This window comes from Mesoplodon densirostris, chromosome X, assembly GCF_025265405.1.
Source record: "Mesoplodon densirostris isolate mMesDen1 chromosome X, mMesDen1 primary haplotype, whole genome shotgun sequence".
Classification (NCBI taxonomy): Eukaryota; Metazoa; Chordata; class Mammalia; order Artiodactyla; family Ziphiidae; genus Mesoplodon; species Mesoplodon densirostris.
The window spans coordinates 117,243,450-117,387,628 of NC_082681.1; the positions used below are offsets into that span (position 1 = coordinate 117,243,450).

At 40.2% G+C, this 144,179-nt stretch overlaps 1 protein-coding gene, 1 non-coding gene and 2 pseudogenes across 6 annotated transcripts; 3 read left to right on the forward strand and 1 right to left on the reverse strand.

The window, feature by feature from the left end:
- The first annotated feature begins 21,519 nt into the window (after window positions 1-21,519).
- LOC132481763 (ferritin light chain-like) lies at window positions 21,520-22,282 on the forward strand (annotated as a pseudogene).
- Window positions 22,283-54,202: 31,920 nt separating this feature from the next.
- Window positions 54,203-115,142, reverse strand: ZFX (zinc finger protein X-linked). 5 transcript variants are annotated; one of them, XM_060086883.1, is made up of 8 exons: window positions 114,810-115,141; window positions 84,096-84,184; window positions 80,775-81,344; window positions 62,505-62,654; window positions 62,141-62,284; window positions 61,520-61,672; window positions 60,840-60,980; window positions 54,203-59,728 (listed from the first exon to the last, which is right to left on the reverse strand). In XM_060086883.1, the coding sequence occupies exons 2-8, from the start codon at window positions 84,154-84,156 to the stop codon at window positions 58,545-58,547; spliced, it is 2,403 nt and encodes an 800-aa protein (XP_059942866.1). In that variant the 5' UTR covers window positions 84,157-84,184; window positions 114,810-115,141; the 3' UTR covers window positions 54,203-58,544. The 5 variants fall into 5 exon arrangements, with proteins under 5 accessions (XP_059942866.1, XP_059942868.1, XP_059942867.1 ...); XM_060086885.1 differs by lacking the exon at window positions 114,810-115,141 and adding an exon at window positions 114,474-114,669; XM_060086884.1 differs by lacking the exon at window positions 114,810-115,141 and adding an exon at window positions 114,437-114,669.
- On the forward strand, window positions 104,934-105,446 carry LOC132482264 (protein tyrosine phosphatase type IVA 1-like; annotated as a pseudogene).
- Window positions 115,143-133,888: 18,746 nt separating the features above from the next.
- LOC132482858 (U6 spliceosomal RNA) lies at window positions 133,889-133,994 on the forward strand. The gene has a single exon (XR_009531017.1). It is a non-coding gene; the product is annotated as a U6 spliceosomal RNA (small nuclear RNA).
- The last annotated feature ends 10,185 nt before the right edge of the window (window positions 133,995-144,179 follow it).

Here is a 144,179-nt window from a genome sequence, read left to right on the forward strand (position 1 = left end):
TGGGGCTCGATCTCTCTCTCCCCACCCCCCAGCCCTGTTTTTCTCTGCACAACTATTTCTTTCTTCTTTCTCTGCAGATCAACTTTCTGCACACTTGCCGCTCACAGTTCCTGAGCTTTTACATCTCTGCTGTCCTAGAACCCAGATGGAACTCAAGTCTCACAGAACTGAACCTCCAAATTTCCTGAGAAAGACATTCTGATTGCCCTAGGTAAGGTGCTTAACCTCGGACAATAACATGCAGCCAATGACGCGGGAAGACATGAACAAACACTCCCTCCAAGGGGATCACGTTGAAAAATGGGAGCAAGGGTAAGGGAATTTGGACGGACAATTCCTGACGACCTGAGGAATCACTGGTTTTTGGCTAGGTAGACACCTCAAAATATATCCACTAGAAGATTCAAGTTAGCTGCTGGGACATGCTCGTCCTCACCCCCTCCTGGCTGTCTCTTCTGTTTGCTCTCTATGACTAGTTTACCTCTTGAGGATCCAGGCTTTGGGCTGACTTTTGTAGTTCCTGGAGGCTTCCAGGTGTTGAATTGGGCCTGTATGGGAGAGAAAGAAGAGAAAAAGAGAATTAACTTTACGCCATAGAAAGAGGAGAATTAGATCAAGGAAAGAATAAGTATATTTTACACATCTAAGAGGAGAATTGCATTAAGAATAAGTACATATTAAGCGTGAAAGCTTGATGGATTATTTTAAGTTGTTGCCTTTGAGTCATTTTTTTCAAACCAAGTGACTCAGCCACCAAGAGATTCTTTTGTTATATGATCAATCTTACTTTACTGCTAATAGTGCAAGTTCAAATGATGACATATTCCTGATTAAATGCTGCACTGATGAAGCAGCCTGTTTCTCTGTCCCTTATGAAGCATCATCTTCCAACACTGATGACTGAGTCTATAAAAACAGATCCATCAATATATTTGAATAAAAAATAAGTGGTTGAATTTGGGTGTAGGATTTTAAGTTTTTAAGGAACAATGTCACACAAGATAGAACAACAGACATATTTAGGAAAAAGCCTTCCTCAAAGGCCATATGGTATACTGGTCAATATTCTAGCTTTGTGGCCTAGTGATTCAAACCCTGGTTTCTGCCTCTTTACTAGCTGTGTGATCGTCAACAAAATATTTAATTTCTTATCATAAAATAGGAGTAGGGATAGCATTTGGGTGAGGTTTACTTGAAATAATGGATTGTATCAGTTAGGGATTTTGCTAGACTGCAAACAACAGAATCCCTGACTAAACAGTAGCTTCAACAAACCAGGGGATTAGTTTTTCTCACTCACCAAGAAACCCAGAGGTAGGTAGTCACTCACTGGCCTTGGTTAAAGGGGCTCAAAGATTTCAGACCCGAGGTCTTTGCAGTTCCCATGACCTTTCTCTCATGGTCCCAAGATGGCTGCTGCAGTCTCAGCCCTCAGGTCCATATTCCTAATAGCAGAAAGGAGGGAGGGGTGATGATTGAATCAAGAGAGCAAAAACTTTCCCAGATGTTGAAGTCAGGGCAGGCTAAGAGCTGTAACAAACAAGCCCCACTCATCAGCAGATTAGCACAATAGTTAACTTCTCCCTCTTGCCAGGGTCAACTGATAGCAGAGGGTAAGGGTTGTGGGGACAGGGTGGGGTGCAAGGGCTTCCAGGCTTAAACTGGGCATGAATATCCCACCAGCAGGCAAGGGAAAAGAGAATATGGGGAATTATGTAGGAAGGTTTATGGAGCAGGTTGAGAATTGAGGGACTATATTTTTATTCACATTTTATTGGCCAGAATTCAGTCAAGTGGGTCCACATAGATGTAAGGCGAGCAAGAAAATATAGTCCCTGAATGGACAGTTCCTCCCAGCAACACCTCTATGTCATGGAAAGGGAGCATGAATCTTTGGGGATACAGCTGTCTCTGTCACATTGGAGATCCATAGCGACTTCTACAGAAATTTTATCGTGTACAACCATGGCAACTGATCATCCCTGCCTGCAGTAAAGGCTGGGAAATGTCATTTTCAGCCGATATCATTGCAACCCTGGGTAGATTAGGTTTCTTTTAGTGAGGAAGAAGATACTGTGTAGGCAGCTAGCAGTGTCTGCCACATGAGCGCACAGTGCCTGGTCCTTAGTAAATACTCAGTAAATGTGAGCCGTTGTCACTGCTGTGATAGCTTTCTTAGGGAAAGATATCCTATTTGACATAGCTGTGTCTCCTGCTGGAAGTTACTTACTCAGCATCCTGGTTAATTGATTCCTGAGCCTGGAATGAGAAGACTTGGGTTTAAATCCTGGTTTGGTTCCTTCCCATCTTCTCTGAGCCTCAGTTTCTTTATCCAAAAAATGGGAAGGGTTCAACCTGCCTCACAAGTTTGTTGTGTGGATTAACTGAGACAATGAGCCCACGTGGGCTGAAAGCGTTATTTTATACATATTACATACACGATACTAAAACTGAAAGTCAAGTGGAAGAAACCCACAGGCCCATTGCATTGCTTTCCTAGGGCTGCTGTGACGAATACCGCAAACTGTGCGGCCTAAAACACAAGGATACAGTTTCTCCCGGTTCTAGAAGTCTGAAGTTGAGGTGTTGGCGGGGCCAGGCTCCCTCTGAAGTCTCCAGGGAAGAATTGTTCCTTGCCTCCTCCAACTTCTGGGGGTGGCTGGCAAGCCTCGGCATTCCTTGGCTTTCAGCTGCATCACTCCAATCTCTGCCTCTGTCATTACATGGCCTTCCCCCAGCGTTCTCTGCGTCTCTTCTCTTATAAGGACACCGTTTAAGGACCCACCTACTCCAACACAGCCCCATCTTAACCAATTATACCTGCCACGATCCTATTTCCAAGTAAGGTCACATTCTGAGGTACTGGGGGCTAGGACTTCAACATATCTTTTTGGTGGGGAACACAATTCAACTCACAATATTCACCAAATGATGAATGGATAAATAAAATGTGATATAACCATATTATGGAATATTATTCAGCAATAAAAAGGGATGAACTACTGACACATGCTACAACATGGATGAACCTCAAAACATTCCGCTAAGTGAAAGAAGCCAGACGTAAGAAGTCACATATTGTATCATTCCATTTAGACAAAATGTCCAGAATAGTAGATAGCGACAGAAAGTAGATTAGTGATTGCTTAGAACTGTGGGAGGGGGGACTGGGGAATTACTGCCAATGGGTAGGGGGTTCCTTTTCGGGGGGAGGGGGACAAAAATGTTCTCAAATTGACTGTGGTGAGAGTTGTGCAAAGAAAATGAGCAAATGCAGCCATCAAAAAGAATGAAATAATGCCATTTGCAGCAACATGGATGGACCTAGAGATTATCATACTAAGTGAAATAAGTCAGACAAGTACCATATGATATCTCTTATATGTGGAATCTAAAATATGACACAGATCAACATATCTACAAAACAAAAACAGACTCACAGATGCAGGGAACAGACTTGTGGTTGCCAAGGAGGAGGAGGGGTAGGGAGGGAAGGAATGGGAGTTTGGGATTAGCAGAGGCAAACTGTTATACATAGGATGGATAAACAACAAGGCCCTACTGTACAGCACAGGGAACTATATTCAATATCCTGTGACAAACCATAATGGAAAAGAATATGAAAAAGAATATGTGTGTGTATATATATATGTATGTATGTATAACTGAGTCACTTTGCTGTACAGAAGAAATTAACACAACCTTGTAAAGCAACTATACTTCAATAAAATTTACAAAAAAAAAAAAAGGAAAATGAGCAAATGAAACTGCCATTCTAAGTAAGTTTAGGCCTCTAACCTTCAACAAATTACATTTCCAGGGTCCTGAAAGAACCTGTGCATGTCATCCTAAAAATGCTGCTAGGAAGCTTAAAGGAATCCTTTGCTGGGAAAGAAGAAAATAAGACTTTCAGGGCCTCCCTCCAGCACCGTCCCTCAAATTCTCCACGGGAGGAGGAGATGTAGCTGACCAAGGGGACCGGGGAGCACTGGCAGTCACTGGTGTCGAAGTGCCTGCTCTTTGCCCAGCATCTGGAAGCCCCCTCATTCGGAATGCAGTGACTTCCTCAGTATACAACCAGGACATCACCCTGTATCTCGGCTTAGCTCAATTTTGAGCCCCCTGTCATCATTGGCTGGAGTAACCCCACCGTTTTCTCTTCCCTTTCCTTAAGCCTAAATTTGCATGTAAGCGTTCTCTTTGCAGGTCAACTTTGGCAAGCCATTCGAGGCCCTGTTGTAAAACTTTCCATGAAATCATCCCTACGATGTCACAACAGGATACGAAAACTTGGGACGTATATTATCTCCAGACTGTTATTTAAACTTACATTTTTATCTCTATGTCCCACAGAATCTAAATAATCCAACTCCACTTCATGCTGCAAAGAACAGGGGGCAGAAGCTTGTTTTTACAGAGAGAGAAAAGGCAACTGAGAGCTGCTATTCTGATCTTGCATTCTGCCACACGCCTGGTCCAGGGCTGGGGCCTGTGTGTGACCCAAAGAGGAATAAGACCCAGAATCTGCTCTCAGGAATCTTTGAATCTTGTTGATGACAGTGTGAGTGGTGAGTGAAGCAGGAAGAACTCGTGCACCTAAGATCTGTGACTTCAACTGCCTCCAAAACTCCCCCCTGTTCCCTATGTCCCTCTCTGGGTCTTTAATGATTTCGCCACTTTCTCTCTGTATATTGTTCCAAAGAAAGTTTCTCTGGCTATCTTTTCTTCTTTCTCCATCTTTCAATAATACTTCTTTTTGAGGTGACTCTTTCTGACCCCCACCTCAGCCCCCAAATCACCAGGCCATTTCTTCTGTTTCCAGCTGCCCCGGGGTTAAATACAAATGTCTGTTACATTAACAGGAAGAAAATAGAACTGAAAGAAAGTTTGCCTAATTTGTAAAAGAAAAATGAGTTTCGATCCCAGTAGCTTATGTATTATTCTTGTAAGGACAGGGTTTACATCGATCATCTTTTCCATGGCAGTCAAGTGTGGAACGTGGTGAAGTTAGAAATGTAATTGTGTAGACGTAAAAAATTGCATCTCTATAACCATCATTGGGACACTTTTCTCAAGATGCTATTTCGGTGTCCTTCAGAGCAATAACGCTATCAATTGAGAATGTAAGAGAAGCAACTTAAATGTTATGGCTCGTTTACTTCTGGGAAGGCTAATGTGCTCCAGAGCAAGACTATTGCTCATGACAGAAGGTACTCGCAGAGAGGCTGGAAACGCTTCAAGACCATTAAAATAAAATGCCAGTCATTCCTGCTGTTCAAATATTCTTCAACTTCTACTTTAAGGCACCAACACGTACGAGTGTAATTGTGTTATTCTCTCTGATAGCTGGAATCTATCTAAGCCAAATGCTTAGGACTTATGGACTACTGGGGCTACCAGAGGACAAATGAGGTGCATACAATGTGTCTTTTTTGTGCTGGCATGTTCAACATTTGAGCCCCGTTACCGTTTGTGTTGAAATGTATTCAAAAATGAAAGTGCCTGAAGTGTCTTTCCTCAGCTGAATTGAGGAAGAGGTTGGGGAAATGCATAAACCACCTCGAGATCTCAACTCAGAAATCTGAGAGAGAGAGAAAGCGTCACACGCCTGTGCTCAGAATTACTTCCCACACTAAAATTTCTCTAGAGTTGATGGTCCATTTGTGAATCAGGAAGTTGTCCTCCCCACCCGACCCTCCCACAGCCCGGTAACTCAAAATTCTCTCCCTGATGAGCAAGTGGACCACAGTTTGAAAAAGGCACGTTGGATCAGAAAAGGGCAATTTTAAAAGCCAGTGCTGTGAAAGGTGATGCTTCCCCACCGCACGGGGAAATTATTTCTGTTCAATGCCTGCCTTAGGAGGGGAACACTTAAGGTTCAGGGACCCCATTGGCACATCATGACTTTGCCTGGGACACCGTGCCAATTCAAACTGTCACAGAGTACGGGGAGGGAAAAAAAGCCTAAATCAGTTTCTATTCTTTAACAGAAAGCAATACTGTAGTTTAAATTAGCAAGGCGCTGCTGAACCACTATTTAAAATGCTTTTGCACTGACATCCCAAGAAAGGTTTTTTTCTTGTTTAATTGCACTGTCAGTGTGGAACGCTTTCACTTAAAACCATTCTGAGGTAGACCTTTTAATAGAAAGTGACTATTTAAATTGCCATGATAGCAACATAAATGGCGCTTAAATTCGTTACTAAACTGATGTCGCAGTTGGCTCCAGGCCACTTTGTTAAAGACGAAGAAAAGGTGTTGGGGGAAGGGAGGAAAGTAACTCAATGGTGAATCATTAATTCCTTTTATATTCACTGTAATAACATTAGCTGTGATGAAGTCATCTGGCTCCCAATAGATGTAATGTACATTTCTATTGAATTCCACATTATTCCTTTCTAACGTCACCCTGATTAATGCCTATACCAAGGAATTGCTCCAGTCACAGCCACTTCCTTCTCTGAAGTCACTCTGTTTTCTTGTCTTCATTGCAATGGTCCAAAGACAGGAGCTGTGGCTTCCATTTGCTGGGTGCAGCCTGGAACTGTACGTGCTAGATTTATCTACCGCCATTCTTTCTTCTGCCTTAAATAAGTCGGATTCTCCTGGTAGCCCGTGGAAATGACTCTCGCTAGCTTTCAAGAAGGACTGTCCCCAGAGCTGAAGGTGCCATGTGAATTGAGGTCAAGGCTGCTTGAGTGGTGCCATTGGTCAAACTTGATTGGTTTAGGGGCCCAGTGGGTGTGGACATCAGAAAATCTCAGGCAGTACTAGATCTGTGAACCTGGAGAGGCTCTCGTAAGTGGGTTACAGTTGAGTTTGGAGCACTGGGGACAGTGAGAGGGATGGTGACAGGGGTTGGGAGGGATGGACGAGGAACCGAGAAGCCTGTGGGATTGAGGGCCACGCAGAGTCACCTTCACAGTCTCCTGTTCAGTTGTCTCGGTTCTGAAACATACCCCCTTAGAAGTAAATTAATCATTCGGTTTTTAAGCACAACAAGTAAACTAGATTATTCTAGAATCACCATTTTAAAATACGCTGTACATGCCTCTTTATCATGTAAAAATTACCTCAAACAATCAACAGTTGTAACTGGGCTCACAGTAGGGAAACATACTTCCCATTTTAAACTTAAAACATATTTAGGACAGGGTTTCTGAATAGTTTCTTGAGGTCATACAATTTAAGGGTTCTGGGAATGATTTTACAGTCTTCAAATTTTCCCTAAATCAGGCATTACAATTTCTGAAATTTCCATCACTCAAAATTGGAAGTGGCTATGGTGATCATCTGAGGCAAGATATTAGGGTCTTGATTTTGGTATCTGGGGATGGGTTACAGAGAGACCATGAAACCATACACAGATTTTTGTGTAGCTGTGTATTACCAAGGAGAGAGAGTTCATTTCTTTCATTAGAATTTCAAAGGAGTTTGCAAACCAAAAAATAGTTAAGAACCATTCATTCCATCTTACTTTACTGAAAACCAGAAAATGGAGGTCCAGAGAGGTGGTTGACTTCCCCAGGTCACACTGATAAATCTTGGCCGGTCTACAGAATCCCTGTCTCTGATTTCCAGTCCAAAACAGTCTTTTTAATTTTTTTTACAAATCTTCTTCCTTTTGCAAAACAATGGATACTGCAATGCTGTGCTTTTCTGAAAGCCAGTCTCCTGGCAAACTCAACTTTCTGGAACACAACTGTCCCTGGCAGTGGCAAAAGAGGCCCCAGAGCCACTGAAATTGTTGTCACGTTTCATGCACTATGAAACGACCTGAGAGATCACCGAAGAGACCGTTCATTTATTCTTTCACTTATTTAACAAAGATATATTGAGCTAAATGCTTATTAATGCTTTTGTAAACAAAATTCTGACACATCTTGTTATCCGGTTTCACAGAAAATAGCAGAATATGAGCTGGAAGAGGACTGCAGAAGGCAGAGATATGGATCGAGAAGTGTGAGATATTTCCTCGCAACCTGACAACAAAAGGAAACAACATCCACTGTTGAAGAGCAAAGACTCCAAGCCGTGAAGCAGACAGCAAGCGAGTTCTCACACTGTTTGTGAACATGGAGTTGGGCAGAGTATGTTTTAGAAAGCTCTTCATTTAAAGGGTTAAAATGTATGCCACATGATGAAAACGTACGTCCACACAAAAACTTGTACGTGAATCCTCATAGCAGCACCATTCAGAATAGCCTGGACGTGGAAACAGGCCAATGCCCATCAACAGATGAATGTGATCTATTCATACGATGGAATATTATTTGGCCATAAAAAGGAAGGAAGCAATGAGGCATGCCACAATGTGGATGAACCTTCAAAATATTATGCTAAGTAAAAAAAAAAAAAACAGCCACAGAGGACTATATGTTGTATGATTCCATTTACATGAAATATCCAGAATAGGCCAATCTATTGAGACAGAAATATTAGTTGCTTAGGGCTGGGAAGGATGGTGTGGGGGGGTGATAACTAAAGGACACAGGGTTTCTTTTTTTTTTTAGTTATTTTATTTATTTTTGGCTGTGTTGGGTCTTCATTGCTGCACGCGGGCTTTCTCTAGTTGTGGTGAGCGGGGGCTACTCTTTGTTGTGGTGCGCGGGCTTCTCATTGCGGTGGCTTCTCTTGTTGCGGAGCTCGGGCTCTAGGCACACGGCTTCAGTAGTTGTGGCTTGCAGGCTCAGTAGTTGTGGCCCGTGGGCTCTAGAGCGCAGGCTCAATAGTTGTGGTGCACGGGGTTAGTTGCTCCACGGCATGTGGGATCTTCCAAAACCAGGGCTCGAACCCGTGTCCCCTGCATTGGCAGGCAGATTCTCAGCCACTGTGCCACCAGGGAAGTCCCTGGGGTTTCTTTTTGAGGTGATTCAAATGTTCTAAAATTGACTGTAGTGATGGTTGCACATATCTGTGAATATACTAAAAAACACTGAATTGTGTACACTTTGAATGGGTGAACTGTAGGCTGTGTGAATTATATCTCAATAAAGCTGTCATTTTTTTAAGTGTACTATATACAAATGCTTAAAGCCTATGCTTTAACCCTGTGGAAAATAGATTTTTCCTTTGCAGACAAATTTTGAAACTTCACTGGTCTTGAAGAAGAGGTAACAAATGAGGGTAATTCACACCAGGTTCTTAGTGGGTCTGCTTTTGTTACAGTAAGAAAGGCTGCCGCAAAATCTGTGGGAGAGCACAGAATGTCAGAGGAAACAGCAAGGGAGGGAGGAGAGAGAAGAGTTGTGAAAAAAATTTATATATACGCTTCTATATTATATATAATACGTGTGTGTGTGTGTGTATGTCTCACAATGTCCTATAAGAGGATAAGCCTGGGTTTTGGACTCAGTCATCTAGTTCCCTTAGCCACCTTCAGGAAGATAATTCTCAAAACAGGGACGGGGAGGCTGAGTCTTGTTGGAGGAAGCTAACTGCCGGTGTCCAGAAAAGGGGGTAATCAGTTCCTTGCATTTAAGGGTCAAAGGAGTGAAACTGCCTGGTGGCGTGGGGCTGGGGGAGTGCAGAGACAATGTGAAGGTGTTGAGAGAGGGTATGGCCCCTCCGTTGTCTCTGGGGACACAGGAGGAGCCCTCTGGCACCATGGCGATCCTCAGGACTGGAAAGAGAGCAAGAGTTTTGAGTTGCACTAAACACGAACACCTGGGCCTGCCCGGGGCCAGCACGTCTAGGGCATCCGAGCACTGGAGAGGACCCACTTGTGTGGCTGGTGGGATGGGACACTGAGAACTATGACCAATGGAAGCCTAGGCCCGGAGCTGAGCACACGTGGTTGAGCCAATCACCAAGGGAGCACAGCACGCTGGCCTCGGGGGCAGGAGCAGCACTGGCCAGCAGCCAAGGAAGACTGGCGTTCCCTGCGATGAGAGGTGGCAGCGAATCCCACCACGGAAAGGCCAGCCCCAGGCAACAGGCAGCTGGGATCTTCCATTTGGACTGGGTGAGGCCCAGTGTTCTCAGACTGCCCAGAGGGCCGTGGAGGAGCCTGAGAGGTTGATGTTGGACTTCCTGCCCACCTGGCACATGTGGTCCTGAACCTCTCTTAACTGAATTTGGAAAAATAAAAGAGATGGGGCATGATTATACCCTGAAGTTTGTGGAGAAGTTCATGCTGGTTACAGTGAGAATAGTAAGCCCTAGAAGCTGTACAGAACTTTGAATTTATGATGTTTTTCACAAGCATCATCCCGTATGGCCCTCACAAAAGTCCTGCGAGAAGGTAGGTGGTTGACATTATTCTCCCCATTTATCAGATGAAGAAACTGAGACTTAGTGAATCCAAATGAACTGCCCAGTATCCTTCAGCCCAATAAGTGCTGAAGCTCTGACGTCAGTTATTTTGACCTTAATTCAGTGGGCCTCCTATAACACCGTGACGCTTCTCGAAAAACAAGAATACGTAGGCCGCCCAAAACTTCTGAATTTTCCTGGCTCTGGCCTGAAAGGAATGATCATAGTCCAGAGCTGTATTCTGAAATAACCTCAGTTTGGCCCCAGCTGCTTTTCTTGCTTTAGTCTAGGACACTGGCTCAAAGAAAACCTCTCTCCACACAGCCAGCCTCTTCAGCTGCTCCAGACTAAGGCTGGCCCAGGCCCACCCAGATCATATGCGCCCTGACCCAATCCTGCCACACCACTCGCTTCTGAACTCACCATGTCACAGAGAAGTGGATGCTACACTTGGTTGGGCTGTCTCCAATATTATTGCTGTCTTGCACTGTTAGTTATCTGGGTCGTTGTGTAGATTCTGTCTTTCAAACTAGAGTGGAAGCTCCTTGAGGTCAGGGGCCTCGTTTCACTCGCTTTTGATTCTCAGTGGTGTGTAGTGCATAGAAGGGGCTAGTAAACTGCTGTAAGTGAATGCTTATTCCTTTTTCTCAAACACATAGTGGGCACTCAGAAAATATTTGTTAATTGCCTAGATGGCAAACTTACTATTGTCTAGTCAACTCCCATGCAAAAAAATAAAATAAAATAAAGATCCTCACCATCTCTGCCTACCCTGACCCTCACAGACCTATTTCCTCAGGCAGTGACACACTGACGACACTTGGCCCTGTAAAGTCATGGTTAAGAGCAGGGGCCCAGGGCTGCCTTGGTTCAGTCCTCTATGTCAGTATTGGCTGTGTGACCTCAGGCAAGCTCCTAGCCTCTTGCTTCCTGCCTGTGAACTGGGGCTGATGAGGATGAAACCAGTTCTTATCACTCAGGGTTGTTACGGGGATTAAGTGAGTTAATACGTGCTTAGGACCGTTCCTGGAACATGGGTGCATGACGGTTAAGTGCAGCCTGTTAAGATTACAAGTTTAGGGCTACCCCTGCCCTGCCCATACCAGGTAACCAGTCCACTGGCACCATGGGCATTCCTCACTCCCCTCAGTTGAACTTGAATAGATAAAAAGCAGATTCTAAAATCGCCCCCCAAGAGGAGGAAATACGTATTTAGCAACTGTTTTTTCTGCCAACATTCCCCTCCATCTTCAGGATGGGCCTTTGGAGTCACAACAGGTCATGTCATGCTTCACCCAACGGCAGCAAATCCTCTCAGCCCAGCAACGGAATTGGGAATTTTCTCATGCCCCCAGATTCTCAAAAATTTTGTAGGCTTGGGTGCGGGTCATTTCAGGGGACCACTTCACCATCAGCCATTCACTCGTCCAATCAATTCATCATTTATACACAGATTTATTCACTTATTCATTCGTTTGTCTAACAGATACTTATTTAGCACCAGCTATGTGGTAGACATATCCCCAAACGGATACATTTCCTAATAGTTTACATCCTAGTCATTTACAGACAATAGACAAATGAAATATGTAGTAGTTTTAGATAGTGATATATGCTAAGAAGAAAAAATAAAGCAGGGAAGGGGGGATGCAATGTTAGGGGATGGATATTAAAATTCTAGATAAGCTGGCCAAGGAACCAAAATCTGTATTAGTCGAGGTTTTTCAGAGAAAGAACTGACAGGATGGAGAGAGAAGGAACGAGAGAGAACGAGAGTGTAAGGAATTTGACTCACACGATTATGGGGGCTGGCAAGTCTGAAATGTGCAGGGCACGCCAGCAGGCTGGAGACGCAGGGAAGAGTTGATGCTGCAGTCTTGAGTCAGATTGCTTCCCGGGAAACTCAGTCTTTTTCACTTAAGGCCTTAATTGATTAAATGAGGCCCACCTTGTTGGAGGAGGTCATGGAGAGAACGTGACCACCGGTTGAGCCACAGAGCTGGACCTGGGCAGTCAGAGGCTCCTCACCTCGTTCCTTGTCCTTGGAGTGTGCCTTCTGCCCACCGTTCTCATACTAGGAGCTGGTTTCAAGGCTGCAGCCTCTATGTCGACTTTTACGATTCTGGTAGGCAGGTGCAGACATCTGCTCATCTGGTGGCACCCAAGGCAAGCCTTGTGGATAAGTTCCCTTGCTCATTAAACCTGCCACCTACTAATCTGGAGGGGCTGCCTCTTTCTTCAGTGTACAGGGGCCAGTTTGTGAACCAACACACCCACATTATGGGGGGTAATCTGCTTTGTTCAAAGTCTACTGAGAAGGGGGTTTGGAGGAAATTTTTCAGAATGTGTATGTGTGTGTGTGTGTGTGTGAGAGAGAGAGCCATGCCATGCCAATAAATATCCAGGAAAGAGAAATCCAGGTAGAGTGAGAAGCAAGTTCAGAGGCCTTGAAGTGAAGTATGGCAGGCACGCTGCTGGAGTGAACAAGGCGGAGGAGTAATGGAGATGAGATCAGAATTCCAGGGGGCAGACCATGTGGGGCCCTAGTAGGTCTTCCTAAGGACTTGGGTGTTATTCTGAGTAACATGCAGGGGAGGGTTCCAACAAGGGAATGACCTGATCTGACTTGGGTTTTCACGATTACTGGCTGCTGTGTTGAGAATGCAGGTGGGCAAGGACGGAAGCTAGGAGGCCAGTTGGGAGGCTATTTCAATAATCCACAGGATCCCACAGAGCGGCTGGGCCCGTGAGCCATGGCCACTGAGCCTGTGCGTCTGGAGCCTGTGCTCTGCAACGGGAGAGGCCACAACAGTGAGAGGCCCTAGTACCGAAAAAAAAAAAATACAGTGCTGAATTTTGCTTATGAGTTGGGAGACAAGTTCTTTATTCGGTAGTTAGAGCACAAGACACACAAAGCCTGCAATGAGCTAACCCAAAGCTTAGGTTCTTGGTAAGATTAGTGTTCACGGAAGTCGGGGAAGAGAAGGGTGCAAAAGATCTTGAGATGCCTGCTGCAGGACAGGAGGTGCCCCATCCTGTTCACCGGGTAGCAACTGAGGCTACCAGTAATTTGCTGCGTTGGCCGGTGTTGGACCCCAGTGTGAGGTCTGTCGGGGCCTCCAGAAAGCAAGAGACGAAGAGCCCTCCCTCCACCTTGCCCATTTGCTCCCTTCAAATGGAAGATGGGATGTAGAGGGTCAAGCAGGGCCCCCCCACCTCTGAGTGGCCGCCCTACTCCTCTGTTGACTTGGGGTGACCATGGCAGTGAGGTGAGCCAGGGGACTGCTATGAGGAAAGAGGGAAGAAGCCCGTTCTAACTGTTCTACAGTCCAAAGAGCTCCACGTGAAGGCAGCGTTTCTCAACCATGGTCCCCAGACCAGCAGCATCAGTTTCACCTGGGAAACTGTTAGAAATCAAATTCTTAGGCCATGTCTGAGACCTCTACATCAGAGCCTCTGAGGGAAGGGCCCAGCAAGCTGTGTTTTAACCAGGTCGTTCTCATGCCAACGGAAGTTTGAGAAACGCTGCTTAAAGGCAGCCTGGAAAAGTTTCTATCTGCTCTTATCCAGTAGTGCCACCTATTGGGCAAGCTCTTCAGATGCTGAGAGATTCATACAAACACTGGGGAATTTCCTTTTCTTTTTCTGTACTTAACTTTACAAATCCAAAACAAAAGGCAATCTTCTTATGACCCTTCACATTATGCAAACACTAATTTTACATGGCTGTAATGAATATATCGAGACGCTTATATTTTGGTTTTTCCATAAAACATTTTGTACCCACTTTCTACGTATTAGTCTAATAGAACATAAAGTCGTTATTTTTATTGTAAAATTCCATTATAACAAAATTACATAGTCACGGTGACTACATTTTTCAAAGTAAACTGGATACAGGGTCTGACCGAGTATAAACAAACAGATGGAGACAACGGGGCCTAATATTTGGAATTAATACCATCCCAGGAAATCATAGAAGTTCGTTATCATATCACAAATTAATCCATTGTTCCATGGTTTTAGATGCTTGAGCCATTTCCAGTTTTCAGTAGTTATAAATAATAAAGCCGTAGGTACCTTTGTACAATAAACTGGGGTTTTTTAAGTTATTTCTTTGGAATTAAAAGAAATCTCTAAAGTAAAATTTCCAGCCCACATGTCTGATAATATCACAGCATTATTTAAAGTTAACAAAAAAAGCTAGAAATAGTCCAAATGTGTTAACAAAAGAATCGGTAAGTTATGGTAGAGTCATCACGTGCTATTCTACAGCCATCATCAATCATGTTTACAACAAGCTTAAAACAACAAATTATCAGGGAATTTTGTCAAAGTTGTGGCTTCCCAGCATCTTTGGAACACCTTTCCTGTGTTGGGCCTGCCTCCATTGTAGAAGCCAGAAAACTTGCTTTGTCAGCTTCTCTTGCAGGCAGATTTACACGTGACCTAGGGTTCTTCCATCAGACATACCAAAGTAAGACTTTGATTCAAAAGTGAGCAACGTGAAGAAGCAGGAAACATATGGAATCCACTTTCTGGTGAGGGTGGCACTGGTTTCCAGCATTCAGAGGTCCTGGAATCCAGTCCTCAGCATCACGGATGCAAACTCTGGGTCCATGTCCAGGGGTCTTCACCTGGTGGTGTGGTTTGACCATTACTGCTGGCTGAATAGCCTTTAAGCCCATCTCTCTGGCCCTCTCAGAGATCTGTGAACTATCTAACTTTCTTTAATAAATTCCCTTTCTGCTTGTGTGCTTGTTCCAGTACTTTTGCAGTAGAACAAAACATTTTAAAACTTAGTGAAGGGCTTCCCTGGTGGCGCAGTGGTTGAGAGTCCGCCTGCTGATGCAGGGGACACGGGTTCATGCCCCAGTCCGGGAAGATCCCACATGCCACGGAGCGGCTGGGCCCGTGAGCCATGGCCACTGAGCCTGCGCGTCCGGAGCCTGTGCTCCGCAGCAAGAGAGGCCACAACAGTGAGAGGCCCGCGTACCGCAAAAAAAAAAACCCCAAAAACAAAAAAACCTTAGTGGATTCCGTGGCTTAAAGCAGGGTTTCTCAACCTCAGCACAGTTGACATTTGGGCCAGATAATTCATTGGGAGGGGGCCTGTCCTGTGTCCTGTAGGATGTTTAGCAGCATCTGGTCTCTACCCACTAGATGCCAGGAAGAGCCCCCGCCCCTAGTTGTGACAACCAAAAATAATGTCTCCAGACATTGCCAAATGTCCCTTGGGGGCAAAACCTCCCCCAGTTGAGAACAACAATCAAATATTGGAGAATATCTTGACTGGGAGGTTCTGGCTTGGGGTGTCTCATGCGGTTGCAGCCAAATGGTGGTTAGAGCTGGGGGCTGGCTGGGGATCTTTCTCATGTAGTCTCAGGACCTCTCCACATGGTCTCTTTGTATGGACTAGTTTGGGCTTCTTCACAACATGGTGACCTCAGGTTAGTTGAACTGCTTATGTGGAAGCTCAAGCCTCCAAGAGGGTGTCCCAAAAGAACCGGGCACAAACACACCTAGAGATACTGGGGGTTCCGTTCCAGACCACCACAATAAAGCAAAGATCACAATAAAGCAAAGATCACAATAAAGCGAGTCACACAAATTTTTTGATTTCCCAGGGCATATAAAAGTTATGTTTACACTATAGTGTAGTCTATTAAGTGTGCAATAGCATTATGTCTAAAAAAACAATGTGCATACCTTAATTTAAAAATACTTTAGGGCTTCCCTGGTGGCGCAGTGGTTAAGAATCCGCCTGCCAATGCAGGGGACATGGGTTTGAGCCCTGGTCCGGGAAGATCCCACATGCCGCAGAGCAACTAAGTCCATGTGCCACAACTACTGAGCCTGCGCTCTAGAGCCCACGAGCCACAACTACTGAGCCCGCGTGCCACAACTACTGAAGCCCGTGCACCTAGAGCCCGTGCTCCACAACAAGAGAAGCCACCGCAATGAGAAGCCGGCGCACTGCAACGAAGAGTAGCCCTGGCTCGCCGCAACTAGAGAAAGCCTACGCGCAGCAACGAAGATCCAACGCAGCCAATAAATTAAGTAATTAATTTAAAAAAATACTTTATTGATAAAAAATGCTAACCATCATCTGACCATGCGGAGTTGCCACAAACCTTCAATTTGTTAAAAAAAAATTTTCCAAAGCACAATAAAACAGAGTGCAATAAAAAGAGGTACACCTGTAATGCCTTTTATGAACTACCCTCAGAAGTTACATGTTACCACTTCCACCATAGTCACAGGATTCAAGAGGAGAGTACACGGACTCTGCCTCTGATGGGAAGAGTGTCAAGGTGCCATTGTAAGATCACGTGGGATGGGAGTTGTTGTGGAAACTTTGGAAAATCTAATCTGTCACAGTGCTCAACATCATTACTCACCAGAGAAATGCAAATTAGAAGCACAATGAGACACCACAGCACACCCACCAGGATGGCTAAAAAGAAAAAGATTCACAATGCCAGGTACTGGGAAGGTTGTGGGGGAACTGGAACTCTCATACGTTGCCGATGGGCATGTAAACTGGCACAACCAACTCTGAAAAAAGTTGCTTGCATTGACTAAAGCTAAACGTATGCCCAGTTTATGACCCAACAATCTCTTTCCTGGGTTTGTAACCCAAAGGAAATAAATGCATATATTCACCAAAGACACAAAGGAGAATGTTCATAGAAGCGGGAAAAAAACCAAATGTCTAGCAATAGGAGGATGGATATATAAATTGTGATCTTTTCATTCAATAGAATGTTACAGTGCAATATAAAAGGACTAACAACTTATATATACAACAACATATGAATATGAATTTCATAGGCATTATGCTCAGCAAAGGAGGTCAGACGTGTACACATGGTGTAATTCCATTTCTGTAATATTCAAAAACAGGAAAAACTAATCAGTGGTAATGGAAACAGGAAATGGCTACCTCTGGTGGGAGGATGGTATGAATACTCACTGGGAAGAGACACAAAGAACTTCTGGAAGGCTGGGGATAATCTATATTTTGATCTGGGTGGTGATTACACAAGTGTATACCTATGTAAAAATTAATCAAGGTATAGAGTATATTAGTGCCCTTTAATAATTTATTTCCGTTCCCAACAAAAAGTAGAAATAAAAGCCCTTTTCTGTTTAAAGTAGCTATTGGATTCTGTCAGTTACAACTAAGACCCTCCTCACCTAAGAAGGGTGGTGGCCCTCACCACTGGAAGGCCAGGGTCGCACTACAGCCACCATGTTCCTGTGTGGCCAGCCACTCTGCAAATTAGGCCCACTGGAAAACCATCTCCACTCAGGATGCACCCAGGAGAATTTTCCTACAGGACAGAATTCCACAACCAAGCATGGTAACCCTAAAATATTAAAAGCTGACGCACAAAAAATGTAGCTGTTGATTATATCAGTGAAGAACTGCTTGCACACAGCTGAAAGGTTACATTGAGAAATTTTCCCAGAACACAGCACAAAGAGATAAAGGGATGAAAAGAATGAAGAGGATTGTAAAGACAGATGGAAGAAAGATTCAGTGTAACAAGAGTTCTCTAAAAGTTACTTCCAAAAGGAGATAATCGAAGCAACATCCAAAAGATAATAGTCAAGAAATTCCCAGGATTGAACCCAAACACAAGTCAGATTGAGACAGACCTCTGAGTGCTAATCAGTAATAATGATAAAAAGCACATCTAGGGCTTCCCTGGTGGCGCAGTGGTTGGGAGTCAGCCTGCCGATGCAGGGCACATGGGTTCGTGCCTCGGTCCGGGAAGATCCCATGTGCCACGGAGCAGCTGGGCCCGTGAGCCATGGCCGCTGAGCCTGCGTGTCCGGAGCCTGCGCTCCTCAGCGGGAGAGGCCACAACAGTGAGAGGCCTGCGTACCGCAAAAAAAAAAAAAAAAAAAAAAAAAAAATCACATCTAGACACTGTAGCAAATTTTCAGAACTAGGATGAAGAGTTCCCAAAAAGCTACCAGAACAAAAAGGTCTGAAAAAAATGAGAATGCGGTTGACGTGAGATTTCCTGTCAGCAAAACAGATGCAAAAATATTGTTAATCGCTGAAGTCAAGTGATAAATACATGGGAGTTCACTACATTATTCCCTCTACTTTTCTGTAAAATTATTTTTTATGATAAAAACGTTTCTTCTCTGTTTTTCTTTTCTTTATGGATGCAAGAAGACAATAGAGTAATACCGGCAAAGTGCTGAGGGAAAATATCTTTGAACCTTGAATTCTATATCTATTCATTTTGTCAAAGAATGAAGGCAAAATAAAGACCATTTTCAGATTACAAGGACTCAAAAATGCTATCATACCAGAAGCTCCAAGAGAACTTCACCAAGGAGAAAAATGAAACTAAAAGAAGTGATGGTGGAATTCCCTGGTCGTCCAGTGGTTAGGACTCTGCTTTCACTGACGAGGGCCTGGGTTCAATCCCTGGTCAGGGAACTAAGATCCCGCAAGCTGCATGGTGCCGCCAAAAAATAAAAAATAAAAGAGTGATGGGATACAAGAAGCAATGGAGAGCAAAGAAATCAGTAAAATGTGTGCTCAATTTAAGCTATTATTGCTTATAAAAATTACGTCCCTTAACAGCAAACTGTAATGAAAATTCAATATATATCAACATGGAATTGGCAGGACAGGAAGAAAGAGGTGAAATTTAGGGAAATAAAAGCCTCTAAGGGTCTCATTTTGTCCAGGTTGGTTATACAGAAACTAACTGACCTTTAGAGGAGTGCTCCTCGAACTTGAATGTGTATACGACTCATCCGGGCATTTTGTTAAAGAGCCATTTCTGATTCAGCAGGTCTCAGGTGGGCCTGAGATTCTGCACTTAAAATACACTCCACAGAAAAGAGAAGCCCCTACACTGCTGGTGGGAATGTAAGTTGGTACAGCCACTGTGGAAAACAGTGTGGAGTTTCCTCAGAAAACTAAAAATAGAACTACAATATCATCCAGCAATCCCACTCCTGCACATATATCCAGACAAAACTATAATTCAAAAAGATACATGCACCCCTATGTTCACAGCATCACTATTCGCAACAGCCAAGACATATGGAAACAACCTAAATGTCCACTGACAGATGAATGGATAAAGAAGATGTGGTACACATATACAATGGAATACTACTCAGCCATAAAAAAGAAAGAAATAATGCCATTTGCAGCAACATGGATGGACCTAGAGATTATCATACTAAGTGAAGTCAGACAGAGAAAGACAAATATCATATGGTATCACTTATATGTGGAATCTAAAATATGATACAAATGAACCTACCTATGAAACAGAATCACTGACATAGAGAATAGACTGGTGGTGGCCAAGGGGGAGGTGGGTGGGAGAGGGATGGACTGGGGATTTGGGATTAGCAGATGCAAACTGGTATATATAGAATGGATAAACAACAAGGTCCTCCTGTACAGCACAGAGAACTATATTCAATATCCTGTGATAAACTATAATGGAAAAGAATATGAAAAATAATGTATATGTATGTATAACTGAATCACTTTGCTGTACAGCAGTAATTAACACAAAACTGTAATTGAATTACACTTCAATTTAAAAAAAAAAGAAAAATAAAATACACTCCACAGACTCTAAAAAATACAACAAACTAGTGAATATAACATAAAAGAAGCAGACTCACAGATACAGAGAACAAACTAGTGGTTACCAGTGGGGCAGGGGGAGGGGCAATATGGAGTGGGGGAGTGAGAGGTACAAACTACTGGGTATAAAATGGGCTAAAGGATGTATTGTACAACACGGGGAATATAGCCAATATTCTGGAATAACCGTAAATGGAAAGTAACCTTTAAAATTATATAAAAATAAAATAAATAAAATAGTGAAAATAAATTAAATTAAATTAAAAAACACACTCCACAGAAGGCACTTGGAGCAGCAAGGCTTTAAACTACACTGTGGTTAAAAACTGTGTTGACTCAGGGCGAATGTATGCTAAACTTCCCTCACTTGGTTTCAAAAATGTAAAAATGATAGATATAGTGTTTCAAAAAATACTCAGGGACATGATTTTTTAAATCGTGGACCGGAAGGGAAGTGGAAACCCACAGCAGTAAGACAAGTTTAACATGTGGGCCCATAGAGTCCAGGAAGAACCTGACCCAGATAGTAAAGTCTGGAATTTCTTTTTTTGCTTTATTTTGTTCTATTTTTTAATTTTCATTTTTCAGTTTTATTGAGATATAATTAACATACAGCACTGTATAAGTTTAAGGTGTACAGCATAATGGCTTGACCTACATAATTGTGAAATGATTACAATAAGTTAACATCCATCAGCTCATATAGATACAAAAAGAGAAGAAAAATGTGTTTTTCCTTGTCATGAGAACTTTTAGGACCTACTCTCTTATCAACATTCAAATATACCACACAGCAGTGTTAACTACGGTCATGATGTTGTACATTACCTCCCTGGTACTTATTTATCTTATAACTGTAAGTTGGTACCTTTTGACCACAAGTCTGGAATTTCAAATCCAACCAAGGAGTAAGGAACACCCACACACACCCATTCCCAGTGGGGACACTGCTCATGGTCCCCTGGCTATATCTGAAGGTGAACAAGGCCCACCTACCCACTGGAAACAAACTGCCCCTGATAGAGCAAGAAAGAAGAGAGACTGCACAGTCAGCCACCAGGTATGCATTTTGTGTGAGCTCCTGCTTTGGAAGCATGATGTACCCAGACAGCAAAAGCTCTGAGCCACTGACTTTGGTCCTCAAGACGTTGGGCTGAAGCCCATCGTAAAACCACTTTCCAGGGACAGTGAATGGGAGAGAAAAAAAGCCTCCGTGACGATGAGCGTTCAAAAAAACCCTACAAAGGCCACAATGAAACCCAACACCCGCAAGAGGAAGCCAACATCTAAGAAGAGTCATATAAAAGAAAGTCAAAATAATAGAACAATTTGGAAAGGATTTAAAAATAAGTGTATTTAAAATCAACAAACAAAAGCATGTGTTACGAATCAAGAACAGATGGAATTCTTTTTTTTTTTTTTTTTTTTTGGTGGTACACGGGCCTCTCACTGTTGTGGCCTCTCCCGTTGCGGAGCACAGGCTCCGGACGCGCAGGCTCTGCGGCCATCGCTCACGGGCCTAGCCGCTCTGCGGCATGTGGGATCTTCCCAGACCGGGTCACGAACCCGTGTCCCCTGCATCGGCAGGCGGACTCTCAACCACTGCGCCACCAGGGAAGCCCCAGATGGAATTCTTGATAAAAAAACAACACACAGGCAGTGCGCTGGGCAGTCCCGCGGCTCCGTCTCCTGCTACAACGGTGTGTGGACGGAACAGACCCAGGGGCGCCCCTCGCTCCCGCCTCCGACCACCTCCAACCTGTGTTCCACTCGCAACCTTCGGAACCAGCCGCTCAGCTGGCCTCGGCCACCGGGACCGCCAGCACCATATTTTGAGCTTAACTCCGTATGACCGATCCCCCACGAGCTCCCAGATTCGTCAGAATGATTCCGCCGAGGTGGAGGCCGCCGTCAACCGCCTGGTCAACAGGCATCTGCCGGCCTCCCGCACCTACCTCTCTCTGGGCTCCCATTTCCACCGCCGCGACGCGGCTCTGGAGGGCCTGGGCCACTTTTTCCGCGAAGCGCCCGAGGGGAAGCGTGAGGGCGCCCAGCGCCTCTTGAAAATGCAAAAGCAGCGCGGAAGCCGGGCCCTCCAGGACGTTCAGAAGCGTCTCAGGATGAGTGGGGTGAAACCCAGGACGCTGTGGAAGCCGTCGTGCTCGCGGAGGAGAACCTGAACCAGGCCCTTGTGGACCTGCACGCCCTGGGCTCTGCCCGCGCAGACCCCCACCCCCGTGACTTCCGGGAGAGCCGCCTCCTAGATGAGCAGGTGAAACTCATCTAAAAGATGCGCGCCCACCTGTGACCAACCTCCGCAGGCCGGCTGGTCTCCAGGCGGGGCTGGGCGAGTCCCTCGTGGAAAGGCTCGCCCTCCAGCACGAGTAGGAGCGTCCGGAGCCCAGCGGCCTTTGAGGAGCCCCTGTGGCGTCAGGGCTTCTGCCTGAAGCCCCGCTCTGCAGCCACTAGGCAGCTTTTTTTAATAATAAATTTATTTATTTTATTTATTTATTTTTGGCTGCGTTGGGTCTTCGTTGCTGCGCGCGGGCTTTCTCTAGTTGCGGCGAGCGGGGGGGCTACTCTTCATTGCGGTGGCTTCTCTTGTTGCAGAGCACGGTCTCTAGGCGTGCAGGCTTCAGTAGTTGTGGCACGTGGGCTCAGTAGTTGTGGCTTGCAGGCTCTAGAGTGCAGGCTCAGTAGTTGTGGCGCACGGGCTTAGTTGCTCTGCCACATGTGGGATCTTCCCAGACTAAAGCTTGAACCCGTGTCCCCTGCATTGGCAGGTGGATTCTTAACCACTGCGCCACCAGAGAAGCCCCACTAGGCAGGTTTTAACCACCCTGGACCCCTCTCCCAAGCCTTGGACCAAATGGAAACAACAAAGCTTTTTGAAGCATAAATAAATAAATAAATACATATTAAAAAATAAAAACACACAAATAATTTTTAGATGACATATTAGTCAAGGTCCAGTCAGGAAAAGAAAAATCCCTCAACAGAGGGAACTTTATACAAGGAATTTATGACACAGGTGATGGTGGAACGGAGAAGCCAAGGAGGGATGGTGAGGCATCCCAGAGATTAAAAACAGCAGGAAGCTGCTACCGCCCGTATGATTGAAGGGACAACAGAAGGAGGTCGTGTTGGCAGAACCCAGCATTTAGAGCCCGCTGATGGGAACTAGAAGTACAGCAGGTGCTGCGGCCCTGAAAGGTGCGGCTATGTGGCGGGAGATGGAGGCAAAGAGGAGACACAGTCACTTCAGAGACGTTACCCAAAGCCGAGACAGAGGGAGAGAAATACGCAAACCCACATAGAAGGCATCATGGGATATGAAGGTCCTTGCAATACGGAGGGAACAGAGCATCAGGGAACACGATGGGGAATGAATCTGAGAACAAACTGACGAATACCCAACATGCTGAGATAAAGAAAATAATGGGTGGAAAAAGTGAATTTGTGACTTAGAGGACAGCTGAGGGAATCACTCATCAGAGGCTGCACGGTGATAAAAAGATTTAAAATGAGGACGTAATTAAGAGCTAAGAGAGTAGGTTGAGAGGCACCAGGACTTATTTAATGAAAGTTCCAGAGAGTAAAACTAGAAAAAATCAGGAAGGGGCAATATTTAAGGAGATAATGTCTGAGAATTTTAGAGAACTGAAGAAAGACAGAGTCCCTAGATTGAAAAAGTTATTTCTAGGAAAGATGGGCTGTATTATTTGTACCAATCAACTAAAAATATGAATAACTAACAACTGAACACATGAATAGATTTTTTAAAATATGGATAACTAACAAACAACTAAACACATGAATAGATTTTTTTAAACCTTAAGAGCATTTAAAAGCTAATGAAAAAGCAAGGAAATACCAGGCCAAAAACCAAGAGAAAGCAGGAGTCTATAGAAAGAAACAGTTTCAAAGCCCAGGATCGCTTTTACCCCCAAGGGATTTGCTAATAAGGAACACTTGTGCTTCAGTTTTAGCAGCTTAATGGGGAAATTTGGACGCAAAACAGCTCAAGGTAGAGAAAGTAATAGGAGGCCTTTCCTATGTTAAGCTGGGACCCCACTGGCTTGGTGATATTTAGAGCAGGAAAAAAATTCCTTCCCTGCGAAGTTGTGACCATGAACTTACAGCTTAGCTTCACACTGCCTGAGTAGTTCTGGGAAATTAGAGCTGTGTACCTGATTTAAAGTGGTTCCAGATTGGGACTACCCCATGAAGAAAAAGCAAATGGAGAACTTTTTTTTGGAGAAAAGCAGCTTCATTCTAGGCTTCAGTGAATCTTCAAAATAAAATTTCAAGTACAGTAATCAGTATAAAGTAAAACTAACCAAACATATAAGAGAACAAGTCACCATGAGTGGGAACCAGCTGAAACAACAGACTGCAGAATCAGACTTACCAAAACTTCAGAGATTAATTGAAAAAAAAATGCTTACATTATTTAAAGAAATAAAATACATTATTGAAAATATCTGCAAAAAAACAAAACAAAAAACGGGCGCATGAAAAATACAAGATGAGCCTGGAGCATCTTGAAGTGCCAGAAAGTAAGGAAGTGCTCAAAAAAAAAAAGTGTTGGGAGTATGTCAGTGGAATACAGGAGAAAACCTGAATGAACTACTAATTGTAAAAGCTGGAACAATTTGGGCAAGAGAAACAAAACAAATCATGTAATACTGAACTACAACCTAAAGTTATATTAATAAAATAAATATCCATGAGTCCATACTGATATAAACAACTGAAAAAAAAGTTGATGGGGGAGAATAGACAAATCTCCTATACTGAAGAATTACAAATAATTTATGTAGATACTCCCCCTCAAGGAGGTGATGCTTAACTCCTCACCCCTTAAGTGTGGGCTGTGCTTAGTCTTGCTTCTAAAGAGTACTGTATCAAAAGGGGGGAAAGTAACTTTATAGTGGAGAAACCTAGGAAGCACTACGTCAACCAGGTGATCAAGGTCAACATTGCCAGTGAAATTGCAGAAAGATACATTTCCTACAAAGGAGAAACAGACTGACAGTGGACTTTTCAACAAAAATAGCAGAGGCCTAAAGAAAATAGGAAGTTAATTTCTGTGAGCTGAAAGAGAATAACAGCCAACCTAACAAGCTATACTCAGTGAAAGTATCCTTCAAGAATAAATATGAAATGTATTTACAATAGCCAAGACATGGAAGCAGCCTAAATGTCCATCAACAGATGAATGAATAAAGAAGATGTGGTACATATACACAGTGGAATATTACCCAGCCATAAAAAAGAATGAAATAATGCCATTTGCAGCAACATGGATGGACCTAGAGATTATCATACTAAGACAAAGACAGACAAATATCATATGATATCACTTATATGTGGAGTCTAAAATATGATACGAATGAGCTTATTTACAAAACAGAAACAGACTCACAGACATAGAAAACAAATTTATAGTTACTAAAGGGGAAAGTGGGGGAGGATAAATTAGGAGTTTGGGATTAGCAAATACAAACTACTTTGTATAAAATAGATAAACAATAAGGTCCTACTGTATAACACAGGGAACTATATTCAATATCTTACAATAAAATATAATGGAGGGCCTCCCTGGTGGCGCAGTGGTTGAGAGTCCGCCTGCCGATGCAGGGGATACGGGTTCGTGCCCCAGTCTGGGAGGATCCCATATGCCGCGGAGCGGCTGGGCCCGTGAGCCATGGCCGCTGGGCCTGCGCATCCGGAGCCTGTGCTCCGCAACGGGAGAGGCCACAACAGTGAGAGGCCCGCATACCGCAAAAAGGAAATAAATAAATAAATAAATAAAATATAATGGAAAAGAATATGAAAAAGAATATGTATATGTATAACTGAAACACTTTGCTATACACCAGAAACTAACACAACATTGTAAATACTCTATACTTCAATAAATAGATAAAAATAAATTAAATAAAAGAAGGCAAAAAATATTGACTGTACAATACAATAATAATAATGTTTTGAAAGGCTTAAGAGATACAACTACAATGGCATATAGGCCAGGAGGGGGTATAATGGGGCATTCGATGGTCCCTTCATGGTCCTAGGAGCAGGCAAAATTACCATTTAACATTAGACTTTTACTTATTAAAGATGCATGTTTTATCTCTATTACAAGTACCACCCAGCAATTTTACTCCTGGATGTATACCCAAGAGAAATGTGTGAACATGTACACCAAAAACGAAGCACAAGAATCTTCACAGCGTTTTCTTATAATACCCATATTAGAATATAATCTGCAAAAAAAACTGAATCACTATGCTGTACACTTGAAACTAACACCATATTGTAAATCAACTGTACTTCAATTTTAAAAAAGAGAAGCACTCGGATAGCCTTTAAATTGAAGTCAAAGTTCAATTTCTTAAATATCAGATCCATGGAACAGGAGAGAAGCTTGGATAACACTGGAGAATAGTGGTAGAAGACGTGCTTTTTCAAGTTGAAAATCTATTCTGACTTTTAGAATTCTGAAGTTAAACCTCTCCTCACTGGGATTTCAGTCCAATGACATCTAGAGAAACATGACTTTTTTGGTCTCTAAATACAAGATCCTGAAAGTATTTTTAAATGGTTCAAAAAGCTCATTTGTTATGAACTAACATTTTAGAAACAACTTTTCAGTGACCCATGTGACAATAAATCAGAAACATACTGATTAAGTTTACCCTGAATTAACAGGCAAAGAGATAGAAAAGACACAGTTTAGACATTTCCAAAGGCAATGCATTTGGCCCAATTTTTTGAGTCGCTAAACAAAACAAAGGACATTGATGCTTTTTTGTTTATGATGCTATCACAAGCTATAAAACTAACTCCAACATTGATTTGTGTATTTTCTTCCTTTTTTTAAAAAAATGTTATTTATTTATTATTTTTGGCTGCATTGGGTCTTTGTTGCTGTGTGCGGGCTTTCTCTAGTTGCGGCAAGTGGGGGCTACTCTTCATTGTGGTTCACAGGCTTCTCATTGCGGTGGCCTCTCCTGTTGTGGAGCACAGGCTCTAGGAGCGTGGGCTTCAGTAGTTGTGGCTCGTGGGCTCTAGAGCGCAGGCTTAGTAGTTGTGGCACACGGGCTTCGTTGCTCCATGGCATGTGGGATCTTCCTGGACCAGGGCTCGAACCTGTGTCCCCTGCATTGGCAGGCGGGTTCTTAACCACTGTGCCACCAGGGAAGTCCTGCTTTGTGTATTTTCATTACAATTTTGTCTTTTTCGTAATATTAAGATTATTAATTACAGAAACAAAATAAAACTAATCAAGTAATCATGCTATTACTAAATTTTAAATGTTTTAGTTAGGTGCAGTGTTTGGCAATGAAAGACAATTTGGGAGTCGGATATGATTGTTAGAAAAATTTCCCAACTTTGCATTTTTTACAGCTTGGTATTTTTTCTATTTTACTTACACTATAGATATATTTCCTCTTTTGGGGGGTATAAGCTTACTTTGTCTCTTCCTAGAAATATATGTATCTAGTAAGGGCAATAAAAAGAAATTAAAATGTATGTATTTAGATGTATTATAAATAAAACACTATTGTGACAAAAATCTATCCATTCATTAGCTAAGGATATAAAATTGAAGCTACTGAAGTAAAATTAATGGGGGAAAAAAAGGATCCTCACAGCGGCAATATTTGAGATAGCTCCAGATGTTGATAGAGGAAGGGTATATAAATTGAAGTATATTCATGCAATGGAGCAAAACAGAACCAGGGAATTCCAGAGAGTCTCTGTAACTGGAGTAGGTTGACAACCTTTCCCAGCACAGTCACTGGAATGAATGAATTGATTTGCTTCACTCTGTTGAGGATTAAAGGATTAAAAGTTCCAGAAGACTGAGTCACCCTCACATACTTTGGGCAACATGCTGACACTTTGGCTCTATTGCAGAAATTAGAGGAAGAATCTGGCAGATGGAGCCTTCAGGGGCCTCTGTAGCAGGAGTTCTGCCAGATCCTCAATTTATCATTCCACCAAGATTGTACACACCTAGGGAATTGCCCAGAAATAATCATGATTGCTGTTGGGAGGGTTGAATGAATGTTGGGTGGTACCCGCCTCCTCACAAAACAGCCCATCCCTTTGGTCACTAATTATTCACTTAACCCATCTTCCCATATATACCCTTCCAAAAATTCTGTTGTTTAAAATAACGTGATTGTTTCCCCTTACAACATAAAATGAACTCACACTTCCCAAAGAGAAACCATGGTCTCCTCAGTTTCTGCATCCAGCTGCAAGATAAAGATCTTTGGATCAGATCTGTTCCTCTTCTAATTCCAACACAATTCTGGAAACTATGGTCTAAATAGCACAAGTTTATCCATCTTCATTTATATTGAGAGAGAAGTCAGTCAAAGATTTGAGAAATTCTTTAAAATATATAAATACACATATTTGGCAAGGAAGAAAACTTGAGGATCAGCAATAGGCTTTGTTTTTGCCACTAGTTGTGAGGTATCCCTCCTCCATCATACAATCCTAACTGCTCTTGCCTTGCAGGTGTGAGGTGTCCCAAACTTTAATTCCTGAGCATCTTTGCCCTTGTCAGTTTTGCCTGTTTAGGCATCCGGTAGTCTTTAAGTTTTACCGAGGGGAGCTTCCTGAGTTCCATTCATCCTCTGCCTTGCCCCCATAGTGTGGCAGCAAACTATTTTGCATTGATCAGAAGCTATTAATTAAGCCAACGTCATAACCCCCTTGTGTTTGCCTTCACACAGCAGTGTTGGGAAGAGGCGAGCAGTTTTAGTACCACGTAACCCCCAGGGCTGTCTAGATTAACGTCCTAGCTGAAACCAGTGGCTCTATCTCACCCCAAAGGGAGAGGCTGCACATGATCTCAATTTCTCACAAGCTCTCCCAGTGCTATCAGCAGTGGGCAGCTGATGTTCTCAGAACGGGAATGAAACTCCCCTGGGTAGTTGGCATCCAAGCTCAAATTCACACCCTTCCCCCAACCCCTGCTACACACACACACACACACACACACACACAACTGCTCTTATAGGAACCGTATAAAAATGGAGAAAACCTGCCAATAAATATATGAAAAGATTTTTAACCTCACTAATAACTAGGGGAATGTGAACTAAAACAACGTGAAATTGTTTTTCTCTCACCAGACTGGGAAATATGGCAGTTTGGCAAGATTTAGAGCAAACAGGCACATTCATTACTACAGGAAGTGTAAATTAACACAGCCATTTTGTTGGGCAATTTGGCAATGTCGCTAAGACTAAAGATGTGCATATTATATGACCCAGCTCTTCCCCTCATAGGTGTCTGGCCCAGAAAAACACACTCTGGCATAGACAGGTAGGAAATGTTCACTGCAGCATTGTGTATAACAGTGAAAATCTGGAAACAACTTAAGGTCATCAGTACAAGATAGATAAGTAAAATGTGGTATTTTCCATTTCATAGCTAAGAATGAACTAGATCCACATATATCAACAGGGATTTCAAAACTGGTTGAGATGGTTGAGTGGGAAAAAAAAAGCAAGGAGTGAAAAAAGTGAATGATATTGCAAGAGAGTGTTATTTTTTGTAAAAACAAGCACATGCATGTTTATATAATTTTTTTAAGTTCTAGAAAGATTTACTCCAAACTCACAATAAAGAGTGGAGAGGTGGGGAGGAGAGATCAGGTTACTGTCAAAGAGGAGTTTATCTGTAACATACTTATTTTCACCAGGAGAATGTGTTCATGTTTTATTCTCACAACTGAAAATTAATGATAAAAACAACACATTACACTGGAAAGTATACTTAACTTAAAATGCTCACTCACCTGGTGTATGATAAAGACCTGTCGTTTGTGACATCCTCTTTGTAGGACTACAGACTAAGTGACCCCAGAAGCTCCAGAAGTACTCCTCTGGAGACGCAAGGTCTAACAGGCTAACCAGCCAGGCACAGGAGCATGTCTTTATGATGCTTATTAAGCCAATTCTAACAAGAACTTTCTGAAGCTTTTGAAAATCCATCAAAATTATTGAGTCAGTATCGGCCCTTGATTTAGTTATCTACTGCTGCATAACAAATAATCCCCAAACTTAATGGTTCAAAACATTTGTTTTGCCACAATTTCTGTAGGTCAGGAACCAGGGTCTCTCACAGTGTTGCAATCAAGATGGTGACTGGGGCTGCAGCCTCATCTGAAGGTTCCATGGAGGAAGGATCTGCTTCTGAGCTCACTCACGTGATTGTTGGCAGGATTGTGTTTCTCACAAGCTGTTGGACTAAGGGTCCCAGTTCCACTGAGGGCCTCAGTTTCTCACTGGTTGTTAGCCAGAGGCTGCCCTCGGTTCCTTGCCATGTGGACCTCTCCATAAGGTAGCTCACACATGGCAGCTGTCTTCATCAGAATGACAAGCAAGAGACACCAGAAAGAGACAGTTTGTGACCAAGACAGAGGTCACACTCTTGTGTAACTTAATTTGAGATGGGCTTTCCCAACCCCTTTGTCATATTCTATTCATTAGAAGCAAGTGACTAGAGCAGCGGACACTCAAAGAGAGACAAGCATCATTGGGATTCAGTTCAGAAGCTGCTACACGGCCGCATGGGAACTCCATGCTCTGTTTATGCTGTGTAAAAATGGGACTGCTGGTGGGGAAGGAGGGAGTGCCCACAAATGGAGGAAATATTAGTATCCCAAAGAGTCCTGAAAAAGAATTCCTGGTGGTGTTAGAGGGCATATTAGCAACTCCAGTAGATGGCACACTTCCCTGTGAGCTGATACCCATTCCCCTGAGAAAAGCACCTTCTGACACAACCTGTCCTGAGAATAAAGAGATTTAAGCCAATTGAATATTGTTAATAGGGGATTATCACATATACAATATTGATTATTAATTTTCAACAAAATAGTACAATTCTACAACTCTAAGTGATTTCTGTGATTTTCTTTTTAAAATTTTGTTGCAGATTTTGACACATATGGTGGCCAATTATATCATAACGACATGTAAAGTTTTTGCATGTAAGCCAGGATCTGAGTATTACTAAGAGAGCAGTCATTTTAAACTAAAAGCACCTCAAGTGAGCATCACAACTGATAAATTCAACAACATGTGGCCATTTGTGCCTAACAAGATATTATACTCCCAGGAAAATGGCCATACCAATCATGATGCATCACTTGACTTTTAAATCTTTCTTCATGAAGATTAAAATCTCTGGTTGTTGTAAAAATTAAGGGTCATCTATCAGTGTTTTTCAGCCTATAGTATGTGAATTATTAGTGGATCAGATGGGACATTGCCATGGGGCTGAACAATCTTCTGGGTGGCTAATCTGAAAACTACATGTGCACATATGGAGAGTTTTTCTCCTCTCTCTGTCTCTCTCTCTCTCGTCCTGTGTTCTCCAAGGGCTTGTGCTGAGCAGCAGACAGCAGCAACATGTAGTCTCTCCTTAAAACTGCCCCAGGAAGCCAGCAATCCCCAACAGAGAGAGACACAGCCAAACACCCCCTACTCCACTGAGGCCCTATAACACTCGAAACAAGCTCCATAATCACAGTCAGAATCACAGCCAAACAAACAGGATCTCTCAAACAAAATCATGAGCACGCAAAAATCACAGAACATCTGAGGAAATTCATTGCCATAAAAAACAGGCACCAAGCTCAACCAACACAAGAAATACCAGAGTTATCTCTGGTATTAATGGAGGAATAGGTGTGTGTGTGTGTGTGTGTGTGTGTGTGTGTGTGTGTGTGTGTTTTCATTTCCATTCCACCTTGAGAAGCCTGAAACATCTCAAGGCTGAGGTAATAGGAGAAGGCTTTTTAAAAATGTAATTAAAGGACTTCCCTGGTGGTCCAGTGGTTAAGACTCTGCGCTTCCAATACAGGGGGCATGGTTCGATCCCTGGTCAGGGAACTACGATCCCACATGCCGCATGGCACAGCAAAAAAAAAAGTAATTAAAAGCTGAGAAGGAGCTATGAACTCTTTCAGCATAATTCAGTTCAAAACATACACCAACAGGAAGTTATCCTCCACAGAAACATCTGATTGCTTTGGAACTATTTCTCCTACAGATCACAGCAGCACAATGAACTCTTCCACCGTCCACTTCCACCTTCAGGACCTAAAGTTTTCTTTCCCGCCCCCATCCAAAAGAGGAACTGCATGACAACCCATGACAGAGGTACTAAAAAGATCAAGGAATATGGGGAAGGGGCGAAGATGTTGGAAATGGTTCAAGGACGTTGCTCCCTACCAGCAGCAGGTCACAGGTGCACGATGAGTTGAATGGATGAGGACAACCAGCCAAGTTCTCCTTTACACTCCAGATGGCTTGGATTATGAAGTAAAGGACCAATTTCACGTGTTTGCTTGGCTGAGGGTGTGGGTATACTACATCTTCCACCTCTCCCATCACTTACAAAACTTCACTTTCTCCCAAGGAGAAGACAAAGAGAGGGAAGGGTTATGCATGAGGTAGTTATTGACCGTCCTGTCCGTTCCCCAGCATAGCAGGGGATACAGGGACTGAACTACATTTGGGGTGCTATCAGTCATCTTTGAGTTTTAAGGTGTGATATCCAGCTGGACTTCAGATAGAAACTTTTGTGTTAAACTTGAACAAGAAAATATTTTCACCATGAACATTAGACTATCAGATCAAGGATGGTAAAGAACAGGAGTCACCCAGACCAAGGCCATGATAGACCTGACATTGACTCCAGATGGCCCAAAAGAGGGCCACGGTGAGGTCTGAAGTCAGAGTGGCAAATCTGGGGGAGAATATGCTGTTAGAAGTGTATATACTGGAACAAAAACCCAAACATATGCAGCATTATGTAAGTCTACCAAATGGAGAAAGTCTGAAGTTGTAAATGACATGTCATTTAAAACATAACCTCCACAGATGTCCAGTTTCTTAAAAAATGGAAGTTGTTCTGGGATGGGGGCAGGGGTCTTGTGACTGACACGTTTGCAGTGTATTCGCTCAGGGCCCTCCTAGGTTCCACCCACGCCATCAGCCCCTGGGACTTAGTAGCCTCTGAGGCTGGTCATGATGTAGGCTTTGACATCACTGATGTGGCTGGAGTACTTGCTACCAGAAACATTATCAGCTGGTGAGAAGTACCTCTTAAGGTACCAGATCAAAAGACTGATCTGTGATTAGAGATGCTGATGAAATGGAACACGGGCAGAAGCTGCAAGAACAGAGCATCAGTGAAATGACTCTCACGTTAGGGTTGTTCATGGACCCTAGGTCACCAAATCGTTTGTTTGTCTGCTTGTTTGTGTTTGAGAGCTGCCTCACAGCCCTAGAGAGAACAGCAGAATGGAAAATGGCCTCAATTCATAGGCCCAATCTATTAGCACACGTTAGTGACAAGGGGGAAAGGCACTACTTACTTCTTCAGACTGGAACACCTCTTACAGCAGGCGTCTCCTGGGAAAGACAGCAAGTCTAGAAGGGCCAGAAACACCAGGAGCAGAGGTTCTCAACTGTAGCAGCACGTGGAGTCACCTGGGAGCTTTTAAAAAATCCTGATGCCTTGGCCCCTCCCCCAGAGGTACTCCGTTCAATTGGCCTGGCCTGAGTCCTGTGCAGGGGAACTCGTTAAACGGTCCCAGGTGAGTCTAATATGCAACTAGGGTTGAGAACCTCTGACCCGAATTAAGGGCTTGTAATCCTAAATTATAGTCAGGATTTATTAAGCCATCTTAGATTTCATTAAACTTCAGAATTCTCATTGTTGGTGAAGCTAATCTGAGGAAGAGAAAAAGGTTACCATACATGTTCACCAAAAGCAAGATTAAACAATAAAGCTCAGGCTAAAGATTCTAGTGTAGATCTAGGGGAGAGAAGTGATTCAAAAATATGAAACTGTGGGAATTCCCTGGTGGTCCAGTGGTCAGGCCTCCATGCTTTCACTGCCGAGGGCCTGGGTTCAATCCCTGGTCGGGGAACTAAGATCCCACAAGACGCGTGGTGTGGCCAAAAAAGAAAAAAGAAACTGATATATAAAATAGATCACTAATAAGGACCTACTCTATAGCACAGGGAACTCTACTCAATACTCTGTAATGGCCTATGTGGGAAAAGAATCTTAAAAAGAGTGTATATATGTATATGTGTAACTGATTCACTTTGCTGTACGCCTAAAACTAACACAATATTGTAAATCAATTATACCCCAATAAAGATTAAAAGCAAAAGAAATTGTACCCCAGATAAGCAAGATCCCAGTGGTTTGGATAAAGCAGAGTCTGAAACATGAGTAGGGCTCCCTCCCAAGAGTTCAGTTGGGAGACTACACCCACTAATTTGCTTTAGGTTGAAAAGATGAGTCAGAAGAGGGATGGCAGTGAGTTTTGGACCATCAATACCATGGCATTTTGGAAATGGAGACAAATGGAAGTGAAATTGAAAGTGCTACCTCTAAACATGGGGAGATGCTATCACTATATGGCTTGGGTTTGTTTCAAGTTGTTAAGGAGGATGGCCATCCAACAACAGCCTGCAAACATGAACATAATCTACTTGGTGAGTGTCTCCTCGTTTTCACATTACACTGTGGAGTGTGCCACTCCCTGGCTCTAAGGTTTGTAAGAAGGAATCATGATGTACTCAATCAGGCTCAGCCTGGCATGGTCTCCAGGAAGCCAAAAAACTAATTAAACTAACACCACCCAGAGAAGGATGGAGACTGAACTGGAAGAGAAGTAGTCTCTGGGTGCCACTATTAAATACCAGGATTCTCTTCACAGAGACTTTGAAATACTTCCTCGGGAAAACTGTCGCAGGAACAACAATTTTATTTTCTTTTTTTCTTTCCTTTTTTTTGGCCGCACCGCACAGCTTGTGGGATCTTAGTTCCCCACCCAGGTATTGAACCCGTGCCCTCGGCAGTGAAAGCACAGAGTCCTAACCACTGGACCGCTGGGGAATTCCCTTAGAGTATGCGTATTCACAATCTTACCTCACTATGTTAAGTTTCTAATGGAGAAAGATTCTTCTGCATGTTGCAGCTCTTGGATTTTCATTTGTTGTGGAGAATCCACAGGTAATGCATAAGGAGGTTTTTTTTTTTTTTTTTTTTTTGTGGTACGCGATCCTCTCACTGTTGTGGCCTCTCCCGTTGCGGAGCACAGGCTCTGGACATGCAGGCTCAGCGGCCATGGCTCACGGGCCTAGCCGCTCCGCAGCATGTGGGATCTTCCCGGACCGGGGCACAAACCCGTGTGCCCTGCAACGGCAGGCGGACTCCCAACAACTGCGCCACCAGGGAAGCCCGATTTTATTTTATTTTTTAAAGTAGAGAACATAGAGATTCCAAGTTGGAAGAAGAAGAGCAAAGAGGGGGGACAAAAAAGAAGTTGTATGGACCAGATATTGGAGGAGATTTGAGACAGTTGGAAGGTGATGTTCAGAGCTCTCTTACCAGCAGTCTATAAAGTGTATTGGGGAAGCAGCAGTGAGGAAAAGGCATATTTAAGATGTTAGGTAGGGACTTCCCTGGTGGTGCAGTGGCTAAGAATCCACCTGCCAACACAGGGGACATGGGTTCAAGCACTGGTCCGGGATGATCCCACATGCTGTGGAGCAACTAAGCCCGTGAGCCACAACTACTGAGCCTGCGCTCTAGAGGCCGCGAGCCACAACTACTGAGCCCACGTGCCACAACTACTGAAGCCTGTGCGCCCAGAGCCCAGGCTCCGCAAAAAGAGAAGCCACCGCAATGAGAAGCCCACGCACCGCAACGAAGAGTAGCCCCCACTCGCTGCAACTAGAGAAAGCCCGCAAGCAGCAACGAAGTCCCAACACAGCCAAAAACAAAAAAATAAATAAATTTTTTTAAAAAAAGATGTTAGGTAGGCATTAAAAATGCATTTCCTCTTTGGTTTTTCTCAAAAGACCAAGTAAAGCTGTAAATTACTCATCATGAATGTTGGCTGCTGACCTAGATTTCTTTGGATGGATGCCTTGCAATAAATGGATCACAAAAGGCCCTGACTTAATTAAAAATTATTAACAGTAGATGCGGCATACACAAAATAACTTTAAATTAATGATTACTATCTGGAGAAAGATGAGAGGCTATCACATTCATAAAACAAGAACTGGCTGTTAAAAAACAAACCAATTAAAGACTGGGAAAAACTCTCTAGCTGAAGAACAAGTTTTTCTGAGTGATTTTCTTAGAACACAGTGCAAGTGGGGAACAAAAGAGATTAAAATGTTAAAGAAAAGTTAAAAGAACAAGGACAGATCCAGAAGTATCAGCTTTGATCAAATGAAAGTTCCAGCATAACTGAAGACAATAGAGGGGAGACTATAATAAAATAAACGAGATGAAAATACCCCAGAGGTGAAAAAAAGACACAGTTTTCATATTTAAAGAGCCAGTCAAATGCTAAGTACAATAAATTTTAAAATATTTATCTGGACTTATTGCAGTGAAATCTCAGAAAACCAAGAATAAAGAAAAAAATTCTTTAAATTCCCAAAGAGGAAAAATATATTGCCTTCAAAGCAACTAGAATAATATTATTCTCAGAAATCTTATCACTGCCTCTAAGTGCTATATGAAAGGAAATAATACAGCTTCAACTATCAAAATTGAGAACAGAATGAAGACATATTCAGACATGCAAGGACTCAAAGTTTACCTTCCCAAACCCTTTTCAGGAATTTTAGAACATGTGACTGTGTAGTTTTTAAGCCTAGAAAGAGAAAGACATAATATTAAAGAAAGAGTACATATAACCAGGAAAATAGTAAGTAGAAATAATTCGAGGATAGCAGCTGTACAAACAGACCTGGAAAGAAACCAAGCCAGTTGAAAGAGGGAAAGGAGGCTTCCAGAGAAAAACTTTTGGGAATAGAATCCAAACAACCAAATGCTGAATCGAAATAAAGAGCTCAAAAATGGCACTGCAATGGTGAAACGACTGGTGATGAACATCATATGTATGTAAATTTAGAACTAACACGAAACAAGTGGAAATTGTAATTATACAATACAATGCAAATTTCAAACACCTTGATGAAGTAAAGTAACCAACAAAAAAGTGATAGGTAGGTTTTCTATTTCTGGCAATAGTGGACTAACTTGTTGCATACCAACTCTCTAACCAAGTACAACCGGAAAAACTAGGTAAGATATTTTTAAAAATCTGTTTGAAGGTATCAGAGTGAATGCAATGAGGTCTTGAGAGCAAGATAAAAGATGAGAAACACACAAAGATGAGACCAGCATTCATTGCTGGCTGCTTTTCCCTTCAAGGCATTTACTGATTTTAAAAACAGCAGCTGAAAAGCTGAGAAGCTTAGCAGAAGCAATGACTCATGGCCTGAGGAGCTGAGCAGTGCTTCCAATAGTCCCAAAGGGATGGAGGGAAATTAAGAGTTTAGGGTCCACCAAGGAAAAGGGACCCTGATAAATACTTTGTGTTTTTAGCTGGAGTCTCTGAAGGGCCATATCTTAGGAATAAGGATGAATCAGAAATGAATAAACACTCGAAAAGACTTACTCTCCGCTTCAAATCAGTTTAATCCGTGATTATATTAAGGAGAACTGCCTCTTTATCAGCTGCTAGCCTAAAGCTAAAGTAAAACAATTCTATAAGAAAATAACACTTTACAGAGACTCAAATTATCTCTATAATTTTTCATATATATGTCAAACATTCCATCAAAAATTATTAGGAGGATTCTGGCCAAGATGGAGTAAGAAGATTGAATTTACCCTCCCATCTGAAACAACCAAAAGATGAAAAAATATATGAAACACTGGATTACAAGACACTGGACATTAGGCAACAAATGACAGTGATGGGGAGAGCTGGAAAACAAACAAGGTGAGCCCTAGGAGCACCCCACATTACTGCCTTTGGTGCCCACGTCATGGAGCAGGGAAGGGGAACTCAGAGATAGCCCAGTGACTTCCCCGAGTTGAAGAGACAGAACTGAAAATCTGGGGAGATCAAAATGGCTAGAATCTTCAGGAATGAATTCCAGAGAGGAGAGAACTGCAAAAAGAGAGAGAACTCCAGCTCTCTGCACAGGGCCTCACTTGAGTATTCAGCAGAGTGCTAATCAGCACAGGCACGTCAGGAAACTGCCCAAGGCCAGGGAAAGAATCAAATGAAGAGATTAGAGGGAACAGTACTCAGAGTTAACACAGGGCCAAGAATACTGCCTGTTTCCACTAACCGGACTGGACAACCTCAGAATTCACAGGGAATTTGGCAGCGTACTCTGAGGAATCTGAGGTCAGTTGAGAGGATAATTAACCCTAGACTAAACACTGTTCTGATCCTGTCTAACAAATCTTAAAAACAAGACCTGAAAGGATCAAATTGTTTCCAAGGAACTGTGTCACAGAATAAAGCTCAGCAAGGTAAAATGCACAATGCCTGGTGTCCAATTAGTAAAGTGGCTGAATCTGGTATGTGTGTGAAGTTTTTTATCAAACTGTAATATTTGTGAATGGAATGCCTTGCAATATGAATGTTAATATAATGTGTAAAGGGAGATTAAAAAGTTTGAATGACTATCAAAAAAAAAAAAAAAAAATTACGAGGCATGCAAAGAAGCAGGAAAATACAACCCAAAAGCGGGGGGGGGGGGAATCAATCAATGAAACCAACCCCAAAATGACACACGTGTTAGAATTCATAGACAAGAACACTAAAAAGGGTTATAACAGTATTTCATGCCCTCAGAAGTTAAGACATGGAAGACATGTTTAAAAAAAAAAAGACTCAAATCGAGATTCAAGAGATGAAAATTACAATGTCTGAGATGAAATTACACTGGATAGGATTAATAGCAGATCAGTAATAGCCAAAACTTTTCCAAATATAATTAAAACTATATACTCACAGATCCAAGAAGCTCAGTGAATCCCAAGCACAAGAAACATGAAGAAAACTATACGAGGGCACATCATAATCATATTGCTCAAAATCAGTGATAAAGAGAAAATCTTAAAAGCAGCCAATTTAAAATAAACAAAAACATGTTATGTAACAGATGAACATCATATTTCTCTTTGGAACAATGCAAGCAGTGAAGAAACATCTTTAGAGTATTAAAAGAAAAAAAAGTCAACCTAGAATTCTATACAAAGTGAAAATGTCTTTCAAAAATGAAGGGAATGGAATATTACTCAGCCATAAAAAGGAATGAAATTGGGTCATTTGCAGAGACATGGATGGACCTAGAGTCTGTCATACAGAGTGAAGTAAGTCAGAAAGAGAAAAACAAATATCGTATATTAATGCATATATGTGGAATCTAGAAAAACGGTACAGATGAACCTATTTCCAGGGCAGGAATAGAGACGCAGACAGAGAGAACGGACGTGTGGACACGGGGGCAGGGGTGGTGGGGCAGGAAGAGGAGGGTGGGATGAATTGGGAGATTAGGTTTGACATAAATACACTACCGTGTGTAATATAGATAGCTAGGGGGAACCTGCTGTATAGCACAGGGAAATCAGCTCAGTGCTCTGTGATGACCTAGATGGGTGGGAAGGGTGTGGGGTGGGAGGGAGGTCCAAGAGGGAGGGGACATAATGTATACTTATGGCTGATTCACTTCGTTGTAGAGCAGAAACTAACACAACATTGTAAAGAAATTATATTCCAATAAAAAAAATTTAAAAATAAAATATTTTTGTTTTAATGAAGGGAAATAAAGACTTCTTCAGACTTACAAAAGCTGAAAGAAGTCATCACACAATGTGGAAAGGATAGTCTTTTCAACAAATGGTACTGGGAAAACTGAATATCCCCATGCAAACGAATGAAATTGGACCTGTATCTTACACCATACACAAAAAGTAACTTGAAATGTATTAAAGATTTAAATGTAAGGCCTGAAACCATAAAACTCTGAGAAGAAAACATAGGGGAAAATCCGTTTGTCATTGGTCTTGGCAATAATTTTTTGGATACAACACCACATGCACAGGCAGAAAGAACAAAAATAAACAAGTGAGACTACATCAAACTAAAAAGCTTCTGTACAGTAAAGAATACCATCAACAAAATGTTGCTACCTATGGAAGAGGAGAAAGTATTTCCAAACCATATACCTGATAAGGGTTAATATCCAGTATATATAAGGAACCCATACAACTCAATAGCAAAATAACCAATAACCCAATTTAAAAATGGACAAAAATCTGAACAGACATTTTTCCAAAGAAGACATACAAATGAACAATGGGTTCATGAAAAGGTGCTCAACATCACAAATCATCAGGAAAATGCAAACCAAAACCACAATGAAATATCACCCCACATGTTAGGATGGCTATCACCAAAAAGACAAAATATAACAAGTGTTGGCAAGGATGTAGAGAAAAGGGAACCTTTGTACATTCGTGGTGGGAATGTAAATTGGTGCAGCCATTATGGAAAACAGTATAGAGGTTTCTCAAAAAATTAAAGATAGAACTATCATATGACCCAGCAATCCCACTTCTGTGTATATATCTAGAGGAAACAAAATAAGTATCTCAAAGAGATATCTGCACTCCCATGATCATTGCAGCATTATTCACAATAGCCAAGATATGGAAACAATTTAAGTGTCCGTAATGGATGAATGGATAAAGAAAATGTGATATGTGTACATATAATGGAATATTATTCAGACTTTAAAAAGAAGGAAATCCTGCCATTTGCAACAACATGGATGAACCTGGAGGACGTTATGCTAAGTGAAATAAGCCAGACACACAAAAATAAATACTGCATGTTCTCACTTATATATAGAATCTAAAAAAGTCAAACTCATGAAAGCAGAAAGTAGAATGGTGGTTACCAAGAGATAAGGGTAGGGGAAATAGAGAGATGTTAGTCAAAGCATACAAAGTTTCAGTTATGCAGGATGAATAAGCTCTGGAGATCTAATGTACAGCATGGTGACTAAAAATAGAGCTACTATATAATCCAGCAATCCCACTCCTGGGCATGTATCTGGAAAAGATGAAAACTATAATTCAAAAAGATACATGCATCCCTATGTTCATAGCAGCACTATTTACAATAGCCAGGATGTGGAGGTAACTTAAATGTCCATTGACAGTGGAATGGATAAAGAAGATGTGGTACATATATACAATGGAATATTACTCAGCCATAAAAAAGGAATGCCATTTGCAGCAACATGGATAAACCTAGAGATTATCATACTAAGTGAAGTCAGTCAGACAGAGAAAGACAAATATCATATATCACATATGTGGAATCTAAAATATGATACAAATGAACTTATTTACAAAACAGAAACAGGCTCACAGACATAGAAATCAAACTTATGGTTATCAAAAGGGAAAGGGGGAGAGGGATAAATAAGGAGTTTGGGATTAGCAGATACAAAATACTATATATAAAATAGCTAAACAACAAGGTCCTACTGTATAGCACAGGGAAACATATTCAATATCTTGTAATAAACTATAATGGAAAAGAATCTGAAAAAGAAGATATATATATATGTATAACTGAATCACTTTACTGTACACCAGAAACTAACACAATATTGTAAATCAACTATACTTCAATTTTTAAAAATTAGAAAAGAAGTTAAAAAAGTTATAATGTGCAAAATGCATTAACAGACACTGAAACAAAGAGGATATATGGATGGTAAATGAGCATATTAAAAGATGGCCAAAGTTATTAGTCATTAGGGAAATACACATTAAAACCTCAATGAGATAGCATTGCACACCTAATAGAATGGCTAAAAAAATAAAAAATAGAAGTTACAATACCAAGTGCTGACAAGCATGCAGAACAATTGGAAGTCTCATACATTGCTGATGGTAATACAAAATGGTACAGCTACTCCAGGAAATGTTTTGACAGTTTCTTATAAACATACACTTACCACATTACCCAGGAATCTCACTCTTAGGTAATTACCTTACATAAATGAAAACTTATGTTCACAGAAACATCAATGTCTACAGCAACTCAAATCATAATTGCAACCCAAATGGCCTTTAATGGGTGAATGAATAAACAGTTGTGGTACAGCCTTACAATGGAATACTACTAAGCAATAAGAAGGAACAAACTATTACATGGATGAGTTCCAAAGGCACTACACTGAGTGAAAGAAGCCACTTTCAAAGGTTATATATTGCATGCTTCCATTTCTATGAAATTCTGGAAAAGGGAAAACTACAGTGATAGAGAAGATTATTGGCTGCCAGGGATTAGGGGTGGGATGAAGGTAGGATTACAAAGGGGCAGGCTGAGAGAGATTTTTAGGATGATGGAATCTTTCTGCATCCAGTTTGTGGCAGGGGTTACACAAATATATACATTTGTTAAAACTCTTGGAACTGTACACCAAAACAAAAAAGAATCATCCTTATTATATGTTAATTTCTAAAAAGTTCTTAGACTTTTACACCAAAAAGTCAATTGTACTGTGTTATTTTAAAATAAAGTCAAATAGGGGCTTCCCTGGTGGCGCAGTGGTTGAGAGTCCGCCTGCCGATGCAGAGGACAGGGGTTCGTGCCCTGGTCTGGGAAGATCCCACATGCCGCGGAGCGGCTGGGCCCGTGAGCCATGGCCACTGAGCCTGCACGTCCAGAGCCTGTGCTCCACAACGGGAGAGGCTGCGACGGTGAGATGCCCACGTACCGCAAAAATGAATAAATAAATAAATGAATGAATGAATAAAAATAAAAATAGGGCTTCCCTGGTGGCGCAGTGGCTGAGAGTCCACCTGCCGATGCAGGGGACGCGGGTTCGTGCTCCGGTCCGGGAGGATCCCACATGCCACGGAGTGGCTGGGCCCGTGAGCCATGGCCACTGGGCCTGCGCATCCGGAGCCTGTGTTCCACAACGGGAGAGGCCACAACAGTGAGAGGCCTGTGTACTGCAAAAAAATAAATAAATAAATAAATAAAATTAAAATAAAATAAAGTAAAATAAAAATTTTAAAAAGAGAAAGAATTTAATATCAATACATAACCACTAAAATGGCTACAATTTCTAAGAGAATGACCACAACAAGCATTGGTGAGGATGTGGAACAACCAGAACTCTCCACACTGCTAGTGGAATTGTAAAATGGTCCAAATACATTGGGAAAAAAGTTTGGTTGTGTCTAAAATGTTAAACATAGACCATACAAACCAGTCACTCCATTTACCCAAAAGAAATGAAAACATATGTCTGCACAAATACATAAATGTTCATGGCAGTTTTATTTGTAATAGCCTAAAACTGTAAACAATCCAAATGTCCACCAACAGGTGAGTGTATAAAAAGATAGTGGTATATCCATACAAGGGAATAACACTCAGCAATTAGAAGGAATGAACTATTGGTATATGCTGCAATATGGATGAAACTCAAAACAATCGTGCTGAGTGAAAGAAACAAGACCAAAAAAAAAAAAAAAAAGGAAGAAAAGAAAAAGAAAAAGAAAGAAAAGAAATGAAAAGAAAAAGAATAGTAGGGTTAAGAGCAGATTACATGCAGCCAATGATAGAATTACTGGTAGGTCAAAAGAAACTATCCAGAATGAAGCATGGAGAGACTTAAAGGATGGAAAATATATTTTAAAAAGAATGAGACACAGGGGATACAATATAGAGACCTAAAATATATCTCACTGGACTCCCAGAAAGAGAGGAGAGAGAGAATGGAGAAGAAGCAACATTTGAAGAGATCACAAAAGTCATTAATCTCTGGTTTCAAGAAGCCCAACAAATCCTAAGCAGTATAAATGAAAAGAAATTCACACCCAGACATATCACAGCAGAATTACAGGGGTGGGGAAAGCACGCAGAAGGGAAAAAAACTGATTACCTCCCAAGAAGCAATAGTTAGGTCAATAGCTGACTTCTCAATGGGAACAATGGAATCCAGAAAACAATATAATGAAAATAACTGCCAACCTAGTATTCTATATCTAGGGTTTAAAACAGGCAGAGAATTAAAATATATGACAACAGTAGCATTTAAGTTGGGGAGACTAATCTACAGTCCTTACATTTTCTCAGAGAATATAAAAGTACCAATTAACATTTGACTTTGATAAGTTAAGAAACCATATTGTAATGTCCAGGGTAACCATTATTAAAACAGTAAAATAAATTTCTTTTATTGGCAGACCAACAGAAGGGGAAAAGTGGAGTAGTAAAAAACAACAAATCCAAATCAAAGCAATTAAATAGATGAAAGGTAAATATGCATCTAAATTTACTCAATAATCACTAAAAGTGGGAAAACCAGATCTTATGTACCTAAGAATGTGATGCAATGTGAAGCACACAGCACCACCAATTAAGTATTCTTGCCAAAAAAAAACTGAATATGAATCTAATCAAGGCTTCAGATCTAACTACCCATTTACAAGAAATAAGAGCAACAGAAGAACAAGTTAAATGACATCAAGAGGAAGCAACCAGCCAAATGTAGTCTGTGAGACATTCTATATAACAAACGACCTGATTTCTCTGAAAAATTAATTCCATAAAATCGGGTGGGTGAGTGGGTGAAGAACTCTTTTTTTTTTAATGGTTGTACACAATATTTATTGTTTTTGCATTTGCTGCCAGGAATGTTTACCACGAGTTCAGGGCCAAGTTGTAGATAGTAATCTGTGACTCTCGAAGTATGAAGGTATCCACTCTTCCTGAGTCCATACCTGGACTCAGTCTCCACTTGGCTTGCTTGCGTTGGTTTAAGCTGTAAGCTAATTTAAACCTTTCTACACAAGCTGTGTATACATTCCAAACACAGATCATCTATGACCCTGGTGGTGAAATCTGACAAGAACAACATAAAGTGGTTTATAGCACTTATTGATTTTAACTTGGCTAATGTCCCAAACTAGTTAGGAGATAAGGCAGTACTCAGCAAACTTCTGTTAATTGAATAAGAGTCAGTTAGGGAAATTTGGATATGGATTGGATAATATATGATAAGCAATTATTGTAAATGTTTCTACATCTGATGATGGTGTAGTAGTTATATATTTTTAATGCCATCTGTTTGAGAAGCATACTTGGGTATTTATCAGTGAAACTACATGATATCTAGGATTTGCTTTAAAACAATACAGCATAAAATGGGATGGGAGGGATAGATGAAAGGAGACTGGCAAAATATTGATAATTATTGAATCTGGATAATGGGTAAATGGGGGGCTATTATCCTATTCTGACTGCTTTTGTTTATGCTTGAAATTTTTTATAATAAAAATGGAGAAAATATACAGCAGGTTAGACAAATATCAAATATATATCACTGATTACATTAAAACAATTACAGTTAACAAGACTAAATTGTATTGAATTTTTAAAAATTTGCTTATATACTGCTTACAAGAGATTAATTTTAAAGCATGAGGACACCATAAGTTTATAAGTCAAAATATTTTTTAAAAAGGAAAATGTTAAGAATGATATATTTGTAAGCACAAAATAAGCCCCCAAACTTTATAGTATATGGGCATTGCAAAGAACCAAGAAAGCCAAGACACACTTGAAGAAGAACAAAATGGGTAGACTTGCCCTAAGAAATATAAGAATTATTCTTAAACTATATAAGTCATGGGACTGGTATCCAGAATACATAAAGAACTCTTTCAACTCAATAACAAAAAGACAGATAACCCAATTTAAAATGGGCAAAGGATTTAATAGACATTTCTCCAAAGAAGATATACAAATGGCCAGCAAGCATATGAAAAAATGTTCAACATCCTTAGTCATTAGGGAAACGCAAATCAAAACCACAATGAGATAAAATTTCACATCCATTAGGATGACTATAATCAAAAAGACAGTCAATAACAAGTGTTGGCAAGAATATAGAGAAATTGGCACCCTCATATGCTACTGATGGGAATGTGAACTCCTGCAGCTGCTTTGGAAAATAGTCTGGCAGTTGCTCACAATGTTAAACACAGAATTATCATATGACCCAGCAATTCCACTCCTAAGTATATATACCCAAGAGAAATGAAAATACACATACATGCAAAAACTTGTACACAAATGCTTATAACAGCATTATTCATAATAGCCAAAATGTAGTAAGTCAGAAAGAGAAAGACAAATACCATATTATACCACTTATATGTGGAATTTAAACTATAACATAAATGAACAAAACAGACTCACAGACATAGAGAAGAGACTTGTGGTTGCCAAGGGGGAGGGAGGGTGGAGGGGATGGATTGCAAGTTTGGGATTAACAGATGCAAACTGTTATATATAGAATGGATAAACAACAAGGTCCTACTGTATAGCACAGGGAACTATATTCAATATCCTGTGATAAACTATAATGGAAAAGAATATGAAAAAGAATGCATGTATATGCATAACTGAATCACTTTGCTGTACAGCAGAAGTTAACACATTGTAAATCAACTATACTTCAATAAAATTTAAAAAATAATAGCCCAAAAGTGGAACAACTCAAATGTCCATTAACTGATTAATGGATAAACAGAATGTTGTATATCCATACAATGGAATATTATTCTGTCATAAAAAAGAATGAATTACTGATACATGCCACAATACAGATGACCCTTGAAAATATTATGCTAAATGAAAGAAGCCAGCCAAAAAGAGCACATGTCATATGATTCCATTTATTTGAAATGACCAGAATAGCAAATCTATAGACACTGAAAATAGACCAGTGGTTGCCAGAGGCTGGGAGGAGAGGGGGACCAGAGAATAACTGCTAGTGGGTACAAGACTTCTTTTGGGGTGATGAAATATTCTAAAGTTAGATCACGGTGATGGTTGCACAACTCTTTGATTATACTAAAAGCATGGAATTGTATATTTTAAATGGGTGGATTTTATAGTATGTGAATTATATCTTAATAAAGATGTTTTTTAAAACTATAGTAATTCAAACAGTGTGGTATAGTTTCAGAAAAAGACAAATGACAAATGGAACAAAACAGAGAACCTAGAAACAGACCCACACATGTAGGAATACTTTCCATATTACAGAGCTGGCTCTGAAAATCAGTGGAGACAGTATTGGTTTTCAATAAAGAGTTGAACTTGTATCAATTCGAAATTGAAAAAACTTAAATTGGATGCCTAACTCATACATATCCTAAAACTGATTCTGTGGATTAAAGACTTAGTTGTGATGAGTCAAACTTTAAAGCTTTTCAAAGTAACCTCAGAGAGTATCTTCATTACTGTAGGAAAGGGAAGGCTTTTCTAAGACACATGAAGCACTAAACAAAATGAAAATATTTCAATTTTAGTTAAGATGAAGACCTATGTTCATTAAACAAAACAATAGAAAGAGTAAAATGGTAAGCCACAGAGCAAGAGAAGATATTTTCAGGGATTGCTAAATGACACATAACTGACAAAGGACTAATATCAAGAATATATAAGGAATGTGTATGGATCAACAAAGAAAAGGCAAACAATCCAACAGAAAAATGGGCAAAAAAAATCCATACAGGCTTTCACAGAAGAGGTAACATGAATGACCAATAAGCATATGAAAAGATGCTCAATATTATTCATATTTAGGGATATGTTAAAGCCTCAATGTAATTTTTTTTACACACACGAAGTTGGCAAGACTTAAAAGTCTGAAAATATGCTTTGGTGAGAAAGCATAGCAATGGGACTTATACACATTGTCACCAAAACTTGATATTTTTCATATTTTACTGGTGAGAGTGTAAATGGGTTCACTTTGAAACAAAGCTTGGCATTGCATGTTAAATTTGAATAATGTGAGAAAAAATATTCAGAAATAATGGCAATGTCTGTGACAATAAATGCTCTCATTCTTGCTAGCTTAACAAGATTTATAACATACTGAGAAAGGATATGGGGAACTCTTATCCAGCACTATGTGCTAAGCATTTAATTAAGATCTTTTCACATGCTTCTTTATTTAAATTTGAGGCAAAAGGGGTACCTAAACTGCTGTTATTTTATGGCAGGAAACTTCTGACTGAAGTTCCTTCTACTAGATAAAAATAACTCAGAAGCACTGTTAGTCCATGAGGACAAGCTACACATTTACAAACATTACCACTCTCTAGCTTCTTTCTTCAAGAGACATAGGTTTCAAACATTTAAAGTTTTCAGTACAATAATAATCACATGGTGGGATGTGGAATTAAAGAGATTCTTTCTTCTAGGTGCCATTTTATGACCATAAGACAAATCCAGAAGATCTTATATGTGAATGATACGAATATTCAAAGAAGCAAAGGCCAGTCAGAGAAGTAATAATTACACACATAATATATGGAAATTTCCTTCAGCTAAAGAAAGACTTGACCCATCATCAAGAAAAGGCTCGGGGCTTCCCTGGTGGCGCAGTAGTTGGGAGTCCACCTGCCGATGCAGCGGACACGGGTTCGTGCCCCGGTCCGGGAAGATCCCACGTGCCACGGAGCAGCTGGGCCCGTGAGCCATGGCCGCTGAGCCTGTGCGTCAGGAGCCTGTGCTCCACAACGGGAGAGGCCACAACACTGAGAGGCCCGCGTACCGCAAAAAAAAAAAAAAAAAAAAAAAAAAGAAAAGGCTCAACAAATAACTTCCAGACATGATTAAAACACCACACACACACACACACACATACACACACACTCTCTCTCTATATATATATATTGTAATGAAATTTCTGAATTCCACAGATTTTTAAAAAACCACATAAACTTTAGGAAACAAAGGAAGAGGCAACATACACAAAAGATAACCAGTGAAACAACATCTACCAACTGTGAAAAGTTTATACCTCCCAACTAAGGGACTGTGACCAAAAGTTTATACCTCCCAACTAAGATAGCATTTGTCTTAGTTGGGAAGGCAAAAGTAGATATTTGGGGTAGTCAAGGCCTCAGAAAGAATATAATATACCCACATACCAGACATGAGGGAACAAACATTTGGTATGTGTCAATCAAACGACAATTTATTCAGCACAGAGATGTCAAATGGGGAAAGATGAATAAGAAACAACAGTAGCAATGAATCCTGCAATGTACGCTTACATATAAATAGATTATGATAGCATGACTGAGGATTTGTAATATAAGCGATAAGAAAGGATTTTTGAAATAGGAAACACATATCAGACAAAACAAAATTCAAGATCAAATGTTAAAGAGGACAAAAATCGATGCTCTGTACAGTCATGAAGAAATGTCATATATCTATGTAACAAAAATCTACAGATGCCAAATACATAATGCAAAACTTGAAATACAAGGAAACTGAAGAAAACACCAATATGATGGGAGATCTTAATATTTTTTCAAAAATTTAAGAAGGATATAAATAAGCAGGTCACTGAAAGAAAAGTCCAAAGAAGACATACAGATGGCCAAGAGGCACATGAAAAGCTGCTCAATATCACTAATTATTAGAGAAATGCAAATCAAAACTACAATGAGGTATCACCTCACACCAGTTAGAATGGGCATCACCAGAAAATCTACAAACAACTAATGCTGGAGAGGGTGTGGAAAAAAGGGAACCCTCTTGCACTGTTGGTAGGAATGTAAATTGATACAGCCACTACAGAGAACAGTATGGAGGTTCCTTAAAAAACTAAAAAGAGAATTACCACATGACCCAGCAATCCCACTACTGGGCATATACCCAGAGAAAACCATAACTCACAAAGACACATGCACCCCAATGTTCATTGCAGCACTATTTACAATAGCCAGGTCAGGGAAGCAACCTAAATGCCCACTGACAGATGAATGGATAAAGAAGATGTGGTGCATATATACAATGGAATATTACTCAGCCATAAAAAGGAATGAAACTGGGTCATTTGTAGCGACGTGGATGGACCTAGCGACTGTCATACAGACTGAAGTAAGTCAGAAAGAGAAAAACAAATATCGTATATTAATGCATATACGTGGAATCTAGAAAAATGGTACAGTTGAACTGGTTTGCAAGGCAGAAACAGAGATACAGATGTAGAGAACAAGTGCACGGACACCAAGGGGGGAAAGCAGCAGGGGTGGTGGTGGGATGAATTGGGAGATTGGGATTGACATGTATACACTAATATGTATAAAATAGATAACTAATAAGAACCTGCTGTATAAAAAACAAATGAATAAAATAAAATTCAAGAAAAAATAAAAAATAAAAATCAGGTAGTCAAAAAGTAGCAAGAATATAGATTTGAAAATATAATCTATAAGCTCAATTTTATCTATAAATTTATATCAGTAATGGAAAAATATACATTATACTAATATGCCTGTATTCTATTCCCCCCCCCAAAATATCTTATTATGCCTTGTCCAAAAAGAAAACTATAAAATTCCAAAAAATGTACAGGATATACAGGCCATACTATAAACCCAAACCAATAAAACTAGAGATCAACGCTAAAGAGATTAATAAAAAACTTTTACTACTCGGAAGTTAAACACTATTGTAAAAAAGAAATAAAAAGTGATATGTAGAACTATCTAGAAAGCTATGAAAAAGAAAAATTCATATGTAATGGACATAGGTAAGATTGTACACCAGAGGAAATGCACAGCTTTCAAGGAGTTCGTCTGAAAAGAAATGACAATAAATGAAGTATGAAACATAAGACATTTTAACTAGGTAACAAAATAAACAAGAAAATAGGAAAAAATTAATAACAATGCAAGAGGAAATTGATTAAATACAAAACCAAAAATATAAATAAATAAAATTAAGAGCTGTTTCTTTGATATTATCTATGAAACAGCCAAACCTATGGAAGCCTGTTTAAAGAAAAATGAGAGAAAAAATATACAACATTCAGAATAAGAAAGGAGATATCACCAGAAATGCAAGAGAATAAAATAATTATGAGAACATTTTTGTGCTTCTTTATGGCAATAAATAGAAAATCTAGAACAGTGGTTCTCAACCTTGGCCACACATTGTCATCACTTGAGCAACTTGGAAAATTACTGATGCCTAGTCCCTTCCAGAGATTCTAATTTAGTTGGTCTGGGGTGTGGCCTGGGCACTGGGCAGGTCAAAGGCTGCCTCACGTGATTCTGATGTTCGATCAAAATTGAAAACCACTGAATTCTTAGAGGGCTTGGACCATATGGTCCATGAACCAGCATCACCATCTCCAGGGAGCTTGCAAGAAATGCAGAATCTTGGACCCCACATCAAGCCCATGGAATCAGAATTAGCATTTTCACAACCTCCCCTAGGTGATGTGAATGCACATTAATGTTTGACTAGAAGAAATGGATGATTTCCAAGGGAAATATAGATAAGAAAATTTATTTAAGAAGGAAAGCTCGTGGACCAATTAGTGTAGAAGAGGTCGTTAAAGTAAAAACTTACCATTTACAAAGAGGCATCAGACCCGAATGCTTTCACAACTGAGTTCTATCTAATCCTCAAAAGTCAGATAATGCCTCTTGTTTTTAAACCATTCCAGATTATGGAAAAGTTTCCAAGTTTATCTTATGGACTTAGCTTTACATTGATAGTCAAACCTGATGACAATAGTACAAAACAAGAAAACACCAGAATTATGAACATAGATACAAAAATTCTAAATAAAATACTAGCCTATTTAAGCAACAATATATTTAAAGAACTGGGATTTCCCTGGTGGTCCAGTGGATAAGACTCCGTGCTCCCAATGCAGGGGGCCCAGGTTCGATCCCTGGTCAGAGAACTAGATCCCACATGCCGCAACCAAGACCTGGCGCAGTCAAATAAATTAATATATATATATATATATATATATTTAAAGAACAATAAAAATTACCTAAGTAGCATGATTTTATCCTGGAAATGCAAATATGGTTTAACTTTAGAAAAGCCATGCATGTAATTCAGTATACTTCATTACATCAACAAAATCAAGTAATTATATCAATAGGTCACTAAAAGACATTTGATAACATTAATTAGTCATTCCTAATAAAATCTCTAAGTAAAATAACAGTGGAAGGAAACTAACCTTGGTAAACACTACTTTTCCAAAACCAACATTATACTGAGTGGTTAAGTGCTGAAATATTGCCATTAAAAGCAGGAGTTAAAACTAATACAATGTAATATGTCAACTATCTTAATTAAAAAATTTTAAAAAGGAAAAAAAAAGGAGTAACAGAAATGCCTGCTATAATATATACTATTCAGCATTGTTTTAGAAGTTCTAGCTAACCTAAAATAGAAAATGGAAATAATTGACATCTTTTTGCAATATGACTGCACACACACAAATTCAAAAGACTACTAAAGCGAATTAGTATTGGGAAGATTACGTGGTAAAGTAGCTGGGTCCATGAAAAGTATATAAAGATCAGTAGATTTCTCTCTTCTCTAACAGTATCTAGGTTGACTATATTATGATGGGTACAATCTCTGGCAAGTTTTTCAGCTATGAAAGAGAATGAGATAGAGCTTGGTCTACTTTCCCAAAGGGATGGATAGGATATATTAAGTGACTTGCAAAGATGCATAATCTCATTTTGGTCAAAAAAATTTACATTCCTCCAAACGTCCTCTTGCTCTCTTTACGTATCTATCTTTGTACAGTTTTGTATGAGCATGAAGGGAAGGCATACAGTCTGTTAACTATGATTACCTCATAGTTACAATAACATGTATTTTACAATAGAAAAATCTAATAAAACTCAGTAAAGATAATTTTTAAAGGATCATAATGTTCTGGGTAATGGGATAAGAGGTGAAGGCATTTTACTTTCTTCTCTGTATCATTCTGAACTTTCCATATTCTCTCCAAAAAGAATGTGAATTAAAAAAATTTTTAAGTCAAACAATAGTTTCAGAAGTACTTGATGTTTGAAAATTGCTGAACATAGAATCAATGCTGTGGTTACAAGACACATAGAAGATTTATGTGTATGGACTAAGATTGGAAGAGAACAAAGATGAACAAGCCCTTTAATAAAGCAAAGTGGCATCGCGGATCATCATTTTTCCAAATTTTGTTATGAAAATATGCAATTAAAATAACTTGCAAGCTGTCCATCTTTGTATAGTTAAATAAATTTGCCCTTTAGAAGTTACTTTTTCTGAAGAAAAACTGAAGCATACTACCCTGGGGGAAACAGGAACTACACCCTTTGAAAGTCCGTCACAACCACCACCTCGAGAGGGGGAAAACGGACACGAATATGCAAGGCCAAAGGTAAAGATCTCTGCTAGTGGGCCAATGCCAGAGGGTAACCCAGAATTGGACTAACCCTTATTTTTTTTTTTATGAGAATGGCATAAGGGACCTCTCCTCTGCCTCCCCCGGGAGGGCTGGGGAGGATGCTGCAGCCCTTCGATCCCATTTGCTCCACTTCTCTGGTAGGAGACCAAGCAGTCTCTCTATAGCTCACAGAGGGTAAGGTGGGCCCCACACCTTCGTGACTGGCTGCATCAGTCAGAGCCTAGACTGGAAATCCATTTCCCTCCTAGGGTCTCTCAATCCAGGTTTACTATATGAAGTCACACACTCAGTGGGTGGTTTCTTCTATTTTCAATGTGGTTAGAAACCAGAGAGGAGGACAGATGTGATTAGAACCTTCCAAACCCCATCAGATGGCTTTGGAATACCTCCCCTTATTTCAAAGTTCAGGCAAAAGGAAATGGGCTCTACATCTAAAGCCAAACACAAGCATGAAGGAAAAGCAGAAATTGGCCTCTCTTGAAAAGTAAAATAATATAGGTCTAGTTAACTATTCCGTTGTCATCAATGTGTTTAGTTATTTCTGTGGTAATTCACATCATGAATGAATAAACTCCATCTAAAAGTCCTATGCAGGTTTTCTGTAGCCAACTATCTTAGTGGCTTTACAACACCAGCACGTCACTACAACACCAAATCCCTTGTGTTCACCAATATCAGCAACACAAGTAACACAAGAGACCAAGAGAATAGGAAAAACCAAGTAAAGGAAAATAATTCTTGATTTTTTACTTTGATTTCAAACTTGGTTGACTAAGAATTTCCATCTCAGGGGCCATTAAAATGATTTTAAAGTCCGAGCAGGTGCAGATGCTGTATCTACATGCAACAATGATACTTTCATTGGTGCTAGAAGTGCTGAACTACTGAAGGGGTCACATCACTTCCAGCTTATACCATGTTGGGGATTTATTAACTGTGTGATTTAAGCCTCATGTCCATGTTTGTGTGTGTGTGTGCGTGTGTGTGTGTGTGTGCGCGCCTTGTCTATAGCCAACACTCCACTAGGGTAACTTAAAACAAAATAGGAATTTATTTACAATAGCAAAGATGTCAAAAATAACAGGAACAATATATAACAAATCCAAGAATTGTTTTATGAAAAAGGCAAACAATACATACACAAAAGATAAAACAAAATCCAAAAGGGCAAACTTAATCTTGACCTTATCTAAACAGCTGCAGAATGTGGCAAAATAGTTTTTCAGATATGAATTACTTCAGTAATGTTGGGCCAATTCAACACACACTTTTCAGCCCTTCTTTTTCACTTGGTGAATCTTCCTCTGACTTCTATTTACCTTTGGGGAATGTAACTTCGGGGAGGTCATACAAGATTTATGAAGTACATACAGGCTATTTACATGTGTACTAAAAGATATATTTATTGGCTGACAGGCTAACATTTCAAAAGGACTAAAGTGATATGAAAGTGAAGGTATAAACTGAGTCCCATTTCACCATCACTGCTTCCTTCTGGGGTTTGGGTGCGTGTGTGTGTGTGTGTGTGTATGTGTGTCTTGTCTACTACACAAAACGAATGCACCAGTAATCTTTTAAGTTCCTCAAGTGCTCTAAAACAGTGCTTCCCAAACTTGAGCATGCATCACAGTCACTTGGAGGAGGTGTAAAGACACAGATCACTGGGTCCCACACCCAGTTTCTGATTCACTGAGTCTGAGGTGGGGCTGAGAATTTGCATCTTTAACAAAGTCCAGGTGATTATAATGCTGCCGCTGCTGCCAGGCTTTGAAAACCACTGCCCTGAACTATCACCCTTTCAAGATTTCAACTGGTCAAGCTTTTCCTTCCATGAATCCTAGAATTTGTGAGAAATAAAGGAAATTGTTAATACTGAGGTTCCCAGAGTACTGAGCAGTACACTATCTGACTGGTTGGCATCACAGACCAGCAAGATGTTATCTGTCAGGTGTTCTACTACAATTAAGTTTTTCAGCATGGTGTGGTTTTGCCTTTTTTATGGCTCTGGACAGTGACATTCACCATGTTTTCTTGATCGTTTACCTCAAATTTTGATTATTTAGTGTTTCAACTATTAGGGAAACACTTGTTCCAACAGTTAAATAACTGCAGGATCTCATCTTTAAAAATCAAAGATGACTCAAATCTATTTCCTTATTTTCTTCTGAGTCCTGATAACTTTTACCTAACTTCCGATTTTTATTATAACAATGATCATCCTCTAGTATGTTAGCATCTACTAAAGCCCTCCAAACTGGGCACAAAGGAGTAACTCTAGGGCAGGGCTTCTGCTGTGGGGCTGGGTTGTGGACTGATGCTGAAATAAGTGCTCTCAAAAACCACTTTATGCATGGGAAAATTTATCTCAGGGGAATTACAGATGCTAATAAAACAAATCCTTTATGAAGATAAAAGAAAAAATGAATTTCAAGGACATGCTCATCAAAGGACTCACCAATCACCTCTTAACTTCTCTGAAATGTTACTTGCAAATTCGCAGAACTGAAATATTATTAGTATTTAAATCCAAGTCACAAAATTCAAAGCGATCAAGCATTTTGCATTCCACTGCTGCATATAAGGAATTAAGAAATGGGGAAATGAAAATAATCCACTGCTTTTGATGTTTATTAGGTTTACAAAAACTGTACATTTTTTTTCTTAAGAAAAAGCATTAACTTAGTACTGGTATCAAATAGACTAAACATTAACAGGAAAATATTCTGATTTTTATTTTTGCACGTTATTCTCAAGTACACAATTACAATAATGTCACACATCCCTATATGATTTTCTTTTTATGTATTTTACCTTTTTTACAAAGTGTACAGAGGGAGGGACATACAATATTTAAGGATATTTCTACAGAACAATAACTTATATTATGTCCTTGTAAAAATCTGTACCTCTTTAAAACATTTAACTGAAACAACCATTTTTTTAGCTTTGCTAATCAAAATTGTTTTAAGAATTAAAACTAGGTTGTAACTAATGTCAGTATATAACAGTGACTACAATTTTTTTCCTCTTTATACAGACAAATACATTTTACCATATTCACTTGACCAAACCCATAAATATCTTTTAAAGGTTTCAATATTGTGCTTTAAAAAGAAAAGAACTGTGTATGATTCCAGACCAGGTAAGAGAAATATAAAGTGTGTAAATTGTTGTGTTCTTTATCTTTCAGTTCATTTAAAAAAATATAATCGTTATATTTTCTGTATTAATTTTTACGGATGTTTTAAAATGAATAAATTTCCACTTTCGTTTAAGTGTTTTCTTTTACATTATTTCTGGGAAAAATAAAAATTAAGGGAGATTTTAAAGGTTCTCACAAAAAAACAGACAGAGCTTTCAATAATAATGCAGGGCAATGAATCACACAATGGTTAAGTTACTTTAGAAAAAAAAAAGCACATTATGGGGGCCAAGAGGGCACAGGCATTCCTATGCCTTGGCTTTGACTGGCATTCAGGATGGAGTTATACCAGCCTAAAGCACTTGATTTAGAACTGGACTAAATCAACCTAGCACTTCAGAGGCTTGCCAAACACCAAATATTAGATTTCTAACCCTATAAATGTAACTCTCGCATACAAATATCAACGGCAAAGAGAAAGATGAAAGATAAAAACCTAATAGCACAAAGGGGATGGAACACCATAATAAAGTGGCAAGGCAGCTAACAAGTGGGGAGAAAACTCCAAAATCTCCCATGATGTACCAGATACTCATGTGCCGACAGCCAATTTAAGGGATCTCAAAACCTGTTTTCAGTTCTCCAAAATTCCTCTTAACATAACCAAATTCTAACCAACCAAGTTTACTTCATGAATTTATGACTCTGATTCAGAACTCTCTGTTAAAACGTGTTAACTTTCAAAGAAAAACGAAACTGTGAAAGACTTGGTGATGTTCCAAATAAGGCCTCAGATTTTCCTCATGCACTTAAAACACACACCTCTATCTTCTAATCAAAGCCAGCTTGAGTGTTAAGTTTTTGAAAGGTTGCCAGCTGTAACAAAGAAGTAACAGAGCAGGCTGAACTTGCCCAGTGTAAGTCGTAATTAGCACCCATTCTGTGGTACATGGAGCAACTGCTTCCTTAGTCCCCTCACTTGGGGACACAGAATCCCTTCATGGGCTTCTCAGAGAGAACTGAAGGAGTTATGTCTGGATTCTCATTAGCTTTTCTGAAAAATATAAAGGCATGGAGCTGAAGTTATATGAAAACATTCTATCTAGAAACATCTTAACTTCTATTTTTCAGTTACCAAAGATATTTAAAAGAAAATACCTTTACTCTTTAAAAATACTAGTGTCCTTATTTTCCTTCTAATTCTTCACCTGAGTAGTCTCTCCAAAGAGCATGATTTACAAAATGCTCTCTCATGCATCCCTGCATCTTTCATGTTATTGTAAATTTAATACTTTTCATTATAGATTTTCAACAACTACTACTTGGGGTTGTGTGTATAAATATGTAAAATAAGCAATACACACAGATACATGTTATATATATGTGCATATACATAGTTCAGGGTACATTTACATATATAAAGTTGCAAAAGATCCTACGAGCCACGAATTACCTCTAGGAGATTCCAAATGCAGTCCTCAGTAAGTCTCATCTGTAGCACACAACCAATCCAACACAAAGCAGCAAAGACAAAATACAACAGGATCAAGCAAAATTTTTCAATAAAGTTTTCTAAAAGTTTGCTATGCTGACAAAAGATGTAAATACTCCAAAGAAAACACCCCCAAAAGTATATTTTGTCTGCTGAACAAAACGAAAGGTAAACACAAACCCAGCCACTGATCTTTACTCAGCGATGCCAGGGACACAAAAGCTCAAATGGAAACTTTCACTGTCATGTGGTCTGAAAATATTAAAACAAGATGAGTAAATGACTCCCATGTTAGGATAATTAGACCTGACCATAAAATCTCCCATTTATATTAGTAGATGTCTCTGACAATTTTATTGTGAGAAATTTATGGGAAAAAAAAATAAGTCAATATGAGTATTTTCAGAGTTACCAATCTAAAATTACCTTAAGTTAAATGGTCTTAGAAGAGTACCATCAAGGTAAGCAAGGTAAATATTTAAATAAATATAAAACTTCTAAAATAGAAAAACTCAGTATAGAATCAGGGATTACTTTATTAAAAGCTTGTTGCTGCAACTTGCTTGTTGCTGCAACTTGCTTGTTGCTGCTTTTCCCCATTTATTAAACAAACTGAATAGAATTCAGAACACACTATTGAACAAATGGCAAAAAAAAAAAGTCAACTAGAAGCAATAATTCTATATGTACACAGCATAAATCAATATACAGTATTGTATGTGAACGAGACTGTGGCTTTAAAATGAATTTTCTGCTTCAAGGCCAACATCTCTACAAAAGTCTGTAGAAGTGTTGTTAGGGCAGGCCAACTTCTTTATGATGTCGCATTATGTGCTGGTTCTTTTCTGAAGGTCTTCGGAACCCTTTCTTGCAGTACTCACAACGGTGGGGATAGTCTTTCGTATGAATGGAGATAACGTGCCGTTTAAAGCCTGAGGCATCTGTAGTGCTATACTCACAGTACTCACACTGATATACTTTCCTACCACTGTGTGTCTTCATATGCTTTTTAAGCTCATTCTGTTGCCTAAATCCCTTTCTACATCTCTTACACCTAAATGGAAGATCTTTTGTGTGAACTGAGAGAATATGGCGACTTAGAACGAACGGATCTGCAATCTTAAAGTCACAATGTCTACACTGGTGCATTTTTTTACCCTTGTGGGCAGCCACATGTTTCTTGAGTTCTGAAGGCCTGTGAAAGCCTTTATCACACATATCACACTTATGGGGGTAGTCCTTTGTGTGAACTGAAATTATGTGTCGTTTCAAATCGCTTGAGTTCGAACTCTTGTGGTCGCAATGCAAACACTGGTGTGTTTTGCTTTCTTGGTGGATAAGAGCATGTTGCTGCACCTCTTTGGTATCTGAGAAAGTCAGAAGACAAATGTCACACTTGAATGGCATCTCTTTACTATGCTTAGTTTTTACATGCGTTTTCAAGTTAGAAGAGTCTGCAGACCTATATTCGCAGTACTGGCATTGGTACGGCTTCTCCCCAGTATGGATTCGCATGTGCTTTTTGAGTTCTGATGGGTGACGAAAACCTTTACCGCACTCCACACATATATGAGGAAAGTTCTTGCTGTGGACCGCCAAAAGGTGGCGATTCAACAACCCTTGTTCAGCTGTCTCATATTCACAGAATTTACACTTGTGCATTTTGTTGGCTCCTTTTTCTTTATGCACCATTTTGTGAGTAAACAAAGCCCCAGCGTGAGAGAAATGCTTCCCACATTCGTCGCATTCGATGGCCTTCTCTGCCTTGCTGGTCAGCTTGTGGCTCTCCAGGTGGTTGTGTAAACTTATCTTCTTGTTGGTAGTGTAATCACAGTCAGTACAGCGGTACTTCTTCTTGGTAAGGTGTTCAGGATGGTTTTTCATGTGCCTTTTCAAAAAACCTCTCGACTTAAACTTTTTCCCACAAATCATGCAAGGATAGACAGTCAAGGGATGTCCATCAGGGCCAATAATTATTGCTAAGAAAGGAAAAGAAAGGAGCATGAGTGATCAAACCAAGTTCTGTTTTGGTTTCTTCAAGAATTTAAAGCATGTGTTCTGAACATTATTGGGCAAGTACTCCTATGTTAGGCTATTTGCTACTCAGCATCATTCCTTTTACAATTTTTCAACATAAGAGATACAGCAGCCTCATCAAAAAGAGAACCTGGTCTGGAAACTCCATTTAGTATGACTGTACTAACCTCACCCCCTCCAGTTTAAAAAAAAATAAATAAATGAATAAATATGTAACTTCTACCAACTAGTGACTGTAGCTTATCAATTGAGAAATTGGTGGGAAATTATTGATAAAAACAAAGTTTCATAATCACAGTTTCTGCTTTGGTTATTCTAACAATATAAATTATGTCAATTTACAGTAAAGCTTAAATATGTCTACAGAATTTTAATATGCAAATCAGCATACAAGAATAGACAAGAATATGTCACAAGAACTGAAGTACTTGCCTTGCTGCTCTGTAAAGTATTCCTGCTTTATGCTGACATAATCAGATTCTTTAAATATATTTGGTTTTTTAAAAAAGTTAATGCGGGCCTCCCTGGTGGCGCAGTGGTTGAGAGTCCGCCTGCCGATGCAGGGGATACGGGTTCGTGCCCCGGTCTGGGAGGATCCCATATGCCGCGGAGCGGCTGGGCCCGTGAGCCGTGGCCGCTGGGCCTGCGCATCCGGAGCCTGCGCATCCGGAGCCTGTGCTCCGCAACGGGGGAGGCCACAACAGTGAGAGGCCCGCATACCACAAAAAGAAAAAAAAAAAAAAAAAAAAAAAAAAAAAAAAAAAAAGTTAATGCTTCCAACATATTTGAGGGATTTCTTTTCATATCCACATAAAAATCACCTGAGTTTTGAATTTTTTCATCCATGTTTTATCCGCCCCCCCTTTTTTTAATCCAAGGAAATCATTCATGAATATCACTGAATTCTTAAAATTATATTTTCAAATTCAATACACAAAAGCTCTATGTGGTCTAGCAGCTAAAATGTCATCACAACACCTTTGGGGATACATACTAGAGTTTCATCTGAGAGCTCGCAAAGCACGCTGCGCTGTGGAACTCATGTGCCCTCACCTGTTTGGTACTGCCTGGAATCAGGTCTTCTCCTTTTCTTTGGTTTTTGTTTAGCCAGTCTGCCAAGCCCAGCAGACTCATCTATGTGCAAGAGGGCACTTGCAGTGCCATTCCGGTTTTCAATTCCATCAGAATTATTACCTAACAATGCGCATTAAAAAACAAAATTATACAGTATTATAAATTATAAAGAATTAGGGACTCTTTATTAACTATAACAACGAAAGTTAGCCATGATACTCATGAATGACAGAAATTCCCCATTCTAGGTAATGGGTTTTATGACCACATTTATTATAGCAAGACCATAGGAAATGCCTAGCTTCCAAATCTAAAAAATACATGTCAGCATTTTGCCCCATGGCCATGGACTCCCTTGTTGTCTCCCAAAATTGTAAAGTCATGGGCCACATATAATCAAGATGAAAAGTTTCAGCTTGAAAGCCTGTGTACTTCTTGCAGTACTTCCTTCTACGTAATATACACATGAAGGAAATTTCTGTTAAAAATAAAGACAAAAAGTAGACTTTATAATCTTCCTCTACTCTTATGCAAATCAAATAACCCTTACAGGGTACTGGTATTTCAGATTTCTGAAACCTAAGACCATAGAAACCGTTTTCAATCGTGAATTCATGTTCAGGAACCAATTCAATCCCAAGAGCTGCAACGCGACTTACCGTAAGCTGCTGCCCATGCTATTGGCATGAAAGTTTTGATTTCATTGTCATCGATTTGCTGTTCATGCACGGCAGCGGCTGCCGCTGCGGCAGCAGCATCCTCCTCTCCTACAATCACTTCCATATAAACTTCATCTGCAATTTCTGCAACATCTGAGTAGAAAATTATAGAAACTTGTGTGACCAGGTTTACAGATATCACAGGAAAAGATATTTTCACTTGAATTCAGTTAATAGACAAGTAGAAAGAAGGTTCACGTTATATACCTAGAACATAGCTTTCACGTAGTAAGCACTCAATAAATATTTATTGAATGAATCATACATTTCTTGGCTTTTACCATAATGTGCTTCTTCAATAACCTTATTTTTCCATACTCTTTTCCATTATGGTTTATTATAGGATACTGAATATAGTTCCTTAATTTGTTTTTAAAGCAACATTCTGAGCACACATAATAAGTCATTGATGTTTCCCTTGAAATACAGCAGGATAATAATCTCTACAATAATCCTACTTGTTTCCTTCAGATACTGGCCATATTTTTTTTAAAAAGAAAAGGAAAAAAAAAGAGCTACAGGAACATAAAATTCTCTCCCACAAAAAGGCCACCTACTTACTTAAATCTTCATCTTCTTGCTGAGAGTCGTTGACAGTCATATAAACCATCTTTTCCCTTGGCACACGAATACTGCTATTTTGATCAAGTAGTTCAACTCCATGATCATTCTCAGGCTCACTCTCCACAATGTCTACAGTGCCACCTATCAGACAAGATGAAGGCTCCAAGAATTTATGTGAAGACTTCATTTCCACCTGTTTCACTTACTACATTTTACATACTTTTCTACTGCTATATTGGAACCCTTGCTTAAAATGTTATCTTCAGAAAAGATTACAAATATTCTCAGTTTAAACCACCAAAAAATAATTAGGTTGAAGTGTTTGATCAGGAGGTATACTATGCTGAAGGTTTCCTCTTACCTAAGTCATCCTCTCCAGGGTCAGCTTTAAAAATGTACACCTTGATGACTTCAGGGCAAGTGCCATCCACTTTACAAGGATCGATTTCCGACTCTGCATCCATGGTCATTCCAGAGGAACCATCGTGCTCTATTTTGCCAGCATCATCCACTAAAAAGGCAGGAAATACATGACAAATAATAATAGCAGATATTTAAATAAAAGTTACCATTTTCAAAAGCCCTTTTTACAAATATAATCTCAAACTTAATTCACATAAAATTGGATGATTTTACCTAAACAAGTAGACACGCAGCACATGGTGAGAAACGTGGCTGACTGCTAAGCTAGAGCCGGGTCACAGAGGGCTTTCGTACAACCAGGCAGAGGGGCTCATGCTTGACCCTGGTAGGCAGGAGGTTTTTCGGTCTGGTAAGGTGTCACAATCTCTCAGCAAACTTAAAAACACAGGCCCTCGCCAAGCAGTTCTACAGAATCAGAATTAGCAGGGGTGGGGCCTGATAGACAGATTTAGAGGAACCCTGCCCCCCAGGGATTCTGATCAGCAGTTTGAGAAATTCTGCTGTAGATGGTGGGAGACTCTTAGGCAGAGCAGTGACAAGGTCAGATCACCATTTCTGCTACACCATGCTGGCCTTGAGAAAGGTGGATTCAAAGGGATCAAAACATAAAGCAGAGATATCACTTTTGATTCTACTGCAATAATGCAGGTAACAGGTGACAAGGCCTCAAAAATTAGGACAGAGGTAGTATGGATGGGGAAGAGGGCTACACTTGAGCCGTATCTTAGGACTGAAATCACAGAACCTGGTGCCCAACTGAAAAGTGAACATGACAAAAGGAGCCAAGGATAACCATGGGGTTTCTGATATGGGTGACTGAATGACTGGGGGAAGAAATGGAAGGAAATTAGAGAAAGTATCTCTCTTCTGCATGTTTAATTAATTAACTTAAGGTCCAAGGGTAACATCCCTAAAAGCTCTAAGAGCAAGTGCCTGTCCCTATTCCTCTGTGATCACAGAACCTTTTGCTTGTTTCTCGCAGAGTATACGATTCACTGTGTTGTCACTAGGGGTGTGTTGCCTCCGTCTTTCCCATTGATAGAGCAGAATCTGTATTTTCATTATTCAGTCTTTTAAGACAGAGTCTGGTGATAGCAGACACTCAGAATACTGATGAATCAATGATTCAAGGAATGACTGAGATGTGAAGTCAGCTGCTAGATACTCAAATCTGAAAGCTGAAGGCTGACCCACAGATTTGGGAGCCATCGGTTCCATGTTAACTAAGCCTTGAGATCACACAGTGAGAACCTGCAGTATGAGGAAAGAGTGGACTGAGGACATCCTAGGGAATGTCATGGTTTAAGGGAGGGACAAGAAGAAGAGTTCACAAAGGAACCTGAGAAGGGAAAGCTGGACAGGTTGGTGGAAGGTCATAAAGGAAGCTAGGGAGTTAGAAGTTCCAAGAATCCTAGTAAGGCCCATGGCAATAATGCAGCATGCACACAAGTCAAAGGGGAATGTCTGCACTGACAACAGTAACCTGGAAGTCACTGGTGTTCCTGCTGAAGAGCAGTGTAGTGAAGGCTATATATGGTCAGATTAGAGTGGGTTGAGGATTCAATGGAAGGTGTGAATTTCTTCAAAAAGTCCAATTTAAAAATGGAGAACAAAGGGTAGAAACTAGAATGCATTGCAGGATCAAGGACTTTTCTGTTTAATTGATTAAAAATACTCGAGTATGCTCAGTCTGTGAGAGAAAATACAATAAAAAGTGAGAGGCTGAAGCCAGAGAACCTGGTGAAATTTTGGGATCAAGATCTCAGAAGAACAGGGAGAAGATGAAATGAGGCATAAAGATGAAGGAATTTTCCTTAAATAGGAGGAGAAATACGCTATCCTTCTGAGACCTGAGAAGGTAAACATGGATGAGAATGAAGCTTATGTTGTGTTTAGAGAAGGGAAAGGAAGACTGTAATGCAGAAAGTTGGAAGAATTCATGGCTGGTGGCTTCAACTGTGGATATGAAACAGGAGGTAAGGGCCTTGGTCACCAGTAAGAGAATGGCAGATGGGTTAAGAGCTTGAGAAGCTAGAGAAAATGAGCTGATCCAGGACAAGCTTACCGATATGAAGGTTCAAAGAGACCAGCTGGTTAAATTCTCTGCGGTTTTTAAGAACAAAGAGAGGTTCCCTGAACTGAATATAGCTACCTAAATTCAAGTATCTTGACTATGCTTTATAAAAATGATTTGTACAGGGAAAGAATCGACATTACGTCCTTATTTCTGGCCTGATGTGTACTTACCCTTTTTCAAAGCTAAATATTTCTATGACATACCCAGCTGACAGGGCCACTGTTATTTTCTTAAAGGTGGCTTTGGAACTTCAAACTGAGATGGCATTAGAAGGCTGAAGATCTCACCAAACTAGCAGGAGAGTCCTGAATAAATCTGTATGTCTTCAGAGAACTCATCTCTGAATAGTTTGATATTGTTGATGAAGCTTGGCCTCTTTTGGCAAGGTTTGTCAAAACTGATTCTAACATGTACTGGAAAATCAAATGTCCTTGTGTTTACAAAGAACAAAGTCAGGCTAGCTGTTTTTGCATATGTTGAGTTTGTTGGTACTCATAAGATAAAACCTCTGATGACCAAAATCCAATCATTTTGGAGCTTGCAAAATGTCATGCATTTACCTGTAACTTAGAGTAAGACATTTCTGTTTGCTTTCATACATGTGTGGGAAACACATCTGAAATATACAGACTTACCAAAGCCTAGCAAAGCTATTCTATTATTAGACAAAAGTAGAATTCACCTTCAGATTTTCACCTTGAGAATGTGTCCCACTAACTCAACCTATGAAATTATTCTGAATATGAAATATTACAGAAGTGATTTGTTTTTTTTAAAAAAACACAACATTTTGGTGGTCCTGTTAAGTACTAAAAATTTCACCGTGATTTTAAAGTTACCATTAAAAATGAATTTCTAAAAACAGACAAAGAAGGCTTTGATAAAACTGAGTCATCATACGTATGATTTCTGCATTAAGTTCCTTTTTCTAATGCTGTAATGAAGAACTAAAGCTTCAGAATAAGCCCTCTCCAAAATAGAAGAGCATGATTTCTGGAAATTAAGGCCACCTCTAATAATAACTACCATTTGCATAGCATTTTGCAATTTCCTTAGCATTTCTATGTACTTTTCAATTTCCTTAGCATTTCTATGTACTTGTATTTCATTTGATTCTTACCTTTTCCAGATAAAGAAAGGAAAGCTCTGAGATGATATGTGATTTGCCCCGTCAGTAAATAAGTGAGGGGTGGGAGAGAGAGTGAAGAGGTACTTGTCTTTAGAACTCAGACCTCTATTTTCATCTTTTGATTTTTGAAGAAATATATGTTCACTGTATAAAATTTAGTATTAAAAAAAATCACCAATAGTCTCACTAACCAGATATTGCATCATTAGTTACTAAATTTTCTTCCCAGTTTTTTCTATTAAAAAAAAATTGGCATCACAGTTTCCTCAAGCCTTATGTAATAATCATCTTTACATCTCATCTGGGTTTGTTTTGTTTTGTTTTGTTTTGTTTTTGCGGTACGTGGGCCTCCCACCGTTGTGACCTCTCCCGTCTTGGAGCACAGGCTCCGAACGTGCAGGCAAAGCAGCCACGGCCCACGGGCCCAGCCACCCCGCGGCACGCGGGATCCTCCCGGACTGGGTCACGAACCCGCGTCCCCCGCATCGGCAGGCAGACTCCCAACCACTGCACCACCAGGGAAGCCCCCTCATCTGGTATTTTAAACTTGAAAGCTGAAGAAAAATTTGGCTTATCAACGATCTCATTAGCAATAGCAAAACTATAGCAAAATACAGGCGTACTGTATTCTTAAGTTACATTTTCTCAGAACTTTGTAGAGATTGTTCCACTGTCTTCTAGCACTGAGTATTTCTGTGTGGATGTCCCTATAATACTTTATCCCCAAAGTTCACTAAACATCACTGTGATTATGACTTAGTGGTTTTATCATTCTGTCAACTTCTTGAAAGAAATATTCAATCTTTATTTCAGGAAAGTTCCTTGAAGAGTCCAATCTTTACTTCAGAAAAATTCCTTCCATTATAAATATTTTTCTAATTCATCAGTTATTCCCTTCTTCTGGAATTTCACTTATGTGCATTTGTCTCCTTTATCTGTATTCCATATCTATCCATCTTCTCCATAATCATTTATATCTCTCTTTTTTTAACCATTTCATTTTTGTGATTTTCTAAAGCCACGTGTCCCTCTGCCCCTGGTTATATACTGAGGCATATTTATGCTTATAGTTGTTTCTGTGGTAGCTTTTATCTTGATCATATTTTTCCTTTCTTTTACTTTCTCTTACATATTTTCAATTTCTTTCTGAATTCTGTCAGTTTGTTTTCTGCCTCTATTGTCTTGTAATACATTTTGTGAAACTCTGTATCTCTTCTCTGAGTTTTAAGGGATCATGTTTGCAATTTCACTGAGCCTTCAGGTCAGTGCTAACCAAGAGAACTTTCTGTGATGATGGAAATGTTCCATATATCTGCACTAGCCACATGTGACTACTGAGCACTTGAAATGTGGTTGGCGCAATTTAGAAACTATATATTTAATTCATCTTGCAATATATTGATATTAAATAAAATAATATTTCAGAGAGCTGAAGAACATGAATCTTCAAAGGGCTCACTATGCATGATAACACAACACATGAAAAAAGACCCACAGGACTTCCCTGGTGGTCCAGTGAGTAAGACTCTGCGCTCCCAATGCAGGGGGCCTGGGTTCGATCCCTGGTCTGGGAACTAGATCCCACATGCCGCAACGAAGATCCCGTGTGCTGCAACTAACACCCGGCGCAGCCAAATAAACAAATAAATATTAAAAAAAGAAATGAAAAGAAAAAAGACCCACACCTAACTAAACAAAACCCTATGATATTTCAGACCAACAGGGATAAAGAGATGATCTTTAAAACTTCCAGAAGAAAAAGAAACATCTACAAAGCAATGAGAATCAAAATGGCATCAGGCTTCTAAACCAAATGCTGGATGACAATGAAACATGCCACCACAAATTCTCAGGGAAAATTCACTTCAACCTAGACTTCTGTACCTAACCAAGTCATCAATCAACTTAAAGGGTAGAAAAGAAAAAATATTTTTAGTATACAAATCTAGACTCCTTAGGAAGTTATTTCAATATGTGGCCCGGTAAAATAAGGGAGTAAATCAAGGAAGAACATGGCATAGGGATCCAGAAAACAGTGGACTAGTCTCAGGAAATGAGAAAAGGAAAACTTTAGAAAAATGTCTGCATTATAGTAAGCCTAAAACGCAACTAATCCAGAATGGATCAGAAAGACAGAAAGCTTCAAGAGGGGAGTCACTGGAAAAAGAAGAACTCAAAGAAAAAAACCTGGACAGAGAAGTAAGTCAAACCTGATAGTGTATTTCTTAGATGGCACAAACAATTAAGAAAGAAAACCTCCGGCTTCCCTGGTGGCACAGTGGTTGAGAGTCCGCCTGCCGATGCAGGGGACACGGGTTCGTGCCCCGGTCCGGGAAGATCCCACATGCCGCGGAGTGGCTGGGCACGTAAGCCATGGCCGCTGAGCCTGCGCTCCGCAATGGGAGAGGCCGCAACAGTGAGAGGCCCGCGTACCACAAAAAAAAAAAAAAAGAAAAAGAAAGAAAGAAAACCCGTGCTATAAGGGCATAATCAGTCTCAACAACAAAGTCTAATTAAGCTTGAAGTCTTTATATGACCAGTACCCACAAGGAGGACATGGATCAGTCAGTAAACCCCAGCCTTTCAGAACCAGAAGCTACCTGATAGATCTTGAAACAGATTATTTTCTTAATTTGAAAGAAAAATAAAGATGATTTTACTTCCTAAATAAGTTACTTCAAGGGACAGCCTGAATACACATATCTTTTCTAAAGGTTTAACAAGAGTGCCAGGTTATAAATGTTAGGATTGATGTCTAGGTGGGAAACCAAGTCTTTTCATAAAACCATACCTCAGTATTGCTGCTGAAGAGAGAATTTGGTTCTCTGAACCAAGAGCCTATTCTAACTTACTCTGATGAGTTCAACAGTCATCTTACTACCTAATCACTTCAATTTTTTTTTAACCTCTAAACCAAAATCCAATCAAAAGAAAAACCATAGAATAAAAACATGGTATTTGACATCCTTAGGGTTCCAGTGTGGGCGGGTGGTATTGGATAGTGAAGACACCATGGATGGGTAGTTCCACCTAAAAGGATACCTAAGCTCACGATCATCTGTTATGTCCCAGACACTGTGGTGGGTAGTTTCGCTATATTTTATCATGAAATCAATGACAACAACCCCAGGACTGAAGTGTTTTATCTCTATTTTACAGATGTGAAACCAGAGCACCTAAAAGACTAACATGCAAGAAGCATTCTGCCAAGGCAGCAAGTGCTCTAGTAGATAAACACACTTAAAAGTTCACTTTTAGACCTCCCTCTCTTACCTTCCTCCTCAAGAACCCTCCTTCTGAGGTTAAAATTTCATCTTAATTTTATTATATAGCCTATAAAAGATTTGAAAAAATTGGTTATAATCTGATCTCCTTTAATTCTTGAAACTTTCCTAGAGGGGTTCAAAGGCTTAATGAAATTAGTCTCATTCTGTAGACAGGGAATTAATGCATCAGAGACATTCAAGTGCCTATCCTAACTTACAGCGATCTCCAGCATGGTGTCAGAGATATAATTAATGAAAAATATTTGCCAAATTGCACTGAATTGGTCTAAGACCCCTAGTTAATTAAGAACTAGTTAAGCAAGAACTGACTTCTTAACCAATTCAGGGGGAAAAGGAATGACTATTACAATCCCACCCTCTGCCTGCCTTTACCCCAAAATCCCCTGATGGGACAACAGGAAGGTCTTGAATGAAGCCAGTCCAGAGTTAGTCTTGCTAGCCCAATGGATGCCACCAACAGAGATACTCTGTGTGGATAACACCAAAGGCCAGTAGTTACTGATAGGCATGCTTTGTGCTGGATGCCTGGTGCGCATGACCTCTAATTCTCACAACCACTCTGTAGGTCAGGTAGTATTACTGCCTTTGCACAAATAAGGAAACTAAGGTCAAAGTGAAGTCAGTAACTTGCTGAGAAGCAGGAATGGCATCCAAGTTGAAGGCTGGCTGACTCTAAGCTACAGGTGCTATTTCCATACACCATGTTGCTTCTCTAGGATCCCTATGAAAGGACAGCCATGTTCTCTCTCTCCGTCTCTCCTCTCTCCTCCTCTCTCTCCACTGACCAACTCGATTATCCCACCAAGTAATCAGAGATCTGTTCCAAGGGCAAGCTATCGGACAATTTTTATCTAGGTCTCAAGCAGATAAATAGTAAATATGAATCACAAGGCCAATCTGAAGCTCCAACTGCTTCTAAGACTTACAAGATGTAGACTTTTTAACACAATCTTTTTTGTCGTGGGGAGAGGGAAGGACTACAACATCTTTACCTTATTTGAGCACTTTATTCTTAGTATAAATCTGACATCCTGATTGGACGTTAAACTGAGAGCTTAATTCACTAATTTTAGTGTTGATTTCTAAATAAATTTCAGAATGCCTACAGTAAAGACAATAATTTTAGATGCATTAACACAAACCTTTTTGAATTTTACCAGAACACGCTAGACATCTTCTCTAAAATAGTCTTAGTTCAATAAATAAGACTTCTCTCACATTTCAGAAATATTCCCATGTGGATATGTATTTTTTAAATTCTAAAATTTTATTGTGGTTTATCAAATGGTTTAAGGACGAAAACTGATAGAGCACATATATTAAAAAAAGGTAAGATACATACACATGCAACCATCAGCCCACAGAACAAAGGAATAAACAAATATTTTACCATGTCTCCTGTACTAATAGCCCCTAGAATCAATAAACAAGTTATTAGATTGTACTAATCCTCAGAGTTTATGCATTAAACATACAGAGATTTGGATTTATTTATCATTCATTCCCCGAACAACTTTTTATTGGATGTCTACACTATGACAAAAGTTGTGCTTAATTAGGAGCTAACATCAGATCAACTGGTCAAAACACCTAAACTAGAAGGCCAGGGCCACCACACACTGCATCCGCGGGGTGCCGCTGACACTGTGGCTGTACAGTGGACAGCGTCAGGCAGCAACCATGTATACAGACCCTCAGCTTGTCTAACGTGCTCTGCCTCTAGTGATGGTTTTACCGTCTGCCCAGCTGCACAAGCCAGAAGCCTGAGAGGGAACTTCAAACCCTCCCTCTTCCTCAACCCTAAATTTAATCCAAATCCTACTTTCTAAGTATGTCATGAAGCAGTTTCCGTCAAACTCTACTGATAGAACCTTATTTCAAACCATCATCATCTGTTCCTCAGCTGGACTACTACAACCTCCTCCCATAGTGTACCTTTTTGGTTTCTGATTTTACTCTTACCTTGTCTGCTCTCGACAGCGCCGTTAAGGTTACTTTTCTGAACCGTAAATCTAAGCATGTTACTATTAATCTGCTTACAACCCTCTAACAACTCCCCACATCAAAAAGGCAGAGCAGGCTTCTTAGTATATTCAAGAGCCTTTATGACTGTGCCTTTCTCTATTTTGCCACTCACTTCTCATCATTTTCTCCATTCACCTCATCAAAGACATTATTTGCACCCCAAGGAAGAAGTCTCTGAACACTGACAGATCTTTCCCAGCTCCCTCCAAATAAACATGCTCTCCTCTCTGCCATTCCTCCCTCCTCGGCTGCCCACTGAACATTTCATTCCCCCTTCAAATTAAGTTCACCCCACATTATTTTTTAAAGATGTGATAATGGTATTACTGTTTTTTTAATCGTTATCTTTCAGAACTATATACTGAAATACTTATGAATGAAATGACGTGCAGAATTTGCTTCAAAACAATATAAGAGGGAAGGAAATGCACAGGAGTAGAGATGAAATAAATTCAGTTATGTCTTCAACCAAGCTTCCACAGAACTTTGGCTTATAACACTTTCATAGCATTTAGCTCACCCAAGTGTATCCAAAATTTACCAACATCCTTTCCCTTAGTGCTTCCAAAATGCTTTGTACATCCAGTTATATATCTTTTCACACTAAACTGTAATTATCTGTTTCGGTATGTCTTCTCTCCAGGACTGTGAACTTTTAAAGTCAGAGACTTTCACTGTTTATCTCTAACTGCTAGCACAGTTCCTAGCTTATCGTGGCTTATCAATAAATGTTTGTGAATAAAGATACAAGAAAAAGTAAACATGGGCAAGAGTATAAAAATAATAGTTTATATATAATTCCTTTTTCTCATGTAAACATAAATTTGAAAAAAACAACATTTCTGAGGTAGAAAAACAATGGAAAAGGGTTTGGAGGCTGCCTGGGTAGATTCTGCTATGATGGGTTAAATAAGAAAATGTTTACGCCCCCTCTAAATTATTTCCTAACGTCCTTGAAATTGGGTATTCAGTAATACTGCAAATTTTAGTAAATCACTTGAACTCTATTTGCCTCTTCTGTCCACCAATAAGCACTATTTATTCCAAACTCTACTGCTCTGTAGTATTAACTTTATACACACACACACATGAAGAAGGGCAATATGAGAGTGGGGACTACACACTTTGGAATAAAACACACTTGATTTCGAATGTTCACCCTAATGCTAGCTGGGTGTGTAACTTTGGACAAGTTACTTAAACAGAGCCTCAGTTCCCCAATCTGTAAAACAGTGGTAACACCAACGTTATAAGGTTGCTATAATTAACAAATTATATAGTAAGTTCTGGCACAAAGATATTATTTATTGAAGGTTTACTATTACCTATTTTTATTGTTACCAACTTGTTACGAATCTCCAACTAAATAATTCTTGGGATAAAAAAGCTTAAGTTTAAAAAAATTTTTTAAACTGTCCATATTGACTTGATAACAATCAAACCATAAACACAAGCCTAAACATTTTTCCCCAAAAAGAGAACTTTATTAAAAACAAACCTCACCAAACAAACTTAATTATATCTTCTGATGGAAATGCCCATTGACTCAAGGGCCATTAGAAGATGGGTCTGATGAGTCTGAGAGCATTTTGCACACATTAGTACCTGAACTCTTTCTTGAAATATTAATTCAAATGGACTTAAATTATATATATATATATATATATATATACACACATATATATATATATATATATATGCTACTACACCAAAATAGTTCAATAAGCATTAGTTAAGAACTAACCAATCTAATGATATATTAACATTCAGCTTTTATAAAAGCAGTTGCATACTGCAGAACATGGTGTTTTGAATACAATCTTATCTTAGTGAAAAGGTCTTTGACCTTAGAATATAAAAACAACTAACTGGAGAGAACACAGCTATGTTATTACTCCACACTCACTGTCATCAAAAAGTTTTATTAAAGTTATGGTCTGCACCAAGTAAAATTTCCAAGTTTACAATAAACATGTTAAAAATGTTGATAAACTTTTACTTAACCCAACTAGTTTAAAGGTTCCAAGATTAAATTATTTGCTATAATTTTTGTTAATGTTTGTCTTCTTTAAAACTGCTTAAAATAACTGAAAGCACATATTTTATTAAAATGTGTATTAGAAATGAAGCACCATAAAGGTTTACATTAGAACAGAGATTCTCTGCCAAGTGATCAGGCTTTGGCAGGAGAAGCCCCGTACTCCAGATGCATATTAGTTGTTTTCTTTGATGTTACTATCAACAGTAAGCACACATACCCAAGTATCCTGGTTTTCCATAAGAACACACTATGTTGCCATAACTTGTTAATTTTGCTAAACCTTTAAAAACTCACTTATGGATTTTTGCCTGGCCTTTAAAATTCAGACTTTAATATTTAGGGTAGTAAATTTTACAAATTCACTACCCATTTCTGATAACATGAAAACAATATAAGGACAGACATATAGATCAATGGAATGGAATTAAGAGTACAGCAATTGGGGCTTCCCTGGTGGTGCAGTGGTTGAGAGTCCGCCTGCCGATGCAGGGGACATGGGTTTGTGCCCCGGTCCGGGAAGATCCCACATGCTGCGGAGCGGCTAGGCCTGTGAGCCATGGCCGCTGATTAGCGTTTTTGTAGCAATAAAATATTTTTAATTAAGATATGTACATTTTTTAAAGACCTAAAGCACATGTAACAAACTACAGTATAGTGTTAACATAACTGGGAACCCAAAAAAATTCATGTGACTCACTTTAGTGTGATATTTGCTTTACTGTAGTGGTCTGGAATCAAAACCGCAATATCTCCAAGGTATGCCTGTTTAGATAAACTGGATTTCATCAAAACGTAAAACTTTTGTACATCAAAGGATACTATCAAAAAAGTGAAGACAACCAACAGAACGGGAGAAAATATTTGCAAATCATATATAAGGGATTTGCATCTAGAATATATCAAAAATTCTTTCAACTCGGTAAAAAAAAGACAAATAACTCAATTTAAAAATGGGCAAAATGGGCGTCCCTGGTGGAGCAGTGGTTAAGAATCCGCCTGCCAATGCAGCCCTGGTCGGGTAAGATCCCACATGCCACGGAGCAACTAAGCCCGTGCGCCACAACTACTGAGCCTGTGTGCCTGGAGCCTGTGCTCTGCAACAAGAGAAGCCACCACAAGGAGAATCCCGCACACCACAACGAAGAGTAGTCCTCGCTCACCGCAACTAGAGAAAGCCCACGCACAGCAACGAAGACCCAACAAAGCCAAATAAATAAATAAATATTTTTAAAAAGGGCAAAAGATCTGAACAGACATTTCTCCAAAGAACATATACAAACGGCCAACAAGCACGTGAAAAGACGCTCAACATCATTAACCATCAGGGAAATGTATATCAAAACCACAAGAGGATACCACACTTCATATCCACTAGGATGGCTATCACCAAAAAGACAGTATTAACAAGTACTGGAGAGGATGTGGAGAAAATGGAATCCTCATTCACTGCCAGTGGGAATGTAAAATGGTGCAGCTGCTTTAGAAAACAGTCTGGCAGCTCCTCAAAAGGTTAAACATAGAATTACCATATGACCCAGCAATTCCACTCCCACATATATACTCAGAAGAGATGAAAACATATATCCAACAAAAACTTGTTCACAAATGTTGATATTGAAGTCCTAATAGCCAAGAAGTGGAAACAACCCAAAAGTTTATTAACTGATGAACAGACTAAAATGTATACCCATACAATGGAATATTATTCAGTAAAAAAAAGGAATGAAGTACTGATACATGCTACAACATAGACGAATGTTGAAAACATTATGCTAGGTGAAAGAAGCCAGACACAAAGGACCACATATTATAGGATACCACTGATATGAAATGTCCAGAGTGGGCAGATACAGAAAGTAGATTAGGGCTTGCTTAGAGTTGGAGATGATGGAGAGGGATAATATGAGTGATAGTTAAAGGATATGGGGTTTCTCCTTGGGGAGATGAAAAAATTTCTAAAATTGATCATGAGGATGGTTGCACAAGTTTATGAATATACCCAAAACCACAGAATTGCACACTTTAAACGGGTGAACAGTATGGTATGTGTATGAAAAGCTATTACCAAAAAAAAAGTTTATTTCAAAACTTAAATTGAATCTAGGATTAGAAAGGAACACCTAACTTCCACTCATCTCCTACCTAACTGTCCTAATTAAAAGACATGAGATGTCAATAAGACCTAGAGTGACATTTCATTGATCATATTAATATCAGAGGCACCCAAAGAATATTTTGTTTCCTGCAGCTGTTATAAGGCAGTGCCTGACTCATCATCACCAGATCTTCTCCAACTTTCCCTATTGTACAAACTGATGTTTCACAAAATAGCATCTTGACTATGCAGCTGCAGAGTGAAACTGTAGGAGGGTGAAGACCACTGCAAAGAAATTAGGGATGCCTGGCAGCTGTCTCAGATTCATGGAGAACTAAGAAACAATTTGAGTAACAACTGGATGATTCAAACACTCCACCTTTCAGAGAGCCAGAAAACTCCTAAGTACCATAAAGTAGTGCTACCATATCTAGCCTGACCAGAACCAAGTAACAGCCACAGCTACTGGTAGGGAAGAAATGTGTCATTAATACCTTGGATGAGGCATGATGTCCACAGACTTTCAGCTATAGCATTCATTTATTCAACAAATATTTCACATCTAATATGCCACAGGATTTGATGGGGAATATACATAAGTAGCTAAGATGCAATAGACAGCTCCTGTCCTCAAGAAACATACAATCAATTTAGAAGCCATCACAACATCTAGAGAGCAATGACTAGATGAAGAGGTCATCCTGACCTCAAAGGCAGCTATACTGTGACAAAGAATGTTTGTGCCAATGTACACTACCCATGACACTACTACTTGCTACTTTATCATCTTTTTTTTTTTTTTTGCGTTATGCAGGCCTCTCACTGTTGTGGCCTCTCCCGTTGCGGAGCACAGGCTCCGGATGCGCAGGCCCAGCAGCCATGGCTCACGGGCCCAGCCGCTCCGCGGCATGTGGGATCTTCCCGGACCGGGGCACGAACCCGCGTCCCTGCATCGGCAGGCGAACTCTCAACCACTGTGCCACCAGGGAAGCCCTATCATCTTTTTAAATGAGACTTTCAGAGGGAAGAAATCTGTCAAGACGGACTCTAAAAACTTTATAAAAGCTGTTTAGTAGACTCTTAGATTCAATGACTTACTGAAATTTTTAAAAAGAATATTTGCACATTTGTTCATGTTCATCTTTGACCTATAAAGTGATGAATAAATATCACAAGAATTCAGAGATACTACCATCTCTCATCATATTATGAAGAGCATTAAAGTTGACTGCTAATAATGGCATCTCAGCATTCTCAATCACAGATAAAATCAGGCCATAGTTCCTCTATATGCTTACTACAAAGCCCTTCTCAATCCTGAACTTCTGAAATCAATATAGGTTTTAAGTTAAAATGTAGCATAAAAGAAGTATCTTTACTGGGAGGCAGATAAGAGAAAAGCTAGTTAATTCCAAGGCATTCATCTGGTTTGATTCCAAAGCCAACAGTTTAAACATGATCATTACTTTGAAGGGAAAGGGGATGATGGTATGGAGTGGGGGGAAAGAGTGAAGAAGTGTCTGTATAATAGAGAAGAGAAAAGATACTACCAAAAGTAACCATCCCTAAACCCAATTTAAAACCAATCCAACCATTTCACTATAGTGAAACAGGGGGATAAGAACTTGTATATGTGCTCTTTGTATTCTTTGAGCTTGGATGTGATATTCTATTTTTAAAAGAAAGAAGAAAGGGAGGGAGGGAGGAAATAAAAAGTAAAGGAAGAAATGATCATTGTATTATTAAAATACATATTTTATGTACATATATAAAATATACTAAAATACAGTACAATAGCAGTTTGTGTCTATCTGTATTTACTTTTTCAGGAACATTAAAATCTATATCAATTAGCACAAACCCAGGGCCTAAAAAGAAGATGACTATAAATAAAATTTTTAATAAAAATTTTGTAAGTCTGAGCTCTAATACAAGAATCTACTACACTATGTCAAACATTACTAACGAAACGTCTGGTTTTTTGGATGACTTTCTTGGACGGCTAACTTCCTAAAAGAGTAATAAAGGTAAGAGACAGTGTGCAGCTGAAGGTCGAACTAATGCCATGAACTTTACTCCTTAGCTAACAAGTTTAAGACAGAAAGGACAGAAAAGGGAAAGAGAAGTCAAGAACAGAGAGTGCTTTCTCAAGTATTTCACCAGATCCTCCTCCCCTCATAAAGCACAATGAACCCAGTTCCCTCCTTTCTCCAGCCTTGCCCCTGGGTTGCCTAGTCGTGGGATAGAAAATCCGGCAGTTACATTTAAAAATAGCATTTTCATTTAAATCGTGCATCTTACATACAAACTTAAGTCTCCCAATCTCAGCTGGCCCCTGCAGTTCGTTCAGCAATCTATAAGTTCTTAGCTTCCTGCCCTGGCCCATCCCCATACGACATAGGCTTTTTCAACCCTTTGCCACTACCCTTCAACTCCCACCCAACGTCTGCAAGTCCTTCTATATTAGCAGGTGAATTTGCTACACAGAGAAAATAGCTCCCAACATTCAAACACTCCTTTTAAACTTACTGTCCCAGGCCCGGGCTCTCCAATTTTCCTGATCCTTAACTGCCTTCCTGTCTTGGAGAAGGGGACTCCTTTCTCTCTAGGACTCACCTACCAGCCTTCCACCACTGCCCTGGACCCTGCTCTGTTCCTCTGCTCTGGAACCTGCTCCAACTGTTAGTCCTTCCTATATCTTTGGTCTCTGTTCAACTATTTGTGTCCTGCACCTGTAAACCTATATATATGCTCAACACACTTCCACCATCCATCCAACCATCAAAAGCTGCACTCTTGCTTCTTCTGTCCCTTCACTGACCAAAACGGCAATTGATACAAACTGCTTCACCTACTCCACCACTTCCACCAACTTCTCAATCCATTACAGCTTGTCTCCTCTGTCTCTTCTCCACTGGCCCATGCTTTATTGAAACTATTCTAACTAAGATACCAATAACTTTTTATACAATTTTTAAGGTTACTTTCCATTTATAGTTATTACAAAATATTGGCTATATTCCCCATGTTGTACAATACATCCTTGAGCCTATATTACACCTAATAGTTATAATAATAAAAAATTTTTAAATTAAAAAAAATAAAGTTGCCTTTCCACAAAAATAAAACAAAAAGGATAATTCAAAAAAAACACAAAAAGATATCAATGACCTCCTAACTGCCTAACGAAAAAGCCCACTCCCTCCTCAGTAACTAACACTCTTAGAAATTCTGCTTATCTTTGACAGTGTTAAAAACATTCTAAAGATTTTTCTCCTCTTCCTCTTCCTAAAACCTCCTGATTTTCATGGGCTCTTCTCTGCCTACTTCTTAAATGCCCAAAGGATCCATACTTGACACTCTTATTTGACAAGCACGCTCTGTGGACCACCACCCATTTCCACATAGGGTACTACCTATATTCCGTTGTCCCAAATTTCTTCCTCTAGTCACAAACTCTCTCAAAAGCACCAAATTCATATTTTCAACTGCCTACAGAAAACATCCACCAGATTGTCCCCAGCAAGCAACCTAAACTTTTAACAGGTCCTGAAACATTTTCTTTCCACCAAATCTATTCCTCCTCCCAGGTAATGGCATAACCAGGCACCCAATCTCCCACGGCAGACACCTTAGTGTCCTCCTTGAATTCTTTCTCCCTCAGATCCTTAGCCCTATTCTATCTATCACCAAATCGCATTCATTTTACTTCCTAATCTCTCTTAAATCCAGCTCCCCTGCTCTACTGCCATTACTATGAAGGTACTTAGGACCTTCTTTATCTCATGTAGGAACCATTCTAACTTCTACTACCAGGACTACCTTCCTAAAATAAATTCAAACTTGAAACAGGATATTACATTTTTCCTTGTCAGAGTGGCAAAAATTAAAAGGGAAAACAATACCCTATGTTGGTCAGAGTGTAGGGAAAGGGACATTCTCATAAACTTGGTGGGTGGAATTATATTAGGCAAAATACCGAGGCAAATATAAACCAGACTTGTAAATATGTATACCCTATGATCCAGCAATATTATTTCTAGAAATTTATTTTAAGGAAATAAACAGAAAGTGCACAAAGATATGAGTACATCCTAAAGTTCCCATTATTCCCAGCAGAAGCCAAGACCCTTTTGACATACTATATACCATTTGCCTAGAATGGCTCCCTCCTATCCATGTCCTTCTTCATCCTGCAAAACTAGGAACTCATCCTTGAGTTCAAAGGTCAGCAACTCCATTCTGTCTCCACAGCAATTTAGTCACACCTCTGCATCACAGTGTAACCTATCTTTCTCTCCCACTGTAGACTGTAAGCTCTCCAAGGACAATGGTTTTGTGTAATTTTTATTTAGCACATATCCATATTTGCACTATCTACAAAAATGTCTGACACATAGTAGGGGCACAGTAAACACGTGTTGAATGAAGGCATTTTCCTCCTCTTTACACGAAGAACTCTCTGATTTCCAAAATCTTAAGAACTTTAAAAAGGTAATTCCTGGGCTTCCCTGGTGGCGCAGTGGTTGAGGGTCCACCTGCCAATGCAGGGGACACGGGTTCGTGCCCCGGTCTGGGAGGATCCCACATGCCACAGAGCGGCTGGGCCCGTGAGCCATGGCCGCTGAGCCTACGCGTCCGGAGCCTGTGCTCCGCAATGGGAGAGGCCACAACAGTGAGAGGTCCGCGTACCGCAAAAAAAAAAAAAGGTATTGCCTAAAATGCTGGTGGACTCCAATATTTTATATTAAATTCCTGTTTTATAACAGGTATTTAAGCAAAGCAAATGGTCTCGTGCATTTATATAAGCAAATAGTCTGTGAGTCTTTATTTGTTTGAAGTTTAGTTCCTAGAGGCATAATTAGAATTTCCATACTGGGTCAGAACTGTGGTCTATCCAACTGAGGATTAGGATCCTCAGGATATCTGAAAGTGGTACCAAGAAATAAATTGTAAGAAGACATAGCTGTTCTCTCCCAGATGTTAGAGGTGTGTTCCAAAACACCTTACTTTTCTTCAATAACCTAGTATGAGTCCATCATACTTGAAATCATGTTTTGGAATATTTGTTTAAATACTATGCCAGAGCTCTTTTCCATGTTATCTGTTATATAAAGAGCATTTTACATAGTACATAGTATTACGTAAGTAGTACTGTACATCCATATACAAGAATATAAGTAGTTTGGATATACATTTTTCTCTAAGTTGAACTCCTTTTAAGTTTCAAGAGGGTTCCTAATTCTAATGAAGGCTGGTAACAGCCTAATCAGATCCTTCATGATTTCACAAAGTTCAGTTCTAGTCCTTTCAATCTCTGATCTCTAGACTGAAGAAATCTCATCTTTCTACTGTGTCCTTACAGAGAAATGATTCTACTCTGTACCATTCCACTTTTCTTAATTTTGAGTTATCGTACAGGCTCCAAACTGAAACAACAATGAAGGAAGGTCTATGAGATTTAATTTTATAGAAGTCAAGAAAATTCCACCCCTGATATAAGTTAGACAACCTACAAAAACACCTTTGACAATCACTGTACCCCAAGACTTACAGGAAATCATAAGGTAGTCCTCACAGTTGCTTTTGTCATCATCTTGCTGGTCCACAGGAATCCCATTGGCATCTATGACTGCTTCAGAGGCACAATCTGCTACCAATACTTCTTCTGACACTACGTCAGCTGTCAGAGGATCAGTGACGATCTCTGCCTCTACTACACTATCATGAACAACGTGTTCAACATGTCCAACATCAGACACATGTATGGATTCACTCGTCAAGACGTGTTCTGGCATAGACATTGAGGCTGAAGTAATATCAGAAGCTAAAACATCATCTGGGACTGTGCAATGTGCTAAAGAAACTTCTTCGGTTACATCTGAGCCCAGCACTTGCTCAGGAATGATGACCGTTTCAGATACATCTGCTTCTTCCATGATATCGGGACATTGAACATCTTCTATAACAACGTCCTCGATAACATCTTGGATTACAACTGAGTCTGGGTCATCAGGAACAAAGTTATGCACAGTTATGTCTGAATCCACAACATCTGAAACAAAAACAGTTTCTTGTACTTCCACAACAATTTGATCACCATCCATGTGTGTAGCATCAGCTCCTTAAAAAAAAAAAAATTTAAATCACAAATTTCAGGTATATATGCATGATTACCTCAATTAATGTAAATGTTACTTAATTTCTACCAGGAAAACAAACTAGCTCCTCAGTTGTCTCAAACATTAAGATAGATTAAAGAAATAAAGAGAGTATCTATTTTTGAATCATATCAGAAATAGAAATTCTTAATACAAGAACTTTTATACTCATCCCAAATCAATTAACAGGTAAGGAAATAAAAGAAAAACAAAGTAACTGAGGCAGTCACACACAAAAATATATTCATGAAAGTAATATTCTAGGCTGACTAAAACTAAACCCATATGCATAGGTACTTAAGGGATGATTATAAAAATTAATAAGTAAAGCAACTTCAGGTGGCAAATATACCATTTTCCTTCATTATGTGTTTTTCACTTCTTTCCCTTCTTGCTCCATCTCTCTTTCAACTCATATTTTTTTCTCCTGTCCATCTCTCCCATGTTTTCTTTTACTTCCCTTCATTTCCCCTTTCTCCTCCTTTGTTCTAGAACAATATCCCACCGATATCCTCCATTTCTGATTACGGAAATTCAGAAACTATCCTCCGAATCCAGAATATAAAAAGAATCGGGCCATAAATAAAAAGAGGGCTAGAAGGCCACAGTTAAAGAGGAAAGACAACTGGTTAAGGAGCCTCTGTGGACAGATAAGATGAATAAAAGTGCAGTTGCTCTGGAGCAATGGAAGGTGAGGTTAGTTGGAGTGGGGCCTGCCCCAACCTCACCAGGGTAGTCCGCCTCCGTTCAGCTTCCTCCCATCCCCCCATATGCCAAGCCCCCTGGCAGTTCCTCAGAACATAAGAAACCCTACTCTAGTCCACTCTGCAGTTAACAAGTGAAGGTAGAGGGTTGAATCAATTGAAGCCCAGTGAGATTAAATGACTTCACCAAGATCACACAGTTTGCACAGGTTATGGTGCTCAGTAAATACTACTCTGAATAAATGCCACAAATGAGAATCGAAATCAGATATCCTTGCCAAAAACATAATGTAAGATAAAATAAAACAAGTCTGGTACCTTGGCTCCTGATCCAGAGAAAAGCAAACAATATTTTATAAAAGTCTTACCTAAAAAGCTATTCAGTCGATTAGTGCTTGTGGATGTGACTCAGACCAGGCTGAGTCCAAGCAGCTGCCTAACTCAATGACTCTGTGTCAATGGCCAGGCCCTCAGAGAGACACATGGCTTTTTTTTTTTTTTTTAAAACAAACACAAATAATCAACAAGGGCCAAAGAACCTTTAAAAATGTAAGAAATCTTAAAGCCAGTTAATATCCATTTTATTTACACCTAGAAATAATAAAGAGTGCTTGCTTTAATTCCCATAGAAATTCTACAAAATGCTTTATACTGTTTTCAATATTCTCAATATTAACATCAAGCAATAGATCACTGTAATCTCCATTTTGCAGACATGAAGATGAAAGCATTTAGTGGCAAGAGTACTGGTTAAAAAAATCTAAATCAGAGAGCAGGATTTGGACACTTATTAGTTTTGTGACCTTGGGCAAGTCATTTAACCTCTGAGTTTCGTTTTCCTCATCAGTGAAATGAGGACAGTAGTATCTGCCATGCATACCTCACAGGACTGCTGTGATGATCAAATGGGAATATATGGGAAGTGTTCTGAAAAACTGTAATGAAAGGTTTCATTATTATTAGGACATATGAAAATGGAGGCCCTGGCAGATTAAGTGACTTGCTCAAAGATAAACAAACACCATAAGTGTTAACAATCAGGGCTAAAATGCAACAGCCCTTCAATCTACCCCTTAGCCCATGATCCAGGCTTGCTTGTGGCAACATTTAAGCTAGTAAATGGTGGGCATTTTTCTCCAAAGAGCTTAGTCTCTCTTTCAAGCACATTAATTATACTTCATGTTCTAAAGAAGAAAGAATCATAACTTTGCATTTATCATTATCAAGCTGAAATTACCAAATGTGAGTCAAAAGACTATCCCAAATTGTTAAGAAAAATATACAAACCCCCATTAGATTTAGAGATTAAAGAAAAGTTAAAATTAAAAATTGCTAATATTTAATTTCCTGATAAAGTGAATTGCTATTTCTTTAGTACACAATACAGTCATTTCAAGTCCAGTGGAAAACTCATTAACATTTTATTTATAAGGGTAGCTAGTTAGTGTGATATAAAACCATTTTATATTACAAAACCTAGCATAATCACTTCAGTATGTTATATAACTGGAACCATGAGTAATCCAAAATTGTGAATACTTTTTTCCCATTTTTAGAACTTCATAAATTTAATTTTCCTTGTACAGTTTGGGGAGTGAGGTAAGACTCCTTTTGCTAACTTGTGAGAGAGAGGATTTTAAAAGTAGGATGGGGTCAGAACATGGAGGGCCTTAGGTTTATACTTTACCTGCCAGGTAATGGTCTATGTGGAAGAAAGTAGAATGAAGAGATGTAAGCAAGGAATATTTTCAAAGGGAGAACTTTAACAGGACTGAAGTAAACACTAAGGTTTTGATAATGTTGCTGTTACTGACAAGAATGAGTGTAGGTTATGAGGGAGCCAAATTTTTAAGGAGGGGAATAATAATATACTCACTTAACATCTGTAAGCTTGATAGGATAAAAAGATACCTAAGTGTAAATATCAATGACAGCATCTAGCAATTTTTCCACTTGACAACCAACTCCAAATCTGGTAGGTGGGAAGTGGAACAACCCCAGTAGTTATACCTGTTGCATCAAAATATGAGTTTGGCTCTTGTGGTTGTAATTCAAGTCCATCTTCATCCATGGCCTTTAATTCTCATCAGTCACAGCTCCTAAATTAGGCAAAAAAGTAAACCAAGTATTACTTTTTTAAATATATGTATTAAAAAATGTCATCATACTATTTACATTTCTGAAATACCAAAAATTATGTGACAGATGAACATCTATCAAAAATGTGTCTATCTGAAATAAAAGGGAAAAGTTAAAATTAAATTGCCAAAAACATAATGATACATGGGCATCTATATGACAAGGAAGGTGGATAAATCAAGTAAGTCAGCTTTGCCTCGACTTTTTGAGATACTGCTTACATACATCATACATACATACGTACATACATACACACTGCAAACGTCTTGATGCATTCTGACACATGCATAAATCTGTGTAATCACTACTCTACCCAGATCAAGCTAGAGAACATTTCCAGCACCCCAGCACTCTGGCCTCCTCTCACTCTGTATACTCCTCACTCCCACAAGGGTAACCGGCTTTATTAAGGTTCAATTTATACTCTGTAGCTTATCGGGAGGAAATTCCTGCACAATTTTCATATTACTTCCCTGAATTTAACATAGTCTGCTATCTTTCAACCAATACATTAAACAACGGTTAAAGATCCAAAGTGCATAATTATAGTAAACACCCTTTGGGATTTCTGCCTAACTTACAATGACCTCTTAACTAATCCCCCAATCGGGCTTCCCTGGTGGCGCAGTGGTTAAGAATCTGCCTGCCAATGCAGGGGACACAGGTTCAAGTCCTGGTCCGGGAAGATCCCACATGCCGAGGAGCAACTAAGCCCGTGTGCCACAACTACTGAGCCTGCGCTCTAGAGCCTGTGGGCCACAACTACTGGGGCCGCATGCCACAACTACTGAATCCCGTGCACCTAGAGCCTGTCCTCTGCAACAAGAGAAGCCACCGCAATGAGAAGTCCACGCACAGCAACGAAGAGTAGCCCCCACTCGCCACAACTAGAGAAAGCCTGTACGCAGCAACGAAGCTGCGGTGCAGCCAAAAATAAAAAAAAATTTTTTTAAATAAATAAATAAGCCACCAAAAAAAAAAACCCCCAAAAATCACAAAAAACTAATCCCCCAATCTAGAGAAGTAAATTCCTGCAGTGTATTTATACTCTCCTGGCCATAGTTGATTGGCACTAACTATAAAACGGTAAAAATAAGTTCATCTTTGAGCACAATAAAATCAAAGTCCTATCCCTGAGAATCGAAACCATGAGCAAAGGTCACTCAGTCAATCTTTGTCTCTCTGTCTCTGTCTCTCTCTCCCCTCTCCTCTCCTGGCAGCTGGAACATAGGAGGTGAGGAAGGCCATTTTCCCACTTCAGCTTAGACCAGTGAGATAAAGTTTACAAATAAATAATAAAAAGAGGGCTTCCCTGGTGGCGCAGTGGTTGAGAGTCCGCCTGCCGATGCAGGGGACACACGTTCGTGCCCCGGTCCGGGAAGATCCCACAGGCCGCGGAGCAGCTGGGCCCGTGAGCCATGGCCGCTGAGCCTGCGCATCCGGAGCCTGTGCTCCGCAACGGGAGAGGCCACAAAAGTGAGAGGCCCGCGTACCGCAAAAATAATAATAATAATAATAATAATAAAAAGAGTCCAGTGAATGCCCTGAGAAATAAGAGGAGAGGGAGCAGGGAAGGGAGGCTTACCAATAATAGCTTTTTAGCTCCTGGTTCTAGACCTTTCTGAGGTCCAGCTACAGTCTGTCTTGAGTTTTTCCAAGCCACCCCAATGACCTTACTGCTTCCATTTCTACTTAAGCCAAAAACTTACAACAAAAAAAACCAATCAAATAATATCCTACTTAGTACTGATCACTGCTTCAAAAGAGCACACATCAGGGATTAGGGCTTACTCATGTTGCAAGTATTACATAAACCTCCTCCCTCACTGGTTTCCTTATCTCTACTTTCTCACTTTCTAATCCAACCTAAATGGTTCTATTAGATGCATCTTTCTTTTACTTTTATCATTTTTTGCTGATGATATAAGTGCCACATGCTGCTTACTAAAATTTCAAATAACAACAAGAATCATTTTTCCAAAGCATCAGGCAGGTGATATCAGGCCTCTGTTCAAAAAATGTTTAATGGCTCCCTGCTGCCTACAAATAAAGTTGAAACTCCTGCCATCTTCTAAGTTCTAGCTGCAAAAGATCTTTCTCTCATTATCTTCCCTAACTCTCCTTCAAGCACCTCGCCCAATCACCATGTGAACACACTTCAACCAAACAAAAATGCCCCATGTCCACATAAGACCCAAACTCTATATTTGGCTCAGGGTTTCTTCTACCCGGAACACCTTTCCCCTATCATCTCTGCTTGGATCTTCCCCCAAGTCCCCTTCCCCACACACACAAAAAGAAAAAGCTGAAAATAATCTCTCCCCCCTCTGAATTTCTATAGCACTTTATCTTTTTTCCTTTTTCCCCGACTCTACTTGTTTGCTGTAAATTATGATTATTTATGTCTTATTTTCAGATGCCAAACTTGCATTTATATACATATATATACTCCTTAATGAAATATCCATGAGAAACTCATTTAATTAATGTTAATAAACAGATTTTCAGCTTGTCAACTCTGAGACATATTCTATTCATTTTCAGGAAAGAGCATGTTTCACGTTATTTACTCAAAGTGCTTCAAACAAAAGGACCAAAAAACAAAAAAAATTTCAACTATAAAAAATGGAAAACGTACATGCTCTGAATAAGCTGTCACTGCTCTCTCCCCATCAAAATCACCTCTAGCCATAATTCTTTCTCCCCTTTTAAAAAAGGTAATTACAAAATGATAAACATAAGCTAATTTTCTAAGCATAATGGCATAGTATACATGAAATCAAGCCAATTTAGAAGGCAATAAACGGGGTTCCTTAAGGTATTTAAGGCTCCTCTCCCCAATTTCCCTACATAAACCCAAACCCATCAACTCTAAGAATTCTCCACCTGCACAATAACTCCTTTTCTCAGCTTTTCTACTAGAGTTTGATGGATAATCCCCTCGATTTTGAAATTCTCTCCTACCTCAGTTTAAGTGACATCCTAGTCCTCTTCCTATCTTCCCAACTGCTGTTTACTCTGCTGCTCCTCTCCCACTACTGCAACCCTGCCCAGGGTGGGACACTCAGCCCTCTTCTCTTTTCTTTATTCCGGGGTTTCAACTAGCATTTACACAAAGATGATTCCCCAAATCCACATACTCAGGGTAGTACCTAACACTTCCACCATCTTTTTTTGGGGGGGGGCACGTTGGGTCTTTATTGCTGTGCGCGGGCTTTCTCTAGTTGCAGCGAGTGGGGGCTACTCTTCGTTGTGGTGCGCGGGCTTCTCACTGCGGTGGCTTCTCTTGTTGTGGAGCACGGGCTCTAGGCGCCCAGGCTTCAATAGTTGCAGCACGTGGGCTCAGTAGCTGCTGCACGCGGGCCCTAGAGCACAGGGGCTTCAGTAGTTGCAGCGCCTGGGCTCAGGAGCTGTGGCACGTGGGCTCAGGAGTTGTGGCTCGAGGGCTGTAGAGCGCAGGCTCAACAGTTGTAGCACACATGCTTAGTTGCTCTGTGGCATGTGGGATCTTCCCAGACCAGGGATCGAACCCATGTCCCCTGCAATGGCAGGCGGATTCTTAACCACTATATACAAACAGAGAAGTCCCATGCTGAACATTTTCATCAGGAGAAAACCTTGCTTTCTCCTGACATGACCACTAAGGCCTTTTCCTTCTTCCCTGCTTATATTCCGTCAGGTTGTCAGACTGTCCCTTCCTTCTCCACAACTTCCCAGGAATCTGTCCCTTTTTACTCCCACTGTCACCATTCACTCTCAGCTTCATATTTCCTGATCCCCAGGGAACAAAAATAGCATCTCAACTGGCCTTTCGCTTTCTGCCACTCCCACAACAAATGACCAGGAACCTACAAGTAAATAAAGGCTGGTGCCAAATGCCAGGGCATTCCTGCAATCTGTGGGCAGACTAATCCTCGGAAGTACTGCTTTGATCATGGCACTCCCCTGCTCAGAAAGCTTTAGCAGTTCCCCAAAATTCAGGGTGCTCTGAAATACTAACCCAAGCTACCATAACACACTTATTTCCCAACATTTCACATCATACCCATTTCCTAACAGATACTCTGGCCCAAATGGAGGGTGTCCACTCACCTTATTTTGGCTCAGGTAAGCAATAGTTGTTCAAAAAACAGTTTTGACTGGTTATTTTTCCTTCTATTTTGTCATTATAAAAACTCAAATCAGGAAAAAAACATGTTTTGAACTTATAAGCAGAGATGACTATACTTCAACTTTGTAATCCCTGTGGGGTTAGAAGTAAATCTCTCTCACAACCAGAATGAAACCAATGTTCTTAGGATAGAACCTACTCAGGAAAGTTCTCAGGATTGTGATAAAGTAAGGGTGGGGAGCGCAAGCTGATGATGTAATGCAAAGTGCCCCTACCTTTGCTGCAAAAACCAAGCCCAGAGAACAGCTGAATCTGAAGACAAATAAGCAGAACAGTTCAGAGAACCAAGAACCTAACGCTTTGGGCGAACACATACTAATGTTCAGTCTGATTATCAAATGCCCTCAAAATACTTCCGAGACGTCACTCTCACCTTAAGCTCCGTAAAATATTCCCTTCCCAGATGCAGGAGTCATGATCCTAAAAACGCTACGGAAGAAGTCACAACAGAAAAACGTACCATTTTAAGGGAAATATTGGTTTGAGAGAAACTCAGGAAATTCACAACAATTTTCTTCAATTCTTCAAAATAAAGCAATAAAAATACCATGCCAAGTTAATAGGTATAGCAGTGGCATTTTATCTGTCTTAAATCTGGGATAATGAATATAATTTCTTTTTTTTAAACATCTTTATTGGAGTATAATTGCTTTACGATGGTGTGTTAGTTTCTGCTTTATAACAAGGTGAATCAGTTATACATATAAATATGTTCCCATATCTCTTCCCTCTTGCGTCTCCCTCCCTCCCACCCTCCCTATCCCACCCCTCTAGGTGGTCACAAACCACCGAGCTGATAATATATCTTTTGATGCCTAGACACTTTCATGATCTCCCTCTTGGGGAAGGTGCTTATATTTTCACTTTGCTTTTTGTCATAAGCATACAAGAATCATTTGTCTGCTTTTGGTCTTCCCAAAACTCCATGCCTTTTAATTTTATGACTTGACTCTAGTTCCTCTCCTTAAGCCATGCTCAGAAAACCAAACTGTATCGTACAGATTAGATGAAATTGCTCAAGCTACAGTAAACAGAAACAAAAGCAGATCCACCTGTAACAGAATTTCTCTTAGAAGGAAATTGGAACTGGTGAAAATTTACACTTAAAGCCTAATTAATATCTTCCCTCTTTTTTTTTTTTTTTTTTTGCTGTACGCGGGCCTCTCACTGCTGTGGCCTCTCCCGTTGCGGAGCACAGGCTCCGGACACACAGGCTCCGCGGCCATGGCTCGCGGGCCCAGCCGCTCCGCGGCATGTGGGATCTTCCGGGATCGGGGCACGAACCCGTGTCCCCTGCATCGGCAGGCGGACTCTCAACCACTGTGCCACCAGGGAAGCCCTAATATCTTCCCTCTTAAGCTATGAATTTCTTTCCCAATTTTTTCCCACATTGTTCAATGTGGGAAATGCAGTTATCATTTCTTCAGATATCTAATTTTCAAATCTGGAATGCTATTTCACTTCTCTTACCAATTCAGCCCTTAAATGTCTCACAGTCACCCACTCTTAAATTTATCATGTCCCCTTTATTTTCACTGCTACCACTCTAACAAGCTCTGGTGGTCTTACATCCAGAACCCAGTGGGAATCTTCCAATCAAAGGATTTGAGCCCTTCTTGAACTCAAGAAATTTTCTTCTGTTTCAATACTTGCTTCCATTTTCTCTGTTCATTCTTACTAGAATTTCCATTATAGGATGTAAGAACTCCTAAACCTAGCCTCCATATTGCTTTAACTTCTTCTCCTGTATTTTCTATCTTTGTCTTCCTATTACATTCTCAGAATCCCTAAACTCTTCCTTCTAAGCTAATTTGATCTTCACTCCATCTACTGAATTTTTACTTAAAAGATCATGCTTTAATTCCAAAATAAACTTAGTTTCTTTTTCACAGCAATCTTTTTTCAGTGGATACTGTATCTTCTCAAATATCTCTGAAGATTTTAAAGTTTATTCTGTACCCTATATTAACCTGTCTCCTCTGCTGTTTCATTATTCAGTTTGTTGAATTTGGTGCCTCTCTTTCAGACTGATGGTTTTCCTCAAAAGCACAGTTCTTACAGGTTGTCCATTCATATTTGTAGATGAGGGTCTAGAGTTACATTCTGATAGCTGGGCTGTATTTCCTCAGCCCAAGTGAGAATCCCTGTTTGCCTAGCAATGAACCTAAGCTCTGACCAAAGGAGTCCTGTCTAGAATGAGGTCAAGGGAGAGAAAGGAACCATGTAACTAGCCAGGCTTTCCTTTATGGTGGATGAGTAGCCCATCTTGCAGGTACTGGAGGTCCGATATCCCTCAGGACACTACAAGCTACCTAAAGCACCGCCCTTAACTTTCTCCCCCACAGTACCCACTTTGGAATTTCCTATGGATGAATTTGCAATTCAGAGAGCCAAATTTTTGGCATTAGCTCAGGAGGAAAACCACTAGAGACATCTATACTGATAAGTAAAAGGCTTGGCTTTCCATAACTTTAATAATCTGGCTGTGCCCATGGCTTGCTCTTTCTCCTAGGATGTCCCCACTTTTGACACTGGGGAAAACACAGAATGACTATTTGGGGATGGTCCTTCCAACTTTCCAAATAGGGCCACAGGTTCACTAAGCTCGCTAGGGCTTTGCCATTAATTGATTCCCAATTGCTTTATTCAACCAGAAATTCATCATATTCTGGTCTACAAGTGGCATACCTCTCAGGTTTTCTTTTTTCTCTGAATTTTTATACTTCTTCCTCAATGTGATTTCAAAAAGAAGTAAAAATAAATGTGTCTTCTCTAGTCTATCTTGAATTTGAAGTCATTATGAATTTGTATGTGTTAAAACAGCATGGAAATATGTAAAAGCAAAAAAACTATGATAGAAACTGAAAAAACATCAATAGTAGTGGAAAGTTACAACTCTTATCAACACCTGACAGATCAAACATTCAAAAAATAAGGAAAGATATATATAATTAATAATATTAAGCTAATAGCTTTAATTCAAATTCTACTCCCTAATACAATATTTTATTTTCAAAAAACCGTGCCCACCCTCTGTGCCAAGAAGAGGAAGAGAAAATGCTTCCTGTTGTAAATGTCAGAGCCCCGTCCTTCCTTGCCCTGTCCTACTTGGAACTTTTGTACACTTTGCTCAAAAATTCAATGCCAAGTTTTTGTTACGGATTAGTTTTTTCCATAAAACCATTTGAGCCAATCAGTAATTTCAAGGTTTTGTTTATTTAAAGTCTAAGAGTTCGAACTTTCAAAACCTATTACAATTTGGTCCTAAAACTAACACAACATTGCAAATTAACTATACTTCAAATTTTAAAAAAAATTTTTTAAAGAGCTTTTAAACAGGAAATAAAAAATTTGGACCTAAATTGACAAGCCTTCTTAAAGTCTTATTTTTCCAAAGCCCCTATTCATGTTCAGATTAGGAGTTGCCAAAATACCTATATGTCCATTGACAGATGAATGGATAAAGAAAATGTGATATATACATACAGTGGGATATTATTCAGCCTTAAAATTCCATCGTTTGTGACAAGATGGATGGAAGAGGACATTATGCTAAGTGAAATTAGCCAGATACAGGAGAAGAAAAAACATTCTGCATGATCTCACTTATATGTGGACTCTAAAACAGTCAAACTCAGAGAAGCAGAGAGTAGAATGGTGGCTCCCAGGGGTTAAAAAGGAAGAGAAGTTGGAGAGAGAATGTTCAAAGGATACAGAGTTCTGGAGATCCTCTATATGGCATAGTGTCTACAGCTAACAATACTGTACTGTACACTTAAAATTTGCTAAAAGGGTACATACATCTTATGTTAAGTGTTCTTACTAAGATGGAGAAGGAGAGGGAGAAGGAGGGGAAGAGGAAGAATAGGAACGATGACAGGGTGGGAGTAAACTTTGTGAGGTGATGAATGTTTACGGCTTTGCTGGTGGTGATGATTTCTCAGGTGTATACTTATCCCCAAACTCACCAAATGTATACATTAAATGTGTAAAGCTTTTATATGTCAATCATACCTCAACAAAGTGCTTTAAAAATAAAAAATGTAAAGAACATTTTTAAAGAGTTGCCAAAACACCCTCTGAAGTTAGTTGCATTGATGTGCTACAAACAGTAAGCACTACACTTTTTAAATGCCTTTGTCTTTAAGACTGTAGCTTGATGTTAGGAAGTATATACCCTTTTTTTCTTTATATATACTTTTTTTTTAAAATTTTTGGTTGCATTGGGTCTTCGATGCTGCGCGTGGGCTTTCTCTAGTTGTGGCGAGTGGGGGCTACCCTTCGTTGCGGTGCACGGTCTTCTCACTGCAGTGGCTTCTCTTGTTGCAGAGCATGGGCTCTAGGCACGCGGGCTTCAGTAGTTGTGGCATGCAGGCTCAGTAGTTGTAGCTTGCAGGCTCTGGAGTGCAGGCTCAGTAGTTGTGGCGCACAGGCTTAGTTTCTCCGCGGCATGTGGGATCTTCCCGGACCAGGGCTTGACCCCGTATCCCCTGCATTGGCAGGTGGATTCTTAACCACTGCGCCACCAGGGAAGTCCCAGGAAGTGCATACACTTTCTACCTAGTTTTTGTTATGTAAAGTAGTACGGCCTCCTTCATGAAATATTGCTATTTAATATACTCAATAATTTATCCATGTTCATTACATAAAACTCTACTGTATATCATAATCTCTAACAAATCTCTTTGGATCACTCTTTTTGATTTTGAAGTTTTTAAAAAAGTTTAGTTTATCAGCTTTTGCTGACACTCTGAACAGAAATCCTACTCATATGATTTCCTCTAATAACCACCTTTAGGTGAGGTATACTGGAGTGGACTTTGTGAAACACTTGATGTGATCAAAGGATGGAGACTGTTTTGACATAATATGGAGATTAATTTAAACTACACAACACACAGAAGAGTTAAACTAAATAAAACAGTCAGGGGAAATCTTTAAAAGGTTCATTTCTGGGCTTCCCTGGTGGCGCAGTGGTTAGGAATCCACTTAGCAGTGCAGGGGACACGGGTTCGAGCCCTGGTACGGGAAGATCCCACATGCTGCGGAGCAACTAAGCCCGTACACCACAACTACTGAGCCTGCGCTCTAGAGCCCATGAGCCAAAAGTACTGAAGCCCGCACGCCTAGAGCCTATGCTCCGCAACAAGAAGACACCGCAATGAGAAGCCCCGCTCGCCACAACTAGAGGAAGCTCGCCACAACTAGAGAAAACCTGCACACAGCAACGAAGACCCAACGCAGCCCAAAATAAATAAATTTATTTTTAAAAAAATTAAAAAGGTTAACTTCTGTCAAATGCAGTACATGATGAAGAATTGTTGGTATTATCAGAAACTTTTTTTTTTTTGCGGTACGCAGGCCTCTCGCTGCTGTGGCCTCTCCCGTTGCAGAGCACAGGCTCCGGACGCGCAGGCCGCGGCATGTGGGATCTTCCCGGACCGGGGCACGAACCCGTGTCCCCTGCATCAGCAGGCGGACTCTCAACCACTGCGCCACCAGGGAAGCCCCTGTCAGAAACTTTTTAAAATCTTTTTCTTGCACCTGCCATCCTTCCCAAAATCAGGCATTTACTTCATCTCTGAACTGGTCATTCCCACAATTGTTAATTTAGTTAAGTGCTTTTCAGGGGACTTCCCTGGCGGTCCAGTGTTTAAGACTCTGCGCTTCCACTGCAGGGGGGCACAGGTTCGATCCCTGGTCAGGGAACCAAGATCCCGCATGCTGTGCAGTGCAGCCAAAAAAAGTGCTTTTCTTATCGAACTCCTCCTTAATGAGCAACATGTCTCCTTGTACTGAAAAATCTTTCTGATAATGCATTGGAATTTCGGGGGGGGGTTTCCCCTAAACTAAAGCAGTCTCACTTTCATGTTACTTTATTCAAGTTAATGGCGGCTTTCCTTAGTTTTCTAATAACCAGTTGTAAAAAACATGCACTGCAGCTTAACAGTTTTTTAAACTATTTTAAATCTTTTTAAACTCTGAAACTTCTCAAAATTACTGTTTGGCCAGTTGACCAACACAGTAACTTCTTTTTTTTAACATCTTTATGGGAGTATAATTGCTTTACAATGTTGTGTTAGTTTCTGCTGTATAAAAGTGAATCAGCTATATGTATACATATATTCCCATATCCCCTCCCCCTCTTGCATCTCCCTCCCACCCTCCTTATCCAACCCCTCTAAGTGCTCACACAACACTGAGCTGATCTCCCTGTGTGATGCAGCTGCTTCCAGCTACCTAGCTATTTTACATTTGGTAGTGTATATATGTCAGTGCCACTCTCTCACTTTGTCCCAGCTTACCCTTCCCCCTCCCCGTGTCCTCAAGTCCATTCTCTACGTCTGCGTCTTTATTCCTGTCCTGCTCCTAGGTTCGTCAGAATCTTTTTTTTTTTAGATTCCATATATATGCACCAAAATAGTAACCTAATACCCTACTCTTTCCCTCACCTACATGAACACACATGCTTCCTATTATTGCTCTTCCTAAATACATCACTTTGGGTCTGTTAGGCTCTGTAAACTCAACGCTGACACTAACAATGTTCTCTGTACTAGCAAGAATATAATATCAGGCCTTTCAACAACTGTAACAAAATTTTTAAATTGACATTTGCAAAGTTATGGAGCATTTTTATATTGATCCTCTGCTAATACAATTAGCAGTATGTTTTGTACCTATAACTTAATAAATCCTTTAATCAAAAAACAAACAAAAAAAGAACAGGCTGGACAACGAAAGGGCTGGTTTGCAATACACCTGCAGACCTGCTTCTTTTTTTCTTTCTCTGTTTGCTCATCATTTTTTTTCCAGTTTTACTGAGATATAACTGACATTCCATATTCTATAAGTGTAAGATGTATAACATAATGATTTAACTTACATACACCATGAAATGATTACCATAATAGGTTTAGTGAATATCCATCATCTCATATAGATACAATATTAAAGAAGCAGAAAAAAAAATTCTTCTCCTTGTAATGAGAACTCTCAAGATTTACTCTTAACAACTTTCATATATAACATAGAGCAGTGCTAATTACCTTCATCATACTGCACATTACATCTCTAGTATTTATTTATAACAGGAAGTTTGTACCTTTTGACTACCTTCATCTAATCCCCCCTCCCCTCCCCACCTGTTTCTTACATGACCAACAAGGGGCATGCTCCACTGAGTATCAGCTCCAGGTAGAGTATCAGCAGCATTAATTCCATGATCAATCTCTGGGGCAAAGCTAGGGAATCAGCTAATTTACATTGCACTCCCGACCCACCCCCCAACAAAATCCATGCCTGCTTTTTTCAGGGATTTGGGGAGATAGGAAACTACTACTAGATAATAATCTAAAAGAGAGGAGGAAACTGGGGGAAGCACAAACATACATAATTTGAAATAAAGAAAAAAACACATAGACACAGGAAAAGTAAAAAACTTGTAAGAAAACAGTCTATAATTCTATGCTAGCACACTGAAGAGAAATGTTAATTTACAAGCATTAACTCAATAAGAGATAGAGAACCCAATCACCATAAAATGGGGGGGGGGGGAGAAAGATGTCTGTTACCCTTTCAAAAAGCTCTAGGCTTTTCCCAAAGCTAGCTGAACACAGGAGGAAAGCCATCTCAATTCTTTTTACAAAACTAATTTACCATTTTTCGAAAACACAATGATCCAAAACCTATGGGAGGCAGAAAAAGCAGTTCTAAGAGGGAAGTTTAGAGCAATAAAAGCCTACCTCAAGAAACTAGAAAAATCTCAAATAAACAATCTAACCTTACACCTAAAGGAACTAGAGAAAGAAGAACAAACAAAACCCAAAGTTAGTAGAAGGAAAGAAACCATAAAGATCAGAACAGAAATAAGTGAAATAGAAACAAAGAAAACAATAGCAAAGATCAATAAAACTAAAAGTTTATTCTTTGAGAAGATAAACAATATTGATAAACCTTTAACCAGACTCATCAAGAAAAAGAGGGAGAGGACTCAAATCAATAAAATTAGAAACGAAAAAGGAGAAGTTACAACAGACACCGCAGAAATACAAAGCATCCAAAGAGACTACTACAAGCAACTCTACGCCAATAAAATGGACAACCTGGAAGAAATGGACAAATTCTTAGAAAGGTATAACCTTCCAAGACTGAACCAGGAAGAAACAGAAAATATGAACAAAACAATCACAAGTAATGATATTGAAACTGTGATTAAAAATCTTCCAACAAACAAAAGTCCAGGACCAGTTGGCTTCACAGGTGAATTCTATCAAACATTTAGAGAAGAGCTAACACCTACCCTTCTCAAACTCTTCCAAAAAATTGCAAAGGAAGGAACACTCCGTAACTCATTCTACGAGGCCACCATCACCCTGATACCAAAACCAGACAAAGATACTACAAAAAAAGAAAATTACAGACCAATACCACTGATGAACATAGATGCAAAAATCCTCAACAAAATAACAGCAAACAGAATCCAACAACACATTAAAAGGATCATACACCATGATCAAGTGGGGTTTATTCCAGGAATGCAAGGATTCTTCAATATACACAAATCAATCAATGTGATATACCATATTAACAAATTGAAAAGGAAAAACCATATGATCATCTCAATAGATGCAGAGAAAGCTTCTGACAAAATTCAACACCCATTTATGACAAAAACTCTCCAGCAAATGGGCATAGAGGGAACTTACCTCAACATAATAAAGGCCATATATGACAAACCCACAACAAACATCATTCTCAATGGTGAAAAACTGAAAGCATTTCCTCTAAGATCAGGAACAAGACAAGGATGTCCTCTCTCGCCACTATTATTCAACATATTTTTGCAAGTCCTAGCCACGGCAATCAGAGAAGAAAAAGAAATAAAAGGAATACAAATTGGGAAAGAAAAAGTAAAACTGTCAGTGTTTGCAGATGACATGATACTATACACAGAGAATCCTAAAGATGCTACCAGAAAACTACTAGAGCTAATCAATGAATTTGGTAAAGTTGCAGGATACAAAATTAATGCACAGAAATCTTGCAATCCTACACACTAACAAAAAAAGACCAGAAAGAGAAATTAAGGAAACAATCCCATTCACCACTGCAACAAAAAGAATAAAATACCTAGGAATAAACTTACCCAGGTAGACAAAAGACCTGTATGCAGAAAACTATAAGACACTCATGAATGAATTTAAAGATGATACAAACAGATGGAGAGATATACCATGTTCTTGGATTGGAAGAATCAATCTTGTGAAAATGACTATACTACCCAAATCAATCTACAGATTCAATGTAATCCCTATCAAATTACCAATGGCATTTTTTTAACAGAACTAGAACCAAAAATCTTTAAATCTGTATGGAGACACAAAAGACCCCAAATAGCCAAAGCAGTCTTGAGGGAAAAAAAACGGAGCTGGAGGAGTCAGACGCATTCATGACTTCAGACTATACTACAAAGCTACAGTAATCAAGACAATATTGTACTGGCACAAAAACAGAAATATAGATCAATGGAACAGGATAGAAAGCCCAGAGATAAACCCACACACCTATGGTCAACTAATCTATGACAAAGGAGGCAAGGATATACAATGGAGAAAAGACAGTCTGTTCAATAAGTGGCGCTGGGAAAACTGGACAGCTACGTGTAAAAGAATGAAATTAGAACACTCCCTAACACCATACACAAAAACTCCAAATGGATTAGAGACCTCAATGTAAGACCGGACACTGTAAAACTCTTAGAGGAAAACACAGGAAGAACACTCTTTGACATAAATCACAGCAAGATCTTTTTTGATCCACCTCCTAGAGTAATAGAAATAAAAATAAAAATAAAAATAAACAAATGGGACCTAATGAAACTTAAAAGCTTCTGCAAAGCAAAGGAAACTACGAACAAGACAAAAAGACACCCTTCCGAATGGGAGAAAATATATGCAAGTGAATCAACGGACAAAGGATTAATCTCCAAAATATATAAACAGCTCATGCAGCTCAATATTAAAAAAAACAAACAACCTAATCCAAAAATGGGCAGAAGACCTAAGTAGACATTTCTCCAAAGAAGACATAAAGATGGCCAAGAAGCACATGAAAAGCTGCTCAACATCACTAATTATTAGAGAAATGCAAATCAAAATTACAATGAGGTATCACCTCACATCAAGTAGAATGGGCATCATCAGAAAATTTACAAACAACAAATGCTGGAGAGGGTGTGGAGAAAAGGGAACCCTCTTGCACTGTTGGTGGGAATGTAAACTGATACAGCCACTACGGAGAACAGTATGGAGGTTCCTTAAAAAACTAGAAATAGAATTACCATATGACTCAGCAATCCCACTACTGGGCATATACCCAGAGAAAACCATAATTCAAAAAGACACATGCACCCCAATGTTCACCGCAGCACTATTTACAATAGCCAGGTCATGCAAGCAACCTAAATGCCCATCGACAGACAAATGGATAAAGATGTGGTACATATATACAATGGAAAATTACCCAGCCATAAAAAGAAACGAAATTGGGTCATTTGTAGAAATGTGGATGGATCTAGAGACTGTCACACAGAGTGAAGTCAGAAAGAGAAAAACAAATGTCCTATATTAATGCATATATGTGGAACCTAGAAAAATGGTACAGATGAACTGGTTTGCAGGGCAGAAATAGAGACACAGATGTAGAGAACAAACGTATGGACACTAAGGGGGGAAAGTGGCAGGGTGGTGGTGGTAGTGGTGGGATGAATTGGGAGATTGAGATTGACATATATACACTAATATGTATAAAACAGATAAGTAATAAAAACGTGCTGTAGAAAAACAAAATAAAATAAAATTCAAAACTTAAAATAAAAAAAATAATTCACCGTTTTTAAAAAAACCTAACAAAAATAATGTAACCAAACTACAAACATGGTTATTTATGAATCCCAAGTCAAGTTTTTGCAAATATGATCCATCATATAATATATATAGACGCACACGTGCACGCGCATACACACACAGATACCTTGACAATGTATGGTTATTCTAGAATTCAAGGATGGAACCAAATAATGGCCCGAATTAACAGGTCAAAAAAGGAAAATCCTGGGTCTTCCCTGGTGGCGCAGTGGTTGAGAGTCTGCCTGGCAATGCAGGGGACACGGGTTCGGGCCCTGGTCTGCGAAGATCCCACATGCCGCGGAGCAACTGGGCCCGTGAGCCACAACTGCTGAGCCTGCGCGTCTGGAGCCTGAGCTCCGTAACGGGAGAGGCCGCGATAGTGAGAGGCCCGCACACCGCGATGAAGAGTGGCCCCTGCTCGCCGCAACTAGAAAAAGCCCTCGCACAGAAACGAAGACCCAACACAGCCAAAATAAATAAATTAATTAATTTAAAAAAAAAAAAAAGGAAAATCCTGATGTGCCTCAATAGATGCTGAAAAGTTGAGATTCAACATCTATTTTTTTACTTAAACTAGTCAAATTGGAAGAGAAAGACATTTTTTTTAACAGTTAGAAAAAATACAATAAAAGGGAATGAAATCTTAGTACATGCTATCACGTAGATGACCCTTGAAAACCTTCTGCTAAGAAGCCAGATGCAAAAAGCCACATATTACAGGATTCCATTAATATGGAACATGAAGAATAGGCAAATCCATACAGACAGAAAGTAGACTGTCAGGGGCTGGGGGTGGGAGGTGATTGCTAATTGGGTACAGGGTTTCCTTCTGGGGGGATAAAAATGTTCTAAAATTACTGGTGATGGTAGCACAACTCTGAATCTACCAAAAAAACCCCCACTGAATTGTACACTTTTGAAGGGTGAATTTTGTAACAACTTCCTCTCAGTAAAGCTGGTTTAAAAAATACACATGCAAATCTTAAACTAGTTCATGTTACAACATGTATTTTTAGATAGGAAAATGATATCAGTATCACTTTATAACAAAAATACATGTATTAAAACTAAGGTGAAACATTGAAAGTATTTCTTTTGAAGTCAAACTTAAGACAAGGATGCCCACTAACACTATTATTATTTAAGATTGTATGGGAACTGATAGGTAATGCAATCAGATAAGATAATGAAATGCAAGATATAATTATTATTTGAAAGAAATTATATTTATTTATATACGACTTATCTAGGAAATTCAAGAGAATCAACTGAAATCTTAATATCAGAATGAATTCATAAAATGTGCTGGTATAAAATTAATATACTTGATGGCAAAAGCTTTTTATTTTAAAGACAAAAGCTTTCTTATGTAACACTTAAAAATGTAAAATACCATTAGTAAGTAACTGAAAACTCTAAGTGGGATTTTTTTTAATACAAATATACAGAGAAATCAATCTTGCTCTTGAATATATTGGATCAGTAGTATTAATTCTCTTAATTAACCTCTACAATCAATCAAAATCCCAACACACTTTTGTTGTAAATCAATTGACCTTATATATGTAGGTCTACTCTCGGACACTATTCTGTTGCGTTGATCAATCTGGCCTTGCACCCACTATTTTAATCACTGCATCTTTATAATAAGCTTTAATATATGGTAGTGTGAGTTTTCCAACTTTTATTATCAAGACTGCCTTTGCTATTCCAGGCCCTTTGCATTTCCATATAAATATGAGAACTGGCCTATTAAAAAGCCTGTGGGGGGTTTTGATTGGGACTTCATTGAAAACTGACATGTTTACAACGCTGATACTTCTCTTCCATGAACATCGTATCTCTCTCCATTTATGAGTTCTTCTTTCATTTCTCTCAGTGATGCCTTCACTAAAGGTCTTTGTAAGCTTTGTTGGGTTTATTTCAAGGTACTGGATGTTCTCTGATCTTACTATAAATTGGACTACTAGCTTTTAAAACAAAATATAAAACAATCAATCAACTGTACTGGCTTTTAAATTTTATTTTCACGTTGTTTGTTGTTAGTATAGAGAAATACAAATTATTAATCAATGTCCCCCAACTATAATGTAGTAAAATTAGAAATAAATGTCACTGAGATAATAACACTGCCAAAAAAAATTTCCTTAAATTTGAAAAGTCTCAATAATTCAATGGGCAATAGGAAAATTTTAAAAACCACAATATATTTAACTAAATAATAAAAATCAATTCACATAAAATTCACAGTACCAGTTACAGTTCAGAGGAAATTTTATAGTTTTAAAAGCATGTAAGAGTAGAGATTAAAAACTAATGAGCTAAAAAACAAAACAAAACAAAAAAAAACTAATGAGCTATAACAGAAAAACAAAACAAACAAAAAAAAACACAAACAACCCAATCCAAAAATGGGCAGAAGACCTAAATAGACATTTCTCCAAATAAGATATACAGACTGCCAACAAACACATGAAAGAATGTTCAACATCATTAATCATTAGAGAAATGCAAATCAAAACTACAATGAGATATCATCTCACACCAGTCAGAATGGCCATCATCAAAAAATCTAGAAACAATAAATGCTGGAGAGGGTGTGGAGAAAAGAGAACCCTCTTGCACTGCTGGTGGGCATGTGAATTGGTACAGCCACTATGGAGAACAGTATGCAGCTTCCTTAAAAAACTACAAATAGAACTACCATATGATCCAGCAATCCCACTACTGGGCATATACCCTGAGAAAACCATAATTCAAAAAGAGTCATGTACCAAAATGTTCATTGCAGCTCTATTTACAATAGCCCGGAGATGGAAACAACCCAAGTGTCCATCATCCGATGAATGGACAAAGAAGATGTGGCACATATATACAACGGAATATTACTCAGCCATAGAAAGAAACGAAATTGGGCTTCCCTGGTGACGCAGTGGTTGAGGATCTGCCTGCCAATGAAGGGGACACGGGTTTGAGCCCTGGTCTGGGAAGATCCCACGTGCCGCAGAGCAACTAGGCCTGTGAGCCACAACTACTGAGCCTGCGCGTCTGGAGCTTGTGCTCCGCAACAAGAGAGGCCGTGACACTGAGAGGCCCGCGCACCGCGATGAAGAGTGGCCCCCGCTCTCTGCAACTGGAGAAAGCCTTCGCACAGAAACGAAGACCCAACACAGCCAAAAATAAAAATTTTTTAAAAATTTTAAAAAATAAACGAAATTGAGCTATTTGTAATGAGGTGGATGGACCTAGAGTCTGTCATACAGAGTGAAGTAACTCAGAAAGGGAAAGACAAATACCGTGTGCTAACACATATACATGGAATTTAAGAAAAAAAAATGTCATGAAGAACCTAGGAGTAAGAAAGGAATAAAGACATAGACCTACTAGAGAATGGACTTGAGGATATGGGGAGGGGGAAGGGTAAGCTGTGACAAAGTGAGAGAGTGGCATGGACATATATACACTACCAAACGTAAAATAGATAGCTAGTGGGAAGCAGCCGCACAGCACAGGGAGATCAGCTCGGTGCTTTGTGACCACCTGGAGGGGTGGAATAGGGAGGGTGGGAGGGAGGGAGACGCCAAGAGGGAAGAGATATGGGAACATATGTATATGTATAACTGATTCACTTTGTTATACAGCAGAAACTAACACACCACTGTAAAGCAATTATACTCCAATAAAGATGTTAAAACTGATGAGCTAAACTTCCAACTTAAATTTTTCAAATGTCAGAATAAATTCAAATAAAATAGAAAGAAAGAAATATTAACCATATGGAGCAGAAACAGAAATGGTCAATAAAAAGAACTATTTGGGGCTTCCCTGGTGGCGCAGTGGGTGAGAGTCCGCCTGCCAATGCAGGGGACACGGGTTCGTGCCCCGGTCCGGGAAGATCCCACATGCCGCGGAGCGGCTGGGCCCGTAAGCCATGGCTGCTGAGCCTGCGCGTCCGGAGCCTGTGCTCCGCAACGGGAGAGGCCACAACAGTGAGAGGCCCCCGTACCGCAAAAAAAAAAAAAAAAAAAAAAAAGAACTATTTGAAAAGCCTTAATATAGGCAAGTAATTGGCAGTACTTATCAGAAAAAAAACGAACAAATTAATGAAATTAGATATTTTAAAGTCATTAGAGAAGCCTATATTTTACACTAATATATTTGAAATTTTGTATTTTTCTAGAATACTGTTCATTTTGTATAAATAACAACTTAAGAAAAGCCAAAACACTTAGCACCATGAAACAAACTATTAATCAAAAAACAACTCACAAAAGAAGACACCAGGCAAAGACAGTTTCACAGATGACTTGTAAGTTTCCAGAAACAGATCATCTCTATGAAATACAACTTGTTTCAAAGGAGAAGAATTATTCTGCAACACATCTTAAGAAGTTAGCATAAAAAGGAAAAGTACATGGCAATAACAAAAGGATGCAAATATCCAGGGACTCCAAAGACAGTTTAAAATACAAAATCTATGAATACAATTCATCACACGAATAGATGCTGCAAAAACATTTTAAAAAATCAACGAAAACTCTAAAATGCTAAGTAAAAGAGAACATAAACTAATAAATATCTCCTCCCTCCAAAAAAAACACGAAAATATCATACTTAATGATAAAATATTAGAAGCACTCCATTAAAGCACGTGGACAATGATGCCTGTTATCAATGCTTTCATGCAACTCTGTGCTAGAGGCATTAGTCAATGAAGTAGAAGAAAAAGAAAACAAACAAAAAAGAAAGAGGAGGCAAAAAGGAATGGAAAAGAAATAAAACATCTTTGCTCACACACACCTATCTAGAAAATACAAGAATTATATACTGTAATAATCTGTTATTACTCCCACATTTCATTGAATCTAAAAATATTGCCAATTTTAAGATGCATCCTTGTTTTACCTACATCTAAGAAAAATATCCTGCCAGTTAAACTGATGCTATACATTATCTAGAAATTTCATTTTAGATTTATCAAGACAATTCTTTTAGACTTATTTAGACATATTTTCATCATACCCTGTGGATATATAGAAGAAAAATTAGAAGCAAAAGAAATTGGGAGTCCGGTGACCCCGCCGCCGCCCACGAAGCCGCAGCCCTGGCCCTGCCACCACCGCCACCTCAGGACTGGCTGTATGATTAGGCCACAGTCTTCAATGAGTAGACACATTCCTCAGTTCTGTGGTGCTCTTGGTCATACATTTATGGAGTTTCTGAAGGGCAGTGGAGATTACTGCCAGGCACAGCACAACTTCTGTGCAGACAAATGAACTGTAGAAATTCATTACTACTCTACCAAGAAGCCCCCATAAGAGTGGTTAACCTGGACACAGAAGTGTTGAACTGAAATCCACAGAGCATTTTTTACAAGAGTTCTGACCTGGATGGGGTAAAGCTCAGTTGCACTTCCTTTCTATTGCCTCAGTATCACTGAATTGAAGAATTGCTGCTTCTTGTTAGGAGGTTCATTTCATTTCCCATTACTCTCAACTTCATACTCAAAAGCACTGAGAATTTCAAGTGGAGTATATTGAAGTAGACTCAGTTTCTTTGCATCGTTTCTGTATTCAAGTTTTTAAATTCTTTCATAAACCTATTGAGTGTTTTTTTAACTAAATTAACATGGCTCAAATGAACCGCCCAGCTCCTGTGTAAGTCACTTATAAGAACATGAGATTTCTTTATCCAACCAATGCGACCTTAAACAAATTTATAGAGGAACTTAAGAAGTATGGAGTTACCACAGGAGCAAGAATATGTGAAGCAATTTATGACACTACTCTTGTGGAGAAAGAAGGCATCCATGTTCTCGACTGGCCTTTTGATGATGGCGCACCACCATCTAACCAGACTGTTGATGACCGGTTAAGTTTCGTGAAAATTAACTTCCATGAAGACCCTGGTTGTTGTATTGCCGTTCATTGTGTTGCAGGCCTTGGGAGAGGTCCAGTGCTTGTCGCCCTACCATTAATTGAAGGTGAAATGAAATATGAAGATGCAGTACAGTTGATAAGACAAAAGCAGCGTAGAGCTTTCAACAGCAAGCAACTTTTGTATTTGGAGAAGTATTGTCCTAAAATGCGGCTGCGCTTCAAAAACTCCAATGGTCACAGTAACAACTGTTGCTTTCAATAAAACTGGGGTGCCTGATGCCATTGCTTGGAAGTGGAACCTAGACAGGACGGAATTTGTTGTACATATTACTCAGCACGTTGGCTTCATGAAGTCTGATGAAGCTTCCATAGGAGTGTCGAAAAGCAGTTTTACCAGGCCACAAGCCTGGCAGAATTGCAAGTTCTATGTCTGGGTTATGATCAACCTCCTTGAACACTTAGCAAAGGATTCTTGCTGTTCAGCATTTAAAATGTGCTTATGGGCTTCCCTGGTGGCGCAGTGGTTGAAAGTCCGCCTGCCAATGCAGGGGACACGGGTTTGTGCCCCGGTCTGGGAAGATTCCACATGCCGCAGAGCGGCTGGGCCCGTGAGCCATGGCCGCTGAGCCTGTGAGTCCGGAGCCTGTGCTCCGCAAAGGGAGAGGCCACAACAGTGAGAGGCCCACGTACCGCAAAAAAAATAAAAATAAAAATAAAAAATAAAATAAAATGTGCTTATTATCGTTTGTACCAATTAACCTTTTCTGAAATCATGCAGTATTGAGTCATGTCTTTAAATCTGTTTCCATGCCAGAATCTTATCAATATATAAGAAATTTAGAAAGACTAGGTGCCAAAATACCCAGCACAATACTTGTATATTTTTAGAATCACATAGAACTAAAATCCCAGGAACTAAGAAAACTCTGGAACTTATGTGGTTTATTCCTTCCATCATTTCAAACATACAAAGTAGGGCCTATAATGTTATTTGCTCACAATATGTTTACGTCTTCCACATTCATACCAGTATACATCAGATTTGCTCATTTTGTTTTTTTTTAATTAACCAAGTCTTACAGTGATTATTTAATGCCTTTCTATAAATCTCATTTTGTGCTGTTATAGAAGACCTCCATTTTGAAAATCTACATTGTAAAAGAAGCACATGTCTTTAATGTCTCCAGACAAAAAGCCTTACAGTTAACTTCAATGTTTGCACTTTGGGGTACAACCTACAGGGAGGGCCTGAAAAAAGAATGGGAGGGGGCTATTAAATATTTTTAGTAAAATGTTGCCTTTGTCTTGTGCAGAACATGTAGAATATGTGCTTTAATTTAGTAAAATTTTTTTTTTTTTTTAGTGTTTATTTTTACTTGTTGACAGTTTGCTTTATTTATTTATTTATTTTTGGCTGTGTTGGGTCTTCGTTTCTGTGCGAGGGCTTTCTCTAATTGTGGAGAGCGGGGGCCACTCTTCATCGCGGTGCGTGGGCCTCTCACTATTGCGGCCTCTCTTGTTGCGGAGCACAGGCTCCAGACGCGCAGGCTCAGTAATTTTGGCTCACGGGCCCAGTTGCTCCGCGGCATGTGGGATCTTCCCAGACCGGGGCACGAACCCGTGTCCCCTGCATCGGCAGGCAGACTCTCAACCACTGCACCACCAGGGAAGCCCAGTAAATATTTTTTAAAAGGTGGAAATACTTTGTTATTGTAGCTAAAACAATTCTTAATCATAAAATTTCTGAAATTCTTGTAATTTTTTTTCAAACTTATCTGAAGTTGTTTACCATTTTATTTTTGTTTGAAGTGTGATTCCCAACCTCTCTTGAAAAAAAAAAAAAGGGTTTCTGCTAATGAATTGAGCAAACATTTAATATTTTATATGCCTTTTGAGCTGTGTAACTTAATATTTGGGATATTTGACAATTTGTTTTATTATATAATTGATAAAATGGTGATGTGTATTAACATTAGCTCAACCATATATTTATACTGTCTGCAAACATGTGGTTATAGTTCTGTGGGAGAAAGAATTTGTCAGTGTTCACCAGCTTGTAAAAATCTAGTGTGAGAGCTTAAACGTTAAATAAATGATGAAATGCAAAAAAAAAAAAAAAAAAAAAAAAGAAAGAAATTGGTAGAGTACTCCTAAAACTTCACATTCAGGGTCCTACTATGGAATGCTTTTCTACTCAAAGCTATTCAATCTTTCCTAACAATATTGTCCTCTACCAACAAGAGTGCTGCTGATGCAGCATTTCTTAAAATGCTCCATAATTATCTATGTGATTTTCTTTCCAGTAAGACACCCACCTCACAATTCCTTCTGCCTTCAGTTGTATTGTTGGGTGTGAAATTAAAACACAACAATGCACATACTCATTTAAGTGATGACAAAATGAAGAGTCTTGACCAAGTATGTGCATGTAAAAACAATAACTACATCATGACTGCTACCTGGACAACAATGATTATAGGACACCATCAAATGAAGATCTATATGAATCTCTGACATATTAAAATGGGGGCGGGATGTACTTCAGAATCTATGAAATATGGTAATAACGAAAGTTCAGCAAGGTTACATGATCAATACAGAAACAGTATCTAAAAGAAAATCCTATTCACAATAACAAAAATGATACAAATTTTTTTCTAGCAAAAAATCTAACAAAAGTTGTGCAAGAGCTTTATGAAAAGCAGTAGAATATGCCCAGATTCAGACCCTAGCTCCACTACTTAGCATACATCTATATGTATCTACATATTATTCTATAAATTTGATGCAAATACAATAAAAATCCAACAGTTTTTCATAGAAACCAACAAACTGACTCAAAAATAAACAAAGGAAGGAAAATAGCTTTAAAACTCCTAAGAAAAAGAACACTTATTAAGATTTAACTATAAAGCTATCATTGTTAAATCAGACTGGCATGGTATATAGTCAAACAGACCCATGAAATCAGAAGAAAGTAGAAACAGATGTATATATGTGAGAATACGATAAACACAAGTTGCATTACAAATTAGTGAGGAGAAAGGCTGAACTACTTGGCAAATTCGTACTAAAAAGATAAAATCAGGGGGCTTTCCTGGTGGCGCAGCGGTTGAGAATCTCTCTGCTAATGTAGGGGACACGGGTTCGAGCCCTGGTCTCAGAGGATCCCACATGCCGCGGAGCAACTAGGCCCGTGAGCCACAACTACTGAGCCTGCACGTCTGGAGCCTGTGCTCCGCAACAAGAGAGGCCGCGATAGTGAGAGGCCCGTGCACCGCGATGAAGAGTGGCCCCCACTTGCCACAACTAGAGAAAGCCCTCGCACAGAAACGAAGACCCAACGCAGCAAAAAAATAATTAATTAATAAACTCCTACACCCAACATCTTCTTTAAAAAAAAAAGATAAAATCAGATTCCTATATCACACAACAGAGAAAAAAATTCCAGATGGATTAATGACCTAAATATGAAAAAGCACAGTATCATTATGACCTTGGGGCAGGGGAAGAATTTCTTGCAGATACAAGAAAACATAAACCATAAATGAAAAAGAACTGAGGACACTGACTACTTGCACATTAAAAAGTCCTACACAAAAAAATATTCCACAAACAAAGCTGAAGGATAAGCCACAGACTAGGAAATGGTATTTTCAGTGTATAAAACTATAAGCCATTAGTATTCAGAATATAAAAAGAATAACCATAAACCAATGAGAAAAAGGCAACAATCCAATAAAAAATGGACCAAGGATAGGCACAAGCAAGTCACAGAAAACTCAAATGGCTAATAATACATGGGAAAAAAGGCTCAACAACACGAGTAATCTAAGAAATGCAAAATGAAAACAGCAATGAGATACCGTTTATACCTAAAAGATTGGAAAAAACTGCAAAGTCTAATCTTTTGGCAGTGGTCTGGAGAAACAGGCTCATACACAGCTGATGGGCGTGTCGAATGGAACACAATTTGACATTTGGCAATTCCCAGTAGAGTTGACAAAGGCACAGACTCTTGAATGTAGCGACTCTACTTCTATAATCCCAAGAGAGAAGAACCCCATATAAGGATGCTCACAACAACATTGTTTGAAATTGCAGAAAACTGCTAACAACCTAATGGCCCCTCCCTAAGAATAGATAAATAAACCACAGTATATTTATACATTAAAATACAAGTAAAATGAATGAACCAGATCAGCAGTTTTCAAACTTCTTGGACTCAGGACCTCTTTACACTCAAAAATTGAGGACCTCAAAGAGTTTTTGTTTATGTGGGTTCTATCTAGAGATGTTTATATTAGAAATTAAATCTGAGACACCTTAAAAGTATTCATAAAAAATAAACCCACTGTATATAAACATGAACATTTTGAAATAACTATTTTTCAAAACAAAAAATTGTGAAAGGAGTAGCACTGTTTTACATTTCTGCAAATCTCTTCAAGGACGGGCTTAATAGAGGACAGCTGGATTCCCATAACTGCGTCTGTGTTCAATCTATCATGACATCACGTTTCGTGGAGGCTCTGTACAGTACTTGTGCAGTGTACAAAAGAATGAGGCTGGAAGAATCTCTGGGATCCCTGGGAATTCCTGGAGCACACTCTTGAGAACCGCTAAACTAGATCTACATACAACATAAATAAATCTCAAAAACACATTGCTAAGTGAAAAAATATATATATAAAATGATAAACACAGTATGATACCATTTATGTAAAGTTAAAACACATAAAGCAGTACTTGACACTGTTTGTGGTACATACATATTAGGACAGCGGTTATGTCTGGCAAAGCAAACACAGGAATGGGATAGGGAGGCACTCTTCAATCTGTGAGATTTTCTTTCTTTAAACACAGAAAGTTATGAAGCAAATATGTAATAAAATATTAAGATCTGTTAAATCTGGGCGATACCTGCTTTTCAGTAATTCTGAAATATTTCATAATTTTAAATATTTTTTCAATCCTAATGGCTGTATTCTTCAGGGCCACGTAGCTTCCTTAAAATGTTACCTCCCTTTGAGTAAAATATAGTTACAAGATTCCTGGATTTTATAAAAAGTTCTTTGGAAAACTAACTTGACAGGACTAAGTATACACTGGCCATATTAACCCCAAGCTTAAGCGCTGGGGGCGGGGCCTACTCAGCTTATGTGGCATATGCCTTCCTACGCACACCCCTTGCTCAAAGGATACAGTGACTAGACAGATGCTTGAATAGTTGAAAACGATTCAACTACACAAAATTCTCTGCACCCCAAGATTGAGAGAATTGCTTTTAGATAACTGTCATTACCATGTACCAGGTAATGCTCTGGGACAAGGATAAATGAGAACCTGTCTCTACATCCAGAGTTTAGAAAAGATAACAAAAATACAAATACACAGCTAAAATATAAAAGGTTAAACGCTAATTTAAAACATACCTACATTGCTATATGAGACAGAAGAATGAGCCTGGAAAAATGATGGTGCCATAAACAGAAAGAAAGCTAGAAGCAGGAGTTGTTTTAGGGGCTCTGCGTTTTAAAAAAAAGTTTTTTTCCCAATAAATAGTACTGGGCATCTACTACGTTCCAGATAAATTTGGTTTCAGCCATGTTGAGACAGTAAGACACCTGAAAGGAGGTGGTCAGTAGGCAATGCTAGAGAAACTAGAGAGGATGGGCATGGTAAAGGGCACAAAAACCACGCAAGAAGATTAAGAGAACAGGATAGACAACTGACCTTGAGGAAAATCCCATAACAGAAGGCAGAGAAAGTACAGAGTTTCTGAAACAAAGAACACTTTTAAATAACACACCTGCTGACATGCTGTAGAAGTTTCCCAGTTTGGGAAACAGCGGATCTAGGAAAAGTGGAATGAAAAGAAATGAAAACGCTGGTGAAAGGAGAGAGAAGACAGCTGAGGTTTTTGTAAGATGAGCAAACCTAGGAATGTTTATAAGGAGAGGAAAAGGCATCAGCAGAGTTAGAGGGCAATGATGCAAGTGGCAGAATCACACTGACAGAGCTCCATCCTTTGGGACCAGTGGATCCCACAGGCAGAGCATCTGGGCCTGAAGGAAGCCAATTCTTCCCACAAGTGAAGAACAGGAGGACAGCCTAGGGAGAGACAAAGGAAGAATATGAAGTGGAAGGAAGGAAATTCAATTGCTTAGATCAGATGGCTGTCTATCTTTCTGGCTTAAGTAAAAGATTAGGTAATCTTTGCTGAGGCTGAGGGGTTTCAAGGACAGGTTGAGGAGTTTAAGAGTAAAACAGAAAAAGTCTGGAATTGCCAGTGTGCATAAACACAAATAGTACAAACAAGGTCATAAGTGGCGATACAAGTCCAGGTAGGTTGAGAGAGGAAGCATTTACAAAAAGCAATGTGGAAAAAAATTTTTCTTCAATGCATTGTGAGCATGTTTTTAAAAAAGGAAACTTGCATCTATCTGAAAGATACACAAGTTAAAAACCAACACCTCATTTATCCAAGACAGTTGTTGTTCCACCAGTTTTCCAGACCACCCTTTCAGGCAAAAAGCACTTTAACTGTTTCCAACAGAAATCCTTCCAAACCATACACTCCTGTCTTCTTAACTATACGACTGAAGTCCAACTCTTTTTTTTTTTTTTTTTTAATTAATTAATTTATTTTTTTCTTTTTGCGGTATGCGGGCCTCTCACTGCTGTGGCCTCTCCCGTTGCGGAGCACAGGCTCCGGATGCGCAGGCCCAGCGGCCATGGCTCACGGGCCCAGCCGCTCTGCGGCATATGGGATCCTCCCAGACCGGGGCACGAACCCGTATCCCCTGCATCGGCAGGCGGACTCTCAACCACTTGCGCCACCAGGGAGGCCCTGAAATCCAACTCTTAATCTTAGTCATCCACCCTTGCTGTACTGGAACACGTACTGCTGCTGCACTGCGTGTGCAGCAATACAATTCTCTTTTAGAATTCTATGTCTTTCCCAGCTGTCAAGATATAAAGCAACTGGTTCTTTCAAGTTTACGTTTACCTTTACCATCTCAACGACCACAGACTGCTTTAGCAACTTGCTTCTAGTCAGCCTCCTAGAACGCACTGTGTCTCAAACTTTTCTAAACCATAGCCCTTTAAGATAAACATGAGAATATTCAGTTCCTTCCCTTCCCCTCATGGAGCAATCACTGCTCTGACCTGTTGCAGTTTAGGAAAAATAGAAAAACTGAAACAACTTTCTGGTGAATACTTATGCTACCTATAAATTTACGTATCATAAAATTCTAGGAAACACATTCCGAAATGTGCAGCGAGAAGAGCTCAAATATTAATCAAAACATGAGAAGACTTAGCTTAGTAAACAGCCTTAGTTATTACCCTCTTACTCAAAAAGGTGGTTCCTCTTACCAGACGGAAGAACAGGGATTCCAAAAGGACCAACCTGACGGCTGCTGTCTTTTTAATCATCGCTCTTCTACTTTTCAAAACTGACTTGTTCAAAAATTACCATGGGGATACTTACAGGTTCATTCCTCATTTTCGTGAAGTAACCCACAGCACTGGTCCTGTAATTTTCAACCACGGTAAATGAAGAGCTACAAACCCCTCCCCATTTGTTTATTACAGAGATTATAATAACTCTTGAGCAAAAAGTTACTTGGAGCGAGAAATCAGGACAGAAAAAAGAAGTAGCTGCCTACTAGATATGGATTGTTGAAAAAGTAGCAAAATTGTCTGAACTTCTGAACATTCTTGATAATCATTCCTGCAGTGAAACAAACACTGGTTGTCACACTATCTCTCAACTTTGAAACTTCCTAGGCCAATGGAAGGGCTAAGTGACTATAAAGCCGGGCTCAGGTGCGTCATCTCTCTTATCACTTGAGGGCTCCCTGGCCTCCTCCATTGAGTATAAGCCCCTCCACCTGGAAAGCAAGCTCCATCTACCTTATTTAGCTACCACTCCCCTACCTACACCGTCTACTCCAGCCAAATTACACATACTTGCTGTTTTCTGAAGAAGCTTCACCCTTGAAATGCCCTTTCCCCACCCCCATCTCAGTCTAACAAAGTCGTACCCATCCTTCAGTAACCTTCTCGAAATGTCACCTAACCTCGTTTTCCTCTGAAACCCCAATAATTGGCTGTACCTTCCCGGCAGCACTTCAGTGCATTTCACCTCATCTCATCTGCCTCTGAACAACGAACTTCTTGGAGCCACCGTCTGCATTACAAGAACCTTTTGAATCTTTCGTAGCACCTAGCACCGAGCTCACAGTAGTGTAGTATGCAATCAAAACTACTTTAAGGAGTGGAATTCCACCTTAGAATTTTTCAAATCAAATAGAATACCATACCAGGTACAGGAACAATAAGTACTGCATCACATTACGTTGTCCTTCAATAAGAAAATAAAACCTTCTGCCCTTTTCTTACTCCTGAAAAATAGTAAATACTACCAACAGATCGCTAATAGCTTAAATGCACCTTTTCTAGAAAGTTGTTTCCAAATTAATGAAATTCAAACGACTCCGTAAAATTTTTATTTCTCCGTTTCCGCGCTGTGCAATTTGCACTTTTCCCCTTACTACATGAAAGAGTGAGAACTTCTTTCCTATCAATTTTTTTAAAAAAAATTATTCCTTTATTTCTTTCTTTACTCGAAAAGGCAGTGACTGTTGGAAAACAACCGCATCTAAAGCACTCTAATTCACGTGTGACTTCGCTGAGGTAAAAATAAAATGTCTTGGGGTCCCACTTGCCGTGGTGAGTCCACATGCCTGGGCGGACCCTCAAGTGACCTGTAACAAGCGCGGGGGAAAGGCGCGGGGCCGGGGACGCTGAGGAACAAGATTGCTCCAGCGCCTGGGCGCCGACGAAGGCCGCCAGCGGCAGCTCGGCTAAAACGCAGCGGAAGCAGCAGCTAGTCACGGGGGCTGCGGTAGGCAGGGCAGGAAGGTGGCGCTGCCGCCGAGCGCCTAGAGCCCGAGCGCACTTCATGGCGGCGAGGGCAATGGCCGCTGTGGGGAGCGAGCACGCCCCCTCCGCGCGCACACGCTGCCGTGCCGGGCCTCCGGGACCCGTCACCGGAGCCGCCGCCACCGCCGCCACCCGCTCTCCGACCCCCCCTTACGGGCTGTAGCGGAATTTTCTCTTCAGACACCGCCTTCAAGATGGCGGCTCCCCCTCCCAGCAACCCCCTCAATCGTCCCCTGCAGCAGGCGCCGAGCCGCCGCCATCTTGTCCCCCGTCCCTCCCCCCCTCACCGATATTTACATAGCGAAAATCGGCCCGGCCGGCCTGCGGCCTTCACCTCACGCCTGCAGCCTTCGCCTCCTTGCCAGGCCTCGCCCCCGCGCAGTGCCCCGGGCCGGCCGCGGCACCGACCCGGGGCCCTTCAGCCGCGTCCCGGGCCACCGGCCGACCCTCCCCCAACCTCCGCCCGTTTGCGGAGCGCGGCTTCGCCGCCGCTCGGGGCAGCCGGGCTCCTCCCCGGGCCTAACTGCGGCCTCCTTGGGGCCTGCTCGGCGCCGCGCGCCACACCGCCCGGCCTAGCGCGGAAGGGCGCCACGCGGGCCGCCGACCAGGCCGGGACCAGGCCCCTGCGCGCGCGCTAGGCCCCGCGGCCGCGGCGGCGCCCGGAACTCACCGGACGGGCGTGCGGGCGGTCGGCGACGGTGGCGGGTGCTGCAGGCCGGCCTTTCTCTGGAGCACTGGGCCGGGCTCCGGCTGGTGGGGCGGGCGGAGGGAGGGAGGAGGGGCCGAGCTCGGAGCTGACAAAAAGCGGCCCAGCTCCCCGGCACGGGCCCGCCGTCAGCACGTCACGTCACCGCCCGGGAGAGAGACCCAGGAAAATGCGGAAGGGTACATAGGCCCCCTCCTTCGCCCGGTGTGTCTCCCTGGTGCCCCGGTCGGCGCGCTCACGCCCTGCGACCGGGGAGCCCAGTGGCCTCGCTGCGGCGGGGTCTCCGGCGGCCGGAGTCTCCGTGACAGCGCCCCCCTTGTTTCCACCTCGTCCGCGCTCCCGCCCGCCGCCGCCGCTACACACGCGCCGCTGCCGCCGCCTCGGCCGTAAAGCCCGCGCGGGGCCGTGGTCCGCCGACCCCGTGGAGAGGCAGGCGGCCCGCACCCGGCCCGGCCGCCCCCCACCATCTCCCGTGGGCCGCGGCCGCCCCCCGGGCCCTCCCCGGAGACCTACCGCCTCTCCGCGCCGGTCCTGGCCGAGGCGCCTGCTCGAGTTGTTTGCAGGCCCTCAGACCCCCGCCCGCAGTAAATGTGTTTTCTTCATCCCCGTGGCTGGAGAAGAAGATAAATTTAGCAACCCCCGCCGTCCCCTGCCTTCGCTTAAAAAAAAAAAAAATCTTTGAAATAAAATGAAAATAGGCTTGCCAGTCTAAATGGGTGCGTGGGCAAAAGGAGGGGGAGAAGGGTTATCCTAGAGCACCTACCAAACCGTTTAATGTTTTTTCTAAATAAGCGTTCAATCAGAGAACCTAATTGATTGTATTAGTTTACGGCGGAAAAAATAAGGGTTACGTTTTGAAACTGGTTTCGCACATTGCAATGAACACGAATTTTTACTATATATTTTCTCTATATCCTTGTTTCAAAGTAGGGGAGTCTATGAAATATGTCTTGTGTGATTGTTTCATAAATAATGAATTTTTCACATTCTTTGATAAATACAGAGGGAGGAGCAGAATTGGGATTTGGGTGTTTTTTACAAACTACTTAAGTCTTTCAAAGTTTAAAAAGACTTAGGAGAGAAAGAAAAATATGTATTTGAGTAAATAAAACATTTATCAACCCCAAAAATGTGTATTTTGCATTTTCGTTACTGAAATTTTTATGCTCTTTCCATACTGAACTTGGAACCTAAATTATGTTTAAAACTTACTAGTTAAACGCTAAATGATGTAGCCTTTACATTAATCCGAATCTAATATGCTTTATTTCTTCGTTCAATTCACTAAATGTTAGATAAAGATATTTCTTTTTTTTTTTTTTTAATTCTTTGAGCCGCACTGCGCGGCATGTGGGATCTTAGTTCCCCCATCAGGGGACCCACAGGGGACCCACACCCACTGCATTGGAAGCTCGGAGTCTTAACCACTGGACCACCAGGGAAGTCCGATAAGTATACTTCTAAACAGTAAATAAAACAAAAGTTATAAGGCAAATAGCATATTGGTGTGAAATCTCTTCTAATACAGAGGCCTTGTATTTTAGTTTCCTGTCATAACTTTTTAAAACTCCCAGAATGCAAGTTGTCCTTTCCCTCAGACCTCTTACAATTATAAAATTGCTTTCAAAAAGGAAAAGCAAAGGTACAGTAAGAAATAATCTCTGAGGGACTTCCCTGTGGTCCAGTGGTTAAGAATCCTCCTGCCAATGCAGGGGACACGGGTTTGAGCCCTGGTCCAGGAAGATCCCACATGCCTCGGAGCAAGTAAGCCCGTGCGCCACCACTACTGAGCCTGTGCTCTAAAGCCCGCGAGCCACAACTATTGAAGCCCTCGCGCCTAGAGCCCGTGCTCCGCAACAAGAGAAGCCACTGCAAATGAGAAGCCCGCGCACTGCAATGAAGAGTAGCCCCCGCTCGCCGCAACTAGAGGAAGCCCGCGCACAGCAACGAAGACCCAATGCAGCCATAAATAAATAAATTTTTAAATGTAGTAAAAAAGAAGTAATCTCTGAGAATGTACTTGATGGTAAGTTTCCTCTCAACGCTTTAACCTTGATTTTTTTCAAGCAATTAAATGATAAATGACATGTCTTCATCATTTATAGAAAATTCCACTGGGCTGTGATATAGACTATTCACAGAAAGGTAAATAAAACTAATATTTTCTTCAAGTAAAAAATAAGTGAGCAATAGCTTGTATACCTACACTAATGTGATTTCAAAATATTGATAACCAGCGTTTAAGTACTTTCCAAGGGCCTCCTTTTAATGCTATGGCATGTAAAGAACGGGGTCTCATCAACCATGTAACTGTAAGCAACATGAACACAACCTAATGTCAGCATTCTTGTTAGTTCTTCCATAATTACCATCAAATACTTCTAAGTCCACTAGCACTTAAGAAAAAAGTGTCAAGGAACATAAACAAAAAAGATGTTTGCAGAATTTACAAAACCAGAAGTAGTTTAGGTATCGATACTTTTAAAGAGCCTTTTGCCATTACTTTTCATCCATAAAGAGACTTAACTCTGATAGGAAAAAAGGAAGGGATGGCCTAGTTCTATTAATTATATTAAATAAACCATTACTGGAGTCCAACAAATATTATTCTATAGATGACTGTACAGATGAGGTCAGCTATACTTTTTTTTGCGTTTTTAAAAAACGGAAAATAATTTGTACTTCAAATCCATTTACGGAAGGCTATAAAAAACAGTGTATGATAAAAATCATTTTACTGGAATTACATTTAATATAAAATTCTCGTGTGGAAAAAGTGAAGGCTCAAAGGAAGTGTGAACAGCAGAGATCAGGAATTGTTCGATGTAATAAAACACAATATAGGTTGCGAAAATATTCACAGTAGGACCTTGAAGACACCTAAAATCACTGAAAGCATTTGGTAATCAAGCACTAAGTGATTAAGCCCCTGACACCTTGCACTTAAAGGACCTACTGCAGCCTCTCTTGCATTGATACTTTTCTTCCTTCTTTTAGTATTAGGGACCTAGAGAATTCTGAGCACAGGGAGTAAAAAGATGTGGTGTTTGCCCTTGGGGAACTCAGAATAAGGAGGCTGTGTATGGCTGAATACAAACATTCTTAAGTGCTTTCATTTTCTCACCTAAATAAACACACAATAAAGTGAAATTTTATTGAGGGAGATTGAGAGCAGAACATTTCAAAGGCATATGCTGTGAATACAAAATAGATGGTTTCAAAGCAGCCAAAGGGATTTTGGTTATGTGCTAAAATTTATTTGTTCCTTCAGAGCTGTTAATGTATATTAGATAGTTAAAAGCAACTACTCAAGGTTTTGACAGTGTTTTAATAACTTAACTAAAAATCCCTGACATGTTTATAGGTCCTTGAGCCAGGAATAATACAAGGCCTTTCAATCATTTTTCCAGAAAAAGATTATTCAGAAAAGAAGCTGTTAAAAAAAGAATAAAAGAAGTTGTTGCTTTTCATTCCTCATCACTAACTGATGGAAATACAAATAAGAAACAATAAATTATTAGCTTATGAGAAATATAGACCTTCTTGAATAAAGTTGTGGTAATTCATTACATTATATCCCAAAGGTTAAAAAAATATTTACTTTCCCCTAGAGAGACCATAGTTTTATTGAACTAAGCATGCCCTATAAAAATTTACCATTTATCTGGTACTTGATACTTATCTTAACATGAGCAAGTTGCATCCTGTTGGAATTCAGCTGACTATAATTAATGCCAAGTAAGAATTTTTACTCTGAGTCTTTCAACCACACACACTCCCCAAGGGAAATAATTTTAAAATAAACAATGACTGACAATTAGGTGGTTTTTGAACAGTACTTTTCACAGGAATCATCAGTTGAATAAGACGTTGTTTAATTCCTGAAAATCACCAATAGCTAAATTCTACTTCATGGATTATAAATCACAGGACACAGCAAACAAATTAGCTCCACTAAAGAGGTGAAAATATGAGGTCTAGAATAACAAGTAATAATGAGCACCCCAGGCACCCAGATTGGGAACTTTATATACAATTTTCCACTAAAGGAATCAGGGTTCCTGTGATTCCTGGGCTGGAGCAGAAAAGTACAAGATGAACTAGGAATATCTCCTTATAACAGAAAGAAAGAAAGAAAGAAAAGAAAAAGTGTCAGAAGGTCTCAGGAGCCAGATTAAAGAGGCTCCAGTTGGCTAAAGATGAAAAAAATTTGAATGTTAAAAGAATAATTGCTATGGATCAAAACACATTAAGTGGGCTTCCCTGGTGGCGCAGTTGTTGAGAGTCCGCCTGCCGATTCAGGGGACACGAGTTCGTGCCCCAGTCCGGGAGGATCCCACATGCCGCGGAGCGGCTGGGCCCGTGAGCCATGGCCGCTGAGCCTGCGCGTCCGGAGCCTGTGCTCCACAACGGGAGAGGCCCCAACAGTGAGAGGCCCGTGTACCGCAAAAAAAAAAAAAAAAAAACACACATTAAGTGTGCTCCTGAGTTTATAATGAGGCTTTTAAAAATGATCAACTAGGGACTTCCCTGGTGGCGCAGTGGTTAAGACTCTGTGCTCCCAGTGCAGGGGACCCAGGTTTGATCCCTGGTTGGGGAACTAGATCTCGCATTCAGGCTGCAACTAAAGATCCTTCATGCGGCAACAAAGATCCCACGTGCCACAACTAAGACCTGAAGCAGCCTAAATAAATAAATATTTTAAAACTATAATAAAAATTTAAAAATAAGTAAATAAAAATGATCAACTAGTGGTGATGGTTGCACGGCTTTGTGAGTATACAAGAAACTAGTGAATCATATACTTTAAAAGGGTGAATTTTATAGCATGTGCATTATATCTTTTTTTTTGCCCCCCCCACCTCCCTACCTCCCCACATTATATCTTGATATCTAAAAAATGATCACCTTTGGAGAATACTAGAGGACCAACCATTATTTTGAAAACTAGTAAAGGGAAAGATCAAGTAGTACTTATCCTGTATGAACTATACCTCAGGTTAAACAAATAGTTGATGAAAGGAATATTCTTTTAATAGAAGTATTCCTACTAATACATGAAGAAGGCTTGATAGAATTAGAATATCACCATTTTGCAACCATTAATAAATCAACGGATCTAAGCAACAATCATCTATAGCTGCTAACCAGAGTGACAACTAGACATATGCCTCATAATTGAAGTACACAATGTACTGGCCAAAAAAATCAAATCTGAACCTGATCAACCCCCTAGCTCTTTGCCAATTTACAGGAAATGTAAGGACAGAGAAACTTATCAATGAAACAACAGGGAATGTAATCAACAAAATCTAGATGGTGGGAAACACTATGGGATCTTCTTTCTTCAACAAATAGATTATAAGGAAAAAAACTTTGGAGGGAAAACCAACAGATGAGAAAAGACATAAAAAATATATCAATCAATTGAAGTATATGAACTTTATTTTAAACTTGAGTCAAACAAATAAGTATAAAAAAATGAGACAATCAGAGAAATGTGAACACTGACTGGATTGCTATCAACACTAACTGGATAAACGCTGATATAAACAAATTATTGTTAATCTGGTTTAAGTGTAAAGATGGTGTGATTATATCTTTGAGCCCTTATCTTTTAGAGATACATTATCAAAATATTTACAGATAAAATGATACTATGAGAGATGGCCTTCAAGCTAATCTGGGAGGCTGGGGGCGGGAAAGAGGTTGAGGGTTAAGGGGGTGGGGGATATAAATGAAAGAAGATTGCCCTTGAGCAGACAGTTGTTGACGCTGTGGGATGGGCACATGGGGGCTTGATGCATTATTCTCTTTGTATATATATTTGAAATTTTCCATAGCAAGTTTAAAAAACAAACACAAATAAACATACAAAGAAAAAATTATCTTCAAATTTCAAAGAATCTTTGGAGTAAGGTGAGCATTACAGATATTAGTTGCTTCCTTTCTCACTTTTCTGTGGACCATATAACACCACTTATTTTCAAGACAGTTAGCATAATTAAGCAATAAAATTAGAACAACATTAGGAAAACAGCAATGTTTTTCAAATTTGGAAGGGAACAACACCTTGCTAAAGATGCAAATTCCTGGGCCTCAATTCCTAGAAATTCTGATTTTTAGTAGATACAGTATAGGGCTGAGGAATCTGCAATTTAACCAAGCCCACACACCAACAGAACTTTAAAAAATACTAGTGCATCCTGGTAAGTGCCTCTTTGCCCACATTTATAAGACTTTCTCTTGGAGTATAAAGAAGTAAAATTGCTGGATATGGTACATTTTCAATATTACTTTCCAAAATGACTGTACTAATATACATTCCCTCCAGTAGAAGAGAATTCCCAGTTCCCCATTCCTTCGCCAACTCTTTTTTTTTCCTTCGCCAACTCTTGATGTGCTTATGCTTTTAAATTTTTGCCAAGAACATAACTATCTTACAGAATGACCTTGCAGCTAGCAACATTTGTTAAAGCAGCTCTTGAAAAACCTTCCACATTTTGAACAGACTCCTTTTTAATGACATAATGACTTTTCACCCCAAAATACATTAAATAAATATGCTAAAAGAAATGATCATTCAAGCTTAAGTTTAAAGCAAAAATATTCTCACCAACTATGGACATAAGAATTCTTCTTCAGAGAACCTCATATGGAACAAATTTGAATTGTGCTCTGTGTTTACATGAACCACAAATGTTTTTTGATTGTTTTTGCATACAGACATCAAGCAAATAGAAACAAACAGCCCAAATTGAGAACAAAACAGGAAGAAGCATCTGGCAGAAATGTGGAAAGTTTCGTAATTCTCCAAAAGGTGAGGCGAGCCAAGGACACAGCAGGAATCTGACCTAGTAAAGTTAAAGTTTCAGTGAAGTGTGGACTGTGCATATAAGACTCCTAGTCCCTGGCAATGGAGCCCCCACTCTATGATAATAACATTACATTAAGGGAAAATTCACATGAAGATGAAGTAAGCAATAAAGAGAACATGACATGATCTGGTCTGGTGATAAAGTCTGGGAAGGTTTTTGCTGTAAAGAACGACTTTGTGAGTAGACCAAAAAAAAAAAAAAAAAAAAAAAGGATCATGAACAAAAGGGTTAAAGTGGCCTGTGCTCTGGAGCAAAGCTTCTCAGAGGTTAATGGGCACACAAATCGCCTGGGGATGTTGTGAGAAACGCTCCTTGGGATGCAGTGGGTCCTGAATGGTGCCTGAGATTCTGCATTTCCTCTGAGCGCCCAGGCTAGGCCTGTGCAGCAGGGGTCTGTGGGATCCTGCAGAGCCGCCGCTCCTCCCCCGACTCTGCCTGAAGTCTGCACTCAGAAGTCGCGTATGGCAGGTACCTGCCAGCACTGCTGCTAGAAGGACAGAGGCCCTGGCCCGGGAAATGGCCGAAGCCCATCGTCCCGGGGACCCCTCCGGATAAAGGGGCTGCCTCAAGGCAGCCAGGGGCTTCGTCCTCCCAGGCCTTCTGTGGCCCAGGAGGGTTGGGGGTAGACCAAGGAAGGAGTCAAGCGCTCTCGGGATTAACACTGTCCCCCACGTGCACGCCCCCAGGAGCTCATCAGGCAGAGGTGGAGGAGAGAACGACGAGAGAGACGATCGATCGATACGGAGAACAGAGAGGGAGCATCAGCACCCAGGTACTCGCTGTTCCCAGCCAAGACGTGCAATGAAAGGTCTCTGAGAAAATGGTCTTCCTAAGCTTGAGGAAGATCTGTACCTGCAGACTGCAAGAACTTGCCACACTTCAGGGAAAATGAACTACCTACACGCAGACACAGTTGGCAACAACTTTTAACAAGGGGGAAAACCCTGTGATCATTACGGCAGGAGAAAACAAGTCATCATTAACCGAGGGCTCACCTGGAGTTCCACACGCCACTCGGTGCTTTCCGTGGACGCTCTCATTTAACCCTCATAGCATTCCAGTAAAGTGGCGGTGCGGGCCTTTCAGTGGACTGGATTCAGAAACTCGGACGATCTTGTCAGGATCCCTGTGCTCTCCAGCTGCCTCAGCTCTCTCATTCCGCGTGGGAGCAGGCAGGCTTCCCCCAGAGCGGCACACGCAGCTCCGGGCTCACGTTGTCCCAGCTCAGTTGCCCCAGAAGAAAGGCAGGGTCCCTCTTCTGGTTTCACCACAGAAGGACACCGGTTGTCTTTATGTTCTGTGCTTGCCCTTGGATCCACCACGGTGGCCAAGAGGAGGGAGGAAGATCCTTGGCCAGGGGCTGAGGGCACTATGATTAGACGTCCCAGAATTAACAGGTTAGAGTGAGAAAAAATAGACAAATAAAAGAGAGGAAGGATGGTTTGGCTAACAAATCCAAAGGGTCCACGACAGGGAGGTCTAGGAGCTGCCCCACTTTACAGATGACGACAGTAAGGATTAGAGAGGTCGAGTAACTTGCCCAAGGTCGCACATCCAGGGTAAGGTGAAGAGCCAGGACACAAACCGAGGCAGTCTGACCAGGGCTGTTAACCACTGTGCTATAAGGCAACAACACCAGTTTGGTTTCAGGCTTCTCTGCAACATCAGCTTTCAGAAGAAAATGGAGCAACAGCTAGACTTTGTGGAGAAAAAGATTGTAACCAAAGATTTGCGTGCTCTGCCAAATTGTCTTTCACAATAATACGGAACAGCTATTAAACACACCCTGTGTGGCAGGCACAGGTCTAAGTTCTAAGGGGGCCTGTGCACTAGTATACCTGAGCTGGGGGGAGGGGAGGATGATGGCCCACTTCTCCCAGAGTGACACATCTGCTCTAGAAGAGTGTAAGTGGGCAGGGATAGTAGCCCATGCTCTTCTCACCTTGCTTCTCCTGCTATGGAACCATTGCCCTGTGAGCCAGCTGGAGTGATCACAGCCTAGAACTACTTAGCCTCCCGCACGTGTAGTAGAACTTCTGTTCTACAGCGGAGGCTGGGCAGGGGGAGAGAGCTCCAACCCTCTGCCCTGCACCTGCCTGGATATACCTTCTGCAACACAGAGCTGGCTGTGATGAGAGATGGTAATGGCCTGCCCTTCCTGGAGTGAAACCATAGCTCTAGACGGGGAGCTGTGAGGAAACGGGGCCGCACCTTTCTGACTGTATTTTCCAAGAATAGAGCTTCCATCACCCTGAGCTGGGGATGGAAAGCAGTTCTTGGCTCAAATGCCACAGACTCCCATTGTTCTTACTAAGGTTTGTAGTAGATTTTCTTGAATACATGTTTCTCTATTCACTGTATGTCCTTAGAACAAATTCCAGAGACTTTAAATGATTGGGCTTTTAGAATAATTTTCACTAGCTAAATGGTTATTTCACTGGGGAGAGTAGCTCCCAACCTCCTTACCCCACCATTTTGAAAGTCTGCTACCTTAATCAGGTTTTTTTTTTAGGCAAAAAATGTTTGTTTGGTAGTATTATAAACTCATGATTCAAACATATTCAATGTGTTTTGACCCACTGCAATTTTTTTGGGGGGGTGGGGGCTGTGCTGTGCGGCTTAGTTCCCTGACCAGGGATTGAACCTGGGCCCAGCAGTGAAAGCGTGCAGTCCTAATCACTGGACCGCCAGGGAATTCCCCAATGCAGTTATTTTTATTGTTGTTCAAATTATCCCAACTGTGGCTAGTGGGAACTTCTTTAAGTTGCCTCCAGAGTCCTTCTGAAGTGACCCTAACAGTAACGGACAACTTTCTTGCTACTAAAATACTATGGGGTTTCCCTGGTGGCGCAGTGGTTAAGAATCCACCTGCCAATGCAGGGGACACGGGTTCGAGCCCTGGTCTGGGAAGATCCCACAAGCCGCGGAGCATCTAAGCCTGTGCGTCACAACTACTGAGCTTACGCTCTAGGCCCTGCAAGCCATAACTACTGAAGCCTGCACACCTAGAGCCCGTGCTCCACAACAAGAGAAGCCACCACAATGAGTAGCCCGCGCACCGCAACAAAGAGTAGCCCCCACTCACCGCAGCTAGAGAAAGCCCCATGCACAGCAATGAAGACCCAACACAGCCAAAAATAAATAAAAATAAAATAAATTATAAAAATAAAATAAAATACTATGTACATGACCTTCCACAGACCCACAGAATGCTTCTGAAAAACTTATAAGTCATACTTACCAGGGAACTCCCTGGTGGTCCAGCGGTTAGAACTCCATGCTCTCACTGCCAAGGGCTGGGGTTCAATCCCTGGTCGGGGAACTAAGATCCCAAAGCTGCGCAGTGCGGCTAAAAAAAAAAAAAAAAGAAGAAGTCATAGTTACCAGCATCAAAAGGAATATGTAGGCCTTCCAAAGAAACAAAGATAAAATCACACACTCAAAAGAGAAAAATAAATTTAAAAATCATAAAGCAAATAAAAAATAAGGAAACATTAAAATAGCATAGAAAAATATGACATGAATAATAAAACCAATGTATTAGTGATCATGATAAATAAAAATGGAATCTACTCCCTTATTAAAAATTAAGATTCACAAATTGGATTAAAATTCAATTTTATATTATTTAAATGAAGCACAAAATGAAACAAAAAGATTAATGTAAAGGAAGGGGAAACATATAAAACAAATACAAATTAAGAGAAATCAAATATGAAAATACTTACATTAGTAGAGTTTGACATTAAAAAAAGACATTGAAATTTATAAAGAAATTCATACGTAGAAGGATAGAAAAATGCTTAATAATATGATTAATACCCTGCAAATAAAAGTCCAGGACCAGACAGCTTCATTGAAGAATTCTACCAAACATACAAAGAATGACTTATGCCTAACCTTCTTAAACTAGTCCAAAAAATTGAAGAGGAGGGAACACTCCCAAATTCATTCTATGAAGATACTATTACCCTGATACCAAAACCAGACAAAGACACTACAAAAAAAGAAAATTACAGGCCAATATCTTTGATGAATACAGATGCAAAAATCCTCACAAATATTAGCAAGATGAATCCAACAATACATAAAAAGGATCACACACCATGATCAAGTTGGATTCATTCCAGGATCGCAAGGATGGTTCAACATATGCAACTCAGTCAATGTGATACAGCACATTAACAAAAAGAAAGATGAAAACCACATAATCAGCTCAATAGATGCAGAAAAAGCTTTTGACAAAATTCAGCATCCATTCGTGATAAAAACTCTCACCAAAATGGGTATAGAGGGAACATAGCTCAACATAAAACAAGCCATTTACGACAAACCCACAGCCAACATAATAATCAATGGCGAAAAGCTGAAAGCCTTCCTGCTAAGTTCAGGAACAAGACAAGGATGCCCACTCTTACCGCTTCTATTCAACATAGTATTGGAAGTCCAAGCCACAACAATAGGACAAGAAAAAGAAACTAAAGCTATCCAAATTGCAAGGGAAGAGGTAAAACTATCATTATTTGCAGATTTCATGATACTCTATATACAGAGAGAGCCCTAAAGTCTCCACACAAAATCTATTAGAACTAATAAATGAATTCAGCAAGACAGCAGGATACAAAATTAATACACAGAAATCTGCTGCATTTCTTTACACTAATAATGAAATGTCAAAGAGAACGTAAAAAACAATCCCAGTTAAAATCACATCAAAAAAATAAAATACCGGGCCTCCCTGGTGGCGCAAGTGGTTGAGAGTCCGCCTGCCGATGCAGGGGATACGGGTTCGTGCCCCGGTCTGGGAGGATCCCATATGCCGCGGAGCGGCTGGGCCCGTGAGCCATGGCCGCTGGGCCTGCGCATCCGGAGCCTGTGCTCCGCAACGGGGGAGGCCACAACAGTGAGAGGCCCGCATACCGAAAAAAAAAAAAAAAAAAAAAAACCTAGGAATAAACTTAACCAAGGAGGTGAAAGACCTATACACTGAAAACTATAAAACACTGTTAAAGGAAATTGAAGGTGATTCAAAGAAATGGAAAGATATCCCATGCTCTTGGATTGGAAGAATTAATACTGGGTTAAAATGGCCATACTACCCCAAGCAATCTACAGATTTAATGCAATCCCTATCAAAATACCCATGACATTTTTCACAGAACTAGAACAAACAATCCTAAAATTTATACGGAACCACAAAAGGCCCAGAATTGCCAAAGCAAAGGAAAAAGAACAAAGCTGGAGGCATAACCCTCCCAGCCTTCAGACTATATTACAAAGCTACAGTAATCAAACCGTGTGGCTTTGGAACAAAAACAGACATGTAAACCAATGGAATAGAATAGAGAGCCCAGAAATAAACCTTCACACCTACAGTCAATTAATCTATGACAAAGAAGGCAAGACTATACAATGGAGAAAAGACAGTCTCTTCAACAAATGGTGTTGGGATAGCTGGACAGCTACATGTAAATAATGAAATTAGAGCACTCCCTCATACCATATACAAATATAAACTCAAAATGGTTTAAAGACCTACATATAAGGGCTTCCCTAGTGGCGCAGTGGTTAAGAATCTGCCTGCCAATGCAGGGGACACAGGTTCAAGCCCTGGCCCAGGAAGATCCCACATGCTGCGGAGCAACTAAGCCCGTGCACCACAACTACTGAGCCTGCATTCTAGAGCCTGCGAACTACAACTACTGAGCCTGCAAGCCACAACTACTGAGCCCATGCGCCACAACTACTGAAGCGCACACGCCTAGAGCCTGTGCTTCACAACAAGAGAAGCCACTGCAATGAGAAGCCCGCACACCACAACGAAGAGTAGCCCCCACTCACTGCAAGTAGAGAAAGCCCGCATGCAGCAACGAAGACCCAACAAAGCCAAAAATAAATAAATAAAATAAATTTATTTGAAAAAAAAGACCTACCTATAAGACATGACTCCATAAAACTCCTAGAAGAGAACATAGGCGAAACATTCTCTGACACAAATCACAGCAGTATTTTTTTAGATCTGTCTCCCAAGGCAAAAGAAATAAAAGCAAAAATAAACAAATGGGACCTAATCAAACTTAAAAGCTTTAGCACAGCAAAGGGAATGATCAACAAAATGAAAAGGCCACCTGTGGAATGGGAGAAAATATTTGCAAACGATGCATCTGACAAGTGGTAACTATCTAAACTATACAAACAGCTCATACATCTCAATATCCAAAAAAAAAACAACCCAATCAAAAAATGGGCAGAAGATTTAAATAGACATTTCCCCAAAAAAGACATAGAGATGGCCAATGGGCACATGAAAAGATGCTCAACATCGCTAATCATTAGAGAAATGAAAATCAAAACTACAATGAGGTACCACCTCACACTGGTCAGAATGGCCGTCATCAAAAAGTCTACAAATAGGGCTTCCCTGGTGGCGCAGTGGTTGAGAGTCCGCCTGCCGATGCAGGGGACGCGGGTTCGTGCCCTGGTCCGGGAAGATCCCACATGCCGCGGAGCGGCTGGGCCCGTGTGAGCCGTGGCCTCTGAGCCTGCGCTCCGCAACAGGAGAGGCCACAACAGTGAGAGGCCCGCGTACCACACACACAAAACAACAACAACAAACAAACAAACAAACAAACAAACAAAAAACCCAAAAAGTCTACAAATACTAAATGCTGGAGAGGGTGTAGAGAAAAAGGAACCCTCTACACTGTTGGTGGGAATGTAAACTGGTGCAGTCACTACAGAAAACAGTATGGAGGTTCCTTAAAAAACTAAAAATAGAGCTACCATATGATCCAGCAATCCCACTCCTGAGTATATATCTGGAAAAAATGAAAATTCTAAGTCAAAAAGATACATGCACCCCAATGTTCACAGCAGCACAATTTATAATATATAAGACATGGAAACAACACAAGTGCCTACCAACAGACAACTGGCTTAAGAAGATGTGGTATTTCTAGACAATGGAATATAACTCAGCCATAAAAAAGAATGAAATATTGCCACTTGCAGCAACATGGATGTACCTAGAGAATATTGTATTCAGTGAAGTAAGTCAGACAGAAAAAGACAAATACTATATGATATCACTTATATGTGGAATCTAAAAATAATACAAATGAATCTATATACAAAACAGAAACAGACTCACAGACATAGAAAACAAACTTATGGTTACCAAAGGGGAGAGGGAGGGAGGGAGGGACAAAATAGGAGTATGAGATTAACAGATACAAACTACTATACATAAAATAGCTAAGCAACAAGGATTTACTGTATAGCACAGGGAATCATATTCCATACCCTGTAATAACTTAAAACGGAATACAATCAGAAAAAAAATAACAGAATCACTTTGTTGTACACCTGAAACTAACACAATATTATAAATCAACTATACTTCAATAAAAATAATAATATCATTAATAAGTCTTGCTATTTAATAGCTCCCTGGAAAGAAACATGTATACTAGACAATATACCATTTTTCCCCCTCAGTGCCCATGCAACTTTTACAAAAATTGAATACATGGATACAACTGCACTAACAGTGGCACTTAAACAGGGATCAATTACTAAAGAAGACTCACAGGACCCAAGTGACAAAACTTACAAATGTACAGTTTATTACAGGGAAAGGACACACTATAGCAAGAGTATGAAAGTCAGAATATACATCACAGCATATGATTCATAGCAGGGGCCTAGAAAGGCCAAGTGTAGGCTCCTATTGTTTTTTTTCCTCTGGTCCCACAAGATATTCTGTACTCATCTTGTATCTTCCTGCCCCAGTGCTAGAATTAGCCATTTCTTCAAGGAGCCCTGATTCCATTTATGGGAGAAAGGTATTTAGAAACAAAGATTTGGATGCTAGGTGTGCTTACTGCTGCTGGGGTGCCACTGTTTTTAGGCCATTTCAGCAGTCAGAGCCAGGAAATATATCTAAGTATACCACCCTACATATACAGACATACCTATATTTCTGTATCTATTTACCAACTAGAGTACAGTATTTATGTACAGTTCTTTTTGTTGGTAGCCTTACATTACCTAGTCAAAACACAGGCTTTCTTTTCTTTCTTTCTTTTTTTTTTAATATACTGGGGTATAATAGACAAAGAGCATTATACTAGTTTCAGGTATACAACATAATGACTCGATATATGTATATATTACAAAATGATTCCCACAATAAGTCTAGTTAACATCCATCACCATACAAAGTTACAGATTTTTTTCTTGTTATGAGAACTTTCAAAATCTACTCTCTTAGCAACTTTCAAATATGCAATATAGTAGTATTAACTATTATTAAATGAGGCACAAAATGAAACAAAAAGATTCATGTAAATGAAGTGGAAATATATAAAACAAATGCAAATTAAGAGAAATCAAAGATGAAAATACATTACTAGAATTTGAAATTTAAAAAAATGTCACCATGCTGTACATTATATCTCCATGACTTGTTTATTTGTAACTGGAAGTTTATACCTTTTGACCCCCTTCACCCATTTCACCCACTCCTCACCCCTCACCTCTGGGAACCACCAGTCTGTTCTCTGTATCTATGAGCTTGAAAACACTGTTTTTCAGTTTCTTAGCAACTTTTCCCCCTACCCTCTTTAGTGAAGTTGTCATACATTTTTAATACAATTAAATTATTTTGTCACACTCTGAGATCATTAACAACCAAAGTGATTTTTTTAAATTTGCATACAGTAAAGTTCATTCTTGGTGGTGTACCATTCTACAGGTTTTGACAATTGTAGAGTCGTGTATCCACTACCTCTTGTGCAGCCCATTACATACTCAATCCTTCCCTCTCCCCCAATCCCTGGCAACCACTGATCTGCTTTCCTAGTCCTGTTGTAAACTAAATAGTGATATGGAAAGATAGCCATGTCCTAATCCCCACAATGGTTGAATATTATATCATATAGCAAAGGGGATTTTGCAGATGTGATTATCCAGGTGGGTCCTAAATGTAATCACAAGGGTCCTTAAAGAGGGCAGCAAGAAAGTCAAAGGAGGTAGCATGAGACATGAGGATGGAAGCAAGAGGTTGGAGTGATGTGAGGAAGGAGTCACAAGCTAAGGAATACAGGTGGCCTCCAGAAGCTAGAAAAGTCATGGAAAATAAATTCTCCCCTAGAGGTTCAAGAAGAAACCAGCCCTACCTTGACTTTATTTAGCCTAGTTAAACTGATTTCAGATTTCTGGCCTCCAGAATTGTAAGAGAATAAACTTGTGGTAATTTTTTATAGCAGCAATAGAAAACTAATACACATATCTTTAGTCTTGCCTTTTTCAAAATGCCATATGAATAGAATCATACAATACTTTTGGGTCTTTGGGGTCTGGCTTCTTTCGCCTGGCAAAATGCATTTAAGATTAGTCCATGCTTATGTTATGCATATTTTACTACTTAAAAAAATGATTCATTCATGTTATTGAGTGAATCAATAGATCTTTCCTTCTTATGACTGACTAGTATTCCATTGTATGCATGTACCAGTTTGTTTATCCACTCACCTGTTGAAGGACATCTGGTTGGTTCCAGTTTTTTATAAAGATGCTATAAACATTTGCATACAAGTTTTTGTGTGTACATAAATTTTCATTTCACTTGGCTATGAAAGACAACTCATAAGGGACTTCCCTGGTAGTTCAGTGGTAAAGAATCCGCCTTCCAATGCAAGGGATGTGGGTTCGATCCCTGGCCGGAGAACTAAGATCCCACATGCCGTGGGGCAACTAAGCCCGTGCACCACAACTATTGAGGTCACACCCCTCAGTGGGAGAGCCCGCGTGTCGCAAACTATAGAGCCCATGTGCCCTGGAGCCCGTTCGCCACTAGAGAGAGAAAACCTGCACGCCACAACTAGAGAGAAGACCGCGCACTGCAACGAAGAGACTGTGCGGTAACAAAAAGATCCGGTGTGCCACAACTAAGGCCCGACGCAGCCAAAAACATAAGGAAAATAAATAAATAAAATAAATATTAAAAAGACAAATCATAGGTATTCATAGCTTTTAGGCCATGGAGATGTCGATTTAAATATCATTACCAGGGAAACATATTACTAAATAATACAAACAAAAAGAATTAACAGGCTTTTTAAGGCCAAGGTTACATTCACAGAACAAGCCATAAGTTCTCAGTTCCAGATGTCTTACAAGTCCCCTTTGTTAGAAATCACATTTTCAAGGACATTTTAAGAAACAAGAATATCATCTTCTTATTCTGTTGCTGGGATTTCTTACACCAGCAGTTAGGAAGGGCCTGTGGTTTTTCAGACTAAATGATGAAATTCCATTATTTAGAACTGTGAGAAATAAGGACAGTTCTAAGAAGATTAAAACTTACTATGGAAAGGAAAGGGGCAAAACAGAATTACAAACAATTGGAATAGGAGCATGTAATGTTACCCACCCCTACTCCTTAGTATTGTTTGCTATGAAATTTTGTCAAATAGTTTCATGAAGTCATTAAAATTTACCTGTTTTTTTCCAACAGATATGCAGTGACACTTCTGCCAGGGGAGTTTTGCCTTAATAGAGAAAAAAAATAAGCCATTCAAACATAAAAGTGGCAATATTTTTCCTTAAGTCACCAAAACTAAAGAGGAAGAACTCTGAGTTGCACCCCTCAATGTGAAATCAGGTTCAAGTCAGGTAATATGCAAAAGGCTTGTAAAACCAACCTCAAAGTGTGTAACAAATATTTGTCAGGGTATGGGATTTTCTCCTACTTACAAGCTAACAACAAGTTAGTCTGTTACTATTTCCCGGGTGCCAGCAGCACAGAAAGCAGTATGAGCATCATCAGCATATTTCTGTGGGTTCTCCACATCCCCAGGTCCAACAGGGGGCCATGCAGAGGGGCCAGGTGTACACAATGCATGTCTGCGTCACAGCCGAAGGATATTGGCCTTGGGAAATTCACATCTTTTACAGCAAGCCTGCTCTTTATCCCAGAAGGAAATATCACCTCATCCCTCAAGACAGCTCCCCGCAAACACAGCCCTGAGAAATGAGCCAGGTAAAGTGGTCAGGGCCTTGCATTCTTGGCATATAAAATGAGAACAAGCAGGGACACTCTGGGCTGTGTCAGATTGTATCTCCCAATAACATTATGCCCAGAGAGAAGAGAGGCCATCTCTCCTTCCACATGAAGTGAACAATAAGATGTACTGCCCAGAGTTTTGTCCCTAGAATATTTTCTTTTACCACTATTTTTCAGTGGTAAAATAGAGGCTAGAATGCAGCTACATTCTGCCTTTAGCTGGTTCCAGCAAACTGTGCAAAAACCAGGCCTGTGCTTTCTCTCTGTTAACCAGCCATAGAGAACTCTCTAGGAAGCCATAAACGTGGATTAAGTGAAAAGTAAATCGGTAGGAGCAAGTACCGTAGGAGTTTAAAACACCTCTTCAGGGCTTCCCTGGAGGCGCAGTGGTTGGGAGTCCGCCTGCCGATGCAGGGGACATGGGTTCGTGCCCCGGTCCGGGAAGATCCCACATGCCGCGGAGCGGCTGGGCCCGTGAGCCATGGCCGCTGAGCCTGTGCGTCCGGAGCCTGTGCTCCGCAGCGGAGGGGCCGCGGCGGTGAGAGGCCTGTGTACCGCAAAAAAAAAAAAAAAAAAAAAAAAAACACCAAAAACCCAAAACAAAAAACACCTCTTCGGGCAGTTTACTTGTGCCTTCTGACTAGCTTGGACTCAATCGTATATGTAACGTTATCATTTTCAAACAGAATACCGCTGTCACATCCAACTTTATGTTTCCATGGATCAGATAACACCTAGTTCCTGATGGTCATTTCAAGTAGCATACCTCACTCTCCTTTTACCTTCCAGATCTCCTGCCCATGCTTTCCAACGAGTGAACCCACCCAGAAGCTAGAGGGCTAGGAAACCTGCTGATACAATCCCTTCCCAGGGCCAGGGGAGGTAGAGAGGGGTGGAGGGAATCTTGAAGGGCAAATGGAAGATATCCAGTACAGCCCATAAATGGCATTGATGTCATTGGTGTGATTTTCTAAAACATTAAACCATTCTTGGTAACATTCCAAACAAAACAACACACACTCCTTTCAATTTACACAGTAGTTCCGTTCCTGGAAAATTCCAGGATGTTAAAACTGTTCAGAAAATACTTTGAGTTATGCTCGCTTCAGCAGCAATATACTAAAATTGGAATTATACAGAGAAGATTAGCCTGGCCCCTGAACCAGAATGACATGCACATTTGTGGAAGCATCCCATATTTTTAAAAGTAAATTTTAGAAAAAGAAAAAAGTACTTTGACTTTACATGTAAAATGAGGTTAGGCTTAGGCTGAGACAATCACAAATAGGTTTCTCATACACACGACTGGCTAGAGGGACATTTGAAAATTATGTAAGGTGTAGAAAAATTCATCCCTGTGAATGTCACATGCATTGAAGGACATATGACATTCTTGGCCCCTGCCCTCTAACTGCCAGGAGATTCCTGCCAGGGGATTCCTGTCAATCACTGTAACAACCAAAATAGCCCCATGTGTTTTCAAAGCATACCCTTGGTGGTACTGTCCCCAGTGAGACCCACTCTCCTAAGGTGAAACATTCATCCTTACAGAATTTGAGTCTGATACTTCATCCCCTCAGCGGCTGGGGGAGACAATAAATGGAAGAAATGACTTTTCAATTCATGGGTCCTTGTTCAATCCAATAGACAAAACTCTCTGACCCAGCTACCAAACACTTGCTGCCATTTCTAGCAACATACTGTGAATTTGAATTTTATGATTTAATATAAATAAAAAGTAAGAAAATAACTGGATGCGAACTGGATCTATTTTATTGATCTTTGCTGTTGTTTTCTTTGTTTCTATTTCATTTATTTCTGCTCTGATCGTTATGATTTCTTTCCTTCTGCTAACTTTGGGTTTTGTTTGTTCTTCTTTCTCTAGTTCCTTTAGGTGTAAGATTAGATTGTTTATTTGAGATTTTTCTTGTTTCTTGAGGTAGGCTTGTAAAGCTATAAACTTCCCTCTTAGAACTGCTTTTGCTGCATCCCATAGGTTTTGGATCATCGTGTTTACATTGTCATTGGTCTCTAGGTATTTTTTGATTTCCTCTTTGATTTCTTCAGTGATCTCTTGGTGATTTAGTAACATATTGTTTAGCCTCCATGTGTTTGTGGTTTTGACGTTGTTTTCCCTGTAATTCATTTCTAATCTCATAGCGTTGTGGTCAGAAAAGATGCTTGATATGATTTCAATTTTCTTAAATTTACTGAGGCCTGATTTGTGACCCAAGATGTGATCTGTCCTGGAGAATGTTCCGTGCACACTTGAGAAGAAAGTGTAGTCTGCTGTTTTTGGATGGATTGTCCTATAAATATCAATTAAATCTATCAGGTCTACTGTGTCCTTTAAAGCTTCTGTTTCCTTATTTATTTTCATTTTGGATGATCTGTCCATTGGTGTAAGTAAGGTGTTAAAGTCCCCCACTATTATTATGTTACTGTTGATTTCCTCTTTTATAGCTGTTAGCAGTTGTTTTATGTATTGAGGTGCTCCTATGTTGGGTGCATATGCATTTATAATTGTTATATCTTCTTCTTGGATTGATCCCTCAATCACTATGCAGTGTCCTTCCTTGTCTCTTGTAACATTCTTTATTTTAAGGTTTATTTTATCTGATATGAGTATTGCTACTCCAGCTTTCTTTGGATTTCCATTTGCATGGAATATCTTTTTCCATCCCCTCACTTTCAGTCTGTATGTGTCCCTAGGTCTGAAGTGGGTCTCTTGTAGACAGCATATATATGGTTCTTGCTTTTGTATCCATTCAGCAAGCCTGTGTCTTTTGGTTGGAGCATTTAATCCATTCACGTTTAAGGTAATTATCGAAATGTATGTTCCTGTGACCATTTTCTTAATTGTTTTGGGTTCGTTTTTGTAGGTCCTTTTCCTCTCTTGTGTTTCCCACTTAGAGAAGTTCCTTTAGCATTCGTTGTACAGCTGGTTTGGTGGTGCTGAATTCTCTTAGCTTTTGCTTGTCTGTAAAGCTTTTGATTTCTCCATCAAATCTGAATGAGATCCTTGCTGGGTAGAGTAATCTTGGTTGTAGGTTCTTCCCTTTCATCACTTTAAGTATATCATGCCACTCCCTTCTGGCTTGTAGCGTTTCTGCTGAGAAATCAGCTGTTAACCTTATGGGAGTTCCCTTGTATGTTATTTGTCATTTTTCCCTTGCTGCTTTCAATAATTTTTCTTTGTCTTTAATTTTTGCCAATTTGATTACCATGTGTCTCAGTGTGTTTCTCCTTGGGTTTATCCTGTATGGGACTCGTTACGCTTCCTGGACTTGGGTGGCTATTTCCTTTCCCATGTTAGGGAAGTTTTCGACTATAGTCTCTTCAAATATTTTCTTTGATCCTTTCTCTCTCTCTTCTCCTTCTGGGACCCCTATAATGCGAATGTTGTTGCGTTTAATGTTGTCCCAGAGGTCTCTTAGGCTGTTTTCACTTCTTTTCATTCTTTTTTCTTTATTCTGTTCTGCAGCAGTGAATTCCACCATTCTGTCTTCCAGGTCACTTATCCATTCTTCTGCCTCAGTTACTCTGCTATTGATTCCTTCTAGTGTAGTTTTCATTTCAGTTATTGTATTGTTCATGTCTGTTTGTTTGTTCGTTCTTTAATTCTTCTAGGTCTTTGTTAAACATTTCTTGCATCTTCTCGATCTTTGCCTCCATTCTTTTTCCGAGGTCCTGGATCATCTTCACTATCATTATTCTGAATTCTTTTTCTGGAAGATCGTCTATCTCCACCTCATTTAGTTTTTCTGGGGTTTTATCTTGTTCCTTCATCTGGTACATAGCCCTCTGCCTTTTCATCTTGTCTATCTTTCTGTGAACGTGGTTTTTGTTCCACAGGCTGCAGGATTGTAGTTCTTCTTGCTTCTGCTGTCTTCCATCTGGTGGATGAGGCTATCTAAGAGGCTTGTGTAAGTTTCCTGATGGGAGGGACTGGTGGTGGGTAGAGCTGACTGTTGCTCTGGTGGGCAGAGCTCAGTAAAACTTTAATCCGTTTGTCTGCTGATGGGTGGGGCTGGGTTCCCTCCCTGTTGGTTGTTTGGCCTGAGGCGACCCAACACTGGAGCCTACTCGGGCTCTTTGGTGGGACTAATGGCAGACTCTGGGAGGGCTCACGCCAGAGTATTTCCCAGAACTTCTGCTGCCAGTGTCCTTGTCCCCACGGTGAGCCACAGCCACCCCCGACCTCTGCAGGAGACCCTCCAACACTAGCAGGTAGGTCTAGTTCAGTCTCCCCTGGGGTCACTGCTCCTTCCCCTGGGTCCCAATGCGCACACTACTTTGTGTGTGCCCTCCAAGAGTGGAGTCTCTGTTTCCCCCAGTCCTGTCCAAGTCCTGCAATCAAATCCCACGAGCCTTCAAAGTCTGATTCTCTAGGAATTCCTCCTCCCATTGCTGGACCCCCAGGTTGGGAAGCCTGATGTGGGGCTCAGAACCTTCACTCCAGTGGGTGGACTTCTGTGGTATAAGTGTTCTCCAGTCTGTGAGTCACCCACCCAGCAGTTATGGGATTTGATTTTATTGTGATTGCGTCCTTCCTACTGTCTCATTGTGGCTTCTCCTTTGTCTTTGGATGTGGGGTATCTTTTTTAGTGAGTTCCAGTGTCTTCCTGTCGATGATTGTCCAGCAGCTAGTTGTGATTCTGGTGTTCTCACAAGAGGGAGTGAGAGCACGTCCTTCTACTCCGCCATCTTGGTTCCTACCTCCAATAATTCTTTAAAGATGTGATTAAGTGCAGGATCTTTTTATAAAAATTTTAAAAATAAAGTTATTTATATTTTATTTATTTCTTCTTGGCTGTGTTGGGTGCAGCCCGGTGTGTGGGCTTCTCATTGTGGTGGCTTCTCTTGTTGCAGAACACGGGCTCTAGACATGCAGGCTGCAGTAGTTGCAACATGCCAGCTCAGTAGTTGCAGTGCGTGGGCTCTAGGGCACACGGATTTCAGTAGTTGTGGCACGCAGGCTCAGTAGTTGTGGCACACGGGCTTAGTTGCTCTGTGGCATGTGGGATCTTCCCAGTCCAGGGATCGAACCTGTGTCCCCTGCATTGGCAGACGGATTCTTAACCACTGCACAACCAGGGAAGTCCCGATCTTTTTTTATTATTATTATTTATGTGTTTATTTATTATTTTGTTGCACCAGGTTTTAGTTGCAGCACATGGGCTCCTTAGTTGTGGCTCGTGGGCTCCTTAGTTGCATCATGCATGTGGGATCTAGTTCCCTGACCAGGGATCAAACCTGGGTCCCCTGCACTGAGTGCCACCAGGGAAGTCCCTGAGTGAAGGATCTTGATGGAGAGATGATCCTGGATGATCCATGTGGGCCCAATATAATCACAAGGGTTCTTATAAAAGGGAAACAGTGGCTTCCCTGGTGGCGCAGTGGTTGAGTCCGCCTGCCAATGCAGGGGACATGGGTTCGTGCCCTGGCCCCGGGAAGATCCCACATGCCGTGGAGCGGCTGGGCCCGTGAGCCACGGCCGCTGAGCCTGCGCGTCCGGAGCCTGTGCTCTGCAGCGGGAGAGGCCATAACAGTGAGAGGCCCTCATACCGCCAAAAAAAAAAAAAAAGGAAGCAGGAGGATCAGAAGGCAGAGAAGGTGATGTGATGATAGAAACAGATACTGAGTGATGTGCATTCAGAGCCAAGGAATGCTAGGAGCCTCTAGAAGGTGGAAGAGGCAAGGAATGGATTCTCCCCTTGAGACTCCAAAAGGAACCAGCCTCGCAGACACCTTGATTTTAGTCCCATAAGACTCATTTTATACTTCTGGCCTCCAAACCTGTGAGAGACTAAATTTGTATTGTTTTAAGCTACTAACCTGTGGTAATTTGTTTCAGCAACAATAGGAAATTCATAAACAACCCCCTCCCCTGCCAACCAAAACAGAGATCCACCTTTGTTAACACCTTAGTACCTGTACTTCGAGATCTTTTCCTATACTATTATGTGTGTGTGTATGTATTTTTTACAAGAATGGATCACAGTGTACATGCTATTTTATAACCTGCTTTTTTTAAGTCAACAAACTCCATCTTTCCATTTCATCAAATACCTAGACTATATTAAAAATTTCCCAAATAACTCAAAAATGTCCTTATCAGTTGTTTGGTCCAATCATGATCTGTTCAAGGACCACCCATAGCATATAATTATTAGGTACCTTTCGTTATAGTGTTGACTATTAGAGAGATGGTCCTACAGTTGTTCTGAGGATATACCACCTTCTGGGTTTGTTTAGTTGCTACATCTTGGTGCTATTTAGTTTGTTCTTCTATTTGTTATTTTCTGTAACAGTCTTATTAAACATTTTTGGCTAGAATATTTTATAGGCAATCGGTATTCATATTGAATTGCATCAGGGGAAACACATAATATATGGTTAATCCATTAATAATCTTAAGATTGATTACTCGATTAAAGTGATGACTGCTTAATCCCTCCATTTTACAATTATATTTTTGCCCTGAAACTAGGAAGTGACCATCTTACTTTTGCATTTTAAAAATATCCAATGCCACCCATTCATTTTAACACCAGTTGATAACCATTATGATGATGACAGTGATCCTGATAATTTCTTTAAAGTTTGTGATGTTTTTGAAAATCTATCATCTTGTCTACATTTACTAATTGGCATTCATCTGTGAAGGAGAGCTTCCCTCATCAACTGGGGATATTTGGTTACCTGAAACACAGATTCTACTGAAAAGGCAGGATAAAATGCTTACTTCTTTACTATTAATTACCAATTTTCATAGTAAGCAGTTGATTTAATAGCTGCCTCAAATGGTGACAAATAAAATTTTTCAGACTTTATTTTGAACATCATTATCAAATCATGGGTTTTCCTAGAATCCGTTTGTTTCAATTAATTGCCACCATTAGTCTTTATAATGTTCTAAATGTCATGGCTGTGGCCAGTGGAACATAACCCCATTGATCTTCAAGAACTTTATGGATTTCTAGCACAACAAAATGTCCCTAGCTCTCCTTGTACTTTCCGTGTCCCAGCCCTGGAATAAACTATTTCTCCAAAAGCACCCAGCTTCCCTTTAAGGCAGAATGGCTTTTCAGAGGCCACAACCTGAGCACGAGGGGGTGTTCGTTATTACTGAGGTGACGTTGCTTTTAGGTCATTTCAATGGACAGAGCTAAAAAAAATACACATATTGTGGCAGACAGACTTTAGGGTGGCCCCCATGAGCCCTGTCTTCTGGTGTTCATACTTTTCTGTGCTCCCCTCCTCCTGAAAGTGGGAAGAACTATAACTTTCTTCTAGTCAGTAGTATATGCCAAAGGTGACAGGATGCACATGATTCCACACACACACACACACACACACACACACAAATATATATGATTATAGTATGTATGATTAATGCCAGCCTTACAAGGAGACTATCTCCCTTGTTGGCTTTAAAGAAGACAACTGCCATGTTGTAAGCTGCCTATGGAGAAGGTCACTTGGCAAGGAACTAAGAGCAGCCTCTGGCTGACAGCCAGCAAGAAACTGAGGCCTTCAGTTCAGCAGCCTGCAAGGAATGAATAAACCTGCCAACAACCATGTGAGCTTGGAAGCAGATGTGACCACAGCCTCGGCTGACACCTCGACTGAAGCTTTGTTAGTCCCTGAAGCAGAGTGTCTAGTTAAGCTATGCCCAGACATCTGACCCACAGAAAGTGTGATATAATAAATGTCTTGTGTTAAGCCTCTAAGTGTGTGGAAATATTGCTATGTAGCAGTAGATAACTAGTGCACTATTTAATGATGGATTTACATGAATATTTTCAATTCCATTTTAATATTACAATGTTTTCAATTTCTTGGATTTTATCCTAATATTTTTACCAATAATGGAACTACTGGTCCTATCCCCTGGAGGACTGCACACCAAATTGTGAATGAAAAACTGAAAATGAAGGATCTCCTCTCCTTTCTATTTTTCTATTCTTCCTCTCTTTGAATGGGAACATTTATTCATTCATATTTACTCCTCTTATGGCCTTGCTCATTTAAGTAAACTAAGTCTATGAAATCACTTCATAATACTTTTAGCCCTAGGATTCCTTTAAATTGTTATTACAAACTGTAATATTTCCTGTTAATATAGTACTTCATGGTTTAAAACTAATTTGTTCATGTATAAGTTTCTCTAATAAATTTTTGGAATAGCATTCAATTAACAGAAATTTGATTTAGGCAAAATTATCATACAAATTATTTGCTTCTCACTAACAATATCTATTTCCCCAAACAAGGCACATCTATGCTTCAAAAAAAATTTTTAACAGTTAAATACACTTTGATTCTTCATATTTTTAATTAGCATATTAAACAGAAATTCAAAGTCCAAGCTGTGAACAACCACTTATGATGAATAAAGATGTCCCTAACCTAAACCATCAACTTCTTTGTTTTTGTTTCGTTTTTTGATTTTTTTTTTTTTTTTGGCTGCACCGCATGGCATGCAGGGATCTTAGTTCCCCAACCAGGGATTGAACCCGTGCCCCCTGCAGTGGAAGCACGGAGTCTTAACCACTGGACGGCCAGAGAAGTCCCCACAACCTTTTTTTTGAATATTTGGTAACAAATATTTAATTTTCAAAATTATACATTTATATTTCTATTATTTCTGCTCAAAAATTAAATGTTGTCAAACGTCCACTTGAAATGGTATTATTAATACTGATGAAAGAAAAAACTGAGATTCATTTTGAATACTTGTCTATTAATACTTTCAGGTTCAACACAAGATGTTATAGAACGAATAATTCAGCCTGACAAAACATTTCCCAAAAGTACTATTTCCAGTAACAATTTCTCTGCTGAATGAGACTTGACAGTAAACATTGTAAAATATCTCACAACCATCCTGCACATGGATCAATAAATATTACTGTAATGTATTTTTATTTATTTGTTTGTTTGTTTGTTTATGGCTGTGTTGGGTCTTCGTTTCTGTGCGAGGGCTTTCTCTAGGGCCACTCTTCATCGCGGTGCGCGGTCCTCTCACTGTCGCGGCCTCTCTTGTTGCGGAGCCCAAGCTCCAGACGCACAGGCTCAGTAGTTGTGGCTCACGGGCCTAGTTGCTCCGCGGCATGTGGGATCTTCCCAGACCAGGACTCGAACCCAGACCAGGGCTCGAACCCGTGTACCCTGTATTGGCAGGCAGATTCTCAACCACTGTGCCACCATGGAAGTCCTACTGTAATGTATTTTATAGAAAGTAGCATGACTGGCATTAAAGAAGCTTGAGGAACAAGTTTCTCCTGACCAAAATTATCACACCCACTAAGAAAGAGATTAAGTTGGGCTTCCCTGGTGGTGCAGTGGTTGAGAGTCCGCCTGCCGATGCAGGGGACATGGGTTTGTGCCCCGGTCCGGGAAGATCCCACATGCCGCGGAGCGGCTGGGCCCGTGAGCCATGGCCGCTGGGCCTGCGCGTCCGGAGCCTGTGCTCCGCAACGGGAGAGGCTGCAACAGTGAGAGGCCTGCGTACCGTGAAAAAGATATTAAGTTATTTAATACACTTTAATTTTTTAAAATTAATTTATTTATTTATGGTTGTGTTGGGTCTTTGTTGCTGCATGCGGGTTTTCTCTAGTTGCGGCGAGTAGAGGCTACTCTTTGTTGCGGCGCACAGGCTTCTCACTACAGTGGCTTCTCTTGTTGGGGAGCACAGGCCCTAGGCGCGTGGGCTTCAGCAATTGTGGCACGTGGGCTCAGTAGTTGTGGCTCGCAAGCTCTAGAGCGCCAGCTCAGTAGTTGTGGCACACGGGCTCAGTTGCTCCACGGCATGTGGGATCTTCTCAGACCAGGGCTTGAACTCGTGTCCCCTGCCTTGGCAGGAGGATTCTTAACCACAGCACCACCAGGGAAGTCCCTAAGTTATTTAAATCAAAGACTTTTCTGGCACAGCTTCACATGTTCCTTAAAACACTGTTCTACGTCATGAAATTTCTCTCTGGATTAATAATGCATTGAAGAGGCTGCGGGAACGCTGAGAAAAGGGTCTGGGTTTTATTTAGCTCTGTCCCCCGGTCTAGTATAGAAACTGGCATATTAACTCAATTAATGTTAAATAAATGAATGGATAATTGGGGGAAGGGAGGCAAATGATACAATGAGATGGCCTTATGTGGCTTTAAGTTACTCTGAAATATATTTAAATACCTTAAATGGAACAAAGAAATACAAAGCAATTAAGGACTGAAGGAAGCTAGCCAAAATCTTAAAGCTGCAGATTTCCATGAAGCAGTGAAAGAAATAGGGATTAATAGGCTATAAACCCAGAAATGAGGATTATGTGGTATGCAGATACAACCCCTACTTTGAAATTTTGGAATCCATGTTATTTTGTCTATAAAAAGGGAATTAGTCTAGCCTGTGAGACCATGAGAAACTGGAGATCTACAGCCCAGATCTCACAGCCCAGCCAGTCTCTGGTCAAAAAGCAACCTCAGGGCTTCCCTGGTGGCGCAGTGGTTGAGAGTCCGCCTGCCGATGCAGGGGACACGGGTTCGTGACCTGGTCCGGGAAGATCCCACGTGCCGCGGAGCGGCTGGGCCCGTGAGCCATGGCCTCTGGGCCTGCGCGTTCGGAGCCTGTGCTCTGCAATGGGAGAGGCCACAACAGTGAGAGGCCCGCCTACCGCAAAAAAAAAAAAAAGCAACCTCAGTCAAAAGAGACAATTGTCTCAAAAGTGCTATGGGCTCAACAGGGACAATACTGCCCTCTAGGGAGAATTTTAGAAGTTTGTGGGTACTTTTTCTTTGATAAAGGGAATCTTGAAAGCCAGAAGAGAAAAAAGGCATTACCACTAAGAAATGTAAATCAGAATATCAGCAGACTTTGCATCAACCATCAACTGATACCAGAAGACAGTGGAATGATATTTTCAAAGTGAAATTATTAGCAACATAGGATTTTTTTTCTTTTTTTTTTTTTTGTGGTACGCGGGCCTCTCACTGTTGTGGCCTCTCCCGTTGGTGGAGCACAGGCTCCGGACGCGCAGGCTCAGCGGCCATGGCTCACGGGCCCAGCCGCTCCACAGCATGTGGGATCTTCCTGGACCGGGACACAAACCTGTGTCCCCTGCATCGGCAGGCAGACTCTCAACCACCGCGCCACCAGGGAAGCCCACAACATAGGATTTTATACCTAGGTAAATTACCATTGTAAAGGCAAAACAGAGATACATACAGACATACAAAGAAGTAATTTACCACTCACAGACTCTCACTAAAAGAAATATTGTGGATGTACCAATTTCTGCTGCCAGTCAAGATAGAGTAAGCCCACTACAGTCTATCTCTCCCACTTCAAACAACTAAAATCTCTGGGAAAAAAACAGAACACAAAAAGCAA

Coding starts and splice junctions, on each gene's coding strand:
- ZFX (XM_060086883.1), bottom strand. CDS start 84,156: ATGGATGAAGATGGACTTGAATTACAACCACAAGAGCCAAACTCATAT. Junction 81,345..84,095: donor CTCATATTTTGATGCAACAG/GTATAACTACTG, acceptor TTTTTTTTTAAG/GAGCTGATGCTACACACATG. Junction 61,673..62,140: donor GCAAGAAGATGAAGATTTAA/GTAAGTAGGTGG, acceptor TTTTCTACTCAG/ATGTTGCAGAAATTGCAGAT.